The 144179-nt window shown below is 40.9% G+C and overlaps 1 protein-coding gene across 2 annotated transcripts; it reads left to right on the top strand.

Annotated features, from left to right (window-relative positions):
* The first annotated feature begins 62656 nt into the window (after nucleotides 1-62656).
* On the top strand, nucleotides 62657-143392 carry A1CF (APOBEC1 complementation factor). Of its 2 annotated transcripts, none has more exons than XM_077454154.1 (12): nucleotides 62657-62802; nucleotides 91101-91244; nucleotides 102535-102669; nucleotides 106653-106783; nucleotides 108843-109081; nucleotides 111126-111290; nucleotides 113437-113534; nucleotides 121584-121860; nucleotides 128263-128456; nucleotides 135557-135693; nucleotides 138152-138276; nucleotides 140465-143392. In XM_077454154.1, exons 2-12 carry the CDS (start codon nucleotides 91146-91148, stop codon nucleotides 140617-140619), a joined length of 1755 nt encoding a protein of 584 aa, XP_077310280.1. In that variant the 5' UTR covers nucleotides 62657-62802; nucleotides 91101-91145; the 3' UTR covers nucleotides 140620-143392. The 2 variants fall into 2 exon arrangements, with proteins under 2 accessions (XP_077310280.1, XP_077310279.1); XM_077454153.1 differs by having other exon boundaries at nucleotides 128239-128456.
* The last annotated feature ends 787 nt before the right edge of the window (nucleotides 143393-144179 follow it).

Here is a 144179-nt window from a genome sequence, read left to right as displayed (position 1 = left end):
TGACTTAGAATAGTAATAGTAAAGCCACAAGCAACTAGGGGAGAAATAGTGGGATGCGAGAGAGTGAAAGTTTTCATTTCTTATTTTTATTAAAACTTTTTTTATTTTTAATACAAGGACCCAACAAGAGATTGGAATGAAAAATGAAGCCCGTGAATTCATTTTATTATTTCTTTATTTTTTATTTAGTCAACTATGAAAGAATAACAGACAGCTTCTGGTGGATTATTAAGCTTTGCAAACTGTGAGAATCAGATTATTTTCTCTCTGAGCATTAGGGTATCTTTTCTGTTCCTAAAACAACACTGCCCCCTGCTGGTACTGAAGGAATTGTTCTTTTTTTGGTTGATTATTGCAACTGTTTACTGTACTGAAGAAAAAGAATCTACTGAAAATCAGTGATGTAAACACATTAGTATCATGAAGTGCTTAGTATTGCTTATGCATACTTTCTTTCTCTACAAACATATTTATCAGAACTCAGTTCCACCAGTCAAAAAAAGGATCTAGATGAAATGAACATGCTAATAAAAACAGGTCTCAGATGTCTCATTGGATAGCATAGAAACCACAGATGGAACGGCGTCTTGATAATTTTATGTCGTTTTCAAATATTTGTAAATATATAAAGAAATTATATTTAACTAGCAAGGTGCCTTTCCAAGTGTAGTTGCTACTCTAATCCAGGAGCACTGTTAACCTGGGGCAATTTTGGGCACTTCAAGGAAAGCAGTAGTGCCACGGTAAATGAGTTGTGTGGCTAAATTATTAACAATGGAAGAAGTTAAAGGGGCCTTGTACCTTTAAAATATGCTTTGATTTCTGTGCCACAGTTAAGAGTCTCACAAACACATGTACTGTAAACTTCAGCACAATAATAAAAAAATAAAAAGTTTCCATTATGTATGCGTTTGTGCACACTGAAAATAGACAGAGAGATAGCACTTGGAGTCTATCTTAAAGCAGAATCGTATTAAAATAGTCAGGGACTGCTTGACAACAGAAACGGAGACAATAGTTGAGACAATAAATACTTTGGTAAGAAGTATTTAAGGGTCGGTAGTATGTAAAGTACAGAGTTCTGTAGTTAGTGTAGGGGTTAGGACAAAATTCAATGTGTAGGGGTCAGGGGTGTGTAATTCACACAGTTCAGGGGTCCAGGTGGTGTAATGCAAAGAGTTTAAGGGGTTAGGAGTACCCTTTAGCACAAATCCTCTTCCACCCCCCTCCCAGCACAAATCTTCCACCCAAAACTCCCACTCCCAGCACAAACTCCCCTTACAGATTACCACCAGCACAAATCCTCCCCCCATCCCCCTCCCAAACCCCTCCTTCAAGCAGAAATACTCTTATCCCTCCCCCAAATCCCTTCCCCATCCAAATCATCCCCTCTAAAAAAAAGTCCCACTCCCAGCATAAATCCTTCCTGCACACATTTTCCCCCAAATCCCCTCTCCCAGTATAAATCTACCCCCAACCCCCAAATTCCCCCTTCCAGCATAAATTATCCTCCCTCAACCCTCTCCTTCAACTCTTATCCCCCCTCTCCAAAACCCTCCTACTAGTGCAAATTCTCTGGAAAAGAAAAAAAGAAACACTCTAGGTCATACTTTGGAAGCAGATTGGAATAACAATATATTGTCTTAGAAAATTACATTTTATTAAACATAAATATGTAAGCAACATAAAATTATGAAAAGGTCACGGCCACGCAATTGCTAGAAAAGATGGACGTTACATGGACTTTCCCTGGATGGGTGCCACAACACCAAAATAGTCAAAGCCACGATTTTAAACTTGAAATATATATCACAAAGGGTGATATCCTGTAGTGATGGTACTTTCAGGGGAAGATATACAGGCACATGCTACAGGTGTTACCGTTCCCACCCCCGGTGGATTTATACACAGGCACACGTTACAGGTGCTGCCCCCCCCCCCCCCCATGGATTTATGCGGTTATAGCTGTAAATAATCTTCATGCAACTGTAAAGTTTTGAATTGTCTGTAATCACTATCCGATGTGAGTATGATTACTGACTTCAGTACAGCTAATATTTTACTTATGTCTGATGATAAGTGTACCATACAAGCTCGCATTTGCCCCTAGAGGCTGAACCAACCTTTGTGATATATAGTTCAAGTTTGAAATCCTGGCTTTGGCTATTTTGGTGTTGTGGTGCCCGCCCAGGGAAAGTCCTGATAGACGTTAGCGTATGTCCGGATCAGTGAGACCTGTTCCCCCCCCCCAATGTGTGTCCTGAGGAAGCGATCCAGTGAAACACATTGACGCACAGGTGTTCATGCATGTTTTTGATGCCATACTGCTGAAACATCATCCCTTTCTTTGGGTATATGTAATGTCCGTCTTTACCGGAGCATGGCAGGGGGGGCATCTCTCGCTGCCGATAAAAGTGACCTTGCGGTGAATCCGCCGCACAGACCACTCTTATCGGAAAGCAGACCTCTGGCTGAAGAAAAGGATACCGGGGGTTATGGCAGCTAGCTACTATACAATATTCCTCTTCAAAGTTAGGACTTATATCGGCGTGTGGCGGTCCGTAAGTGGTTAAATTATAGTGCAAATTCTCCTCTGCTACTCACTCTCCCTTCTAGTGCGAGTCCTCTCTCCCCTCCTCTCCCAAACCTCTCCTTCCAGCACAAACTTCAGATACAGCTTGGGAGATGTTCTTCATTCCAGGCTCTCTATTGTGTTCTGTCATAAGACATATCAGAGCCGAGGATGAGTCTAGGGGAAGTTCCACACTGTTCTGAGATATACTGTTCTACAGTGGCGTAACTAGATCCTTCAAGGCCCCGATGCAGGAAACCATGGCGGGCCCCCCCTCCCCCCCCGACCTCCGGACAGGGCTCTTTTCTCCGAGCCCGATGGTGGAACACCAGTGCCCAGTCCCAAGTGGGTGGCCGCATATAAAGGAACCAATTTAAAAAACATCAATTACAGCCACTGTGCCCATCAAACGCCACCACTGTACCATCAAATGCCACTACTGTGCCCATCAAGCTCTGCCGCTGTGCCCATCAAGCTCTGCTGCTGTGCCCATCAAATGCCACCGCTGTGCCCATCAAATGCTGCTAGTGTACCCATCAAATGCTGCCACTGTGCCCATCAAATGCTGCTACTGTGCACATCAAATGCTGTTGGTGTGCCCATCAAATGCTGCCACTGTGAATCCCCACCGCCCACTCGCTATCTGCCCACCACTTACCCTGTCTTGGTGGGGCAGCGGGTAACGGCCATGAGCGGGGTCCTCCATGTATCTCCTGCCATCCTCATCTCCCGTCCTCTCCTCCTGATGGGCGTCCAATAGCTGTGTCTATCGTTTCAGCCAATCGGGTGATGGGTAACAGACCCGCACACCTTATTGGTGGAGAGGCGGTTCAGTGTTAGGAAAGTGAATATTTAATTCACTTTTCTAACACACCTGGGTAGACTGTGAGCGTCAAGCATGGCGCTCCCAGTTCACCTATTTTGAAGCCTATTAGAGCACCCGTAATTCAGGCACCCGGCACCCCAAAAGGGACCAGACACCTAAATATGGGGATGGCAGCGGTGGCCATGGATAGATTCATGCTATGCTATGCATGAATCTATCCATGGCCACCGCTGCCATCCCCATCCAATAAGCACTGACATGGTCATTCTTAAATTCTGACCTGCCAAAGGGTCACATTGTTTTCTCCCATGATCCAGTTCACTGTGTGCGAATCACAAACAAGAGTGGACTTGTATGAAAGCAGAGAAAAATGTCCAGATGAAAATAATATAGATGCAACATGTGTTTTGCTAAAACCAGTGAGGTGAATTATATTTTCACAGTCAATTAGTAGCACAAGCACCATAAGCATTATGGATCCAGCTGGAAGCCTATTGATTAAAAATATTAACATACTGCATCACATTCCCCAGCATCACAGTTCATTATTGATAATTCTTTGATCTAATATAGCCCTTGAAATATGACTTAAAAAATAAAACTCTTTTCTGTTTCACAGCCAGACTGCCTGCACCATTGCAGGAAGTGCCGAGCAAAGTAGTCATTGACTGAATCCTGCATCTATGCATCAAATGAGTGGAGCTAATCCAGCGTTGGTGCTGGAAAAATGACTTCACCTCCAAGTCTTCGTCTTTTTATTGTGTCATTATAAGATAAGGTCTAATATACTGAAGCTTGATGCACTCCAAGAAAAACAAAAATAAACTAGTTCAAAGGTTAGAATTAAGACATGCATTTGAATGCATTCAATACTGTGTTTTAACACGTTTGGTATATGCTAGAACTCAAACACTTAAATATGAAATGCATGCTAAGACTGGTCATTTTTGGAAAACTCCTTGTGTTGATGACACAATTTGTGACTGTGAAGGTATCAAATTGATGTTGAGATGTGTCCAGCTCCAAGAGACCTCAACTCTTTGGAAGGCTTTTATATGGGGTTTTCTATCTGTGACACAAGGCTTCCTAATTGGTGGTGGAAAAGTGTACTTTGACATAGCAGAGTATAGAAGAACATGAGGAGATGTAGAGGGATCTCACTGAATATCACCAGGAACTAAACGTGGAATAAACATTTTGTAATTAGTTGACAAAAATATGCAGATATCCAGATTACATGGCTAAGTATTATAAGGGTGAAATCCTAGCCTTCACAAATATCTTTTTTAATCTCTAAAGCCCCATACGCACTATCAGATTTTCTGCTTATTTTTTTCTTCAGATTTACCAAAACCATGTAGTAGAAGGGCCTGCCTGATTGCATACACATTGGAACTCCTAAGGTTTGACCTCATATTATATGGTTTTGGTAAATCCAATGGAAGAAATCAGCAGAAAATCTGATAGTGTGTATGAGGCTTTATAGTAACTGAAAAATGTTAAGATTTATTTGATTTATGAACTGGTAAATTCATGTTTATAATAATCCTATTGAGATTTGGGAAAACAAGAATGGAACCTATTTGAATTATTTGTTATTTGAGCGACAAAATCCCTTCTAAATGCCTAATTTACCTGATAATATATCTAAATATTGTGTACTCTGTGTGGTTGGCTCAGAAAGTCTCACTTCCACTTGATTTGAGGCAAACCTAAAAGCATCCTTGGTTAAATAGTTTTAGATTACAGATATTCCCTTACGTCAGCAGACCTTTGGCGAAAATAGCCTGGAGAAGGTTGAAATTTTAGCAGAAAGCCAGATGACCTTGCAGCATCTCAGTATGTAGTGACTATAAAGAACCATAGTAGGCACTTTGGCAGCATAACTGATAAAAAAGAATAATGTTACACTACAGTCATGATTCTTTTAGAAAGAAAATGGATTTTGCTGTCCGTGTATGAAATAAAGTGCCCTCAATGTCAATACAACATTAATACAACTTTAATACAGTGAACATTTTAACCTACAGCAAGAATCACTTATCAAAGGCACTACATATTTCTCAAAGCAGTTATTGCATCACAAATGAGATACATTTTTTTTTAAATAAAAAATATGCACAAAAGCAACAGTGATGACTATTTGTAAAAAGTATTCCTGACATTCAAAGCACTCTAGCGCAGATTAATGAATATAATCAAACTTTGCTAGGACCAGTGGGAAAATGATGACTATGAACTGGCATGGCATGTGACTGCATATAGAGATGTGTGATTATTAAAAAATGAACCCATTGGAGAGAAAAGACAGGAGGACAAAGAGGAGCACCACCTAAGTAATCTCTATGAATTACACTGATCTGCTGGTACTGAATATAATCCGCCCTAATACCCTGTACCACCACTGCGCCAATTAAAAAAGAAATACAAAAAAAAAGGATGAAACCGTGATAAAGCTGCCACTTAAATAAAATAATGTGAATTAACCAAAAATTATATGTACAATCCTATAGCAACACAAATAGGTGATAATTTAGTAACGCTAATAAAATAGAATAACAATAACTCAAACAATATTATGTTGTGATTAAATTACCCAGTGACGTAGTGACATAAAATATATTGATACAAAGTCCACAAATCAATAATAAATAGAAAATACAATCTTCTCAAAAATTATAAATCTTCCACCACACCGACGTGCTTGTGACACCTCTCCCTACGAAGAACACACTCACCAGCATGTATTGCCTCCCACTCTCGTGTTTGGCTAAAAGGTATTCGTAACCACACCTAGGCCAATGAACTGATCATCCATCCAAACCAGTGATTATCATATGTGAAAGATAAAAGTGTTCAACATAGCGTGATAAAGTTTTGAACCAATTTATTTAAAATTCACATCCACACTTCAATATATAAACTCACATGGTGTACGAAAAATCACTGCATATAATGAATCACCACAGCAAACTGTAAACACTGGTTTAAGCAGTGCACTGCGGTCACGGCGGACTCAGCTTATGCGCTCCTGGCTCTCGCCCACTCCAAAGCTCCTGCTCTCAGTGTCTGGCTCTCGGCCACTCCAAAAACCCTGCTCTCGGTGTAAGTGTGTCTTACACAGCAAACAGTGTCTCACGTCAATAGAGTGGATTTCTGTGTAGCCATGCCCCTGACATGTTTTGTCACTCTGACTTCTTCCAGGGATTGGCTACTTGGACAACCAACCAGCCCTTTTGTATTCTCCCCCATGTCAAACATGTGGATCACAAAATCGCGCCTGCGCACAAGCCGTGTCCCCATGCCCGCAAAGCACTGCACATTACAGACATTGCAGAAAATGCATATGATGTAGGACTGTGGGAATAAGTAATAGGGGTAGAACTTACATTTCTAATAGGGATGGTGAGACATTCAACATCAAGGAGTTTATTACTTGCAATTCTTCATATGTTGTTTATCTAATGTGGTGCCCATGTGGGCTTTTTTATGTGTGGAGAACAAAAAGTCTTTTAAAAGTCCGCATAGCAGAATACCTGGCTAATATTAGAAAAGGCTTTCGTTATCATAGTGTATTGTTACATTTCAAAGAAAAACACAATCAGGATCCCTCTGTGTTACAGTTCTGTGGGATCGATGTTGTTCATCCATCCTGGAGAGGTTCCAATAGGGTTAGAGATTTATCCCAAAGGCAAACCCATTGGATTTTTTTGATGAGGTGTCTTGCTCTGAGGGGGTTAAATATTGAGGTAGACTTCAATTGTTTTATAAATAATTTTTAAAGTGAATTTGGAGGATTCATCTGCAGCCTCTTTATAGTGAATGTACAAATTCAGTGAATTCTCTGATTTGTCAGAATTTTATTACAGCTACATGGAACTCTAGATTATATTCATGTTGCCATTGGCAGTATATGCTCTCCATTATATATATTTTCTGGTATACATAAGATAATACATTTTTTGTACATATGTACAAAGCATTTTTTGGATACAAGTTAAATGGGAGGCCATATGACTCAGGACATTACTGCTTTTCCGAAAATTCTTCACACATGAATTTTGTTATAGTGGTTAATGGGGTGGAGATCATCCCTCCGATTTAGGGTTAAAATGGAGATTTTCCCTGTACTGGAAACACATGAATGCATTTATATATGTAAAACATTTCTTAATAGACAGATCATCCACTGCCTTATTTAATTGAGTTGTTTAACCATTTTAAATTGATATATATTTGTATATATATATGTTTTATTTTTTCCTGATTCATAATGTTCATTTTTATATAACACACACTGCCGCTATAATATTTTGTGGCGGCGGGGGTGTGGTGTGAAGTTGTAGGAAGAGTTCTCACAGTACTCAACAGGGCTAGATGTATTTTAAATAATTTTTAAATGTCTAGTGGTTGCAGCGCTTTGAGGGCATGGGAACACAGCTTGTGCGCAGAGGAGAGGGGAGAATGCAGAAGGGCTGGTTAGTTGTCCGTGTAGCCAAATCCAGGAAGAAATTAGAGTGACGAAACATTTCGGGAGAGTGGATATATGGAAATCCACTCTATTGACGTGAGACGCTGTTTGCTGTATAAGACGCACTGACACCGAGAGCAGGGTTTTTGGAGTGGCCGAGAGCCAGACACTGAGAGCAGGAGCTTTGGAGTGGGCGAGAGCCAGGAGCGCATAAGCTGAGTCCGCCGTGACCACAGTGCACTGCTTAAACCAGTGTTTACAGTTTGCTGTGGTGATTCATTATATGCAGTGATTTTTCGTACACCATGTGAGTTTATATATTGAAGTGTGGATGTGAATTTTAAATAAATTGGTTCAAAACGTTATCACGCTATGTTGAGCACTTTTATCTTTCACATATGATAATCACTGGTTTGGATGGATGATCAGTTCATTGGCCCAGGTGTGGTTATGAATACCTTTTAGCCAAACATGAGAGTGGGAGGCAATGTGTGAGACTTTTACACAGCGTGGCCACATACAGAGCACCAACATTGAATTAGCACCTTCAGGCGTTCTACGAGCAAAAATGACACATCTAATTTCACAACAACCTATTACACTTTTGAAGGCCCTGGAACACCAGCACAATGGAATTGCCCACAAAATTACACCATTTTGTTAAGCACGCACCCATATAATCTATGAGGCAGAATGAGTCTTTTGAACAGTTAATTTTGTTTTCCAGAAGTTTTTGGAAAATGTGGAAAAAAAATGAAAACGCATTTTTTTTTACACAAAGTTGTCCATTTATAAGATATTTCTAACACATAGGATGTATATAGCAAAAATTACACCCCAAAACACATTCTGCTACTCTTCCCAAGTATGGAAATATCACATGTGTGATACCTTTACACAGCCTGGCCACATAGAGAGGCCGAACATTGAAGTAGTACATTCAGGTGTTCTACGAGCATAAATTACACATCTCATTTCATTCCTACCCATCACACTTTTGAAGGTCCTTGAGCACCAGAACAGTGGAATTACCCACAAAATTACCCCATTTTGGAAAGCAAACACCCCAACATATATTCTATGAGGCATGGGCTGCAAATAGGTACTCGGGTACTCTGATGGGCTGCAGATAGGTACTCGGGTACTCTGATGGGCTGGTGAAAGGTACTCGGGTACTTTGATGGCCTGGTGACAGGTACTCAGTCACTCTGATGGCCTGGTGATAGGTACTTGGTCACTCTGATGGCCTGGTGACAGGTACTCTGATGGCCTGGTGACTGGTAGTCGAGTACTCTGAAGGGCGGTGATAGGTGCTCAGGTACTCATATGGACTGTGACAGGTACTCTGGTACTCAGATGAACTGTGACAGGAACTCAGGTACTCATATGGATTGTGACAGGTACTGAGGTACTCAAATGGACTGACAGGTACTCAGGTACTCATATGAACTGTGACAGGTTCTCAGGTGGACTAGGACAGGCACTTGGGTACTCAGATGGACTGAGACAGGTACTCGGGTATGCTGATGGACTGTAACAGGTACTTGGGTACTCTGATGGACTGTGACAGGTACTCGGGTACTCATATGGACTGTGAAGGGTACTCGGGTGCTCTGATGGACTGTGGCAGGTACTCATATGGACTGTGACAGGTACTCGGGTACTCATATGGACTGTGACAGGTACTCAGATGGACTGTGGCAGGTACTCGGGTACTCATATGGACTGTGACAGGTACTCAGATGGAATGTGACAGGTACTTGTGTACTCTGATGAACTATTACAGGTTCTCGGGTACTCAGATGGACTGTGACAGGTTCTTGGGTACTCATATGGACTGTGATGGGTACTCGGGTACTCCGATGGACTGTGACAGGTACTTGGATACTCTGATGGACTGTAACAGGTACTCAGATGGACTGTACTTGGGTACTCTGATGGTCTTTGACAGGGACTCGGATACTCAGATGGACTGACAGGTAGTCAGGTACTCTGGTGGACTCTGACAGGTACTCTGATGGATTGTGACGGTACTCTGATGGACTGTGAGTGACAGGCCCTTTAAAGGGTGGTGACAGGTCCTCTTTATTGGGAGGGTAATCAGTGTGATTGGTGTGTACTGTAAGGGTTAACGAGATGTTACTGCAATCTCCTTCTCACACACGATTGGTGTGTGAGGAGGAGAACCCGGTAACATCTCGTTACCGCGGTTTGTTTACATTTAGTGACCGGCTGTGAAAGGATCACAGCCGATCACGTGGGTAAACAGCCGGCCAATGGCTGTTTACCAGCGTCGGTGATGAGCAGTGTTCCCAGGAACATGCCGCCACTGATGTGCACTCGCGATTGTGCGTATGCACCGTGCACAGTGGGGGGTGGAACCATCTGTGATCGGCCGTGACTTTAAGTAGATCTGAATCCTAACTGGATTATAGTTGCATTGAAAAAAACTTTTCCTCCTTTGTTGCATCTCAGTGCTGTTAATTTCCTCCAGCCTCTTTCAGATACTATATATATATGTAGCACTACCCCCGAAGGAGCTGCTGGTTAGATTTGGGCTTACCGTTACCTTCTGTTCTCCTCATTTCACGTCTAGGGGTGTCCCGTGGTAGATGGCCCAGTAACTCGAGAGACTTACAACAGATCCACTTGAATGGATTTTATTTGCAAAACGTAGACAATGAACAGTCTCTTGAATTGGGATCAGAGGGTTGGAAAGGAAGTTCAGGTACTCTAGTGTTAAAGTCAAAATGTTGAAGAACTTGCTTACTTTGACTGCATCCAGAGAATAGCCATTCGCAACTGGATGTTCCCTCAAGTTGGACAGTCCTTCTCTCACAAGGCCTAGCAGCCAACAAGGTGCTTACTCAGGAACAAGTCTCTGCCACAGACGTTGTAGAACGTACAAGATAATGTCTCTGCCACAGACGTTGTTGTAGAACACGTAGGGAAACTAAACTGGAAGAACACTCATAGGATACCTGGATCTTTCAGCCAGCTTGGCGATATCCACGAAACCGGATTCCCTTGGGTACTTCAGCCCTTCCAGGCTCTTACTAAGAAACCAACCCATACGTGGTCTTCTTCTGAAGAATCCTCCCCTGGAATGCTTGAAGTCACTGGGTCTCTTCCAAACTGGAGACGGCACTCAACCACCTCAGAATCCTCCTTTGGTTTCCTTACCTCGGGCTAGCCAGCCCCGAGACATCAAAATCAGGTGGATCTGCACCCCAGGTCATAGCCTTCCTGGGGGCTGGTCAGGAGGACCAGGACCATGAAGTCAGTACATCATTCTGGACTGGAACCCAGAACCACGTGACGTCCGCATCTTAAATACCCTCTCCCAGAAAGCACAGCGAGAGCGCCACTCCCACTGGGCGGGCTCCAAGAGAGATTAACTTAAGCACCTGACCAGACCATAGTTCCATGCCTGCCAGAAGAGACAGTGCCCTCGTGGCCAGGCTGAACATCTCACAGTCCAGTCAGACTGATGCCGAAGTCTAAATTTAGACAATTGTACCCAAACCAAACTGCAGTTCAGGCATAAATTTGAAAAACGCATAGCACATGCTCTTCAGGAGCCACCAATACTCCCCCTGCTTATTTAGACGATGTCCTCATCGTCTGGGAAAGACAGGAAAAAATAAATCAATTCCTCAGATCTACCACACATCTGCATTGTAACAATTTGCACCTGGCTGGCTCAGCTAACCTGAAGACACGAAAGAGAACAGTGTTGGGATAACCGCGCCAAAGTATAAATAAGAATAATTCCAGTGCTGCACCTAAAATCAGTATAAACTAATATCATATAATATATATAATGTCATGAAAAATATAGATAAAGGGCGCAAAGGACAAATAGACCAAGTACCCAGTATAATAAGTACACAGTGCTATCCAATTAGTAAAGTGCACACATAAATAATACATCAAAAATGTCCATGACAAACATATGTGATCAAATCTTCTTGTGTATGCTCCAACACCGAGAATTTTTAAAGTGCAATGTGCTTCAAAATCTTGCTTATAAGGATGCTTCACCTGAAGTGACAATAAAATGTGCTCATCAGATATCCTCGGCCACGGAGTGACCGCAAAGCATGAATTTATAGAGAAATCCTTGATTCAATGGTATATCTTCTTCAAATCTCATTCCAATCAATCATTCATGTGTGGAAGAAACTGGATCCCAATTTAATATGCAGATTTTAAACATTAAGTATCTTCACCTTATGTACTGTATCCTCTACTGCATATAACCAACTTGCATCAAGTAAGTCTATGAAATAGCTCCACCACAAAGAGCCACAAAAGGCAGAATATAGTGTGATACCGCTTTTTTAATTGCTTAAAATTAGCACTTACATCCAGTCCAGCATAGGTTAACAAACAATCCGCTCAAGGGGAAGCAGAAGCCGGTCCGAAGCCGCTATATGACTCGCGGCATGCGCAGACTGTCTCAGCTTTCCAAGTGGAAGTGGAGGGCTCCCATTAGAGCGAGCATCATAAGGAAGATCATCACATATTTGTGATGATCGTCACATATGTTTGTCATGGACATTATGATGATCATCACACATGTTTGTCATGGACATTTTTTATGTATTACTTATTTGTGCACCTTACTAATTGGATAGCACTGTATACTTATTATACTGGGTATTTGGTCTATTTGTCTTTTGCGCCCTTTATCTATATTTTTCTTAACCTGAGGACATGAGCACAGGCAGGAAAAACAGGAACACAGAAAGAAAAACACATTGACCCCTTTGTAGGCATCTGCCTACAAGATAACAAAGTGACAATTCAGAAGCACAACTACAAAATAGTTGACACCCCATAACACAAATTCCCGGCACAAGAATCTACTTGGGTAAACCAATATTATTTAAATGAAAGCTGCATATTGAAACCTTTTTGAGAGTACATTAACATGTTAAAGTTTAAAGTGTTAGTTCACCTTTACCTGGAGATGCTGAGCTGTCAGTGCCCACGCAGTTGGTCCAGCGGTTAGGGGATATAAAGTCCAGGATGGACCAGGATTCTGATTGTTCAGAGCCATAACAAAGTATCATTTTGATCTGTCCTGGAAGCACTGCAGTGAGTATAGTGGAGATTTCAAATCTCCAGGCCTGGACTGACTGCAGGGGCACTGACAGTGCAACATCCCTGGAGGTAAGTACAGCGGGGACCGGAGGGGGGGGGGGGGTTTGTGTAGTGTTAGTTAACCCTTTACATTTTTACTATAAAATTCTATAAAGGTGAACTAACACTTTATATTGTGATTTTAGTACTTGGGCTTATATCTACTTCATCCGTCAGTTCATATGGAGCAAGATTTTGGTCCTGTGGGAGAAAAGTGATTTTTAAACATTTGTTTTTATTACTATCTTTCAAAGAAAATAACACGCTAAGCTGCATATTTCCACCATAGTTTTTTTTTTTTTTTTTAAATGACATGTATTGCAAAATAGTCATTTGCTTGTAATACTCATTGCTTATATTAAGAATGTTCAAGTGTTGTTGCAATAGCAAAAAAATAACACAATGAAAACAAAATGTAAAAGTACACAGATCATTTGGCCAAATGATCTGAAATCTTAGATACTAAAAGCCAAACTGAGTAGTTATGTCTTAAGTCCAGCCAACTCCCACTTCTTTAATGACAAAAAATTGTATTTCCTCCTTCAGCATTATTTTTATTTTCTGTTTACTAAGAGATCTGCTCCATGTTGAGGAGTCCAGAATGCTCCCTGCTGGCTGTTAAAAAAAAAAAAAAAAAAGTGTTTTTCTAATGAGCATTGCTCTGGCTATGGATAACCAAGTGAACACTGGGAAACTCTACAGCACAATAGAAAATGGATCAAAACATTTTTAACACTTTAACCTAGGTTTTATCTTCTTTCAGAGTCTTGATTTATAATTATTACCAAATGTTTAACTTGGAGACATAACAGTAGAAACCAAATAATATAGTCAGTTTGACCACTTAAAGGAAGACATATATCTGAATTAATTAAATGGGATTTTTGAAACCCCTGGCAGTCTTTTTCTGATAGGTATCTACTCATGTGCTTTTAACCTGCTTTTGAATCTTCTTAAAGATAAATTCCATGTAAAGTTACATTGGTCCACCTTGGACCAATGAAGGTATGCATTTACCATACATGTCTGATCCTTGTAAAACTTTAGTGATCCTCACTGTCTTCCAGTGCCCATGCCAAGCAGCTGCCCTGCTGCACAGGGAACACAGTGGGTCACGTGTACAGCACAGTTGCCATTCAGAAAATAGCTTGTATTTTTCTCAGTGAATACAATCCGTTCTCTGATTGGATGAAGCGAAGATCATGACATCACCTCTCAGAATGAATGCATTCACTTAAAAACAAAAGCAAGCCATTCTCTAAATCATGGGTGTTCAACCTGTAGCCCTCCAGCTGTTGCAGAACTACAAGTCCCATTATGCACTGCAAGCCACTGAAAGTTACAAGCATGACTCCCAAAAGAAGTGGCATGATGGAACTTATAGTTTTGCAACAGCTGGAGGGTCACAGGTTGAGTACCTGTGCTCTAAATGGTGCTAGTGCTGAGCAGGCAACCTCACCCCCAGGACTGTGAAGACAATAAGACACACTGTAGTAGCAGCAACCACTAGAGTGAATTTTCACTTCCCCTAAGATCCCCAAAGGCCAGGTATTGTACAGGGTATGCATACTTACATTGGTAAAAAACTGAGTTAAAAGGCCTGATTTCACTCAACCACCAAAGAACTACATATGCCGCGTACACACGATCAAACAATCGGGTGGAAAAGTCCGGCAAACTCAAGTCTGCCGGACAATCCCCTCGTGTGTAGCCTCCGGCGGACTTTTTTGACCCGAATGTACGGCGGACTTAGAAAGTAGTTTTGCACTCCATAGAGTGTATGTCATTTCTAAATTCTAAAGAGAGCTGGATGCATGTTTTTAGGTGTGTATGATGTGGGTATTGGTACCATTTTAACGCTTTACACAATTCACATTTATTTACCTTTGCTTGTAATTACAGTGAGTAGCATTATATAAACTATATGTAGTTCTTTGGTGGTTGAGTGAAATCAGGCCTTTTAACTAAGTTGTTCATGTTGTATATCTACTGATATACTCCCACCATTTAGAACATTCACCCTCGTCCTTATTATTTAATCTCTGTAGGTTATCTATGGGGTAACCTTGGATTGCCTAGTCTAGTGTTCATACTTACAGTTGGGTGAAAAAGTATTTGCCCCTTTCTGATTTATTGAATTTTTTTTTGCATATTTGTCACACTTAAATGATTAAGGCAAAACATCTGTCCAAACCTGCCTGGCTTTATGTGAAAAAAGTAATTGCCCCCTAAACCTAATAACTGGTTGTGCCACCCTTGGCTGCAACAACTGCAAATAAGCATTTGTGATAACTGACAATGAGTCTTTCACATTACTGTGGAGCAATTATGGCCCACTCTTATTTGCAGAATTGTTTTAATTCAGCCACATTGGAGGGTTTTCCAGCATGAACAGCCTGTGTAAGGTCATGATACAGCATCTCAATTGAATTTAAGTCCAGGCTTTGACTTGGCCACTCAAAAACCTACATTTTGCTTTATTTGAACCACAAACTGATGGCCAGACATTCTCCATTAGAGCTCAGAATTCATGGTTCTATCAATTATGGTAAGTCGTCCAGGTCCTGAAGCTGCAAAAGCAGCCCCAGGCCATCACGTTACCATCACCATGACTGACTGTTGGTATGATGTTCTTGTTATGAAATGCTGTATTCGTTTTATGCCAGATATAACGGGACGCACACTTTACAAAAAGTTAAATTTTTGTCTCATCAGTCCACAGAATATTTGCCTAAAAGTCATGGGAATAATCAAGATGTTTTTTGATAAATGTGAGATGAGCCTTTGTGTTCTTTTTCGTCAGCAGTGGCTTTGGCCTTGGAACGCTCTGGGTTCTGGGTTCTTCTTCTTATGACCTCCTGGATGAGTCATTGTCATGCTCTTGGAGTAAATTTTGTAGGCTGGTCACTCCTGGTAAGGTTCACCACTGTTCCAAGTTTTCTCCTTTTGTGGATAATGGCTCCCCCCGTGGTTCACTGGAGTTCCAAAGTCTTAGAAATGGCTTTGAAACCCTTCCTAGACCGATACATGTACATTACTTTGTTTCTAATCTGTTCTTGAATTTTCTTAGATCGTGGTATGATGTGTGGCTTTTTTTGATCTGTTACGTGCTCCACTATGTCAGACAGCTTCTATTTATGCGATTTCTTTATTCAACAGGTCTGGCAGTAATCATTCCTGGGTGTGGCAAGTGAAATTTAACTCAACTTTCCAAAAACTTGTGGTTAATCACAGGCCATTTATGATTCAGCATGGGAGGGGCAATTACTTTATCACATAGGGCCAGGCAAGTTTGAACAGCTTTTTTCCCCGTAATAAATGAAAGAATAATTGAAAAACTTCATCTTGGATTTACTCAGGTTATCTTTGTGTAATATTAAAATTTGTTTGATGATCTGAATCATTTACGTGTGAGAAATATGCAAAAATAAAAAATTTAGGAAGGGTGGAAAATACTTTTTCACACAACTGTACATTGGTCTAAGCTGGACAAATGTAGCCATGCATAAAAAAAACTATACAGTAGCACATTGGATTGTGAGCATAATCCATTCAAGAAGCATGCTTGCAATCCAAATAACTTGTATATCAAAACGAGTTTCCCTATAGAAATCAATGGAAACTCAGGCGACCAGGGGAAGCCTTCTCCCATTCGGAATACCTCTCCCAGTCGCCGGAGAAGGCTTCCCCCGGTCGCTGGATCTACCTTGGGGACCTAAGCGTTTGGGTAAGACTCTGAATGTATTTACATGTTTTGTTTTTCCCCCCACTATTTTCCCATTGTATCTAATGATTATACCTTATCTAATTGCTGTATGCTTAACTATGATTGATATATATATATATATATATATATATATATATATATATATATATATATATATATAATATTTCTTTTTATTTTTTTTGATGTATATATTTCCTGAAGAAGCTGAAAAGCGAAACTAGTCGAAATACTTCACCTTCTATACTAGCCCTTAACTGTTTGTATATTGTTACTTGTTTTTATTATTTAATAAATTTCTATAATAATTGTATACTCGTTTTTTCTAATCGGTTTTGAATCTTGTGACGTGCACCGCAATAGTCCCCTTGCTCTCTTCCTTGTTGGTATCTCTGGCTGGGGACCAGATTTTCCAATATCCATTTCTATATCCATTTGGGATGATGGTGCACAATGTAATATTTTACTTGTTACCGTATTGTGAGGCCATCCAGAATTTTCACATAACCTATATGTTATGTTATGTCAATAGCATAGTAGTGTTGTAGCTTTACCCTGTCTAATAAATAGAGTGAGCAGTGTCATACAAGGACTAGAAATGCTTTACTGCCAGAATCATAAGGGAAAATGCTTGAAAAAAAAACAACTCATGCAGCCACCACATCTGAGGACTGCTGCCATGTTATAACTTTCACTCTGCATCTTCTAGAAAATAAAAAGCAAGCCCCAATCTCAGCCCACACCTCTTCTGCATCTGATTCTGATTTTTTTTAGTCACCTAACTTGTCCCTTCTATTTCTATTCTTCACCGCAAGCATCCCGGCCCTACTTAAAGTGGACTTTCAATCCAAAACTCAAATTATCACTGATGCAACCTTACCCCTTCCATGACCAGAATCTGATTCACCCCCCCCCCCCCCCCACCACTATACTTGCCTAGGGAAAAATGACAAGTAATGCTACCACAACCTTCCGGGATATCTTATGTAGATATCCCAGGAGGCATTAATGTCCATAGAACGGAGGGGGAGGGCAGACCTATTGGCCGTATCATAAGGGGACCAGCTGCAAGAACCTGGAAGAGACCCAGCATGTGGTGGTGAGCAGCAGGTCACAACGGGATAATGCTGGATATACTGGCAGATAAGTATGTTAATAAATGATAACCCAGTGTAGCTAGGTGCTGGACTACAGAACCATGGCAAAGGAGAGATTGTCCTCTGTACAGTCAGTTTTACTTTCACTTTCTATTGGTATCCTGGAATGTCATGTTGCACTATCCCTTCCAATCAGCAGGAGAATTAAAGTCAGAAAAGCCTATAAATTCCTTTTCAGAATGCTGAGGATCATGGGATTTGAAGTCCAAGAAATAAGCCATATTTTGGAGCTTATGGACCCTTTGCACTATAATTCCCAAGATACACTGGGGCAAGGAGGAGGAGTGGAGCACCTCTTTCTGAGACTGTTCAGCTAGACACTTGGGTTTGATGCCAACAGAACTTATGAAAGCACATTAGCTGCATACTGACCGAACTACTAAGAGGCCAGACCAGTGGAGACACCCAAGGCAGCAATGTACAGACCGCAGCAATTACATCTGCACCATTGTTGCAGAGACACAAGAGCATCCTCTCATCCCCTACTTCCCCAGAGGCATTTTGTGGAGAGACCCCCCTATCTACAGTGACAATTCACAACTGCACCCCTGGGACTGGCGAGAGGGCACTGCTCATTGTTCACACTGCTAGCAGGGACTGAGTTACTAGAGGCAGGACATTAAATATACCACACCTTTACTGCATCCTCACCACACCTATACTGTACCTGCACTAAATCTGTACTGCACCTATACTGTACCTTACTGCATCTTTACTGCACCTATACTGCTTGCTGGTTTACTAAAACTGTTGTTAAGTGTACCAGTGCTTCCTAAAGTGCCAAATTGACAGCCAACAGAAGAACAACACAAGGACTGCCCATCCTGTAAAAAAATAAATAAATAAACAGCAAGCCTCCTTTCTTCTCTTCTGCCCTTTCCTTCATTTCTATGGACAGTGAATATCCATTCGGTCTAGGTCTAGTAGAGTTGCTATTAATGCACTTAGGCAGTATAGTCAAGATTTACTACTGCCCACTGCTGTATTTTAGGTGACCTTGCTATTTGTTATGCTGATCCGGACACCAAGTGTAATTGTATGCCTAGTCTTATTACCTGCCTTATTAGCTAATCACCTTGTTTGCTAAATTGTGTTATTACCATAGTTAATCCACTTCTATGCCTACTGTGTTACAAACCATACCAGGTGACAATAAATTAAAGTGGATGTAAACCTGATTAAATTTGACCTAGGCACATTTATCTACATTGTCTTCTTATCTCTATCCAAAGCTCTAAGTCCTGTATCTTTCTGCTGCTCCGCTCTTCTGTTATCAGTATGATAACTTCTGACACTCTCTCTGGGTGCTATAAATTGATTAGCAGAGAGCAGATCTATTCACAGCACAGCTCTGCACATTCCTTCCTTCCTCTGCCTAGGTGGAGTGGGGGTGTGTGCCTTTCCTCCAATCAGCTGTCACACAGTGTATACCATGACTTCACTCCCAGTGCTGAACAGGAAGAGAACATTTCTAACATGTTTACTTTCTAAAGAATATAGCAAGATGAACACAGGGAGACTAAGAAGTAAACTATATAGGAAGGAGACTGCAGGAAACACTTTACTTTATGCAGATAGTTTCCATCCAGAACCAATCAAAAAAAAAAACATTCCTGTGCCATGGCCACATTGATGCGCCATGTTGCGGGAATGTGCTCCGCAACACATTGGCGTGCACTGTGATGCATTAATGTGCTCCGCGGCGCGCGCCTTTTCGCACTCACACCACCATGTAAAAGGACGCCAAGGGAGACACATGGCCATTCCCATCTTTCTCAATGGAGAGGCCACAGGATATATCCGAGCAGGACAGCTTGAATGGGAGCTTTATTATCTAGCCCCTTACCTCCTTATGATAGGGTAAGAGTATTATTTATTTAAATTTATTTATTTTTTCTTCAAAAGGGGTGGCTTAGTCTTCCAATGAAGTGGGGGTTACTTCAGTGGTTTTAGTATCCCTCTCTTTCTTTTATAGTAAATTCATGTGTCTCATCTATTCCTTTTTTAAATGCCATTTGAGGATAGTGAAGTTCGGTCTCCCTGCATGAGATGTCAGAGGAGCCGTGGGTGGACCTGTTTGAGAAAGGTGGAGGTTTCCTCTCCTCTCCTCTCCAGCCATAGGGGGAATGCAAGATGCTTTTGTCTCAGTGAATCAATGTTGTATAGCAAGTTTATTTGTATATTCTTTGGCAACAGATTATGGATATTTTATTGATATATTTGTTACATATGTATGGATGTATGGATTTAGTCTAATCTATTATAGAGAATGTTACAATATTTCATCCCTGAAGAAGATTATACTGTTTGAAATATCGAAACGCATTTGATGACTCGCTTATTCCGTTTCCACCAGCTTCCTGGAGGTCTTGGAACTTATAAGTGGACAGTATCATTCTCTCACCAATCAATTGTTTTTAAATGTCATTTAGAATATGCAGTGCTTGTTCTACTTTACTTTTTTATGTTCATTTTGACTATGTTAATAAATTTATATGTTTTATAATTTTTAATTTTTTGTATTGTTGCCTTTACAATCCCACTAAATTGAGGTCTTTTCTAAATAGTACTACTTCTGGGTACTAATTATTGCTTTCTGTGATTTTCTGTGATGTTGCATACTTTGTACGAAGAACAGCAGATCCAGCCTAACCAGTGGCTTCTGCAGGGGTAGCGCTACACCAGCATAACAGGTAAGAGGGGATTAAAAAGTAAATGAACAGGGGGGAGAGAAGTTTCTCTTTAATCACTTAGCGACCGCCCTATAGCACAGGGTGGCAGCTGTGCGCAGGATCGCCTATACATTATAGGCATGATCCTGCACTTCCTGGTAGGGGGGGCGCGGATGCGTACCACCGCCGGATGTTATTATACACAAACAAAAACCTTACCAAAACAGGACTTTACTGGTACCAGAAAGCAACAAGTACACAATGTACAGTATATGTATAAAAAGTAATATTTTATTACAAACATTTATATGAGAAAAATAGATAAAAACAGAGTTTACAGTATCCCATGCCATTGGCAATATAATTATGCCAACCAAAAAAGCGCAATGATGAAACACCATCAGTATACTTTACAGACACGATGTAAGAGGTTGATGTGTTTCGCTCATAGCTTCATTAGGACCTTGTCATCTTGACAGCAAAGGTAACAAATAAAAGGCCTGACCAAAAAAAAGGCACAGTAAGCAACCTGTAATATGTACATAGTATACTATTGCATTACTGTAGTAAGTACAAATTAAAGGTTGCTTACTGTGTCTTTTTCTTGGCCAGGCCTTTGCAGTCAAGATGACAAGGTCCTGATGAAGCTATGAGCAAAAATGCCTCGACCTCTTACATCACGCCTGCAAAGTATACTGACGGTGATTCACCATTGTGCTTTTTTGGCTGGCATAGTTATATAGCCAATGGCACAGGATACTGTAAACTCTGTTTTTATCTATTGTTCTTTTATAAATGTTTGTAAAAAAATATAACTTTTTACTCATATACATTGTATAATCGGTCCATCGGATTCGATTTTTTTCTTTGTGCACAAATTACAGGGGATGTGGTACCACTTAAAACAGACATAAAACCCCCTTGTTTGTATGTTATTATACACAGTGGGAGCTGATTGGTGGGTACCATGAACTCGATGTCCACCGACACCCGCCCCTCAAAACAAGCAGGGGTGTATCATGAAATCAGTGGGCTGATGTGCAAGATAAAAAGAGGGCTCTAGACACTGAAAAAATATGGGTGGGGCTTAAATTGCATGAAAATATTGGGCGTGGCTTAAAGGGGTGTGTTTAATAGAGTCTGAGGTGACTTACAATGTGGTAATATTAAATAGGGAATGTACAGTGCAGAGTGTAGGGCAGTGGGTAGTATATGCAGGAGTGTATGGTGGTGGTTAGTATGTACAGGAGAGGAGTGCAGGGTGTTTGGAGGTGGGTAGTGTGTACAGGAGTATGGAGTGTATGGTGGTTTGTAGTATGTGCAGAAAAGAAGTATGGAGTGTATGGTGGTAGGTAGTATGTGAAGAAGAGAAGTATGGAGTGTATGGTGGTGGGTATTATGTGCAGGAGAGGAGTGTGGAGAGTATGAAGGTGGGTAGTATGTGCAGGAGAGGAGTATGGAGTGTATGGTTGTGGGTAGTATGTGCAGGAGAGGAGTATGGCGTGTAGAGTGGTGGGTAATTATGTGCAGGAGAGGTATGCCGAGTGTATGGTGGTGGGTAGTATGTGCAGGAGAGGAGTGCTGAGTGTTTGTAGGTGGGTAGTATGTGCAGGAGAGGAGTACAGAGTGTATGGAGGTAGGTAGAATGTGCAGGTGAGAAGCGTGGAGTGTACAATGGTGGCTAGTTTGTGCAGGATGGTGTCAGTAGGACAGTGGACAGTATCAGTAGTTCTTTATTTTTATTTTTTTATAATTATATTTACATTTTTTTTACTTTTTTTTTCAAAATGCTTTTTTGGGGGCAGTGAATGGTGTCAGTAGAGCAGTGGACGGTGTCAGTAGAGCAATGGACAATGTCAGAATTTTATTTTTATTTTTTTATTATTTTTTACAATTTTATTTTTTCATTAGTTTTGTATTTTCGTATTTTTTGTTTCACAAATGATTTTTTAATATTTTTTTTCACAGTGCTTCTGGGGAAGGGGGTAGGGGGTCATTGGACAGTGTCAGTAGTGCAGTGGATGTGTCAATAGTTTTTTTTATTCTTATGTATTTATTTGTTCACAATGCTTTTTTGGGGGGCCTTGGGGCTGTGGACAGTGTCGGTAGGGCGGGGAGAGGAGGTGTAAGTCGTTTTTTATTTTATTTTTACAAATTTATTTTTTAGCATTTTTTTTACAATTTGATTTTGTAATATTGCTGCCCTCCCCTTTGAGACAGAGAAAGAGAATGAGGACACAGATTCCCCAGTCCCTTTCTCAGCGGCCTCAGCATTGAAAATGAATGGACAGGAAACAGAGGCTCCCATTCATTCATAAACAAAAGCAGAGTAAACACAGGTTTCTCTGCTCAGTTATCACAGGACACAGGAGTGATCGGTAGCGATAGCTCTCCACGTCCAATTAAGAAAAGGAAGTGGCTGGTAAATTACATATTTAGTGGCAAAGGAAAAGTAGAGGTTTGCAAGCTTACAGAGGACATTACAAGGAGGCAGAAAAACAGTGGAAGAAACAATTTAATGAAAAATAGAATACAGGACCATCAAGTAGTGGATGTGCATGGATTATTTTTGGAGAATAAGGATATCGTTTAGTGTCACTTGATACAGGACATTTTAGAATCTCACCTATCAAATAAGTGTGGTTTATGCTGAGCTGTCCCAAGTGTTAATAAGTAAATGGCGAGGGCCAGAGTTCTCTTTGTGATAATATAAAAGCTAAAAAAATCATATACACTGGCTGTCTAAATGTTGTAGCATGATAAAAATCCCCACCCATCCTATGAGACTATGCTGTCCTTTCTGCTCTAACTACAATAGTACGCTTTAGTAATCTTTAGCAGAAGCAGCCAATATCATGTATAGCCAAAAACAATTAAACTCCCATATCTCTTATAACCACATCAGTTTTTTGTTCTTATAATCATTATTAGCATCTACAACTTGGCAAAAACATTATTTTAGCTGTACTGAAAACAGAAAAAAAAAATATTGTTATTTCTTTTAGAACAGAATATGTACATGGAGCATTTTTTTTTTTTTATTATTGTGCATTTTAACCACTTTCAGACTGGACCATTTTGCTGGCTTAAGACCAGACCACTTTTTGCGATTCGGCACTGCGTCGATTTAACTGACAACTGCGTGGTCGAGCGACGTGGCTTCCAAACAAAATTGACGTCCTTTTTTTCCCACAAACAGAGCTTTCTTTTGGTGGTATTTGATCACCCCTGTGGTTTTTATTTTTTTCGCTATAAACAAAAATAGAGCGACAATTTTGAAAAAAACACATTCTTTTTAACATTTTGCTATAATAAATATCCCCCAAAAATGTCTAAAAAAAATTTTTTTTCCTCAGTTCCGGCCGATACGTATTCTTCTACATACTTTTGGCAAAAAAAATCACAATAAGCGGTTATTGATTGGTTTGCATAAAATGTATAGCGTTTACAAAATAGGGGATAGTTTTATGGCATTTTTATTAATAATTTTTTTTTTTACTAGTAATGGCGGCGATCAGCGATTTTTATTGTGACTGCAACATTATGGCGGACATTGTTGACACATTTTTGGGACCATTGTCATTTATACAGCAATCAGCTATATAAATGCACTGATTCCTGTGTAAATGACACTGGCAGTGAAGGGGGCGTGTTACTAATTGTGGGGGGCTGGGCTGTGTGTTAGTGAACACTGATCTCTGCTCCAATCACATGGAGCAGAGATCAGTGTCATTTGTTGCTAGGCAAGACGGGGGATGCTGTTTACATCAGCATCTCCCCGTTCAGCCTCCCCGTGAGACGATCGTGGGTATCCCCATGGTGATCGAGTCCGCAGGACCCGCGACCGGACTCACGGGGGTCCCGACCGGCGCGCACGCGCTGGCAGGGTGGCAAATACAGACGGACATACCTGTACGCCAGTTTGCCTGCCCGTGCCATTCTGCCGACATTCAACGTCGTGCTCCGGTCGGGAAGTGGTTAAGTAACTGTTCATTTGATGTTTTTATATGTACATGATTGTTGTGACTTGTTTTTCATAGTACTATCTCATAGCCAGATTTGCAGATGTCTCCTTGCCAGATGGCATATTGCATGTGTGTAGTGTTTTGACCACCTCCTACCTGACATCTTTAAATTGCAAAGAAGCCAGGCAGAAAATTGCTAGCTGAACAGCGGCTGGCAATAGATGCAGCCACTGTTCGGGTATTCTAACAGGCGGCAGCTGTGGTTATCAGGAGGAAATTCCTCCATCTGCTCTGGAAAGATTTGAACAAGAAATAATCTATGTATAGTGTTTATATTAGGGAGAATATACTTAAATGGTAGGTGCTTTTCCAATGAGTTGCACCAGTCTGTCTAGGTATGTATGGGGAATGTCCTGGTGGTAACAACTCCTACAATCACAGAGTTCTGTCTCTCATCTCTTTAAAGTACTCTTTCTTCTTAGAACATCCTTTCTTCTTTGAACTGTACTTAAAGATCTCTAGCTCAATTAATTGCCTTCACCTTGGTCACATCACACATCACAAGAAACCATCTCCTGTGTTCCCGTTTAAAGACCGGCTTTGCTGACATCCCTTTTGGCTCCTTATCCTGCTTGCTGTTCCTCTTCTTGGATCCCTGACTTCTGGCCTGGCTGATTACCTGATCTGGTTACTGAACTATGGCTTGGCTGATTACCCGATCTGGCTACTGAACTCTGGCTTGGCTGACTACCCAATCCGGTTACTGGACTCTGGCTATGCCTGACTATGCTTACTCTATTTACCTTTTTATTTTTAATAATAAACAAGTATGATTTTACTGTACTACTTTCTCGGTCTGGTTCATGGTTTCTGACAGTTCCATGCAATAGGCTCTGGTGCTTTAAAAAACTGAGGAAGAGTAGGATTAAACCATAAAGGAGCACTTGGAGAAAAAGAACCCTTAGGGTAGTGCTCACATCTAAGACCAGCCTCCCAAGCTCGAATAGTGATAAGCATTGAAAGGGTCAGCTGATATGGTCCCCTATGGCCCCTTAATAATAGAGCCCTCAGGACATCCACAGAGCCTACTAATGCCACTTCCAATCTAGTAGAGGAGTTATATATATCAGGATTCAGCCACCATGCGTCTGTAACCATCTGAGTGGCTAAAATATATCTATATAAATCTAGGAAGGCTAGTCCTCCCTGCTCACAAGGGCGCATCAGAGTAGAAAAAAAAGGGTACTCAAAGAGTAGCCTTGAATCAGACTTTAGAGGCATGGAAACAATGGAGAAGTAGAGAAAATAGGTATTATTTATTGAAAAAAAAGAAATTACATAATATATACACAGTGTTCACAAGCATTAAAAATCATATAAAATTATACAGTTTGTACAATGAGCCCTTGTGCGTCTACGCGGTTTGCCGTAAGGCTTCTTCAGGACACGATCAAGGTTCAAAAAGATGACACAAAGAGAGAGAACGAGTCTCACTGTCTGGAATGAGATACATTTAAATTACACATCCAACAAACATTGCATTATATTATATTAAAAGCATACACTAATCAGTCCTGAGAAGACAAGAGGACAGTAAAGGGACCTAGAAGTACCTTGTTAATCAACTGAGCCTCATGTACAAATATCCGGAACATTTTCACCAGTAATATCCAGTATATGGACTCATTTCAAAAGGTTGCGAAAAATCCCCGGAATGCTGCTAATTCTAGTGAGTAATACAAAATAACAGACAAGTCTCTGCCTCCATGCCTCTAAAGTCCGATTCAAGGTTACTCTTTGAGTACCCTTTTTTTTCTCCTCTCCAATTTACGGATGTGTCAATGTGAGTGCTTCCCTCCCCCTTTTCTCATATTTTGGCGCATCAGAGTAGTTAAAGAGGGATTTCACTGTGAAAAAAAATATTAAAAGCCAGCAGCTACAAATACTGCAGCTGCTGACTTTTAATAAATGGACACTCATCTGTCCCAGGATCCACCGATGTCGGCAGCCGAGGCCGATCGATCGCTCAGCTCTTGGCTGCTGCCGCCACCATTCTAGGTGAGGGAATAAGGAAGTGAAGCGTTGCGGCTTCACTTCCCGGTTCCCTACTGCGCATGCGCTAGTCACGCAGCGCAATAGGAATTGTCCGCACTGTCTCTGGGACCTGTGTGTGTCCCAGCAGACAGCGCGCAGGGACAGGAAGAGGCATAGACTCCCGTGGGAGTCTATGCCCGGAAGTGGGTGTAAGTGGGTGTCTTTGACAGGTATCTGCACCCCCCTCCCCCCTGAAAGGTGGCAATTGTGACACCGGAGGGGGGGAGGGTTCCGATGAGCGGAAGTTCCACTTTAGGGTGGAACCCCGCTTTAATTTATACCTCGGATTCTTTGAACCCCATAAAAAAGAAGAAACAAGTTTGTTTAATTTTATTAAAAAAAGACATAGGAAGCCACTGAGGAGCGTGTCTAAATAAGTACATATATTTGGGTATGATTTTAATTTTTAGAAGATTAATACGTCCTAATAAAGACAATTGTAGAGATTTCCATGCTTTCAATTTCGACCCAATATCTCCCAGATACGGTGTCAAATTCAGAGGAATAAATTCAGATGCTTGGTGGGAAATTACAACTCCTAAGTATTTAAAATTCTCCCCCCACTGCAGTGGAATATCATTTAAAGCTGTGTTATGAGCCTCAATATCTATTGGAAATAACAAGGACTAGGTTCCAATTAACCTTCAACCCTGTAACTATTGTAAAATAGTCCAATATCTTCAAAGCCCCTCAAAGAGAGGATCCAGCATCATTTAAAAATAATAAAAGGCCATCTGCATAAAAGGCTACCCTTTCCTCCAACCAACCAATCAGCAATCCCTTAATGGGGGAAGTATGTAAGGCCTCTGCCACAGGCTCCATAGCAATAGCAAAGAGGGTTAGAGAGAGAGAGCAGCCCTGCTGAGTTCCCCTTAACAATGAAAAAGCTGTTGATAATCCTCCCCCCAACTTCACTGCAGTTGTTGGATTTCTATATAAGACCTGCAACCATTTTATAAATACCATTGGAAAGCCCATTCTGCGTAGTACCTCCCACAAAAAGGGCCACTCCAAAGTATAAAAAGCCTTCTCTATATCTAGGTAAGCAATAACCCTAGAACCTATATTAAGATGTGAAGCATGAATATTAGTATATAATCTCCTTAAATTCACATCTGTAGCCCTACCAGACATGAACCCCATCTGATCCAAATCCATAATATTCGTCAGCAATGATTGTAATCACCTAGAGATGAGTTTTGTCAAAATATTAAAATCTACATTCAATAAAGCAATAGGCCTATATGAAGCACAACAAGATGGATCATTTGGATGCTTATAGATTAAAACTATATGCGCATGACTTCTTTATTCTGGTAAGGCTCCTTCCTTCAGACAATCAGAGTAAAGAGAAGCCAGTACAGGAGCTAATAGCTCACCATTAGCCTTATAAAACTCAATAGGAAGGCTGTCCAGCTCTGGTGACTTCCCCAATGGAAACAAACCAATGACCAAGATTACCTCCTCCGATGTTATTGAGTGTATTAGCATCTCCCTCTCATTATCTGTTAACCATGCTAGTGCAACTGAATGCAGCCAAGATGTCAATTCGGTTGGCTGGAAATCAGGGCTCAACTGAGACAGTGTCTGATAAAATTGCTGAAAAGTCTCCAGAATTTTAGGCTGTGAAGAGACCATGTCTCCAGAAGCAGTGTATATTTCCGATATTGGAATACTTGGTTGTTCATGTTTAGCCATCATGGCCAAAAAAGTACCATTGTGATCTCCCTGCTCAAAAAACTTCTGTTAATTTTGATATAAATCCAGCCTTGTAGCCTCCACCATATGCAAATGTAGTGCCTGTTTGCTGTGGAGTAGAGCATCGAAACTTAACTATGAAAGATCTACAGTATATTGATCTGTTTTTTCCTCCACTATAAGTTTCAAAGCATCACTCCTTTTTTGCTGATCCTTATTAACTGCTTTAATAGCAGATATATACTGCCCCCTTGTGTAGGCCTTAAAAGCATCCCATGTTATTGCTGAGGTGGACGACCCTATGTTAAACTCCCAATACTCTTTTAATAGAGATGGAATTTTATTAGCCACATCTGGATGTGAAATCCAGTGCGTTCCCAATCTCCATTGTGCTGCATCTTGAAAATGATGCATGCGAAGTGTAAGCATAAGTGGAGCATGGTCAGATAACTCACTCGGCAAGTATTTAGCATCTACCATATCTGCCAATATCGCCAAGTTTGCAAACGCTAGATCTATACGAGAGGTGGTCTTATAAGAAGTTGAAAAACAGGAGTATGTACTAATTGATGGATTTTTCCATCACCAAACTTCTACCAGATCTACCATTTTCGCCCAATTGATAAGTTCTGCCGTAAAATATTTGGGAGGTGTTGGTCTATACAAAACAGGATTGAGTATAGCATTAAAGTCTCCCATTATCAATAACTTAGCTGGACCATACAGAGAAATCTTTTCTATGAGACTATATAACAAAGGGGGGTGATATATACCACTATATATCTCTGACCCCGCAGAAGAAACACAACCAGCATGTATTTGCCCTGGGGGTTAAGAAAAAATATCCTCCACCATACGTGGCAATGATCTACTAATCAATATTGAAACCCCTCTAGAAAACATGGAATATTTAGCATGACATACTTTCTGTACCCAAGGCTTCTTAAGGGCCAATAGCTTACTCCCCGTTAGATGCGTTTCTTGGAGTAGCACTATGTGTGGCTGTGGAAGGTAACTTTTCAAATATCTAAATAATAATTCTCTTTTAAATTTTGAGTTAAGGCCATGAACATTCCATGACAGAATAGAAAAGACCTCTTGGTCACAAGACATCATCCAAAATATATATAAAAAAAGAAAAAATATTATATCCAAATAGTGAATTGCATTGCAAATTACATTATAAAGAAGCACATTCTAGGAACAACAAACATTTAGAAAACAGATTTCAAAAGAATAAAAAAGACACAATGTATATGAACAATTAACAAAAACACACATCACGGGCGTTAACCCCCTAGCGGTAATCCCGAGTCTGGCTCGGGGTAGGAATATACTGATAGGAGCGGTAACCCCGAGCCAGACTCGGGATGGCTTCGCTCGATGCAGGGGAGGACACAGGGATCGTTACTCTCCTTGTCCTCTTGATCCAGCGATGTCCGCCACGCTGTGCAATCGAGCCGTCCTGCGCTCGATTCACAGTGCCGAATGCCGCCGAGCTCCGTTCCCTGCGACGTTACGGCGCACGGGATCGGAGAACGGCGGCAAATTCAAAAAAGTTAAAACACACTAAACACACACAGCACTGTAATCTTACAGATTACAGTGCTGTATTAAAAAATACACACCCCCTTTGTCCCTAGTGGTTTGTGCAATGCCCTGCATGCACTTTTATATTATAAATACTGTTTTTTACTGCCTGGAATTTGGAGATTGTCCATAGCAACCAAAAAGTGTCAATTTTTCAGTGTTTTAGGATTTTATTACATTATTGAATACATTTTATTATTCTTTATTATATTATAAACTTTATCATACCCGGGATGTCTGCTAGACTCTGGTTTGAACCGATTTAAGAGCGTTATTCCTAAGAATTACAGGACTACAAAATAAAAGCCAGATTTCCGTGCAAAATAATTGTACCGCTTTCAGCACCTAATTCCAGACTGAATCATACCGCCAGGGAGGTTAATACATCCTTCCTGCCTTTCTCCAACGTCATCCCAAAAAAGGTTGGGTGGGCTATCCTCAGGCTTGGGTATATAACAGCCCTGCACGCCTGTTTAGTCAGGCAGGCTGCAGGCACCTAGTAAAATCCAGACACAGGACTGAAAGTTCCAATCCAGAACTACGGAATCCAGAGAGAGACAAAAACACAGCTTTCTTAGCTCAGAAGCGATCATCCGAAACCTCACAATAACCCCTAATGAGAATCCTGTGTCACATTCTTCTCCATTGCAGCACTCTGGTGTTTAGACGGGGTTGCTAACAAATTTAGTTTGGCAGGTAGTAATTGTCCTGGCTGATTGATAGAAGATCCACTGATTCCTCCCTAAATTCTGGAACTGCTGCACCTTTTCTCTAATGTCACTAAGTGGCACTGTGCTGGTGACATTAAATTGACAGGGGCTTAGTAAGGTCAGATCATGAATGGATGGGTTGTCTCAGCCAATTGACGGGGGTTTCTTTTAGTCCCTTTGCCTGCTGGGAGAGCCTATTTATTTGCATGGAGTCAGGTGATCGGGTTTCTGTGCCACCTGGATGGCTGTCTGGGTGGACGTGTGTTATGTCGTCCCGGGTTGCTAGGCCAGAAGCCTGAGGCCTATACCGGGGACACCTGGCTGCTAGGCTGCCTGAGGCCTATCCAGGATCAGGAGAAGCAGCATAGGGTTGGGACTGCAGGATTGCAGTCCAAACGAGTTGAGAAGGTTCAGCCAGACAGGTAACCAGGTGTAGTCGGAGGTAGAAAGGAAGCTGTCGCCACAAGTCGTGTTAACTCAAGGGTGTCCTGGCCCTAACCCACTCTCCCACAGTTCTGTTAACAAAAAAGAAATCTCTTCTTTGCATTCAAAAGTAACTGGCTCCCATCATTTCTTCTTGCATTACACTTACCATGCCTGGTAACCCACTCTACAAGGAAGGATGTCAGCGTTTCCTAACCTTGAGCCTTAAGCCTCTGGGGCCCCAGGATTTTGCCACATTTGGCGCCCAATGTGGGGCAAAGGCATTATTCCTGCAGCGGTCCCCCTAGCAACTGGCTACAGCTACATCAGGATTTCTGGCTCTGTGGGAAGGTGGCAAGTGACATCTTTACTGTGTATAGACTTTGTTATTGTGCATTCCAACAATGTGGGGAAGAATCAACATGTCTCATTGCTCATGGCAGAGTGTCAGCCTGGTCTTTTGTCACTTTACGCCAGTGCTGCAGGGGTTAAATGGACTCCATTGAAGTTTTGGCTCAGAGCGGGCAGAAAGATGCAGGCGCTGAAGTTTACCGAGAGCCTATACACCAATCCCTTGGCAGGGGGAGGAGATACTGCTCTGCAGAGAAGGATAAGGAAGTGCTACCATGTGTTTCCGATTGAGAAGATGGCGCAGTTTGGAGATACCATGTCGGATTGGAAGGTGTGTGTTCTGGATGTTGGCCCTGGTCTGAGCAGGCCTAAGGGCATTCTGACTGACACCGGAGTACGTTACACACCTAAGGGTAGCCTTGCCTTGTACAAGGCCGGAGGCTGCAAAGCTTTGGGCACCGCGCTCCAGTTATCCCTCAAGGCCGTGTTTGGGCCCATCTGCATTCCTTGATGATGGAACCTCCTGGGGGAAAGACACCGGAGTTGGGTAAACCTGAAATGTGTGAAAGTAGTGTGCCAGTAGGGGCTGTGGCCAGTAAGGGAGATAAGGTTGCTTTGTGAGTTTATGTTAGCTCAAAGCGCAACCTGCTTCCAGCTGAAGAGTGCTCCACTAGTTCCGATGCAGATATACCATCCGATCGGATTTCTGAACTGTCCTCAGACACTTTATCATGGACTGGAAAGTGGACTAATGGCGCAAACACCCGTAACGGCCAGGGTTGTCGGGAAGAGGCCCTTGTCCTCATCAACATGGGGACAAGGTGCTTTGGGCCGCACGCCCCCCCTTCCCAAAAGAACCCCCCATGTTGAGGGTATGCGGCCTGGTACGGCTCAGGAGGGGGGCGCTCGCATGTCCCCACCCCCTTTCCTGACCGGTCGTGTAGCGTGCTCGGATAAGGGTGATATGGACCGAGAGGGGGACACCCAAGCCGTTTTTTCGGAGTATGACTTCCCCTTTAACTCCATACCAGATGACGGGGCCAGCGACGCCTCCTTCGCTGGTCCCGGCTACCTGGAGCTGCGCTCAAAATGAGCGGACTTTTCTCCGGGCGGGAAAAGTCCATTAATTTCAAAAGTACGGCGAACTAGCACATACACGGCCGTATTGTTCGCTGCAAATGCGAGTACGGCGGACATATTTATGTGCAAAGCTAGTTTCTTAGTCCGCCGGACTTTTGGGTGAAAAAAGTCAGCCGGAGCCCACACACGGGCGGATTGTCTGGCGGACTTGAGTCTGCCGGACTTTTCCACCAGATTGTTTGATCGTGTGTACGCGGCTTTAGAGTGAAGAGGAACAGGCATGTGATTTGGGGAATGAGGTTCTTCCTGTGCAAGCTACTAGCGTAAAGATTGAACTGTCTGCCAGTGCAGCACCATGCCTGTGTTTTACCAATTCCTTTGAGTAAGATCATTGAGTGAGTTGGGTTCCTAAAGTCCTTGTTACTAAGCCAACTCAAGTGACCAAGTTCAGTTGTAAATCCGATGTTGTTGCTGGGCATCCGGTTCAACGTGCCCCTGATGCACAGGTTCTGTCCAGGTGTGCAGACCCTTAAATACTGCCTAGGCTGTCCAAGTTACAGCACATTATTATCAAGAAAGTGACTGAAGATTATGGCTATTTGTATCCATATGTTCCAGTTCAGCTGGAGGAGGAGATCCAAGTGAACAAGGCACAGTAGGTGGATATGGCCGTTTAAAGCCTTGTCAAGATTCCTCTGAACCTTGATATTAAAAAGTTATCTCAAAGGTATGCTGAAAGGTACTCTTCTGTTTCACAAACTTGAGACTATGGCAAGCACATTACTCCAGACTATGTGATCTTTTGCAGGCCTAACAAGAAGGACCTTCAGCACTACCTCACTACTACTGATACAAGTGGGAAACCTGTACAGCTGTACAGCTGCCAGATCCCAGGTATTGCTGGTAAATGCTACTGAACTGTGTCAAGTTACAGAAATCATTATGGATTACAAGTGTGTGCTTTGTGGAGTCAGGATGCTTAACAGAAGCTACTCCACTTTCAAACGAAAGTTGCTGTGGGGACATTTTTGTTTAGCTGTGCTGCTGGATTGTGTTCTACCGGCAGTTGCAGGGAGTTCCCCAAGTGAGTCCTGCTGGCCTGTGTTCTGAAAACGCCAGTGTGCCTCCCTCTGAGAGTGACACATTTATTTGCAGTTGAGAGACTTCAGTGTGTACTGTTCTTTGTCAACTAAGAAAATTATTCTCAGTCCCCGGGTGAGTTGTGGACAGACTGGGGTTTAAAATGCAAGGGGACCTGAGGATGGACTTCACCTTTGGGAAGTGCAGTCCCTTGCACTATGGCATGGCCTACTGCTGCTTGATTACAGCCATGCCTCCCATCCCCAGAGTTATCCCTAAGAAGAAGGGAAACTGCTGGGAAAACGTTGTTGATATGTGAGTGCACCCTAAATGAAATATTGATGGACTTTGGGGCTCCAGTGACACTGGGGTGTTTAGCTAGATAGGTAGATTAGGCTGTGGCAAAAGGGGCAAGTTCTCACCTTAAACTTCATAATGGACTAAACGGGAAAAAAAATACTATACAAACACACAAGGACTGCTCTCTGGATATAATGACCACCAGATGGCGTGAGAATGCCAACCTGTGTGAGTATTGGTTCACATTATGTAGAATGTTTAATAGGAGCTGCTAAGTTTTTTTCTCTAGGATTGTCACGAAAAGGGGTGGCACCCTCAAAGGGGTGGGGCCCCATTTCATCTGTACATGTGCTTAGATATAGTCATGCTTACCATATATATAGATTAAGATGTGTCATACCGTATATTTGCACTGCTTTGCTGCTCCCAGCTGAGGGTAATTAACATTGACTTATGTATATACTGCACTGTGTTATTGTAGAAGTAGAATGTGTTTCTCTGCTGTCTATTTTTCTCTTTCAGGTGTTCCTGCAAACATTACATCTTCCTTGGCTAAGGAGAGACAGTGATTTCAGCTTGTATAGCAATGCTAATATTTTCTATTTTGTCCTGGCTGATTGATAGAAGATCCACTGACTCCTCCCTAAATTCTGGAACTGCTGCACCTTTTCTCTTCTGTCACTAAGTGGCACTGTGCTGGTGACATTAGATTGACAGGGGCTTAGCAAGTTCAGATCATGAATGGATGGGGTGTCTCAGCCAATTGGCAGAGGTTTCTTTTATTCCCTTGGCCTGCTGGGAAAGTCTATTTATTTGCATGGAGTCAGGTGATCAGGGGTTCTGTGCCACCTGGATGGCTGTCTGGGTGGACATGTGTTATGTCGCCCTGGGTTGCTAGGCCGGAAGCCTGAGGCCTATCCCAGGGACACCTGGCTGCTAGGCTGCCTGAGGCCTATCCAGAAGCAGGAGAAGCAGCGTACGGTTGGGACTGCAAGATTGGAGTCCAACCGAGTTGAGAAGGTTCAGCCGGACGGTGAACCAGTTGTGGTCAGAGGTAGAAAGGAAGATGTCGCTACTAAGGGACCTACTATGAGTAATCTGTAGCAAGTACCAGAGCAGTCTTCTCACCAGCCAGGGATGGTGAAGAAGTGGGAAAGCATCAGTAAATGTGGAGCCAGGGACCCAGCAGGATAGCGGAGGTGATGCATGAGGAGCATACAGCGGGATAGCTGTGGAAGAGCTCAGGGGATCCAGTGACAACTGGGATCAGGAAGTCCAGCAAGAGACTGGGAGCTCAGTGAGTGAAGATCTACAGTGGTATACGGTGAGATAAGTAAAGGACTGTTCAGTGTTACCAAAAGTTATGTACAATTACCGTTAGTCACTTGCAACATTAGTTACCATAGTAGACAGCAGTCCTAGCTATACAAAAGTCTTATCTAGCTGGAGGCCTTCCACTGTATAGCTGTCTACCTATAAAAGTCTCGGAGTCTGTCAATTATCATTGCATCTACTCAAGGGTATCCTGGCCCTAACCCGATCTACAACAGTTCTGTTAAAAGACAATGAATCTCTTGTTCGTATTCAAAAGTGACTGGCGCCCATCATTTCTTCTTGCAACACACCCACCATGCCTGATACACTCTAAACCCACTCTACAAGGAAGGGTGTGAGCTTTCCCTAACCCTTGAGGTCACCATTAGGCCTCTGGGGCCAGGGATCTTGCTACAAGATTATCACAGTGGCAGGGTCTCGGCCTGTCACAATATGTTGAACGAAAAATAATTTATGTATACCCAACCTTAATTAGAAAGGTTTTTGAGCTGTTCACACCAGTGAGCCGCACTGAACACACCCCTGCTAGTGTGTGCCATGTGACACAGTATCAGTGTGCTTACCAAACGCATTGCGCTTTTTACTTTTGTTTGCACAGAACATATGTGGAGCTCACCACAGCAACAGTGATTTGTGTCACAACCAACTGTGCTGAAAAAAATTGTGCATGCGGAAATTTTTTTTCAGTGAACACCTCAGCAAACCTGAGGTTGGAACGGACACCATTAGAAACAATGCATTTTGCCTTGTTTATACGTTGGGGCGGCACTGCAAATAACAGCCAGCTCAGCCCTACTGCATCTGGTGTGAGCAAGCCCTTAGGTGCCATTCACAACTTCTTTTGAGCTACAAGCTTCAAGGTTCAAATGGTTTTGACTCCAATAGACTTCAAGGGGAATGCCTGTAAAATGCACAAAATCTCACACAAAGGCTTGAAACTCTGGCTAAAAATCATTTAAAAAAAAGAAACACTCAGGCAAAAATACTCAAAAATGTCTGTATAAGTGCTAAAAAAAAAAGCCTGTAAAACAACCAAAGGCACTCAGCTCAAACGTGAATGGGGGCCTAAAGCAGTAATCAACACAAAAACTACAATGTAATATATTGCAGCTTACCAATCCTTAGATGTGGTGCCTGCATTCGTTTTCTTTTTTAGCTTTGTTTTGCGTTATTGCACATGGTGATCTGGCCAGTAACACACTTCCTGTCTTAGGGTGCCTGGATGACATAGTAAAGCAAACACCTTTGGACAGCAGCACTGTCAATCTGGAGAGAAGGTAGTATTAGACAAGCAGGTTTATATGGTCTTTTTTTTTTTTTTTTTTTAAGTTTTATTTTTTTTATTTTAACACAACACGTATACCCAAGACCCAAACGGGCCAAACACATACACAAACTATTTACATTACTTCAGCGTTAACTCTCTCCTCCTCCTTCCAGGCCCTAACACAGAAATAATAAGGCCACCTGTTTTTAGTAACAGTCAATGGTACATTTATAATATGTCTGGCAATTACCTACATGTTAAATCCTACTACACATGCATGCTATTAGGTGCTACTCAATGCACTACCGTAGTTTCACTATTCATCCAACTGCCCACACTTTCTGTGGTATGCCCCTACTAATGTATGTAGCCTTATATAGCCCTATTAACCGCACCCTTCCATGCTGATACAGATGGAGGATTGGGCTTTTTCCATGATAACACTATAATTTTCCTAACAATATATTGGAATTGTCAGCAGAGTACGAGTTACTCTCTTTGGGGCTAGATTGTCCACCAGCCCCAAAAGGCACACCTCTATCATGGGCTGTATAGGAACGGCGGTTACTTCTGTTATACATTCTGTGATCCCCTTCCAAAATGTTTGGATGTTCGAGCAATTCCAAAATATATGCATGCATGAAATCGGCAGTAAGGGAACTGCCCCACCAGCAACCAGGCGACTGTGTAGGGAACATCTTAGCTAATCTTGCTGGAGTAAGATATATACTGTGCAAGAATTTAAATTGAATGAGTTGGTCCCTTGCAGAGACCAATCTAGTAAAATGAATGTCCCATACATCATCCCAGTCATCCTGGTCCATCCGGAGGAATACCTCGCCGCACACCGCCCTACACCTTGCAAGGAGATCTCCTCCCTCACTTAACAATTGTTTATATATTGTATATCGGGCCTTTTTCAAAATGTCCTCCGCTCCCTCAGTAATGATTCTAAATCACTCAATTTCAGGGTAATACCCATATCTCCAAATTGGGCATTGTATGCATGTCTGAGCTGAAGAAAACGGAACAAGTGAGTGTTGGGCAGAGTAAACGTAGTTTTCAGGCCGTCAAACTGTAGCAGTTTCCCACCACCCACTATGTCTTCCAGCGTCTTAATACCAAATTTAGTCCAGATGATTGGATCAGGGTACTCACAGAAATTCATTAGTTTGGGGTTCTTCCAAAGTGGTGAGCGAGGAGAAGTCTCAGAAGCGCTACTCATCTTGGTTACTGCTACCCATGCCCTGAAGGTTGCACGCATGGGTATTGTGAGCCTATATGGAGCCCTGATACTCTGATATGGGAGATGTGTCAGCACCTAATAAGAACCAACAACAGCTGCCTCTGATGTATTGGCAGTGTCATCCTCAGGTAGAGTGAACCACCCGTGCACAAATACTAGCTGACCCGCTAAGTAATATCTGTGGAAGTCCGGGGACCCCTTGTTTCTACGGCAGTTGCAACACCCGGACTTTAATTAGGGGGTGTCGCCCTTGACACAGGAAAGTCGTTATGAGTTGATCTATTTTTTTAAATATATATCTTGGTATCCAAACAGGGGAATTCCGAAATATATATAAAAACAAAGGTAAAAAATGAATTTTCACTAAATTCACCCTACCTATGAGTGTCAAAGGCAGATTCTGCCATGCCTGCAGTCTGGACTTAGGTTTATATGGTCTTACGCTGAATTCCAGCAAATGCTTTATATTATAAGCAGTTACAGCAAACAGTTTTTTTCATTTTGTAATAAAGATTTTACGCAACTAAAAGCTGACTATTTTAAGCACCCCTGTCAGTGGTAAATGTTTTGTCTCAACCCTGTAACTGCTATTTTGTCTGGACAGCTTGGTCTTAAAGTAAGTTGAAAAATAGGAGCGTGTCCAAGATGACGACGGGAACGGATGTGTTTTAGCTCTGCTCCGCCGTCCAGATCATCCATCCTGCATTCCCGTGGTGCTGGCCACTTCTTCACTGCCTCAATGATCGCTCCTGGTCCCTGGCTGTAACTGACCACGCCCGGCTACAAAAGAGGGGAAGCAGCACGCCGACAGAGCCACATAAAGACCACACAGCATGCCGGGGGGAAGGCCGATGCCGCCCCCCCTATCATGGCATCCCAGGGAGAGGAGGTGAGTCACAAGGCTGCTGCTCCTCTGGCCTCTGGCCTCCTCTGCTCCTCTGGCCCCTCCAGAGCACACAGCACTAATGGAAGTTATTAATGGCTGTAAAACAGCGCTGACTGAAAAAATGGACAATGTATACATAGAGCTGGGCCTGATTAGAAGGGACATTGATGCTTTTAGAGGCTTTCAGAGGTGGAGCAGCGTGTGTCTGCAGCTGAGGATGTGCAGCGGGAACACGCGGCGGACCTCCATTCACTAAATATTAGAGTGAAACACCCTGAGTCGCGGGTCAAATATGCTGAGAATCGCAACAGACGCAATAATTTGCGCATCATAGGGCTGCCTGAGGTAGCAGAGGGCGATGACACCACTCTGTTTACCGAGCAGCTGCTGTGCTCACTTTGTGGTGGAGCGTGCCCACAGGATCCCCACAGTTAGGGGACCGCAAGGGGCCCCTCCATGCACATTTATATGCTAAACTAAACCAAGATCTTATACTGAGAGAAGCCAGAAGTGTGGGGGACCTGAAATATGAAAATGCTAAACTCCTCATATTTCCAGACTACTCCATCGAAACACAACATCAGAGGAAGTCTTTCGACCATGTTCGTTCCCGCCTCGGTGCAAAAAACCTAAAGTATAGCATGCTATTTCCCGCCAAACTCCGGGTTCAAGAAGGAGAACGAGTATGTTTTTTCACCCAAGGAGGTGTCTTCCTGGCTCGACACGATCCGTATGGGATAACAAAGGTATCTACTCTGCAGTTCTTGTTTCATCTTGCCCTTCCATGCTGATTACCTACCTGCGGCTATCTGGCACCCCTTGTTGATGAACTCTGTTTCCTCCCCTTGCACTGTGACTGGAGTGAAGGAGATGGCCCTTTTTGGCCCTACTATAACTCTTTTGGGGACACAGAGCCATCCACTCCTGTACTTCATTGCTAATGGGGACCCGAGTGACACATATCACTGATCCCCCTTTATCTCCCATTTGCCTCTTCACCAGGGACCCCTGTCTCCGCCAGAAACCCACACATATCTCAGGATTACCTGACTGCCTATATTAAGTTTTGTACCCCCAGTTTACTGGGAGACCAGCACCATACTTATCATCTGGATGACCCTAGCTGTTATGGGTTAGCAGACATATGTACTGTATGCCTCTTGCACACATTACCTCCAAAGCATGGCGTTTTGCCGTGCTGTTCTTGGGAAGGAATGCCGTCCACTGTTTTGGGGGGTTGGCAGGGTGGGGGGTTGTTTTGTTTATGTTTTATTTATTGTTTTATTGGTTATTATGCTTATGTATACCTGACACAGTTATCTGGGCTTAATCTATTACCGCCTCTTAAGGGCAACTCTCACTATGCCAAACGATTGTTTAATTTCACTCCATCTGGGTTGGGCTTGACTCCCGAATGCTCTCCTGCACTGATGTACGAGAAGGCTGAATGGCATCGCTAACAATAATATCTTGGAACACCAAGAGCCTTAATTCCCCTGTGAAGTGGCCGCCAGGTGTTCCAGTTCCTGCGGTCATACAACCCTCATATTTGTCTCCTTCAAGAGACCCACTTGGTTGGGAGAAAGACCCTTAGCCTTAAAAAATCTTGGGTGGGCCATCAATACCATTGAACATACTCTAACTTTGCCAGTGGAGTTAGTATCCTTGTGTGCAAGTCTCTGGCGTTTAGGCTCTTGGGGCTGGTTCTCGACCCACATGGACGATACATAATAATGCATGCAATGATAGAGTGTTTGGAGATACTGCTGGTGGGTGTGTGCATACCTCCCCCTGCCTCGACTAAACTGCTCCACAGACTAAGCCCTCTCATCGCCAAGTATGCTACAGATAATTTCATCATCATGGGAGACTTTAATATGCCACCAAACCTTGGGCTGGACCGCTTCACCTCTGTGGGGGGGGGTCCACTTCAGATTTGTCTGTTTGGGCGGAGACGTACGGGCTGATGGACCTGTGGAGGTGGAGATACCCCCTCAACAGGTCCTTTACATGCCACTCTGCCACCCACAGGTTTCTCTCGTGCATAGACTTGATGTATGCAGGGAGACCCCCTCTAACCCAGGGTCCAGCTAATTTCCATCCTACCAAGGGGAATCTCCGATCATGCACCACTCCTCCTCCAATTATCTTTAGAGGGATCCCACACAAATAAATTATGGAGGCTGTCAAGATTCTGGATCTCTGATCCTTGGGTGGACTCCGGGTTTCGCCAACAGATGAATACATACTGGACACTCAACCCGGGGTCGACTCCAGAGGCAGTGGTGTGGGATGCCTTTAAGGCCTTGGAGTGCCAATATACCCAGACAAGCCAGTCGGCCTCCATGAGTGTCCCCTCACTGATTGACAAGGACAGGATCAGACAGACCTCCTCTAAAGCAATCAAGGACAGTTTTGCCTACTACTACTCATAACTCTATTCCACCCGGGTAGACTACTCTATGGAAGACCTCCACATATATCTTTCAGACGTTGACTTCCTCGTACTGACTGACACCTGTAGAGACCAACTTGACTCCCCTATATCCCTCCAAGAAGTCCAACAGGCCATTTCCTTGCTCCAGGTGGGGAAAACACCGGGCCCTGATGGATTCCCCATTGAATTTCATAGAATGTACACTGAGGAACTGGCACCCAAATTCCATTCCCTGCTTCTATCCTCGTTAAGAGATGGTTCCTTGCCAGCCTCCATGTCGGAGGTGGTGATAGTAATTATTCCTAAACCGACCCCGAACTCCTATCACAGGGTGATCCTATCCTATTGAACAGGGTGATCACAGCTTTGGTCCACCCAGATCAGTCTGTTTTTTTGCCGGGCATAGGAAAGGATATCAATATCCGCAGGCTGTTTACCTACGTCGATCTGGCCAGAGAGGGCGACACAGGAATAGTGGCACGCTGGATGCCAAATGGCTTTTCCTCTGGAAGGTGCTGGAATGTTATGGATTTGAGCCTAGGTTCATTTCCTGGATTCAACTCCTCTACAGGTATCTGACTGCTCGAGTCAGGGTTAATGGCCTATTGTCAGCCCCCTTTAGCTTACATAGGGGTGCCAGACAGGGAGGCCCTCTTTCCCCGGGGCTTTTTGCCCTGGCAATAGAGCCTTTGGTGATCTTAATACGTCAGGACCACAGGGTGAGGGGCTTACAGATTGGGGTGATTCAGGAGAAACTATCACTCTATGCTGACGACACCCTGCTGTATCTGGCTGATGCAGCACCCTTCCTACGCTCTTGAGATAATAGACCAATTTGGAAGATATTCTGGGATCCGCATTAATTGGAACAAGTCGTCCTTTTTTCCCTCCACCCCTCGGGTTCTAGGGTAGTTACTGACACCCCACTTCAATGGGTGGATGAATTTAAACATCTGGGAGTAATTGTCCGGGGGTCCTTGCAGGCGTACATAGCTGACAAACTTTCTCTCCTTTTGGCCCAGTTTAGCAAGGAATCACTTTTCATTGTGAAAAAAAAATGCTTGATAAAACATATTTGCAGAGTATTGGCTGTACACTCCTTTGGTCAGAATGGACTTCTAGCTTAACCACTTCCGGAAGAGGGACATCTTTGTTATGGCAGCAGTTAGCTGCCATAACCCTGGTATCCTCCTCTTCGGTGGGCGGTCCGGTTTCCGATAATAGTGGTCTCTGCGGTGGATTTGCCGCGAGATCCCTTTTATCGGTGGAGGGAGAGGGGCTGGTGTGAAGCGCTAAAAAGCCTAATAGTTAAAAAGAGTGGTGAATGCTGCACGCACTCTGGGGTCTGGTTAGTGCTTTGAAAGCGACATCAGAAAAATATATGTGTGTTCATCCAAAACACGGCGGCAAGGCTGATAACAGGAAAAAAAAACCTGGAAATCCATCTCTCCTTCGCTGAGGAACTTACATTGGCTAACCGTGAAAAATCGGATCACGTTCAAGACTCCGCAATACCTAATGGAGAAAATAAATCATTACACACCAAATCGCAGTCTTCGATCAGCCAACAAAAACCTCCTCCTCGCGCCCAAAGCCTGGTATAAATCCAAGGGGGATCGGAGATTCGCTGTCCAAGGGCCTCGGCTATGGAATGCTCTACCAATCAACATCCGCCTGGAAGAAAATCCCCTGGCTTTTAGGAATAAACTCAAGACCTTCCTCTTTTAGCAGATGATCAAAGCTCGCCACAGCGCCTAGAGGCAATTCAGTTCGCATTGTGCGCTATACAAGTATTTCATTCATTCATTCATATACTGTATAAAAATGTGTGAATAAAAGTTATGAGAATAAGAAGATCAATATTTGGAGAAAATGTTCAGGGGGTGAGCCCCTTTAGATGAGTCTCTGGTGTGACTACTGCAGATGGTGACAAGGCTGCTTCACACGTGGGGACCCGAGTACAATAAAAGATAGGAAGGATAGGAAAAAAAGAGAAGCGCCAGGCAAATCCTAGTGCAGCATTATTTTATTATAGAAAAGTAAATAGTTTCCAGTAAATTATGCACTTACATAGTGCTGAGTAGGTAGAAGCTTGTCACGCCCAGCAAGGGACAACACTGGAGCTTGAATCCCTGTGATGTGTAGATAGCGTAAGATAGCGGGGAACTGTAGCCTCGAGGAAATTCAGGAGGATGCTGGCTGGGTGATTCAGCAAGGAGGTGATCCGAAGGTGTCAGACAAGGAAGCCCTCTACCGCTGTGGTGGGATAATTGAGAATGCGTTTTGGAGGCACGGCCACCCCTGATGACGGACGTGACAAACTTCCACCTACTGAGCACTATGTAAGTGCATCTTTTACTGGAAACGATTTACTTTTCTAGAATAAATTAATGCTGCACTAAGATTGGCCTGGAGCTTCTCTTTTTTTCTACCCTCTTTCCTATCACATCAATATTAGAATTGTACTTTTATGGTAACAAGGGGCGTCACATCCGCTAATCAGGACTCAAAGGAATGAAAACATGTAATGAAAACTTTATTAGTGCTGTGAGTGCAGTGAGTGAGTGCAGTGTGCAATAAATACAAAATACAATACAATAGAATACAATTATATACAGAACTTACAAATTGCCTTTACAATCTCTCCTCTTTTGATCAATATGATCACTAACCATACCTGCTATCACCTTTAACCTGGAACCTCCACCTGCTTAGGTGGAGGTAGTCCTGGCCAAAGAGGAAAAACTCAATTGTGGAGAATATAATAGCTGAGCAGCTTTTTCATTACAAAATCACTTTTCATTGTGAAAAACAAATGATTTATAAGACATATTTGCGGAGTATTGGCTGTACACTTCTTCTAGCTTAACCACTTCCGGACCGCCACATGCCGATATACGTCCTAACTTTGAAGAGGGACATCTTTGTTATGGCAGTAGTTAGATGCCATAACCCTGGTATCCTCTTCTTCGGCAGGTGGTCCTGTTTCTGATAATAGTGGTTTCTGGGGTGGATTCACTGCAAGATAACTTTTATCGGTGGAGGGAGAGGGGCCCCCCTTCCTGTCTCGCTCCGGTGCCCTCCGCCACATACCGGAGCCATCGACAGATCGGATCCTTCTACCTGTTAGGCATGGAGATGAGTGAGGGGAAGATGGCCCCCACCCGTCTCCATTCCATTGCAGGCAGAAGCGATATCAAAACGTTCGCCCATAGCTCTTAAAGGGCTATTTTTTTTTTCAAATGAAATCATTTTTTTTGTTATTGCATTTTACACTATTGCATTTTAGTGTAAATATGAGATCTGAGATCTTTTTGACCCCAGATCTCATATTTAAGAGGTCCTGTCATGCTTTTTTTCTATTACAAGGGATGTTTACATTCCTTGTAGTAGGAATAAAAATGACAACATTTTTTTTTTTTTTTTTTTTAAAGAACAGTGCAAAAATAAAAAATAAAAGGTAAAATAAAAAAATAAAAAATAAATAAATAAAAATAATCATTTTTAAACGCACCCTATCCCGCCGAGCTTGCATGCAGAATCGAATGCATACGTGAGTAGCGCCCGCATATGAAAACGGTGTTCAAACCACACATGTGAGGTATCACTGATGCCGCGTACACACGTATCAGACTATCCGGTGGACTTTTTAAACGCACCCTATCCCGCCGAGCTTGCGTGCAGAATCGAATGCATATGTGAGTAGCGCCCGCATATGAAAACGGTGATCAAACCACACATGTGAGGTATCACTGATGCCGCGTACACACATATCAGACTATCCGGAGGACTTCGTCTGGCGGACAAACCGCCACACTGTCCGCCGGACTTTCCGAACGAGCTACCTGCCCACACACGGCACTTTTGTGGTGGACTATCCGCCTGACTTTTGAAATGAACGGACTCGCCCACACACAAAGGAAAGTCCGTTCATTTTGAGTGCAGCTCCAGGTAGCTGGGACGAGCGAAGGAGGCGTCGCTGGCCCCATCACCTGGTATGGACTTAAAGGGGAATCCCCTATGCTGAAAAAACGGCGTGGGGGTCACCCCCTAGGTCCATATCAGACCCTTATCCGAGCACGCTACCCGGGCGGCCAGGAAAGGGGGTGGGGACGAGTGAGCGCCCTCCACCTCCTGAGCCGTACCAGGCCGCATGCCCTCAACATGGGGGGGGCCTTGGAGAAGGGGGGCCACGCGGCCCCCCCACCCCAAAGCACCTTGTCCCCATGTTGATGAGGACAAGGGCCTCTTCCCGACAACCCTGGCCGTTGGTTGTCGGGGTCTGCGGGCGAGGGGCTTATCGGAATCCGTGAGCCACCTTTAATAAGGGGGCCCCCGGATCCCGGCCCCCTACCCTATGTGAATGAGTATGGGGTACAATGTACCCCTACCCATTCACCTGTGAAAAAAATGTAAAAAAACACAACACACAAGGGTTAAAATAGTTTATTGCACAGCTCCGGAGGTCTTCTCCCGTCTTCTGGGGTCTTCTCGCTGGACTCCTCGATATCTTCTGCTCTTTTACTAGCTCTTTTACTAGCGGAGGAGCCCGGCTTTCTTCTTCGCCGCCGCCCTCTTCTTCCGACTTCGGGGGTCTTGTCCCCCTCTTCGGGGTCTTGTCCCCCTCTTCGGCTCTTTTACAAGTGGTGGCCTGGTCTTCTGTCACCGCTGTCTTCTGGCCTTCTGTTCTTCTCTTCTCTCCTTCTCTTCTTGAGCTGTTGCCTCGTTGCTGTCTCTGGTCGCAATAACAGGGACGCGGCATGCGGCGACATATATAGGGACATCGCTGGATGATGTCCCCGCCCATTATGATGTCACAGTCCCAGCATCACTGCTAGGGATGAGCTTCGAGTTCGAGTCGAACTCATGTTCTACTCGAACATTGCCTGTTCGCCTGTTCAGCGAACAGTAAACAATTTGGGCTGTTCGCAGCAAATTCGAAAAGCTGGAACACCCTATACAAGTCTATGGGAGAAATCTAAAGTGCTCATTTTAAAGGGTAATATGCAGGTTACTGTCCTAAAAAGTGTTTGGGGACCTGGGTCCTGCCCCAGGGGACATGGATCAATGCAAAAAAAAGTTTTAAAAACGGCCGTTTTTTCAGGAGCAGTGATTTTAATAATGATTAAAGTGAAACAATAAAAGTGTAATATTCCTTTAAATTTCGTAGCTGGGGGGTATCTATAGTATGCCTGTGAAGGGGCGCATGTTTCTGGTGCTTAGAACTGTCGCTGCACAAAGTGTCATTTGTGCAGGAAAAAAAGTCTTTTAAAATCACTTGCGGCTAAATTGTCGGGTCTCCGTAATACAGAGAACACTCAATGAGTGTTCTCTGTATTAGCCGACAATTCATTCATTCATTGATTAAAAAAAAAAAAAAAAAAAAAAAAAAGCGTGGGGGTTCCCCTAAATTCAATCAAAAGGCCCTTCAGGTCTGACATGGATATTAAGGGGAACCCCGTGTCAAATTGAAAAAAAAAATTGACGTGGGGGTCCCCCCAAATATCCATACCAGACCCTTCAGGTCTGATATGGATATTAAGGGGAACCCCGCATCAAATTTTAAAAAAAAATTGACGTGGGGGTCCCCCTAAATATCCATACCAGACCCTTTATCCGAGCACGCAACCTGGCAGGCCGCAGGAAAAGAGGGGGGGACGAGAGAGCGGCCCCCCCTCCCTCCTGAACCGTACCAGGCCACATACCTTTAACATTGGGAGGATGCTTTGGGGGTCTGTGACCCCTCAAAGCACCTTGTCCCCATGTTGATAAGGACAAGGGCCTCATCCTCACAACCCTGGCCGTTGGTTGTGAGGGTCTGCGGGCGGGGGGCTTATCAGAATCTGGAAGCCCCCTTTAACAAGGGGACCCCCAGATCCCGGCCCCCCCCTGTTTGAAATGGTAAGGGGGTACAAAAGTACCCCTACCATTTCACAAAGAAAGTGTCAAAATGGTTAAATAAGACAAACACACTTTTGAAAAATTCCTTTATTAAAAATAAAAAAAAATTTAAAAAAAATTCCAGCGGTGCTAATCCACTCTTGCTATCCAGCGACGGGTCTCCGGGGTCCAGCGATGGATGATCATATCCAGCGACGGGGGATCTCTCAGTCCAGCGCTGTCCATACCTCCTCCTGCGTTACATCAGAGGGGGCGGGGTCACCCACACGTCACTGGGGAACCCCTGGCTTCCCTCTCCTGCGTCAGAGGGGCGGGGTCAGGTGACGGGTGGCCCCGCCCTCCCAATATAAGAGCTGGACTGAGAGATCCCCCGTCGCTGGATATGATCATCCATCGCTGGACCCCGGAGACCCGTCGCTGGATAGCAAGAGTGGATTAGCACCGCTGGAATTTTTTTAATTTTTTTTTATTTTTAATAAAGGAATTTTTCAAAAGTGTGTTTGTCTTATTTAACCATTTTGACACTTTCTTTGTGAAATGGTAGGGGTACTTTTGTACCCCCTTACCATTTCAAACAGGGGGGGGGCCGGGATCTGGGGGTCCCCTTGTTAAAGGGGGCTTCCAGATTCTGATAAGCCCCCCGCCCGCAGACCCTCACAACCAACGGCCAGGGTTGTGAGGATGAGGCCCTTGTCCTTATCAACATGGGGACAAGGTGCTTTGAGGGGTCACAGACCCCCAAAGCATCCTCCCAATGTTGAGGGTATGTGGCCTGGTACGGTTCAGGAGGGAGGGGGGGCCGCTCTCTCGTCCCCCCCTCTTTTCCTGCGGCCTGCCAGGTTGCGTGCTCGGATAAAGGGTCTGGTATGGATATTTAGGGGGACCCCCACGTCAATTTTTTTTTAAAATTTGATGCGGGGTTCCCCTTAATATCCATATCAGACCTGAAGGGTCTGGTATGGATATTTGGGGGGACCCCCACGTCAATTTTTTTTTCACTTTGACACGGGGTTCCCCTTAATATCCATGTCAGACCTGAAGGGCCTTTTGATTGAATTTAGGGGAACCCCCACGCTTTTTTTTTTTTTTTAATGAATGAATGAATGAATTGTCGGCTAATACAGAGAACACTCATTGAGTGTTCTCTGTATTACGGAGACCCGACAATTTAGCCGCAAGTGATTTTAAAAGACTTCTTTTCCTGCACAAATGACACTTTGTGCAGCGACAGTTCTAAGCACCAGAAACATGCGCCCCTTCACAGGCATACTATAGATACCCCCCAGCTACGAAATTTAAAGGAATATTACACTTTTATTGTTTCACTTTAATCATTATTAAAATCACTGCTCCTGAAAAAACGGCCGTTTTTGAAAACTTTTTTTTGCATTGATCCATGTCCCCTGGGGCAGGACCCAAGTCCCCAAACACTTTTTAGGACAGTAACTTTCATATTACCCTTTAAAATGAGCACTTTAGATTGTGAACGTTCGAGTCCCATAGACTTTAATAGGGTTCTAAAGTTCACACGAAGTTTAGGTCTGTTCGCAGGTTCTGGTGCGAACCGAACAGGGGGGTGTTCGGCTCATCCCTAATCACTGCCATAACATCTGAATGTGTCCAATTTGATCACTGCTTAAATGTTGGTACCTGTTTTTTGTTTGTATTATGTTTGTATTATGTTTTTGAAAATAAACAAAAGTTTCTGTTAAAAAAACAAATGCGCCCTGCCAGTATAATAGGAGAAGTTGGTAGATTCAACTTTATTATTGCTCACTACTGCAGTGGCCTTGCTACTGTTATGCTGATCTAGATGCCAAATGCCATCTTATGCCTAGTCCTTACTGCTACACACTTTGTATAGTAAATTTTGTTATTACAAGTGTTACATTTTATCCATTTTATGCAACTTATTTACCGACCCTATTGGGTGACAAGTTTAAGTTTGCCTTTACTACCTGGTTTAGTGCCTGTTTTCTTTAATATAGCACTATTACTGGGTACTAATTATTAATTTCAATGATTTCCTGTGATATTGTATGTTTGTACACTCAACCTGGTGTGTCAGAAGGGCTGAAGATCTTGAGAAGAACAGAGGACCCATTCAGTGTCTCCTATGGGGTTAGTGCTATGTAAAGAAGGAAAGAAGGAAAATAGGGACTGCCTCAGCAGGATTGAAAGATAGACATCATCAACAACTTCTGTCTGACTTGAACTTGAAATTTACTGAATGAGAGCACATATCTGGAGATCCAGAAGACGGTACCCTGGAATTAGACAAGTTAATCTGTTGTCTGCTGGGAACTGTTGTGCTTTCTTCAAGGGCCCTAACTTTGCCAGCCAAAGTTTTTTTTTTGTTTATCAGTCAATGGCCAGTGGGACTAAACTGTGACTGTTAGAGCCCATTCACACAGGGGCAACTCCTGATCCGACTTCAGGTCGCCCCAAGTCGCCTCAGGTCGCCTCAGGTCGGACAACATTTAAAAAGCAATGTAAGTGAATGAGAGCCGTCTTAATGCACACTACTGAAGTCGCTCCGACTTCAGAAAAGGTTCCTGTACTACTTCTATCCGACTTGTAGGCGACCGGTACCCATTGATTTCAATGGAGGTCGCCTCCAAGTCGGATCTCCGTCTATACGGAGGCGACTCTGACAGAATTATTAGCTCTGAAGGGGGAACTCCACGGCAAATTTCTGAAAAAAAATTTGACGTGGGTTCCCCCTCCGAGAGCATACCAGGCCCTTGGGTCTGGTATGGATTCCAAGGGGAACCCCCTACGCCGAAAAAACGGCGTGGGGGTCCCCCCCAGATCCACACCAGACCCTTATCCGAGCACGCTACCCGGCCGGCCAGGAAAGGGGGTGGGGACGAGCGGGCGCCCCCCCCCCCTCCTGAGCCGTACCAGGCCGCGTGCCCTCAACATGGGGGGGTGCCTTGGGGGAGGGGGGGCGTGCGGCCCCCCCACCCCAAAGCACCTTGTCCCCATGTCGATGAGGACAAGGGCCTCTTCCCGACAACCCTGGCCGTTGGTTGTCGGGGTCTGCGGGCGGGGGGCTTATCGGAATCCGGGAGCCCCCTTTAATAAGGGGGCCCCCGGATACCGGCCCCCCACCCTATGTGAATGAGTATGGGGTACAATGTACCCCTACCCATTCACCTGTGGAAAAAAAGTACAAAAAAAAAACACAACACAGGGAAAAAATATTTTATTGCACAGCTCCGGGGGTCTTCCGTCTTCGGGGGTCTTCTCGCCGGACTCCTCCGCTATCTTCTTGTAGCTCTTTTACTAGCGGAGGAGTCCGGCTTTCTTCCTCCCCGCCGCCGGCCTCTTCTCCCGACTTCGGGGGTCTTGTCCCCCTCTTCGGTTCTTCTGCCGGGCCACCGCGCCTTCTTATAGCTCTTTTGCAGGCGGTGGCCCGGTCTTCTGCTGCTGCCGCTGCCGCCGCCCGTTCTTCTTCTTCTTCTTCTTCTTCTTCTTCTTCTCCAGGAGATGTTGACACGACGCTCTCTCCGGCCACAATGCCAGGGACGCGCTCCGCTGCCACTTATATAGGGACAATGGGGCGGTGTCACATGGGTTGATGTCACATGGGTTGGTCACATGGGTTGATGTCACATGGTGACCCCGCCCCCTTACCATGTGACATCAACCCATGTGACCAACCCATGTGACATCAACCCATGTGACACCGCCCCATTGTCCCTATATAAGTGGCAGCGGAGCGCGTCCCTGGCATTGTGGCCGGAGAGAGCGTCGTGTCAACATCTCCTGGAGAAGAAGAAGAAGAAGAAGAAGAAGAAGAAGAACGGGCGGCGGCGGCGGCAGCGGCAGCAGCAGAAGACCGGGCCACCGCCTGCAAAAGAGCTATAAGAAGGCGCGGTGGCCCGGCAGAAGAACCGAAGAGGGGGACAAGACCCCCGAAGTCGGGAGAAGAGGCCGGCGGCGGGGAGGAAGAAAGCCGGACTCCTCCGCTAGTAAAAGAGCTACAAGAAGATAGCGGAGGAGTCCGGCGAGAAGACCCCCGAAGACGGAAGACCCCCGGAGCTGTGCAATAAAATATTTTTTCCCTGTGTTGTGTTTTTTTTTTGTACTTTTTTTCCACAGGTGAATGGGTAGGGGTACATTGTACACCATACTCATTCACATAGGGTGGGGGGCCGGTATCCGGGGGCCCCCTTATTAAAGGGGGCTCCCGGATTCCGATAAGCCCCCCGCCCGCAGACCCCGACAACCAACGGCCAGGGTTGTCGGGAAGAGGCCCTTGTCCTCATCGACATGGGGACAAGGTGCTTTGGGGTGGGGGGGCCGCACGCCCCCCCTCCCCCAAGGCACCCCCCCATGTTGAGGGCACGCGGCCTGGTACGGCTCAGGAGGGGGGGGGCCGCCCGCTCGTCCCCACCCCCTTTCCTGGCCGGCCGGGTAGCGTGCTCGGATAAGAGTCTGGTGTGGATCTGGGGGGGACCCCCACGCCGTTTTTTCGGCGTAGGGGGTTCCCCTTGGAATCCATACCAGACCCAAGGGCCTGGTATGCTCTCGGAGGGGGAACCCACGTCAAATTTTTTTTCAGAAATTTGCCGTGGAGTTCCCCCTTGAGCTCATTCTCTGCTTGGCCTCGGCAAAAGTCGCCTGGCCTGGGGCGACTTGTAAGTCGTCCCAAGTCGGCCTTGAAGTCATCACAAGTCGTTTTGAAGTCGTCCCAAGTCGCGCTGTGATCTTAACTCAAGTCGTGTCCAAGTTGCCTGACTCAAGTCGCCTACAAGTCGTGTTGCCCCTGTGTGAATGGGCTCTTATAGCAAGTTAGGACTGTTTTTATATACTATTCTTTAGGTAAATGCAGTACAGTTCTGTTAATTACTTTTAGTCAGAATACTACAGGTGTTTAACCATATATCTCAGAGTAATGTTGTTGTCCTATTGATTGTTTGCATAAGTACACTTGCTAATCCTCTCTTCTTTTAGGCTATGCTTGGCCTAATAAATTCTTTGAAATACTTGTGTGTGGTAAGTGCTGGTTGAGCAAGCTATGTCATCTTCAGATGTGCAGATAAATCCCAAAACAATAGACATGTGCACACGGAAATATTACATTTCGGAATTTAGTTTTCGTCCGAAAAATAAATGTATTTAGTTACTCCCGAAATTCATTTTATTTATTTTGTTTTGTTAAAAAATGCATTTGTCTGGAAATCTGAAATAATTAAGGTTGAATCTGTCCTTGAAGGTTTATGGTGTCTGTCGAAGATTCGACGGAGCAGCTAAACTGTACGATGCCGCAATTGTACATTTGCGGTCGATTGTTGCACCTACAAGCTATAGTACAATTCTAATGTTGTATGACACTAGTAATAATTACATTTATTAATTATTATTACTAGTCAACCAACATTAGAATTCTTCTATAGCCTATGGGCGGAGCATTTAACCATAAATGTCCACTCGCGGTGACTGCTTTGTTGAATTTTCATGTCAAATCTTTTCTCTCTATGTAGAATAATTTTGGACTAATAGAGTTAGGTTAGGCACATTCAAAATGTTTTGCTATTATCTCTATAATGTCAAATCTTTTCTCTCTATGTCAAATCTTTTCTCTCTATGTCAAATCTTTTCTCTCTATGTAGAATAATCTTGGACTAATAGAGCTAAGGTTAGGCACATTCGACCACAGGTCCGATGGACACAGATTGCTATTGTCAGCGTCATGTCGAATCTCCTATCTATATCGAACTGTTGTCACAACGAAAATGAAAATAAAGCATTTGTTTATGTAGGATCTTTCTGTTTTCAGATTGTGCACATTCGTTATCATTTCAAGCGAAAATGCATTCGAATGAAAACGAATGCACATGTCTACAAAATAATTCAGCAGCTCCCCTGCAGTTAGCACTACACACATACAGTTAGAGATCTCACAGACAAAGCATGCAAAAACAGAGCAAATATAGTCAACTCACACAGAGCTTGCACAGTAAGGCAGGAAATAGATTATGCCATTTTCTTTCCTGTAACCATGGGTAACCACGGGTTGTTAGGAAACGCTAACTGTAAAGCTTATTAGATTGGCTTCTGTCAAAGAGTCCTGCTGGAAAACCAGCATTCAATCAGTTTATTCTGGCAAGGGAGGAATCCTGACTGTCAGAATACAAAAACACAGTGGTGGAGAATCCTGCATCTACCTCGTTTGTCTGAACGCAGGAATCTGTGAGTTTTTTTTGTTCAGCCCACTGTTTGAACAAAAAAAACAACAACTCAGCTTTAGGGCCGGTTCACACTGCGACGCGAGGCGAGGCGACACGGCTCGCCTCGCCTCGCTCCCGCAAGTCGCCCCCATTCAGTGCTATGGAACCGTTCTGAGAGGAGCGACTCGAGTCGCTCCGACTCAGAAAAAAGGTTCCTGTACTACTTCGGGGCGACTTCGGGGGCGACTTGCATTGACTTCTATGCAGAAGTCCTCTGCAAGTCGCCGCTGAGGTCCGTGCAGGTCGCGGCGAGGCAAGTCGGAGACGCCTCGCCGCGCATCGCTGTGTGAACCGGCCCTTAGTGTCTGTGAATTCATCTGAACAGACTTTAGAATCCGAATGTATGTGTGATCATTGGTTTACTGATTATTTTTCACATACAGTTTATTAGGTGTTCGAAATATGTTAAGAAATATTATTTTTTTATTTTTTTGGCTGTTCAGTAATATTACAAACATGCGTGGATACATTTCTGATGAAACATTTGAAATATTTGAGAGATCAAAACATTTGCCCAATTTCCTACCCCACAATTTTTGCCATTGCAATAACTATCCCCAGAAGATCAGATATAGTTTAATGCATATTCATTCTTATTTGATTAATAGCACAAATGACAATGGGATGGGCAGATAGCAATGACCCTGCAGATTTCTAGGGACTGCTAACATGATTTCTAATTTTTATGTGCTACTGTACTTTGCACATGATCACATACAGTGTTAGCACTTCCAAACACATCTAACAGCACTAAAAATAGCGAATGAATATTCGCTATTCTAACACCGAATCGTCTTTATGACAATCAGGGAGTGCCGGTGTGAGAAGCATTTCCAGATTGGCAGAAAGGAGAAGCATTCTAATCGGCTGTCGATGAGAAGATGGAAGCCGTCAAGCAGGGGAGGGAGATGCCCGCTCATGATGTCCATGGAGGAGAGCCAGGGAAGCCACCCTTGGTTGAGGTAAGTGCACCGACTGACTGACCGACCCAACCCGGGAGGCACTGTTTGCTGCCCCCCCCCCCCAAAATTACCACCAGCCACCACTAACGCAGACACGGCATTTCAATGACCAGATGATGGCACTGCATTTAGTTGCCTGTAAGGTCAGATGCTGGTATAAAAAAGTGTTTGTATACTTATTCCAATTGGCTCTGTTCAATGCTTACTTGCTATACAAAGCGTCTAGAGGAACTGGATGCTTCCTAAAGTTCCAGAAAGAAATCATCACTGCCCTTCTGTTTCCAGACGGTGCTGTGGCCTAACCTCCCAATCCAAATGCAGTGAGCTGGCTGCATGAGAAGCAATTTCCAGATGTCCTTCCTGGTACTCCTACCCAAAGAGCACCCCAAAGAAGATGTTGTGTCTGTAGAAAAAGCATGACACCTGCTATTATTGTCCCTCCTGTCCTGACAAATTTGGTCTCTCAATCAGTGACTGTTTCCATTAATACCACACACAAATGGAGTATTAGCATATGGTACAGCACGGCATGGTCCTAGGACACACTTTCACACAGGGTCTCGAAACATGAGATGGCCATCGCATTTTGAGAGACCCTAAGCTGGAACGTTCAAAGTTATAATAAAAGTAAAAAAAAAACATAAAAATTAAAAAATATATATATAAAATAAAAAAGCCAAAAATAGTTGTAGTCTTCTGTCTCTACTGTTCTACTCTGTTTTTTATGCTATACTGTAATGTTTTATTGTTACTGTCTTTTATCATGTTTGCTTTGCAGGTACGCCATTCAGCTGCAGCATGGATTTATTTATTTTGATAGCAACAGGGTTTGGTCTTACGATATGTAAATTTGTGACTCCAGTGCTGTAGGAGGTGATTTCACCACCACAGTTAAAAAAAGAGCATATATGCCAAAGCATAGGGGCAGGGTGTACATAGGGGCAGATGCTTCGGCGTGTTTTTTTATTTACTTTTCTTGGCAGAGATTTCTTCATCCACATCGATCGATGTGAATGGAGCAATCTGTTAGATTCTTTTTTTTTTTCGTTCAGCTTATGGGCTGAATGAAAAAAAAAGAATGGTGCATGTCTGCCCATCATTAGAAGTGGGTGGATGCAGGGTGGTATTCTAATGGTGGGCATACCACTGATTAATAGTTGTGAATGGAGAAATCTGTTAGGTTCTCTTTTTTCGTTCAGCCCACAGGCTGTATGAAAAAAAGAACATTACAATATATGCCCAACAAGGACCAGCGACGTACTTGAGTGGTTATACCAGAATGATGCCTGCAGGTTTAGGTATCATCATGGTATTGTTTTTTTCAGCCAGTGGTCAGCTTTCATGTAAAAAAAATCCTAGCGGCTAATTAGCCGCTAGACTACTTTTACACCCCCCTCCTGACATTTTCATGGTTTTCTCAGGCTCTCCTGTCCCACTGGAGAACCCGAGAATGCTGACGATAGTTCCACCAGCTGACCATAGAGCTGATTGGAGACCAGAACAGCTCCAATCCATCGTCTCTATGGCCTAAGAAACCCGAAGCTATGAGCATTTCATGACTTCGGTTTTGCTGGTTATAAACAGTGCCATTGGGAAATTGGGAAAGCATCTCATCATATTGATCTTGGTGTGGTCAGATGCTTTAAGGGCAGTGGAGAGATCCCATCACTACCTATTGCTATCATAGGGGATATTTACATTCCCTGTTAAAAGGATAAAAATATTTAAAAAAATAAAAGGCACAGTGTAAAAATGAAATAAAAATGCAAACTAAATAATTAAAAAAAATGAATTCAATTAAATCACCCTTGTCTGCCCATGTTTGCGCGCAAAGGTGAACCCAAGCATCAGTCTTGTGTTGTATGTGAACAGCAATTGCACCATGCATGTGAGGTATCACCACGAACATCAGATTGAAGGTAGTAATTCTAGCAGTAGACCTTCTCTGCAAATCAAAAGTGGTAACCTGTAATAGCTTGTAAATGCTTTTAGAAATGTATGTAGTTTGTCACCGCTGCAATGGTGTGCGTAATTATAAAGCATGTTGTGTTTGTTATCTATGTACTCGGCAGAAAATCTTTTACCAAACATTTGGCCAATATAGTGTGTTTTTGTGCAATAGAATTCAAGAAAGTGTTTTTTTTCCAAAGAAATTACGTTTAAAAAATCTCTGCGCAAATAATGTGTGAAAACAAAATTGCAACACCCACCATTTTAATCTGTAGGGCCTCTGCTTTAAAAAAATATATAATGTTATAATGTTTGGGGGTTCAAAGTAGTTTTCTAACAACATTTTTTTTAATGTAAACAAGAAGTGTCAGAAAGGACTTTGAGGTTCAAGTGGTTAGAAGACTAGATGATGTGTGGCATGAGCTTCTAATGTTGGGCGTAAAATGCCAGGACAGTTCACCCCCCCCCCCCCCCCATGACCCCATTTTGGAAAGTAGACACACCAAACTATTTGTTGAAAGGCATGTTGAGTCCATGGAATGTTTTATATTTTACCACAAGTTTTTTACACAAATTTGTCACTAAATTATATATTGCTCACACATGCCATGGGTATATGTGGAATTACACACCAAAATAAATTTTGCTGCTTCTCCTGAGTACAGGGATGCAACATGTGTGAGAATCTTTGGGAGCCTAGCTGTGTAGAGCACCCTGAAACCCAATCAGTGCCTTCAGGCTTTCTAAGGGTGTACATTTTTGATTTCACTCCTCACAGTTTTGGAGGCCATGAAATGTCAATATAGCAAAAAAAATACCCCATTTTGGAAAGGATAGACGACATACACTACAGTGCCTTTGAAAAAGTATTCATACCCTTTGACATTTTCCACATTTTGTCATGTTACAACCAGAAAACTTAAATGTATTTTATTGGGATTTTATGTGATAGACCAAAACAAAGTGACACATAATTGTGAAGTGGAAGGAAAATGATAAATGGTTTTCAATTTTTTTTACAAATAAATATGTGAAAAGTTTGTTTCCAGCTGCCAAGAGTCAATACTTTGTAGAACCACCTTTCACTGCAATTACAGCTGCAAGTCTTTTTGGTGGTGTCTCTACCAGTTTTGCACATCTAGAGAGTACCATTTTTGCCCATTCTTCTTTGTAAAATAGCTCAAGCTCTGTCAGATTGGATGGAGAGCTACTGTGAACAGCAATTTTCAAATCTTTCCACAGATTCTCAATTGGATTTATTTCTGGACTTTGACCGGGCCATTCTAACACATGAATTTGCTTTGATCTAAACCATTCCATTGTAGCGCTGGCTGTATGTTTAGGGGCATTATCCTGCTGGAAGGTGAACCTCTGCCCCAATCTCAAGTCTCTTGCAGACTCTAACAGGTTTTCTTCTAAGATTGCCCTGTATTTGGCTCCATCCATCTTCTCCTCAAATCTGACCAGCTTCCCTGTCCTTGCTGATGAAAATCATCCGCATAACATGATGCTGCCACCACCATGTTTCACGGCGGAGATGGTGTGTTCAGGGTGATGTGAAGTGTTCGTTTTCTACCATACATACCGTTTTGCTTTAAGGCCAAAAAGTACAATTTTGGTCTCAACTTACCAGAGCATCTTTTTCCACATGTTTGCTGTGTCCCCCACATGGCTTCTCGCAAACTGCAAATGGGACTTCTTATGGCTTTCTTTCAACAAAGGTTTTCTTCTTGCCACTCTTCCAGATTTGTGGAGTGCACAATTAATAGTTGTCCTGTGGACTGATTCTCCCACCTGAGCTGTGGATCTCTGCAGCTCCTCCAGAGTTACCATGGGCCTCTTGGCTGCTTCTCTGATTAATGCTCTCCTTGCCCGGCCTTTTGGTTTAGGTGGATGGCTGTGTCTTGGTAGGTTTGCAGTTGTGCCTTACTCTTTCCATCTGTGTATGATGAATTGAACAGTGCTCCATGAGATGTTCAAAGCTTGGGATATTTTAACCTAACCCTGCCTTAAATTTCTCCGCAACTTTATCCCTGACCTGTCTGGTGTGTTCATGGATCTTCATGATGCTGTTTGTTTACTAAGGTTTTCTAACAAACCTCTGAGGGCTTCACATAACAGCTGTATTTATACTGAGATTAAATTATATAGGTTATTTACTAATAAGGTGACTTCTGAAGGCAATTGGTTCCAATAGATTAGTTAGGAGTATCAGAGTAAAGGGGGCTGAATACAAATGCACGCCACACTTTTCACATAGTTATTTGTAAAAAAAATGTGAAAACCATTTATCGTTTTTTCCTTCCACTTCACAATTATGTGCCACTTTGTGTTGGTCTATTACACAAAATCCCAATAAAACACATTTACGTTTTTGGTTGTAACATGACAAAGTGTGAAAAAAAGGAGTATGAGTACTTTTTCAAGGCAATGTATCTGCTGAGAGGCATGTTGAGTCCACAGAATATTTTATAATTTGCCACAAGTTTCAGGAAAATGACAAAAGAATAAATATATATATATATATATATATATATATATATATATATATATATATATATATATATATTTTTTTTTTTTTTTACACAAAGTTGTCACTTAAATTATATATTTCTCAAACATGCCAAGGGCGTAGATTAGATTGTTGATTTCACACCTCACTACCTATCACAGTTTCGGAGGCCATAAAATTACAAGATAGCACAACTCCCCCCCCCCCCCCCCAAATGACCCATTTTCGGAAAGTAGAGACCCCAAGGTATTTGCTAAGATGCATGATGAGTATTTTGCAGCTCTCATTTGTTTTGGAAAATTAAGAAAGAAAAGGATTTTTTTCAATTTTCAAAACTTTGTGACAAAAAGCAAGATCTGAAAAATACTCAACATGCCTCTCAGAAAATAGCTTGCAGTGTCTACTTTCCGAAAAGGGGTCATTTGGGGGGTTTTGAGCTATGAGGAGTGAAATCATCAATTTAGACCATTAGAAAGCCTAAAGGCGGTGATTGGTTTTCAAACTCCTGTATGCGGCTAGACTGCCAGAAAGTCTCACGCATGTGTTATCCCCATTCTCAGGAGAATTATAAAATATTCCATGGGCTCAACATGCCTTTCAGAAAATAGCTTGGGGTGTCTCCTTTCCAAAATGAGGTCATTTGGTTTTTTTTGTGCTATCTTGGCTTTTCATGGCCTCCAAAACTGTGATAGGTAATGAGGAGTGAAATAAAAAATGTACGCCCTCAGAAATCCTGAAGGCGGTCATTGGTTTTGGGGTCCTGTACGTGGCTAGGCTCCCAATAAGTGTCACACATGTGGTATCACTATGTGCTATCACTGTACTCAGGAGAAGCAGCAGAATGTATTTTGGGGTGTAATTACACATATTCGAATGGCATGTGTGAGCAATATATCATATCAGTTTTTTGGGTTTTTTGTCAATTTTCAATCACTTGTGACAAAAAAAGAATATTCAATGGGCTCAACATGCCTTTCAGCAAATTCCTTGTGGTGTCTATATTCCAAAATGGGCTAATTTGGAAGAGTTTTGTACTGCCCTGTCTTGCCCATTTTAGCACCTCCAGAAATTAGATGTCGGTCAAACTAAAAGCTGCAAAAATTCCAGAAAATTTACCGTAGTTTGTAGACGCTATCATTTTTATGCAAACCAATAAATATACACTTATTGAAAAATATTTTACCCAAGACGGGCTGAATACATTTTGACATGTGGCTGAATACATTTTGGCCTAAATGTATGACTAAAATTGAGTTTATTGGATTTTTTATAACAAAAAATAAAAAGTCAAGAGGTAATCAAATACCACCAAAAGTAAGCTCTATTTGTGGGGAAAAAAGGACGAAACTTTTGTTGTGTACAGCATTACATGACTGCCCAACTACCAGTTAAAGCAGTGCAGTGCCAAATTGCAAAAAAGTTCTCTGGTCATGAAGGGGGTAAAACCTTCCGGGGCTGAAGTGGTTAATATAATTTTAACTTTTAGGCCATAGCCCTATGTATAGTAAGAAACATTAATGATCCAGTGAGTAGGGTGGCAGAACAATAAGGAAAAACACTAAAGCATGACAGCATTTTGTATTTGTGTTTTGTTTTAATAAAGCAGAGCTCCACCCAAAAGGGGAAGCTCTGCTTGTTTGCACCCTCCCCCCTCCACTGCCACATTTGGCACTTTTTTGCGGGGAGGGGGAGTGGGTAACTGGTTTTGACTGGTACCCACTCACACTTCTGGGTCAGATCACTGTGGCAATCTACGAGGAAGTTCAACCCCTCCTCCTTCCCCCACAGAATTCTGGGACACATACAGGCCCCGGAAGATTGTGGGACCATTCCCAAAGCACTACATGACTCACACATGCACAGTAGGAAACTGGCTGTAAAACTGGCCTCACTGCCGGTTTCCCTTATCTAAGATGCCTGGTACCTGCACCCAAAGGCCATTGAAGAATCAGCTCAGGTGCCGACATTGCTGGATCCATGGACAGGTAAGTGTCCTTATATTAAAAGTCAGCAGCTACTATATTTGTATCTGCTGACTTTTCATTTTTTGGGGGGAGACTAGAGCTTCTCTTTAACCCAATTTTATTTTATTAACTATACATTCCACAGCATCATTTTGGTTGGTTACTATGCTCTAGTACAGGGCTCAAAATTTCAAGACCTGAGCCACTAGCCAGGCCTTAAGATTTACTCGCCACCAGTTGCTCCACCCAACCACTACCCTGCCCCTCCCCTAATTCCACCCCTAAATGCATCCTTGTAAATTATCTCACAAAAAATTACACTGTTAAATGTTTTATGCATAATTAAGTTAAAAAATAAATATTAACAACTTTAACAATATTAACATAAAGCATATCAGTATCCATCAGAGCAGCCTCATCAGTGCCCATCGGCGCAGCCTCATTAGTGCCCATCAGTGCAGCCTCATCACTGCCCATCGGTGCTGCCTTATCAATGCCCATCAGTTCAGCCTATCAGTGTTCATCAGTGCAGTCCTATCATTGCAGCCTCATCAGTGCCCACTGGTTCAGCCTTTCAGTGTTCATAAGTGCAGTCCTATCATTGCAGCCTCATTAGTGCCCATCAGTGCAGCCTCATTAGTGCCCATCAGTGCAAACCTATCAGTGCCCATCAGTGCCTATCAGTGCCCATTGGTGCAGCCTCATTATTGCCCATCAGTGCAGCCTCATTAGTGTTCATCAGTGCTGCCTTATCAGTGCCTATCAGCGCAGCCTATCAGTGTTAGTCAGTGCAGTCCCATCAGTGCAGCCTCATTAATGCCCATCAGTGCAGTCCTATCAGTGCCCATCAGTGCAGCAAATCAGTGCAGCCTCATCAGTGCCCATCAGTCTGGCCTCATCAGTGACCATAAGTGCAGCCTCATCAGGGGCCACTGGTGCAATCAATCAGTGCATAATATCAGTGCTGCCTTTTCTGCGCAGCTCCATCAGTGCAGCTTATCAGTGCAGCCTCATCAGTGGCCATCAGTGCAGCATTTCAGTGCTGCCTTATCTGTGCAGCCCCATCAGTGTAACTTATCAGTGCCACCTCATTGTAAGGAGGTGTGACTTTGTTTGACAGTGGCTGGAGTTTCATATACAAACTTTTTCACAGTGGGTGATCCCCGCTCTGTGTGATCCAGCCAGCTCTTCTCCTGACAGCTTCCTGGCTGATCGTTTCTGGCAGAAGCAGTGGAGCCTTTTTTACAAAGCATCAGTGCGGCCCAGGGGCAGGAAGCCTCCCCTCCAGGCTGCTCTTGTGGCTGCACTGCTTCTGCCACTTGCCAGGCGAGTGAAAAGTTTGAGGGCTGCTCTAGTACATTTTTTTGCATCTTGCTAGATTTGTCATATTGTGTATTTGCTAGTTTAGTAACAGAAGTCCCATAGGCCATGGCAAATATTTTTGTAATAATGTTCAATATAAGATGTTATATCGGATGCTTTATGATATGAAAGCATCACATTCAGTTTTTCAGACAAATTAGATTGCCGCTGAACATTTATTTCAGAATAAATTGAGAACAAGCATCCGATTGGCTGCTGTGGACAACACCACCTCATTTCCTCTCTCACCTAGATTTTTGACACATTTCGTACAGCTATCTTCAAAGCATTAAAGGCGCACACCGTGGAAAATCTTTCATCTGTTTTCTCAGTTATTTCATTGCAAATACAGGCAAATTTGATTGTGTAAAAAACTCGTCTTTAAACCTAACTCTGCCTTTAAATCACTATGGGGAGAGATTTACTAAACTTGGTGCACACAGAATCTGGTGCAGCTTTGCATAGTAACCAATGAGCTCCTAACTTCAGCCTGTTCAATTAAGCTTTAGCAATAAAACCTAAACGCTGACTGGTTACCATGCACAGCTCCACCAGATACTACATGCATTCGTTTTAGTAAATATCCCCCATGGTAATATATACCTGTCTTATTTTAGAAAGGGATTGTGCTGTTTTAGAGCCTTGTCACTGGTGTCGTTTTGTGATGATGCTTTCTATGGCTCAGCCTAATTATCTGGTCAAAGGGCTATACAGCTAAGAGATAGAGCAAGTTAACGTTTAACCCACGAGGATTGTAAACCAAACCTGGGGCCAATGAACCTTTGGAGTTTGATATGATTAAGGAATAACCAGAGGTACACGTCTCAAATTCGCCATAATCAAGCAGAACCTGCTGGTGGTGATCTCTGAAATTGCTCAGGTAAGCTTGGAGCTTTTTCTAAACCTGTAAAATATATCTTTAAACAGCAAAGCTAACAAAAAATGTCTGTAAAGAAAAATGTGTACACAACTGTAATAGTGCATGCTACACTTTCTGGATAATCAGAAATGTATGAATAGGTTCTCCCTGTGTAAACAATATGTTGCGTTAAAAAAGTGACTTATCTATACATTTTATAAGTCATAGTATTTTACATTGTAAAACAAACAGCAATCACAATTGAATGTTTAAATGTAAAATGTTATGGGTAATAGAGATGCATTATTTGTACATTAAGAAGCTATTAGTTTTTAGTTAAAACTGGAATGTAAAAAAGTAAAAGACATTTTTTTTTAAATATATTAATGAGTTTTTTAAATTTGAAAATTAATTCAAAAGACTTATGATGCCTGCACCAAAATTAATAATGATATAACGAAACAATTATTTTCTCATCTTTTCCTATATCTCAGCTATACCATATATTAATATAGGATTGAACATATTTTATATATTTTTAAATAATATTCCATTTATTGTTTAATTAAATTTTGATCAAGTGCACACTGTGTTCGAAAGGAAATACACTGCGTATGTTAAATACATTAAGTATGGCTTCTTTTATCAATTCCCTTATATTTCTTATGCTTTGTAAATGGGTAAGCAAATTTAATTTTAATGTATAGAGTTAATGATGCAAGCCTAGGAAAGCAAATGCTGTTTATTTATAAATTCAACCAGCTTGATCTGTACTAGAGAAAGCCGTAAATAATCAGAATTGCTTATTGACATTACTGTTATAGTTTCTTTACTACCGTATGTTTCAGGCCTTTGTAATAAAATATGGATAATTATATTTAAGCAGATATGTTGTTTGAAAAGAACTAAAACAATCAAAAGGCTATCTGATCTAATTAGAAATATGTCACATATTAATTTATATTAATAATACATTTATTGGGCTAAAACCTGATTGAAGACACTTGCTAGCTACGTATGAAAACATATGTATTTCTCATTCTGAAAAGGTACTTTAAAAAAAAAAAAAAAGATCTATAGAACTAATTATTAAAATTCTACATATAAATTAATGTTGATATAGTGTGCTTCAACAACAAGTTTAATTCAGATGTATATTTACCGTACTTGCTCTGTTACATATCAGCCAACTTTTTGGGGGATCAAGGTTAAAAATTATAAAAGGTATTGTGTAAAAAAAGATTTAGGCTCCGTGCATTTATAAATGCAGAATGCTACAGTCTTTAGAGTTAGCGACTACTTATATCCATGTATTGAACCTTAAATTATACACTAAACTTTATATTTTATAGAAAACAAGATTAATTAAGATTTTTTTTAAATAAAATAAAATACCAGTTACAGTAGAAGTACCAACAAATGGTGTAGTTTTGCAAGTCTGTAAACAGGAATATAAAGTCGGCAATTTTAGTAATAACATTGTCTAAAAATGTTAATGATGTACCCACAGTTTATTTGCCACATTAATCTAGTTTGATAATGCTACAATATCTTACCAATTCATGGCATGCAATTGTCCATGAAAATACTGGGAGGTGACAGGAGGTAGGCCCAATGAATGAAAAAAGTTAGTTATGCAGTTATTGTATGCTAACCTGTACAATAAATATACACATACAATTGTAAATATCTGTAAATATCTGTTTTATGCTAAACTGTATTTCTAGACATACAATTGTATTAGATAACTGAAAGCATTAGGAGGTTATCTATTTGAAGTTTATGTCATATTGACTGGCAACTATGAATAGAAGTAAGACAAGCCTGGTATTTAAAAAAGAGAAAGTATAATAGATTTTAGGGCTTTGCATGGTGGGGCCCATGACAGTCAACTTGCAAATCATAAAGGACTTTCTAATGTGAAAGCCCAGATCTGTCTGCATGAATAGAGGCATCCTGTGTAATGCTAAGTCAGGTGGTCCCATCTCTGCTATAGGAGATGTAGGGTATATTTCCCCCTTGTGTGACTTACTCAAAAGATTGTTTAATTTTTGTCCGTACCAGTCAGGTCTATTTTAGAACATATCTGGTATGTGGGTCTCCAGAATATTGGTGATCAACTTATTAGAAAGTATTTACCAAATTAGAAACATTAGCAAATGTATGCCCATGCCAGAATGGATACTTTTGAGAAGCTGAGATAATTATCAGAGCATGTAACCAACACAAAGAAAACTAGATCAACAATGAACATATTAGACATACAATTATTATTATTATTATTATCATACACGATTTATATAGCGCCAACAGTTTGTGCAGTGCTTTACAATGTAGAGGGGGGACAGTTCAATACAATAGTTATTTATCCAAATTCACATTGCATTTTAAAGATGAAACCTTGTTGGTAGGAGCAACATATACTCTTTTTGTCCAGTTTTTCTCAACAATTGACTGTCTTCCTTTTTAAAGTGGTTGTAAACCCTTTTTAAAAAATCCTGAAAAAAAAAAATCGTGCAAGACAAAGACATAATGAGCTAGTATGCATAGCATACTAGCTCATTATGAATAACTTACCTGAGAACGAAGCCCCCGAAGCGGTCCTCCATCTTCCTCTTCGCTGCTGCCATGAATCCCGGAGCGACTTCCGGGTCTCGCGGCTCTGGCGCTGTGATTCGCCGGAGCCGCGATGACGTCACTCCCACGCATGCGTACGGGAGCCGACGCTCGCGGCATATGGCCGCAATCTGTGGCCTGCCCCAGTGCGCCTGCGCGGTGGCTGTCTTCAGGCAAATATCTCCTAAACCATATAGGTTTTGGAGATATTTCTTGGACCTACAGGTAAGCCTTAATCTAGGCTTACCTGTAGGTCAAAGTTGGTTGTAAGGGTTTACAACCACTTTAAGGTTGCTCACTGGATATCAATCTGCACTGAGTATCATTTAGCATTGGGAATCCGTTTTGCCTCATAGACAAGATGAATATTAATATGTTATGAGAAAAGTGTCTCCCTATCACAGCCTCTTGTGCTTGGTCATCCCTAACACAGTGGACCTCGGGGTAGCTCTGACTTTGAATCAAAAATGTTTCAATTTCTACTTGTTGCACATATAAAAGCATCATGATTATTCTTAGCTAAAAAAGTTGTACAAAGCTATTCCCCTACTTTAAAGGAACCCTATGCAGGGAGAAATACAAAGGATGCCATTGCTGGGTCCAACAATGTTAGTTGCCTAGCTGCTATGCTACTACTAAGTCACTGACCAGGAACAAATATGACGATCTGGAGCTGTGACCTGATTTGCTGCACACTTGTTCTAGTTAAGTTATTAACAAAGTATCATAGAGGATAAGCATGACAGACAACTAGCATTTTTGAAGACCATGTGTCAGTGATTTGGTACAGGTGGATTTTGGTGCAGGTAGTTGTCACAGCACAGACAGTAATGCCCTATACTATGGCCTTCTCACTCGCAACCTCCCTGCAACCCGAACTGTAATCATCCTTGTAAACCTAACAATAACCATCACACTAACCCTACAGAAAAAACACAGACCATCACACATACAGTACCTCAGGCGTGACAGCCTTCATCCCAGATACCTAAAGGAATCTCTAATTTATAACCAAACCATGAGGTACAATCAAATCTGCTCTGATACCATAGAGAAATTCCCAAATTAGCACATCAGGAGGGATTTCATAAAACAGGAATATAATCCAATGACAATAAACACACAGATCAGGAAAACAGCTAACATCTCCACAACACTATAAGTAAATAGAGAATCAGGTTAAGCTAGTGCTCACCTGCAATTTACTCTTATAGAGGCTCTAAGAAAGCTCACAAAAGAGCTCCAGGCTCTTTTTCACAAAGACGTAAGAAATATTCCCAGAATCACAACTATTAGCATAGCGACAACCACCTAACCTAAGACTGCTAATTGTGCTCACATGTGGTATAGCTTATATTGGGTTTTATTTACTAAAGACAAATCAACTTTGCACTACAAGTGCAGTCGCTGTAGATCTGAGGGGGACATGCAAGGAGAATAAAAAAACAGAAATTTTGCTTGCATTTGATTGGATGATAAAATCAGCAGAGCTTCCCCTCACTATAGATCTTCCCCTCAGATCTACAGTGACTGCACTTCCAAGTGCACTTGTAGTGCAAAGTGGATTTTCCTTTAGTAAATCAACCCCATTGCGCGACAAATGCCCAACGGGACTCTGTTTGCGAGGAAGGTACTTCATAGGTTCAAAATGAACAACAACAAAACCCATGTCCCTCTGGTGGTACATTTCTGTAGTATACTGTAGATCAGGGCATAAATGATCTAAGAACTATTGTACTGATAGGGAATTCAAATCAAGAAAATAGAGGTAGGAATGGGAATGTTAATGCATACACACACTCTGGACAGGGTTCTAAATCTGCATAGCAACTTTAAGTGCTACTAGTATTTTAATTCATTTTAAGACTTCAAGAAAAAAACTGTTTTTCTCAGGCCTTTGATGAAAACAATGGATAGTTCAAATAGACTTAACGAGGTGACAATAGCTGTAATTGTTCTATGGACATTTAATAAAGACTGTCATCGAGGTGAGAATTGTGCCTGAAATCCTTATCTGTGAATTAATTGCCCCAAAACTACCTCTGAAATCTGACCTCTTTTCTCCTACAAAAGTCTGTGTCAAGAAAATCAAGACAATGTATACGTGTATTGCTCCTCCTTGTAACTTTATATATAAATATATGGGTTTCTAAACCATTTTTAAATATGTAGAAAGCCTGACAAAGGAATCAAAGTTATCCCAAAAGCTTGCATCTTTAAACACTTGAATTAACTATTAACTAATTAACTAATTAGCTAATTATCTGTAACTCCATTAACTATCATACTAATCTTTCCTCTAACCCTAAAACTAACCAGTACACTAACATTCTCTCTGACCCTAACAATAACCAGTACACTAGGCCGAACCTAGCGCTTATGCTAATCATTGGGGTAACTGTAACCCTATCACTGACCATTCCACTAACCATTACCATAACCCTATATGAATACAAAAAGTTGCAGCACTCAAATAATATAAAGACTAACTAAAAAGAATTAAACTCAGTGAATCACATGCAGCAGAAAAAACTTCTATATAACATCGGCAGGCAACGTCTAAACTCGAATGAAGTCCCACATTTGGGACATAACTCGTAAGGTGGAACCACGCCTCATGACATCATCACACAACATGAAACTGATAGGGAAGTGCCACTGTGAGTCTGCTTAGTGAGATTTCTGAGTTGATGAGGCCAGTTGCAGTGTATTTGTAACCCTTTTGATGCTGCCTGTCCTTTTATCTTATGTGAGTAATTTGGTGGTGTACATTCTTAATAAATAATTTAAGCAGTAAGCACTAGAACTGTTTTTATTTGTGTCTTACTGAGGAGGAGAGGAGAAAGAGAGTTGGCTGAAGAAAGAGGAGCTCCTTTGAGCCATCTGGGTACAAACAGTCTGGACCTTCTGTGAGGAGGAGGTGTGGAGGTCTGTCTCTGTCATTTAGAGATTTGTCAATCATTCTTATGTAGACCTCCCATAACTTGGAGGGCTTCAAAGGGGTGAGCACACACTGGTTACAAGAAGGAGTTTTTTCGCCTTGTCTTTATTTGAAGAATATCATTGAAAATCACTGTATTGAACCTTATGCACATTTTATTGGATTGATGGTTTATTTATTTATTATTATTACACATATATTCTTTACAAGACTAAGCTTTGGGGGTCAGTATAGCGTATCAGTATTTTTCTGCTATATGTGATTCACTGATTTATATTATTTGAGCTCTGCACATTTTTTGTATTCATATATGTTTTGGTGAGTGAATCCCATTGGGGTTTGCTGCTTGATGTAGGGGAGGTTTGTTTTAAATCATTGCACAGTAACCTAAAGTGTTAGTAAACTCACTATATCTGGTCTCACACAGTACACAGAACATGGAAATGCAATTATTTTAGTACATATAAACTGCTAAATACCTTTTCTCATCAAAAGAGTCTAGTTAAAGCTTGTAGGAGGAGTTTTCATTCTGCACTGACTGTCCTATCAGTATGGCGGACCCCTGACCCTCTATCTGGACAGGTGCTGATTGGCCCTATGCCGATCACATGAACCCTCTTAAGGAAAAAAACTCTCTAGCAATACACTCCAAACTGAGCATGTGCAGCCTGTCTTCTGGCTCTTCATTATCAGGAAATATATTGGGGACAGTGGAAGAAGGAGAGGATCAGAGGACACAGGATCAAACAGCAATTTTACACAATGCAGAGGATTAACCCCTTAGTTTCCACAGTGTGTATAACAAGAATGTTTTACTGCATATACAGACTGATTTTACTGTTGTGGGTTTACTGTTGTGGGTTTAGTAACACTTTAAGCAGGCCATATATTAATCTTTTGTTTTTTTCCTTCAAACCAGCATATTGAATGAAAAAAATTATTAGATTACCGCATCCACACATTTGAGGTGGATGGGAGAATCACACTTGTTGTGCTATTGTATTCTGATGGTGGGGAACCTTCCCTCGCTGTCAGATGGCAATGATCAGTGCTGCTGGCTATAGCCAGCAGCACTGATCATTTGAGGAAAACCCCAACAGGTCATTTGATAATTTGAGGAAAACCCCAACAGGCTGGTTTCCTGCAATCCTAACTCTTACTCACAATAATCTTTCAAGTGACCCTTATCCTAACTTTACTTATAACCTTAAGCCCTTGTACACACGGTCGGAGATTCCGACAACCAAATCCGTCGGATTTTGTCCGACGGATTTTGTCCGAAACTGTTGCATACACACAGTCGGACAAAGTTGTCAGGAAATCCGACGTGATGATGTTATTTCGTTACGACGGGACTACGTTCACGCTAGTAGCCAATAGCTTTGGTGTAGGAATTTGATCTGAGCATGCGTGGCACTTTGTCCGATCGGAATTCTCTACACATGATCGGAGTATGTCCGATCGGAGCATTTTGTCAGAAATATTTACCAACAAGTTGGAAAACTTGGTCCGTCGGATACTCTGACGGAAACAGTCCGATGTAGACCACACACAGTCGGAATATCTGACAAAATGGTCCGTTGGAATCTCTGACCGTGTGTACAAGGGCTAAGACTAACAATCACAACATCCTCCCTGTAACTCGAACATTAAAGCTGGGTATACATGTACACTCTTTTTTTGTTTAACCAGCGGGTTGAATGAAAAAAAAATGACAGTTCCCTGCATCAACACAAGCAATTTTGATGCAAGGATCTCTCCTGGGTGGTATTTTATTCTAACGAGGGGGAGACTCATTAGAATACTGCCAGAATACACAGATCAGCACATGCAGCCATTGGCTGCAAGCTCTAACTGAATGCTTGTTTTCCAACAAGACAATTCAACCTGAAGTCAGTCATTAGGCTTCTATTGGACAGACAGAAGTACACACATACTGAAATTTGGCCAGTTCCTGCTGAACCTTCTGAATTTTAGCATGTGTGTCCCAGGCTTAAGAATCACAACATCCTCCCTGTAACCCTAACATTAACTATCACATGCATGTGTTTATACTAAGATGTTTGTTTTAGGGCTGGTTCCTGTGTGTTTCACTGCAGTGTGATTTTCAACCAATTCATGTGAATTGCTCTGGATCCCACAAAAAAAAGTGCATGCGCTACTTTTGAAAAAACGCGCCACACCAAATCACATGGTACTGCGGTACCACACAATCTGGTGCCCACAAACACACTGCGCTCGCAATCTTTATTTGATATGCCACTAACAATGTACTGGCACCCACAGCAGATCACAAAGGTGGTGCGTTTTGAACATGGTACTGGAAATGTGCACATCGCTTTCTGGTGTAAACCGACTCTTAGCGAATTACAGAACTGACAGACATACAAAGATTTTGTTCACAAACTTAGAGCTAGGCACACTAAAGGTTGTCTTATCACACGTTTACATGGTGTTAGATATCAAACTATCAGCATTGTTGACAGTATCCAACAGGACGTGGTGAGGTAATCACATAGGACAGCTTGGAGACAGCACCACATGGAATGAATAACATATCTTTCTGATCAAAGATAAGATAGCTCTGGATTCTGGAGAAGGTGCTATATGTAACATAACAATGTAATATAACAATAAGGGTTTAATGCTTGATATCAGTAAATGACTAATGATAAGAAATCTACTCGTCATCTTGATCACTGGTCTATTCTTTTTGTCCTATTAGCGAAACATGAAAGAATAGATTACCTAAGCAGAGAAAGCGTCTTTCTTTTTTCTGATAATCACAGAGGTTTGCAAACATCTTGGAAAATTTCTGTAAAGCCCCGTACACACGAGAGGACTTATGTCCGACAGACTTCCGAAGGAGTTCCGTCGGAGTTCTGCCGGAGTTCCGACAGAGTTCTGACGGACTTTTCGGCGGAGCGGACTTGGCCACACACAATCACACTAAACTCCGACGGATTCGAACATGATGACGTACGACTGGATTCGAATAAGGAAGTTCATAGCCAGTAGCCAATAGCTGCCCTAGCGTCGGTTTTAGTCCGTCGGAATAGCATACGCACAAGCGAATTTTTCGAAGGGACCGGGTCCGGCGGAGTTCCTTCGGAAAAATTTGAAGCATGTTCCATATTCTAAAGTCCTTCGGACTTTGGCGAGTCAAAAGTCCGTTGCAGCCCACACACGATCGAATAGTCTGACGGAATCAGTCCGTCGGACTTTGGATGTTGAAAAGTCCGCTCGTGTGTACGGGGCTTAAGGCTGACCAGACACAGTTTGAATCTATGGCGATTCTGCAGGAACCGGCCGAGATTCAAACCATTAATGGGCAGGCTGAATATACCAAGCTGATCGATCAATCAACTTAGAGACATCCAGTCTGCTGGATTCTCTTGCGATTATCGGTAGCGGTTGCTATAGCCACTAGCAATAATCACTGTCTTCTCCCGGTGGGGATGGGCTTCCCCTGCCTGCTCCCCCCCCCCCCCCAACCTGTGGTTGCGGGAAAGAAATTAGTGCTATGACCTGCCTAATGGCCTGTACATACTATCAGAAAATAGTAGAAAAAATACAGCTTTCAAAACAAATGTATGATAATCTGAATGTTAGTACACAGATTTCATCAAAAATTATCCGAAGGGGAAAACACGAAAATTTTTCTCTTACAAACCGGATCGTACGATTTTCAAAATGTACTATTTTTCGTCTGAAAATACAATACTATACATTACATCACTTTCAAATTTTTATTCTGTCGTACAAGAATTTTTTTACTTTAGTAACCTCTTAATTTTCGATATGGAGACAAGCATGCAAAAAACAAAACAAAAAAACAGACGCTCATTCCTCTGATAAGCACATCATGTGTACCAGGCTTAAAGCAGGCCATAGACAATGTAAATTTCTTTTCTGCAACCACGGATAGGGATCTCAGACCTCTTGTGCTGCTGCTTAGGCGCTGTTGTCTTTTAGTGCAGATGAAATACATATATTAAAGAAACAGAGGAGCGTTAAAGTGTCACTAAACAATATCCTTATTCTGCAAAATGCACTTGCATCCACTATTTAAAGTGATATTAAAGTATCGGGGGTTTTTTGTTTAAAAATAACAAACATGTCATACTTACCTGTTCTGTGCCATGGTTTTGCACAGAGCAGCCAAGATCCTCCTCTTCTCAGGTCCCTCGCCGGCACTCTTGGCCTCTCCCTCCTGCCAAGTGTACCCACAGCAAGCAGCTTGCTATGGGAGCACCCAAGCCAAGCCACTGCTTTGTGTGTCTATTCAGACAGGGAGTCGGATCTGCCCCCTTTTTCTCCTCATTGGTTCACTGATCTTGATTGACAGAAGTGGGAGCCAATGGTGCCCTGCTGCTTTCTCAGCCAATGAGGAGGTGAGTCTCGGACAGCTGAGTCTCTTGTGTAACATCGCTGGATGGACAAGGGACTCAGGTAAGTATTAGGGGGGTGCTGCACACAGAAGGTAATTTATTTTACCTTCTGTGTGCAGAATTTAATTTGTAATTTTAATTTTGATTTTAATTTTAATTTTGATTTTTATAACTTAATGCATAGAATATATTAAGATTAAAAAAAACTTCTGAATTTAGAAACATGATGACCCTGTAATCTTTATTTCATGAATTTGTTTCTACTGTGTTTCCCTGCTGTCAGATTTCAATAGCCCAGCGGGAAGGATGTGAATGTGTGGATGGGGGAATAGGCTGATCTTTTTTAATTTAAATCGCGGATTGAATAAAACAAAATGAATCGTGTATGGCCAGCTTAAGCACATATCTTGACATAGTGGGCGGGGAAATTTATAAAAAGTGTCCAAAGCAAAATTTCACTCATCTTTTTCTGAACCGGAGCTCAGCCAATCAGCTTTTAAATTTTCATGTTTTAAATTTTTTTTTTTAAATAAATGGAATAATAGGAGCAGATTGGTTGCTATGGCCAATTGTACCAGGTAAGTTAGAACTTGTTTAAACCACTTTTTATTAACTCCACTTTTGGGTTGATTTATTAAAGGAGTAAAGCGTTTTCACTTAGATTAGTAAATGAGGTGAAGGTTTGCTGACTTCAGTCATCCAATTGTGTACAAGCAAACATCATGTTTTTTATTTTCTATGCACATGGTAAGGTATTTTTTTTACAAAGTAAACCTTCACTTAGCTTCTTATTTACTAGGTTAAGTGAAAATTTACATTTTGTTCTTCTGCTGATTGAAAAGCTTTAGCTCTGATTATGGTTAGGGAACCAGACCTCTGCAAAGAGACTGCTGCTTCCACCCAGAGAGCAAGGGTTCCCCTCTGCAACTGCTAGAAGGGGCAGGCATTTCTGCTCAGGGTGAGGCTACTTTTCATTAAAAATAAACTGTAGGATTTTTGAACATTTTTTTTGACTGTACCTAGAATGTATGCAATAAATATCCAGATAATAGCAAAATAGTTAGGTATGTGTCCTAACAAGCCATATAGGGCAAAATCTTTAGTGTACACGCTTGTTTAAAAAACATACATTCATGTTTAATCCCTTACAGCTGGCTCCTGCTGACTCTTGTAGTAGAACTAAACTGTATCTGAGCACCATAACTGAAAACACTAGTTCATTTTTAATTTTCAAAGCAACTCATCCATCCATCTGTCTCTATGCTTTACTTTGATGATTAATCACATTGACAGCATTTCTAGACATGGTCATCTTAAGTAAGGGCAGATGATTCATGTAGTATTTTCTTCCTTGAATCCATCCTCCCTTAGGTCAGGCATGCAGATACGAGGATGTGCTTAGACTCCTGGGGTGTATCACATTATTTTGATCTAGGACAGAAACCAAAAAAAGCCACTGAAGAAATGTTTAAAGAAAAGGTTAAAACAATAAAATATATCTTCCTAGCTGCAGTATTTACTAAGGGTAGCAGCAAAAGGATTAAAAATTGTTAATATTGATTGAGATTGATTGAGATTTTGGTTCAGTTTTAATGGCAGAGGTTTTTCCTGAGCTTGCTGATTGTGTGATTGGCCGTCACAGTGATCATGGGATCAGAACTTGACTTATTGGCTCCTGATTGTAAACACTGACCTAGAACTGTGAGTGACAAGCTCCAGGGTTGCCAAACTCCCGCTGTATTTTTTACTGACACAAAACATCGGAAATTTACTGACAGTGCACATTTTTTACTGGCAACCTGAAAAATGACAGGACCCCTATTAAAGACTAATGCAAGCGATATCTGAACAGTATAAACACAATATGGAAACATTGACAATACCCATAACATGTAATTTGCCTGATTTACACTTACAAAAGTCAACACAGCATGACAAATTCTCAGCCCCTGATATTTATAGACAGTTGTAAAAGTCCCTGATTTAATGTGGCAGCATGGTGTTGGAGCCCACCACAGTTCTGCCACATGCATTATATTACCAAAAGTATTGGGACACCTACCTTTATACGCACATGAACTTTAATGGCATCCCAGTCTAAGTCCATAGGGTTCAGTATAGAGTTGCCCCCCCCCTTTGCTGCTATAAAAGCTTCAACACTTCTGGGAAGGCTGTCCACAAGGTTAAAGAGTGTGTCTATGGGAATGTTTGACCATTATTTCAAAGACACATTTGTAAGGACAGGCACTGATGTTGGATAAGAAGGTCTGGCTAGCAGTCTTCGCTCGAATTCATCCCAAAGGTGTTCTATCAGTTTGAGGTCAAGACTCAGTGCAGGCCAGTCAAGTTCCTCCACCCCGAACTCACTCATCCTTGTCTGTATGGACCCTGCTTTGTGCACTGGTACGCAGTCATGTTGGAACAGGAAGAGGCCATCCCCAAACTGTTCTCACAAAGTTGAGAGCAATTGACCAAAATGTTTTGGTATGCTGGCACCTTAAGAGTTTCCTTCACTGGAACTAAGGGGCCAAGCCCAACCCCTGAAAAACAACCCCACATCATAATCCCCCCTAAACCAAATGATTTGGACTAGTGCACAAAGCAAGGTCCATAAAGCCATGGATGAGTGAGTTTGGGATGGAGGAACTTGACTGGCCTGCAGAGAGTCCTGATCTCAACCCGATAGAACACCTTTGTGATGATTTAGAGCAGAGACTGCAAGCCAGGCCTTCTCGTTCAACATGAGTGCCTGACCTCACAAATGGTCTTCTGGAAGAATGGTCAAACATTCCCATAGACACACTCCTAAACCTTGTAGACAGCCTTTCCAGATGAAATTAAGCTGTTATAGCTGCAAAGTTCATGTGCGTGTAAAAGCAGGCATCCCAATACTTTTGATAATATGGTGTAGATGGGTATGGCCAATGGAAAGAGGTTAATAGTCAACATGCTGAATGAAGACCAGCCTTGTCTTAACTGCAGTAGTCAAGAAGTTGAACAAGTAGATCAGCGTTTCTCAAATCCAGCCCTCAAGGCGCCCCAACAGGTCATGTTTTCAGGATTTCCCTCAGATGAAACAGCTGTGGTAATTTCTAAGGCAGTGAAACTGATCAAATCACCTGTACAAAATAATAGAAAGCCTGAAAACATGACCTGTTAGGGCGCCTTAAGGCCTGGAGGTGAGAAATATGGAAGTAGATTAGGCTTGTGCAATTAGTTTCATAACGAATCGAAATTCGGCCGAATTTTGCATCTTTCGGACATTCGGATGCATCCGAATGTCCGAAATAAAAAATAACGAATAACAATGAATACGAAAGAAATATAACGAATGAATTCAAATGAATTCGAATGAATTCAAATGAATTTGGTAATTCTTTAAAGATCTAATGAAACAAAAGGTCAGCTCAAAGTAAATCTTATAGTCCAATCAGCTAATTAATTTTGTGCCGGAGGATGGATTACTGGCAAAGGGCATTCCTGAGAACTGAGTTAGAAGGGTGTTGTATTGTATTTGAGCCGAGGAGAAGAGACGTTGTCATTGTATGTGTTAAAAGATTCAATAAACAAACAACTTTCCAAACTACGAATCATTATCACAAATGTCTATACATACATAAATAGCGAATTTCAACGAATACGAATGAATGAATTCGACACTCTACGAATAATAACGAATTATCCGAAAACGTATTAACGTAACATAACGAATATAACAGAACGAAATGATGTATTTTACGAATGACAACGAACCGAAACTAAACAAAATTTTCCATTGTGCACAAGTCTAAAGTAGATAACATTACAACTGATTTGCATAATTTTTAACCTGATTATGAATTGCATCAGCTACATTATGTCACATGATATTTATACTATGACAAGAGTTGCACAAAGTGGTTTACTGAGAAAACAACATTCTCCTCTATGAATAGTTTCAATTATTCAGGGATGTTTGGGGGAATTCCACTGCAACAATTGATGAATAATTGTATGTTCAGATGTGTACAGATTGATATCAACATTTTAAACACAACAACATTTTTTGCAGTTCTTTACATGAAATTCTCCCTTTGTCATAAAACCTATTATTTGAAGTTTAGAGGGGAACTCCTTTAAAAAAAAAAGTTAAGTTTTTGATGCGGAAGGGTTAGAACGTCTGTCAGCTGATCTCTTATTGGGTTTTTTGTTACTGTTAAGGTTCACTTTGGGAAATTATCACTCCTGAGCAGTTACCAAGCCAGGAAGTGTGGGAATTCATGGCGGGAAGGACACAGAAAGCAACAATGCACTTTATTTAATAGTGAGTTGGAGGTGAAGTCGGGTCGTCTTTACAGCGCTGGACTTCCTGCACTACAAGAGTTAACTGCTTCAGGTCTAATATTGAAGTATATTGAAAAAGTCCTGATATGTGCCAAACCCTTTCTGTTCTCTTCTCCATTCACAATACTCCTGGCACTGTTTTCACTGAATGAGTGTCAGAGGGGATACTGTCATTCATCTATCTTTCCCACATTCACGTGATCGGTAGAGCAAGAGCAATAATTCTAGCCCTAGACCTCCTCTGTAACTCAAAACATGCAACCTGTAGAATTTTTTAAATGTTGCCTATGGAGATTATTAAGGGCAAAAGTTTGTCGCCATTCCACGAGCGGGTGCAATTTTGAAGCATGACATGTTGGGTATCAATTTACTTGGCGTTACATTATCTTTCACAATATAAAACAAAATTGGGCTAATTTTACTGTTGTCTTATTTTTTAATTCAAAAAAGTGTATTTTTTTCCCAAAACAGTGCGCTTGTAAGACCGCTGCGCAAATACAGTGAGACAGAAAGTATTGCAACGACTGACATTTTTTTCCTCTAGGGTGTTAGAAAAAAAAATTATAACTTTTGGGGGTTCTAAGTAATTTTCTAGCAAAAAAAACAGTTTTTAACAACGAATCTCAGAAAGAGGTTCCGTCCTTAAGTGGTTAACCAGAAGGAATGGCTTCTGGAAGCTTGGGCTTTCTGGATATCTGGAAATGTTATAACCCAAGCCTCAATACCTAACAGGACCCTGGACTGAGCTATAGGAAATCTAAAAAAAAAAGGGGTGGAGGTTGAAAAAAGCTCTTCCAGGTCAGGACCTTAGCAGATTGCTTTGGGTACATAAATCACATTGGAGCTTAGCTTCCACAGCAGCCCCTATGGCCATGACAATCTATAAAATGTGGAACTCTGGGCAGTCCCAACAAAACTTGCAAAATAACTCTGTCTTCTTTCTAATTTTGCTATCTCAAAGTTGATTTTACTTAATTTTGCTGAACTTAGAAAATGCTGGAGGTCATGAACTGCTAGATTATTGGAGACAACTCCAACTATGCAATTTTGTTAAAAAGCTTGCAAAACCATTATTATCCTCAAAAGGGAAATTGCGCCTTTATGGGAAAAAATATCAAATAAATAAAAATAATATAGCATATACAATTGCTACACAAGCCATATTGTAATTAAATATTTGTTAAACATGACCTTTCCTTTTTCATGCTGCAGCTCTGTAATTTTCTATAAAAGAAAAATGGCAATTGTTATTGTTATTTTCCCAGAAGTTTTGCACTAAGGTAGAAATCAGATTTTAGACATCCTCTGCAACATAATATTTATTTTTGGTGAGATACACCCAAAAGGTTAATTCTTTCTAAAGGGTTTTAGGCACTGCAAGTTTCCTCATTAGAACGCTGCAAGTATATCAACTTAAATGAAAGTCACTGCCATTTAGATTCACTTTGCATATTGACATACCTAAACAGCTATTTCTTCAGAGCAGCAAAAGGTTGGAATCTGCAGCAAAGTTTCTTAAAATCCTTGCAATGAACATAGATCACCCAGAAGGAATGAACTCTTTAAACTCACTTTATTGTTGAGAGCTGTTGTTTCTATCTATGGGAGGACCTTCTCATAATATCTCATTACTATATAAAATGGTGCTTATCTTGGCTCATACAGTTCCAACCATCTACTTGGTGCTCTGGGAGCAAGATCTACCATAAAAACTTTTTACAGACCAAAAAGCTAAAATCATTCTTCTAACTCATACATCATCCATGAATGCTAAGATCTCCCATTACCAGATAATACAGGGACCAATAAGCCTAAGTATATTGGACCCCCAGACCTCACTGCATTGCTGGAGATGTGGATTTATTAATAAAACCCTTCTGGGAGTAGATTGTCAACCTTGTAATGCGTACCACTACTGTGACTCTTCCACATGATCCTTCAGAAGCTTATATTTCTTAATACATCTATGTCCATGTAAAAATACATCAAATCAAATCAATGTTGCCCCATTTGTTAAACATGACAAAAAGCCAAATATTGAAAAGGCACCAAACCACATCCATTAGCAGATTGTGTACTATGAAAAGATAAAATCTGCTTTGGAAGACACCGCTATTCTCAAAAAGTCTGATTTTGAATTTGGGTAGGTTGGTTACCATTTAGAAACAATTTGGAAATTATCGGAAACAATCTCTGAACTCTTGGAATTATACTGACATATTGACCCAAATACCAAAGGTTCAATCTTGTTTTACTGTAGGTTATGTCACTCTTTATGGCTTGTTTAACAGGAGAGAGACACCATTCCCACCTTCGTCCACTTCCCCCAGTCATATTATCTATGTGTTGTATCTACAGGCACAAAGCTTCTATTTTGACCCTAATCACCGTTGTCCTACTACTGAAATGTTCACAAACTTTTTTTTTTGTATGTTTGTAAAGAAAATCTATTCTTTCTGTGACTTTGTCTACTATATGGATTTATTGCGGTTAGTACTTTCACCTAGCAGCACTAAGGCCGTTGGTTAGAATCCCAATTGTGGTACTACCTGCCAGGAGTTTGCAAGTTCTCCCTGAGCCTGGTTGGCTAGTTTCCTCCTACACTCCAAAGACATGCTGGTAGGTTAATTGGCTCCTGTCTAAATCAGCCCTAGAATTTGTATGTGTGAATGTGAGCTAGGGATCTTAGATTGTTTGCTCCTTGAGGGCAGGAACTGATGTGAATTTACAATATATATATATATATATATATATATATATAAAACCTGACTGGGGTTTGAATGCCTTACTCTCTACCCAAAACTAAAAAAGTATTTTGCTTTAGAAACACTTCAAGTGATATTATGTTATGATTGGTTGAATTTCACTAACAATTTGATCAGATTTACCTTGCTGTAGTGTGCCAATCAGTAAAACAATTGTGATTGGTCAATTTGAAGTACTGTATAATATACTATAATTTTCACTTTACCTTGTTCAACCACCCATCCTATCAATCTACTAAGCTTGCAGTTGGGAGTGTGCCAAGTCCATTTTGAGATGAGCTTTTTGGTGTGTTTTTTTTTCACATATTATTACTCTTCCTTAACTACTTAAGCCCCGGACCATTTTGCTGGCTTAAGACTAGGCCACTTTTTGCGATTCGGCACTGTGTCATTTTAACTGACAATTGCACGGTTGTGCGATGTGGCTCCTAAACAAAATTGACATCCTTTTTTTCCCACAAATAGAGCTTTCTTTTGGTGGTATTTGATCACCCCTGCGGTTTTTATTTTTTACGCTATAAACAAAAATAGAGCGACAATTTAGAAAAAAACGCATTATTTTTTACTATAATAAATATCCCCCAAAACTATATAAAAAAAAAAAATTTTCCTCAGTTTAGGCCGATACATATTCTTCTACATATTTTTGGTAAAAAAAATCACAATAAGCGATTATTGATTGGTTTGCGCAAAATTTATGGCGTTTACAAAATAGGGGATCGTTTTATGGCATTTTTATAAATTTTTTTTTTTACTAGTAATGACAGCAATCAGCGATTTTTATTGTGACTGCGACATTATGGTGGACACATCGGACATTTTTGACACATTTTTGGGACCATTGTCATTTATACAGCAATCAGTGCTATACAAATGCACTGATTCCTGTGTAAATGACACTGGCAGTGAAGGGGTTAACCAGGGGGTGGCAGTGTAGGGGTTAAGTGTGTCCTAGGGGTGTGTTACTAACTGTGGGGGGCTGGGCTGTGTGTTAGTGAACACTGATCTCTGCTCCAATCACAAGGAGCAGAGATCAGTGTCACTTGTTGCTAGGCAGAACGGGGAGATGCTGTTTACATCGGCATTTCCCCGTTCAGCCTCCCCGTGAGACGATCGCGGGTATCCCCGCGGCAATCGAGTCCGTGGGACCCGCGACCGGACTCACAGGGGGTCCCGACCGGCACGCATGCGATGGCAGGGCGGCAATTTTAACTGGACGTACCTGTACTCCAGTTTGCCTGCCCGTGCAATTCTGCCGACGTACATCGTCGTGCGCCGGTCGGGAACTGGTTAATGGATCACAGATGAATCTGTTTTTTTTTTTCGATCAGCCAGTGGGTAAACAAAAGAAAAACTGCATGGACTCCCCCATCCACACATTCAAGGTGGATGAAAGAATCCTTCCTACTGTGCTATTGTATTCTGACAGCAGAAACTCCTCCACTGATCGAACACACATTTTCCAATGAGTCCTCTAGTGATCGACTTTTCATGAATGGCCCTAGATGGATCAAAATTCAGGCAGTCCCAGCTGAACTGGACAAATGTTGATCCATCTATGACCAGCTTTAAGTGGTTTAAAACTTTCACCTATACCCAGTGAAAAGTAACAAGCATCAAGCATCAGCTTATATACAGAGATGAAACAAATCCTCCAACATAATTTTGTAACTGTTTACCTTCTGGTTTGCTTTTCTAATTTGAGCTTACTGGCAGAAAAAACGTAAAACTCTCCTAAACTCATCTAAACTTTATACAAAAAACTCTCTATATGAGCTTTTTTGTTCTACCAAGGGAACTGCCATTTTTTTAAGCCCAGTGTACATGGAGCCTTAAAGTGTTTGTATTATTTTAAAAAGCCAGCCTAGTTATTAAAGAATTGTTGTATAGTAAAATGGTTTAGGCAACTTTTTCTCAATTGGCATTTGATAGGATGAAAAAAAGATCTGTCACCCACCCACCTGGAAAAATGGTGATCCCTTGGGATAAAAAAAAAGTCCTGGATTTGGTAACTCGAACCCAGAACAAATAGCCAGATTTTAAAAAACCTTGGAGTGAGCATTACACAACCTGCGTATTACTATATAGGTAGCTGAACAATGAAAACCTAAAGTGGAAGTCTAGGCTATTCTATGTATTAAGGTGAAAAACCTGTGCAGCAACTCCCTCCCAGACCCCACCTTTTTCTTACCTAAGTCCAATCCGATACAGTGATGTGCACGAGTGCAGTGGCTCCAGTTTTTAATTGACCAATAGCTCCTGCTGCCATCAATCTCTGCAATGAGGAGAGCCAGTGGGACTCGGGAGTGAGCCTGCATGGGTGGCCCCCCTGGAAAGTCGCTTTCTATGGGGACACCCCATGAAGAGGAGGGGCCTGGAGCACCGGCAGGGACCCCAAAAGAAGAGCATCAGGACAGCCCTGTGGAAAACCATTAATTAGAGCAGGTAAGGATAACATGTTTAGTATTTTTATTTAAAAAATTTGTAGCGTATTCATAGAGTACTCCACTCTGGTCATGTGATCGGCTCACAGAGGCTGGCTTCAGGGGAGAGGCGGAACAGCCCTATGGGTGATGTCACCACCCAGGCATTGCAGCCATTTTCGCTGCTTTTGTCTCTCCCCTGAAGCCATACACTGGGGTGATTATGTGACTGGACCAGAGCACTCTGTGAATATGTAAGCGCTTATGCATTAAGCTCTGTGAATAGGTAAGCTCTGTGAATAGGTAAGTATAAGCATCTTTCTTCCACAGGGTAGTTAGAATAGGAGTTACAAGGGGGGGAGGAACAGATTCAAGCTTAGTTGGTAATAGCCTGTGCTTCTACTTCTACAGTTTAAAGAAAGATTTGTTCTCGTAATTTTGATAAGTCTTTATTTTAACGTCACAATAAAAAAACTGACTATTAGGGTTACTCACATGGGCTGATGAAGGAAGCAATTGGATCTTCCGAAACGCACTCTGTTTCCACACGGTTTACCCCCACCTCTGATGTTTGCACTGAGCAATCAGGAATCCCCCCCACAGCAGTTTACTCTGACAACCATCTGGGCTCAACATGTTGCAGTGATCTCAGTAGCTGGAGCAATTGCTTCGGTTCCTTCTGCTCCACCACAGGCAGTGGTCCCCATATGGTTATGAGTTGCTGGACATTTCCACCTGTTAGCAGCATGTAAACACTTTGACTGCACTCTCTTTGACTGCACTGCTGCTTGTTATATTTACCTGACAGGGATCCCTGCCATCCATCCATCCATCTGGGATAAGGGACCACTATAGGCCCCGATAAGCTTGTTTTCTGCAACATCATATGAGTGCAACTGTTTTAAGTGATTTTACCATTTATAATAAACTGACATACAACATTACCTGGGCTCTTGGCGCTTCTCCCCCTCCCTGTTTTTCAATGAGACCCTTACACTGTGGACAGGCCAGTTGTTTATGCATCCCTAGGTGCCAGGTGCTGGATGCAGGCAGCCCATTCAAGTTTATGTAGCTGCACCGACACAACCACTCGCCCTAATGTGAAAGGTCTGTGGCCCCTGAAGCCAGTCAGAGTGTGTGCCCGGATATCTTAAGGCAGCTGCCTATATTGTACACAATGCTGTTTTTTTCTGTACCAATGTAAGTGCAATACTTTATATTAAACAAACCTTTTGGGGTCTTACACTATCTGTCGTCTCGTTTTATGATCAATCTGATCGTGGGGTGGATGGAGCTTGGTTTGAATATCCTGCTTATGCCCTGTTTGATCTGAGGACACATCTCAAATTGATGTCCCCTGCAAAGATTGTTACATCAAGCTTGTTTGACCCTTCATAATAAAGGGTCCAGGTTCTCGGGTAAGAATCTATATTGCCTGTGGTGATGGTGCACACACGAGGTGGAGGTCTTTTTTTTGGGATTCAACTACTTATCACGGATTTGTGTTTTCTACAGTTGGATTGAATAACCAAATATGAGATTTTTGTTTAGCGCATCGTTTTTTTCTTTATTTTTTTCTACAATCGTTTATTGTGACTATATATCACTTTTGTGGTGCCGCTGGACAATTTACACTGTAATTACATAATTATTACATTACATTATTATTATATTTTAATGTTTTTACAAATGCGCAGTATTCTTCCTTTATTTAAGAATGTTTTCAGGGCAGCTCACCTGCTCTGGTATTTTCTGATCCTAGTGTCAGAATTGTTGGTTTGTTGCATTATGGCACCAGGAACTGTAATAACAGTACTCAATACACAAGTAAATGCGCAAAAACAGGGTCAAAGATTTTCCCAATGTCCACCAGTCTCTCACCAATTGAAACCAAAGATCCAATTAAATGAATGAGAGTCCATATTATGAAAAAGTCCGTATGGTTATAAATATAAAAGCTACTGTCCAGTAGAACAAAGGAAAGCATTTAAAACCAGGAGCTCCATATCCAGGGCTGCCATCAGTGAAGGACAGAAACCATGTTCCAAAGTCTGTGAAAAAAAGCAAAGGAAGAGGCGCCTCTGGGTGTAGAGATAACAAACACTTTAATTAAAAAAACGCATATATTTCAGGCAACTCACATTTTTTTTTTTTTTTTTATTTTTTTTTTTTTTTTTTTTTTTTTGCAACTAAGATTTGTAATCCTCTGCACCTGCATTTTAAGTGCCTCCTCCCCTTCCTCCTGTGCATGGCCTATATATACCAGTCTTTTTTGTTGTCCCACTTGCTTGATGAAGGAGCGCGGCTGTCAAACAACCTCAGCCTGTACGCTCACGAAACCGGTCGCACCCACCTCATGATGTCATCGCTCTCCGCGTCTGTGCCACTTCCTGGCCACTAGCGGCTACAGTGCCTCAGCGTGATGGACTACTAGATGACCACAGCCATGCTCAGCTTTTAAAGTGACTGAATGCTCATAGACCACATCCAAAATGTGAGTTGCCTGAAATATATGCGTTTTTTTAATTAAAGTGTTTGTTATCTCTACACCCAGAGGCGCCTCTTCCTTTGCTTTTTTTCAATAACAGTACTCAGCATTTGATACACTCTGATAAAGAAATTCATCTAGCGCTAAGCGCTCAAGAAAATCATAGGGTTTATTTCAGAATTGCAGTTAGCTGGAGGGGCAAACTTCCCTCAGGGTGCCCCAGCAAGGAAGAGCCAGAGACTGCTAGCAGGTTTTGGCAAAAAGAGGATGCAAGGGGCAGAAGTGAGCAGGGCCAGGCTTCCAGGGTGTAGTATCCTAAATGGTGGGATGAGTGCAAGAGCGCTAATCCCCATCTCTCGGCCCTTAGTGACACAGTTGGCAAAAAGGTTTTTTAAGTATCCATGGCAACCTAGTACCCGGGAATTGTTCCACCCTGTAATATTATGTTTGCCTGTTGCATGGAAAAAAGTCTGATCTTTCTCAAGCAAATAATTATAAGTTTTGGTTGTATGGATGTCAATTCCCAATAGACAATCTGTTGTTAACTTGACATGCATATACACTAATCAGTGCATGTCAGGTTATCTGAAAATGACTTCATTTGAGGTAGTACCACATGACACTGGGTTATCGCTACTTATCTGTGCTTTATCAGCATGGAAGATGAATAGAAAGATGAAAAGCACAGTACATGAAAAAGATTCCCGCCTTCCAGTGCTAATGTTCCTGCAGGTTCTGCCACCTGTACCTGACAATCATTGCATGCAAGATATGTTATTATAATTTTTTAAAACTATTTATAACATATATGAAAGGATAAAGATGATAATTATAAAACTGTCAAAACAAAATATTGTTATTGGGGTGGATAAGCATGCATTCACTTCTTTTTACACAGAAACAAGTATGTGCCCCAAATATGATCTAGACTACTGCTCTAATTTCCATATGGAGTTTTGCTTGAGTCAATAAGATCAAACATCACAGTATTGATGTACACAGAATAAACATAATTTGCTTATCTCTGAAAATGTAGCTAGGTTCCCTGAAAGGATAATATGGCACATAAAAAGACAAAACCCTAGCACCTATGTGCTGTGTTCTGAAGTATTAGAAATGGAATAGTGAAAATGTGTAATTAACACAAAAAAAGCAAAAAACATCACAACAAAGTATTGGCAGTGTATGAGTGTGAGGAAGATAAAAACATTTAAATATAGAGTAGTTATAGAAGTAAAATGAATGCCTTATGCTGGCCATAGACAGAGTTTGATTAATTTTGAACATGGCAGTCAGTTTGAAATCAGTTTCTGATTATCAGTTGCAGTGCCACCCCCAAGGAGCCGCTTGGTGAATTTGGATTTTCTGATCTCCGCCTCAACTCCAAAAATGACCTCAGCCCCTCTGACACACCTGGTTAAATAGAATTACTGCAAACACATTTAAGCACACATGTGGTAAATACTGTTATCCTGGCTGTGGATTATCACCAAAAATAGACACACACCTGGTAGCGATAAACAAGTTGAATATATTAGCCTAGAGGCGATTCAGTTCGCATTGTGCGCTATACAAGTATTTCATTCATTCATTCATTCATTAAAATAAAATATGGACTACAGCGCTAGCAACAACATCAATATATATAATGAAAAACAATAAAGTGAATGTCAATATAAAGTGACTGAAGCGCTCCAATCCAAAAAAAGTGCAAAGTGCTCCAGAGTTTCCAAGGTGTGCCAAAACACCCCCTCCTGTGTCCTCACTCACCAGATGAAATGGACCCTAGCTTTTTAGTCTAGGGGTCACTTCAGGCTTATAATGGTGGCCAGGAATGGCAACTTTAACATCGAGTCATCAGGCAGATCCCACTTGTTATTGATACTCAAAAACTAAATGAAAGGAAGGGACTATAGTGTAGTACCATTTGGCAATAGATTTATTGCACATAAAAAGATGTATACTTACAAGAAGCAAGATAAAATCAGGCATAAAAATCAAAGGGCTGTGAGTACAAAAACACCGCTCATTGTGTGCAATCCACCGATAACCATAAGTGATATCAGAAGAACTAGGAACCTGAAATTACATCTACGTATTTCACCCTCCCATAGGACGTCATCATGGAGTTCCATGACATTGGTTGTATGTTTGGTGTTGTTGTCCTGCGCAGAATATATTTGGGGCCAATCACATGCCTCCCTGATGTTATGGCATGGCATCTGCCTGTATTTCTCAGCATTAAGGACTCCATTGATCCTGACCAAATCTCTAACTCCATGTGCATAAATGCAGCCCCAAACTTGCAGGGAACCTCCACCATGCTTCTGCAGACACTTATTATTGTACTACTTTCCATTCCTTCAGCATACAAACTACCTTCTGCTACAGCCAAATACTGTATTTCACATTTTGACTCATCAGTCCAGAGCACCTGCTGCCATTTTTCTGCACCCCAGTTCCTATGTTTTCATGCATAGTTGAGTCGCTTGTGCCGCGTACACACGATCAAACAATCGGGTGGAAAAGTCCGGCAAACTCAAGTCCGCCGGACAATCCCCCCGTGTGTAGCCTCCGGCATACTTTTTTGACCCGAAAGTACGGCAGACTTAGAAAGTAGTTTTGCACTCCAATCTTCCCGCCGGACTCGCATTTCGGCGGACAATCCGGCCGTGTGTGTGCCAGTTTGCCGTACTTTTGAAATGAACGGACTTTTCCCATCCGGAGAAAAGTCCGCTCATTTCGAGCGGGTCTCCAGGTAGGCGGGGCCCGCGAAGGAGATGTCGCTGGCCCCGCCACCTGGTATGGACTTAAAGGGGAACCCCATCGGCGTGGGGGTCCCCCCAGGTCCACATCAGACCCTCGTCCGAGCATGCTACCCGGCCGGCCAGGAAAGGGGGGGACGAGCGCCCCCCCCCCTCCAAGCCATACCATGCCGCATGCCCTCAACATGGGGGTGCCTTGGGGAAGGGGGGCCACGCGGCCCCCCCACCCCAAAGCACCTTGTCCCCATGTTGATGAGAACAAGGGCCTCTTCCCGACAACCCTGGCCATTGGTTGTCGGGGTCTGCGGGCGAGGGGCTTATCGGAATCCGGGAGCCCCCTTTATTAAGGGGGCCCCCGGATACCGGCCCCCCACCCTATGTGAATGAGTATGGGGTACAATGTACCCCTACCCATTCACCTGTGAAAAAAGTACAAAAAAAAAAACATAACACAGGGTAAAAATAGTTTATTGCACAGCTCCGGGGGTCTTCCGTCTTCGGGGGGTCTTCTCGCCGGACTACTCCGCTATCTTCTTCTAGCTCTTTTGCTCTCCCACTACCTTCCTGAACTTCTCATATGCCTGTTGGTGCTTCATAATGACTGTGTACATGCCCCTATTTCCTGAATGTTTTTTTATGGTTGAGCACAAGGTAGTTGAAACTACAAGTCCCATAAGCCATTGCAAGGCTGACAGTTACAAGCATGACTCCCACAGGCAGAGACATGATGGTAGTTTTGCAACAGCTGGAGGGTCACCAGTTTGAGGCCCCTACTCTAAGCATTTATGTCTAGAAACCTTTCAATAATGATATGACACTGTTCCCTGTTGCTTTTGTATATTTCATTGTACTTAAGTCCTATGTATTGACAGTACTCCGCTCCGTTTTTTTATCTTTGAATGTTTCAGATTCAATAAATACATTAAAATGAATATATATATATATATATATATATATATATATATATATATATATATATAAAACACAATGCGGTAAAGCCATTGTTTGTTGTCATGATGTGCCAGAAGAGCAGAAAATGTACTGTATACTTTCCATTCTGTAATTTTTCTTTCCAGGTGCATCTTCATGGCAGCACACAATATATGAAACATTTCCTAACTTCTGACCACCTTGTAAAAGAACCAGAAATTGTTGTTTTACAATATCAAAGTCCAGTGGTTAGGTTCATTAAATAATATATAATATTATTAAAATAATATATTATTAATGAATTAATTAACTAAAACTTAAAAAAATCAAATAAATGTAGTCAAAAAAAAAACTCTAGTCAGTTATAAACAACACAGTGTATAATTGTGCAGCACTGTAAGGATTAATCCATTACTAAATGTATTTTACAAATGCAAGCATTATGAGTACCTGAATTTCACCTGTATCATATCAGCCTCTTGTAGTCCTTGTACACTGGCACTAGGGATGGGAGAACAGTTCAGCTGGAGCATAAGTTTGGGCCAAACTTTGGTTGTTCTGACGTTCGGCGAACAATGAACTTTAAGCAGTGTTGGTGGCAAATTCGAAAGCTGCGGAACACTGTTAAAGTCTATAGGACGCTAACATGAAAAACCAAAAGTGCTAATTTTAAAAGCTTATATGCAAGTTATTGTCATAAAAAGTGTTTGAGGACCCAGATCCTGCCCCAGGGGACATGTATCAAAAGTTTTAAAAACTGCAGTTTTTTCGGGAGCAGTGATTTTAATAATAATAATAATTATTATTATTAATAATAATAATAATAATAGTTTGAAAATTAAATATTCCTTTAAATAGCATGCCTGCCTATAGTATGTCTGTAAAGTGGTGCAGTTTTCCCGTGTTTAGAACAGTACCACAGCAAAATTAAATTTCTAAAGGAAAAAAGATATTTAAAACTGATTGCGCTTGTAATGAATTGTCAGATCTTGGCAATATGGATAAATCTCAAAAAAAATATATGGCACCGTGCTGCAGCTCAGTTTCAGGGTCTTAGCAATCTGTTGCAGCTTTTTTTTTTTTCTTTTTTTGGCTCATCTGCAGCGTGAGATGGATTTACATCATGGGACATTTTGTGCAAGGTTGCTCTACATAAAGATGGCCTAGGCTATAGAAAGATTGCTAAGATCCTGAAACTGACCTGCAGCACGGTGGCCAAGACCATACAGCAGTTTAACAGAACAGGTTCCACTCAGAACAGGCCTTGCCATGGTTGACCAAAGAAGTTGAGTGCACATGCTCAGCGTCATATCCTGAGGTTGTCTTTGGGAAATAGACGTATAAGTGCTGCCAGGATTTCTGCAGAGGTTGAAGGGGGGGTCAGCCTGTCAAGGCTCAGACCATATGCCACACACTACATCAAATTTGACTGAATGGCTGTCGCCCCAGAAGGAATCCTCTTCTAAAGATGACTTATTTGGTTCAGATGGTGTCAAGCATGTGTGGCGGCAACCAGGTGAGGAGTTTGAAGACAAGTTTGCCTACAGTCAAGCATTGTGGTGGAAGTGTCATGGTCTGGGGCTGCATGAGTGCTGCTGGCACTGGGGAGCTACAGTACATGAGGGAACCATGAATGCAAACATGTACTGTGACATACTAAAGCCGAGCATGATCCCCTTCGGAGACTGGGCCTCAGGGCAGTATTCCAACATGATAACAACCCCAAACACACCTCCAAAGATGACCACTGCCTTGCTAAAGAAGCTGAGGGTAAAAGTGATGGACTGGCCAATCATATCTCCAGACCTAAACCCTTTTGAGAGCATCTGTGGGGCATCCTCAAACAGAAGGTGGAGGAGTGTAAGGTCACTAACATCCACTAACTTGGTGATGTCATCATGGAGGAGTGGAAGAGCACTCCAGTGGAAACCTGTGAACCTTTGGTAAACTCCACGCCCAAGAGGGTTAAGGCAGTGCTGGAAAATAATGGTGGCCACACAAAATATTGACACTTTGGGCCCAATTTGGACATATTTACTTTTCTTGCCAGCGGTTTAGACATTAATGGCTGTGTTGAGTTATTTTGAGGGGACAGCAAATTTACACCGTTATACAAGCTGTACACTCACTACTTTACATGGTAGCAAAGTATAATTTCTTCAGTGATGTCACATGAAAAGATATAATAAAATATTTACAAAAATGTGAGGGGTGTACTCACTGTTGTGAGATACTGTATATGTTACAAAAGTGACACAAAGCCACACAATTGGTTTATATCATTCACAACATTTTTGGTGGAACTGAGCATGTACTTTTTTTATATATAATTCTAATAATAATTAATATCCACATGAACTAAGAGAATGTATCTTTAAGAAGTCAAACAGGTCAGTTGTTACCTTGTCAACTCTGCATTTTTAATTGTGGTAATATTGGTAATATCACAGATTGCTTGCTCCAGGTGCATGTCATATAGTTCATATATCAGTAGCAAATGAGCAGTTCTGAATCATGTATAGTGAGCAGACATGTAACTACTGATAAATCATATGATTCTAAGTTACAAATAATTCTATATTTTGTACAAGAAAATTAAACAAGTTTTCAAATTATTTGCAAACTTTATCTTCTAGTTTTATTAATTCGTTTTAATTTATCTTAAATTTAATTGCAGTGAGCACACCTAATTAACCTGATTTTTTGCTGATAATCATTCTCAATGGAATCAAATCAAAAATCCGGGGAAGGATTGGCCGCCACTCAGAAGGAAGCCGCACTGCGTGCATTGATTCAGCGCACAGGATATAATTTGACACAGGTATGAGCCCTGAATGACGCAGCTGCAAAAGGTTTGATTGTTAATTATTTTCTGAGTGATGTGTGAATCCCGGTTTGTATTGAAACAACATTCTTATCTCACTTCTACTACAAAATGTAGTACTGAAAAGTGTATGCCAGCAAACACAAGCATTTTCTGAACAAAATAAATGTGTATCTATACCCCAAACTATTTGTAGTCTTATAATGGGGAAATGTTTGAACCTCTGTTAAGTTTTGCTGCTTTTCGAGGCTCCATTAGAGAGCTTTCCGATCACTTCCTGCTCAGGGAAAAGACGTTTGCTAATCAGGAAGTGAGGGAAAATCTGCACCAGAGAATTGGCAACCATAAAAGCTGACAGAAATTCCAGCATTCCTCTGCTTAACCTATAAAAAGCATTAGGTTGGGGACAACCTTTCTTACCAGATAGAATTTTCACAACTTACTTCAGTAAAATCTCACAAGAGTTCCAATTATTCCCCATGCTATTCAAAGCTAAAAAAACAGGAACAATTTTGGTATAGATACACTTTAAAAAATTGGGATTGCTGATGATAGACATGAATTATAATATAGGGGATATAGCAGAAACCTGGGTTGGCTCATTAAAAATTAACAACTGGGCAATTCATTTGGAAGACTACATTGTGTTTATAAGAGAAATTAATCATAAAAAGAGAAGGAGTTTGCATGTTTTCACAACCAAGTGTTGGGGGGGGCTCCCCATCAAGAGCTGCTGCAAAACACCCCAATGTGTTCCCACATCAACAACAACGTCAGTAAAGTGGTAAAAACACCATCTCTATAATACATAAAATATTGACAAATAAATAAAAAAAAATAGGCTAAATATTACTGTAGAAAATCAAATGCATAAACACACATCATTATAAGAAAGTGAAATCATCATACACCAAGTGTTAAATAGGTAATATTAAAAAAATACAAATATAAATATCTACAAAGTAAATGGTGTGAAAAATCTACAATAACTGACTAAAGTAACTGAAGAACTTACCCTGAAAAAGTCACATAATTGATGAAATGCGCCAGACGGAGCAGGGTCATGTCACTTCCGGGTTTCACACACCGGTTTAGTGCAGTAATATCCCCCATTCACATTTTTCATGTCACTTTCGGTCTGGGACTGATAACTGTAAGTTAGCAGTAAACTGCTTACGTATGTGCTTTGCTTAAGTCTGTGACTCTTTTATGAAATGTGAGTGTAATTTTTGGATACATTGGGCTTTCCTATTATATAAAAATGACTACTGACAGCTGTCTCTCCTCTTCTAAACACATCACTGCAAGTTGCTTCAGTGAAACCCTGATTGTTTTAAGGGACCAGCACACAAATCCCTTGGGGGCAGAACCTTCTCCTTGTGGAAGAGAGACCATACAGATGAGATATGAGTGATTTTGGCCAGTATATTTTATAGATTAGTATATGAGGTGAGTGTGCACTTTATTTGTGATGGAGCACTGTATGGTGTGAAGAGTGACCAATTATTATCTACACAATTGGAGATTTGATTGTTAGATCCACTTTTGGACTTTTAAAGTGTTTGGGACTTTTGTGCAATTTATATGTGGGGTGTATACTTATTGTGTATTTTTTCCACGCTATTTACTTTGGGGATATTTCTATTGATTCTTCATATTATTCACTTTGGTGATATTTATATTTGTGCATTTTTTATGTAACCTATTTTAACATTGGGTCTATGAATATTTCACTTTTTTTATATTATGTGTTTATGCATTTGATATTCTATTTATTTAGGTTTATCCTCTTTTTATTTTGTTTGTCAACTTTTTATGTATTATAGAGATGGTGTGAGGAGCAGGGCAGCACTAATTTATATTATATTGTTATTGTAACATTTATCTTGTCCTGCAAATGGCTGGATAAAAGGGAATGAGGGCCAGCGTTCTTTCTGTAGAGGTCCTCTAACACCTGTATGTGTATTAGGAGGGCCTTCACCATTTACAACAGAAGGAGCTCTGGTATGTACTATTCACTGGGTATAGAACTGCATGGAGAATTTTTGGAAAACATTTCTGAGGTTGATCTACTGAGGGATGCATATTTATCTTTGACACAAAGTCAATGAACCAGTTTAAATGAAAGCTTTGTTAAAATTGATAATGTATAAGTGATTTTAGCAAGGCATAACTGGAAAAACTCAGAGAAGTGTAGCGGCCATAACCCTTTGTAGGGCGGCCTTGACATAATGGGCTTACCGGTTACCTCTGCTTGGCTTGTTCTTCTACGTCTAGGGGTTCCCAGGGTTGATACCCAACAACTTGAACACTGACACCAATAAAGTCCTTTTGAAAGGTTTTATTTTGCAGTGATAACATCCAATAACACAGTCTCTTATAGGAACAGAGGGCAAGGGTGAAGAACTCAGGTACCTTGAACTGCAGATATAACAAAGTCTCTAATTCCCCCCAGAGAGTAGCCACTTGCAGCTGGGCAATTCAAGGCTGAACAGATCTCTAGCCAGAGATCTTGACAGTCAGCACATTGATTCAAAACTTGAAACAATCCTATGAAAATACACGAGTTGTAACCAAGAGTGAACAGGAACCTTTTTCCTCAGTACCTGGAATGTTCTCTGTCTCCTTAATAGTACTGGAAAAAGCGTGGATTTTTCAATGTCCTTCCCAACTCAGTAACCAGGCACTCCTCAGAATGCCACTTGCTGGCCCTCATCCGATGAGTCCTACCCCGGTCACTTTCACAAGCTGTGGTGCCCCTCCAAGCCAAGAGCACACCCGGACACCTTGAATCCTCCCTCAGTTACTGCACCTCGGACCAGCCGGTTCTGAGACTCGGGAACAGACGGATCCCTACCCCAGACCAGACGGGTCTATTGAGGGTAACTAACAGAAACATGTTGCGAGATGTCGAACACCCCGTGACCGGGACCCCTCGCGGGGCTACCCCAGTCCTGGAAACAGAACAGACCACACAGGCCTCACAAACTCCTCTCCCTAAACACGTGACCCCCAACATCTAAAGTACCCCTTCCCAGACTCCTCAGCGAGGCCCGGCACACCCAATGATTGGTTCTGAGAAGGCTGATACCCAAAACGTCCAACCAGGCCTGATTCTGGCTTGTCATATGTACCTCACCACACACATGACCAAGCAAAACTTCTGACATAGCCCAGCCAAACTGATGTCAAGGTCAACCTATAAAATAAACCCTCTGAACCCCTACTGTTCTGATGCAAAAAACTAAATTTACACCTGTATGACACTTTGTCCAAAATGTCATCCGCTACAGAAGTATTTAGCCTTGTAGACTTGACATGTATACTGTTAAGTAAAGACAGAGAAACTAAATGGAGACACTTTAAGGGCCTGATCACAGCTATGTGTTGCAGTAGTACGCTTCACCTCATTCCCTAAGCCAACAGAGATTTCCCTTGCAGAGTTAAAATTTCCCTGCAAACTGAACAGCCTATATGATGTTAACTGATATTAGCTGTGGCTGGTTTCTATAAGTATCTTCAGTAATAATTTAATAGCCTTGCTGTCAATTCAGGTGTCCAGGAGGAGCCTCTACCCTTCTGCCTCGTTCCAGCTCATTCTAGGTTTGAGGGCCCAATCATACTTATATTTTATAACATTTAAAAATGTGCTGCATGCAAAATTACATTTTTTAAATTGTGCTTATTCAGATATGCTATGCATCACCATGCTTCGTTAACAAAACATTGTTTCATGCATAGATACACATCATGGGCTGGGTGAAGTCAAAGAAAACACATAGGTGTGAACAGGTCCATATGGTTTCCAGTCTTAGCTTTGCTTGCCTATTGTCTCTTGAGTGTTTATATCTGTCCTTAAAGTTGCCAACCCTTGGACCCACTACCTTCACAAAGCAATTTCAGGGCCCTAATTGGGTCACATCCACTATGTCCATTCCTTAGCAAAATGTTTTTTGGAGCTAACATATGTGGACCCTTCTAGTTCAATCTGTGGCATATTATAGCTGAATAGATCAGAACCAGAAAGCAAAAACATTATGCTCTCATTAGCTTATAGAGGTTTTCCTTCTTGCTTTCTTCTATGTGTCATTTGATGCAATTACAGGGCAGGGTATCCCTATGGCTTTTATTGATTTCCATAAGCAAGGCAAATATGAACAACAAGTTACTTAAAGTGCTTAGTGAAAATTTAAAATGAACTAAAGTTGAGTCGACCCGGGTAATGTCAGAATCAGGAAGGGATTGGATATTAATATACTCTGTTATTCCACAGTGCAGTAAAAATACAAGTTACATTAATCCCTCCACGGATTTTCTGAATGTAGTTCATACAACTGTAAAATATATTGTGCCAAGTAATTCTGGAGTCAAGGTTGCCACATCTCTAGTTAATTGCAGTCCAAACAGAAAACACTGCTTTTAAATCCCACCAGCACTGAACAGGGGTAAAAGGTCTATCCTTCAGTCCATGATTCTCCTGCAAGATATCCCTTGGTAATCAGAAGGGCACAACAAGTCGTTACAGTTGCTGAAGTTCTATGCTCAAATGCAACAATATTAAGTTGTGTTTTTGCTTTTTAAAAATACACACGTATATATTTGCTAAAGGTTCTTGACTTCAATGATAAGCTTTGTTCCTGTAAATTATGTTGCATTTCAAAATTGACCAAGTGTACAATACTTTCTTATGTTTGCATTTTAGATTCATGTCTACTTATCTGTAGAAGTCAATATTCAAATGTAATTTTTTTTTGTGTCTTGCATTTATCATCTAATTTTACGCACATAAGAGTTTTTTTTTTTTTAAACAAATTAAAGTGCTAATGCTATCTTTAGCAAGTTGTCAGGTTCCAGCTGTCATATAGTTTTTAAAATTTAAAGAGTTAAAGCAAGAGGCTAACTGGTAATTTTCTTGTTGTATTCCATGACTGGGGTATTTCAAAATATGCCATTCTGATTTACTTTTCTCCACTAAATAGCAGCCCATATCTTAAAGGGTTTGTAAAGCTTAAAGGAGCGAGTTTGGGGTGGAGGAACTTGACTTGCCTGAAGGGAACCCTTAAGGCATCAGCATACCAAGACATTTTGAACGATTTCATGATCCCAACTTTGTGGAAACAGTTTAGGGATGGCCCCTTCCTGTTCCAACATTACTGCGCACCTGTGCACAAAGCAAGGTCCATGGATGAGCAAGTTTGGAGTGAAGGAACTTATCTGGCCTGCACCAACATGAACTTTAATGGCATCCCAGTCTTAGTCCGTAGGGTTCAATATTGAGTTAGCCCACCCTTCGCAGCTATAACAGCTTCAACTCTTCTGGGAAGGCTGTCCACAAGGTTTAGAAAGCAAGGTTCATGGACATGGATGAGCGAGTTTGGGGTGGAGGAACTTAACTGGCCTTCACAGAGTCCTAATCGCAACCCAATAGAACACCTTTGGGATGAATTAGAGCAGAGACTGCGAGCCAGGCCTTCTTGTTCAACATCAGTGCCTGATCTAATAAATGCGCTTCTGCAAGAATGGTCAAACATTCCCATAGACACACTCCTAAACCTTGTGGACAGCCTTTCCAGAAGAGTTGAAGCTGTTGTAGCTGCAAAGGGTAGACCAACTCAGTATTGAACCCAAGGAACTAACACTGAGATGCCATTAAAGTTCATGTGTGTGTAAAGGCAGGCAGCCCAATACTTTTGGCTATATAGTGTAGATATGTTTTGATGTGTCAATAATGTTTGTATAACTTGGGGAGCCTTCCATAAAAAAATTCAAGATTTTGTCTTCTGCAACCGCCATAACCTTGCTCAGACCACATCAACAAAAATATATAATATTGCAGCTTAGCAATTCTCACATGTGGTGGCAGCATTCGTTTTCTGTTTTAAAGCTTTTTTCCTTTATTTCACCTGCTGACCTGGTAAGTAGCACACTTCCTGTCTTTGAGTGTCTCCACTCTGGATAAAGGGACAACGCAGACAACTTTGGACAGCAGCATTCGCAGTCTGGAGAGAGGCTAATGTTAGATGAGTAGAAGATTTAGATGTATTTGACTAACAAATTAAAGCTGATCTCCAGCTAACACTTTTGAAGCAGTTACAGAAACAGTTTTTTTTTATTCCTTTTGGGGTAAAGGTTTTACATAAATGAATAAAGGATATTGTAATCACCCCTGCCAGTTTTAAAAAGTTTGTCTCAACCCTCTAACCACTACTTTGTCTGGACAGCTTGTTCTGTTAAAAGAAGTTGAAAAATAACAGACTTACTGGCCGGATCATCAGGTGGAAGTAATGAAAGAAGAGCCTGAAAAAACAATGCAGCCACCACATTAAAATATTGACAAGCTGCAATATAAAATATATTTTCTTTTGAGTTTTTATTTGCTTTAAGTAATCCATGATCAAACTGCTGGGCAGGTGACTTGATGACTGTTGACTTGTAGCTACCCCAAATAAAAATATAATTTTTTGGGTACATTTGTGCATCTATTTATACAGATGACATCTTCTGTTTTGCACTAGTAAAAGTAAGCTATAGTATAAAAAACACCTGTAGTGCTGTGAGTCTAGGGGCAAGTAGAGTGTTCTGATGAGGAGTATTCAGATAAGTGGATCAGACCCAGTGCAGCCAGAACAGCATGGAAAGAAATGCGACAGTCAAAGAAAAAAACACAAAATGCAGCGCTCTGAAAGAATGATCAAATAAATTCCAACGTAGTATTGTATGCATAAACAATGCTATTTATTCCATGAAGTTAAAAAGTGATTGAACGCTAAAAGTTTAAAATAAATGGTAGTGAACGTTACCAGTGACCTCAGAGTGGAAAAGAGGGAAACAGTAATCCGGGATGCTTGCCTGGAGATGGTTTGAACACCAATCACCATCCAAGGAAATGGAGGGGAGAAAATTCAGTTCCCAGAGGGGGGGCGTACTGACTGCTGGCAAAACCTGTCAGCTCCAGGTGGATGCCACAGCTGGATGGTGGTCAGCAGGATGGATGGAAAGGCAACCTGTGTGATATAAACGGCCCCAGAGGGAACAACCAAGCCAAGCAGGGTCGATATTCTTAGCACGGTGTCCTGAAGTCAGTTGTGTAAGCATCCACTGTTCTGTTGCTGTGACTTTAACAAAGCGCACACGAGCGAAACATGTCAGGATGGCAACAGAAGCTAGATATAGAGAGAGAGAGCTAGTTACAAGCCTGAGGATAATTGTCACCTCCTCACTGCTCAGTCTTAAAGGGGTAGGCAATAAAAAGCTGCATATGAGTGGTACAATTTATAAACAGCAGAATAGACATAAAAGGCCATAAATTAGCAACTATCTCTTGTAAGACCAAAACAATAAAAAACAATGGTTCCTATGCAAAAACAATAATAACATGATAAAAGAAAAATTTACCCATGACCATACAGAAATTTATGCATGTAATAGTCATATGTCCAATATATAAGATTACCAATGTAAAAATATCCATATAAATATCCATATCCATATATATATAAAGAAAAATTATACATATACATAAACAACATCTGAAAACATTTTTATACTAAAAATGAACCTACAATAAGATGTACGCAGAGTGGGCGAATTTAAGTTCTTAATTTAAGCCATGGGCTGAGAGCGACCCCATCATAAAAATTCAAAAATGTTCTCTCCTGCAAAGGAGAGAAAATCTCTCATTGGCCGTGAGTGTACCCATCGAAATAGCCTCGATGGCAAAAACCTCAAGGCATTTAATATCCTTTTTATGTTTTTTTTTTTTAAATGACGTGGGACACTATGTTTATTACACCCTTTGTGTATAAGCCATATAAGGTACGTATACAGAACAGTGGACGCTTACACAACTGACTTCAGGACACCTTTCTCCTTCATCTCCAGCACAGCAGTGACGTCACAGAAGGCACATAGGTGCACTGAGAATATTGACCCTACTCGGCTTGGTTTTTCCCTCTGGGGCCGTTTACATAACACAGGTTGCCTTTCCATCCATTCTGCTGACCACCATCCAGCCGGGACATCCAGGTTTTGCCAGCAGCCAGCACGCTTCCCCCTCTGGGAACTGAGTTTTCTCTCCTCCATTTCCTTGGATGGTGATTGATGTTCAAACCATCTCCAGGCAAGCCTCCTGGTTGATTGTTTCCCCCTTATCAACTCAGAGGTCACTGGTAATGTTCACTACCATTTTATTTTAAACTTTGACTGGTCAACCATTTTTTTACTTTTTGGAATAAATAGCATTGTTTATGCATACAGTACTATGTTGGAATTTATTTGAGAGGCTATAGTATGCTTGTATTTTCTTAAGTATTATGAGAAATTAGAAATATTTATTTCTTTTTAGTTAGATAAACATTCAAATTGCATAATACATAGTTACCGCTTGCAGCTGACGGGTAGCAAGTGAGAAATTAGTTGCAGAATGCATTTAGAAAGCCAGTTTACCACTACAGGCATACCCCACTTTTAAGTACACAATGGGGTTTATTTACTAAAGCTGGAAAGTGGAAAATCAGGCTCACTTATGCATAGAAACCAATGAGCATCTAACCCCAGCTTGTTCAATTAAGCTTTGGTAATAAAACATGGAAGCTCATTGGTTTCTATGCAGAAGTGAGCCTGATTTTGCACTTCCCAGCTTTAGTAAATAAACCCCATTGGGTACTTAAAAGTGGGGTATGCCTGTATTGCCGGGTATGTGACTACTTTTCACCAAAAAAGGTAACTGCAGCCCCTTAGGAATTCAGCAAAAAAATATATTTGATATATTCCATGTCAAAAAGGTGCAAAGCTTGGCTGGATCAAAGATGTTGGCTGGAGATAGCCACTGCTATCAAATTTAAGGTTCAGATTTTTTTTTTCCATATGAATCTAGATTACAATAGGTTTGGGCATAACTACAGAAGAAATGTATAATACCCCTACATTTGTAAATATGTTATGTAATAATATATTGTCAATACACAGTTGAAATAATGCATATTATGTAGTGTTATTTTAATACACAACTTTTTAAATATGCATTTGGATAAAAAAAGATTGACCTGATTATTTCAGGCTTCTGTAAATCTCTTCACCATATATTTTACATTTACTATCACAATGTAAAAACTAGATAACCTGCATGATTTATCATTCCTCGTGGATTAATGTTCATACATTTCCTTTATTTACCGATACAAGTTGAGAAACATTATTAAAGGGTGCTGGTGGCTGAATTATTTTTTTGGCTGGAAGCTGTTTTTTTTTAATAATTCATTTGTTAAAGCCTTCCTGTGTTACTAGAAATATAATACATATCTGATATGAAGTTTTTTTCTTTGATTTTACTAAATAAAATCAATAATATATACAGTGCCTTTTAAAAGTATGCCATTTTTCGTGTTTTGTTGCCTCACAACCTGGAATTAACATTGTTTGAGGATTTACAGAACATGTCCACAACTTTTTGCCATAAAGCCCAACTTCTAGGTAGCGTACAGCTTATTGTCGTCCTATGTACAGATACTACAGTCACTGATGTGGAACTCTGCAGCTCCTCCGGGGTTACCTTAGGTCTCTGTGCTGCCTCTCTGATTAATGCCCCCCTTGCCTGGTCCCATTTTACTTAACCAACTTAGACTATTGTGTTCTAATCCAACACATATAGTTCAGATTTAAAAAAACTAAAGGCTGTAATGTAATAAAATAGGTAAAGGGGGGTGAATACTTTTGCAAGGTACTGTAGGAAAATTGCCAAAGAGAAAACTGGGTGAGCCACCAACACTCCACTAGATACAAAGTGCAAAACAAATAAAAACAAATAGTGTAGTGCTCAAAGTGTGTAGATAAGGGAACATATAAATGCAAACAATAAAAACTTGGCTGAAATAATCAAAATAAAGAGATAATATTATATTAGTTCATCTTGAGTAGACAGTAGAGCTGCGCGATTAATCGTTAAAAAACCGAGATCTCGATTCACCCCCTCTGACAAGCTCTCCCTCTGAGAGTAGGCAATTCTTTCATATTAACAAGTGGAGAGATTATCTGCTCACTCAGCTGTCAAAAGAAAGCATCCTGGGCAATCTGCCAAGTGTAGAACTTAAAACATTGTAACTAACCTTACTTCTTAGATCAAAGGGAAAGAACTTCTTGTGTAAACAAATAATCTGGGCAGGCTGCCAAGCTTTCAACCACGTGTAAATGCAGGAAGTTTAACCACTTAAACTCTAAATCTTTTTCTGACACTTCTTTCTTAAGTTAAAATCAATATTTTTTGCTAGAAAATTACTTGGAACCCCCAAAAATTGTATATATATATATATATATATATATATATATATATATATATATATATATGTATATATATATATATATATGTATATATATATCTCATTTTAGGGTCACTCATGCACCACCCCTTTTCGACAACTTCATTATCACATTATCATGGTCAGAGTCTGCCGACATAGTACAGTCCCTAGGATAAGTAATGGATAATGGTCAACAGACCCTCTTACCAGACCCAGCGAAACTACAGCAGTGATCTCTCCGGCTGGACGGTCGCTCACTTTTGGTTCCCCGGGGCGTCTCTGGTCAGTAGTTTAGTATGTCTCCAAAGTCACACTACACTGATGGGGGGGGGGGTGACAGCACCTTCATGGTGTCACCCCACTGACGGGTGGCACCCGGGTGATAGCAATTGTGCTGAATTTAAGATCCGGTCCCTGATTCCAAGGGGGGGGGCACTTGACCCCCCTTGCCCCTACCTGCGAACGCCCATGATATATATATATATATATATATATATATATATATATATATATATATATATATATATATATATATATATATATATCAGAGACCCTAGGGAATAAAATGGCAATTGCTGCAATATTTTATGTTACATTGTATTTGCCCAGCAGTCTTTCAAATGCAATTTTTTGGGGAAAAATACAATTCAATAAATAAAAAATAAAAAACAGTAAAGTTAGCACAATTTATTTATTTTTTAATGTGAAAGATGATACGCCGCGAGAATCGTGAGAGAATCATGATCTATCTTCTAAGCAAAATAATCGTGATGCTCATTTTAGACAGAATCGTGCAGCTCTAGTAGACAATATGAAATATAATGGTGTAAAAGGATGGCCATGAATGGAGATTCATATACAGTGATTAATCTTGAAAAATACTTTAAACTTTGAGTCAGGGTTGAACTTCCATATCAACGTTTTCCAGACTTAGGCCATAGAAAAACATTCACTTGTGTTTTTGCTAATAAAAAGTAACTTATTTTCAACAGGAAAATGGGCAGAGAAGATATGGAGGCCCTCCTCCCGGATGGGATGGTCCGCCTCCAGAAAGAGGCTGTGAGATCTTTGTCGGCAAACTTCCCCGTGATCTTTTTGAGGATGAACTCATACCATTATGTGAAAAGGTAAAATTGGACATACAATGGAGATAGGAAAAATTGGAATAATAAAAATAAAGTTATTAAAGAGACCATGTCACCAGCCTAAAAGATAAAAAACACAGAATCAAGTATTTTAAATGCTTACTTGCAGTATTTTATTTTCATTCCATTAACATTTTCATTGACTTGAAATGTTCCTTTGCGCTTGCTAGCAAATTGGACTACTTCAGGAAGAGTACATTTTCTAGCACAATCCCCTCTCTCATTGCACAATATAGCTCTCTCTCCTCTTTTGGAAGCCTCTTTTTTTTAGGGGGTCCACTTTTTTGTGAGCCTCTGTGCTGACCCAACTCCTCTGCCTTCTCCTTCATTTCCCAACATAAACTCTTGTGTAGTTGCCAGGGAATGAGCAAAGGGAATTACTATTTAATGTCACTTGAGTGACATTGCTGAGTCTGCTGACATCACATCCAAGATGGTGGTGCCCAGTAAGAGCCACAGAAATTTTGCATGTCCAGCAAACAGAGGGTTTTACAGGTATAAAAAATATGCACATAAAACACCTTGAGGTGAAAATTAAAGTATATTAAAAAAAAATTATACTTACCTGCTCTGTGCAGCAGTTTTGCAAATAGCAGCCCCGACCCTTGTCTTCTTGGGTCCCTCACTGACACTCCTGCTGAGTGCCCCCAGAGCAAGCAGCTTGCAATGGGGGCACCCAAGCAGGATCACTCTTGAGCTGTAGCTCTGCATGTCAATTCATGCACATTCACGCTGTGGCTCGGCCTGCCCCCTCTCTCCTGATTGGCTCAATGGCTGTCATTGACAAGAGTGGGAGTCAATGGCTCCCGCTGCTATCTCAGCCAATGAGGAGGCAGAGTCTCCGGAGAGCCGAGGCACTTATGCACACCGCTGGACTGAAATGGGTAAGTATTATGGATGGCTGGTGGTGCTTCTGCACACAGAAGGTTTTTTTTACCTTCATGCATAGAATGCATGAAGATAAAATACCTTGAGCCTTTAAAACCACTTTAAATTTACATATAACATTATGGAAATACTGTTGTTGAAATGAATGGTCTGGTGACAAGGCCTCCTTATCCTACTGTAGACCGCTAACAGTAAATATATTGTGTGCGGACAGAAAGAACATGTACATTGCTGGCTTGCTGCCAGGTATCTTGGCATCCTATTGACCAGTGCTATCTATAATTGGACATGGCAAGAGTTTGGCAACAGATTTCAGCCAATGATTTCGGCTGAAACCTGCTAATCGGGGATTTACAAATATGCAGAACTCTGTGTACACTTAACAGTGATCTGGTTGTTTCTTCTCCCTGAAAAGCAGGTAGAAAAAACAGCCAGACCAGTAAGTAAAAGCAGCACACATTACACACATTACCTTGATTGTCCCTTGCTGTTAAGCCCTTCCCAGCCAACATCAATAGTACAGTGTCAGTGTACAGTATTATCACTGATCACTGTATAAGTGTCACTAGGGACATCAGTGGGGGGAGGGGGGTTCAACATTTGTGTCATTTTTTTCATTTACTGTATATAATAAAAAACCCAGTGGTGATTAAATACTTGTGTAAAAAAAAATTATATCAATTTCATTTGTGTAATGTTTCATGACTGAGTAATTGCCAGTTAAGGTAGCATGGTGCTGAATAGCAAAAAATGCCCTGCTCATGAAGGGGGTAAAACCTTCCTGGAAGTCGAAATGGCTAAAGATTATAGCAATAGACACTGGATTGAGTGCAAATGGAAAGGAAGTCGGTGAAAGAGGCTATAGGTAGGAGATCAGCAGTCCTGAGATACAAAAGAAACATTTAGAACCCTTTCGAACTGAGGTGTTTTTGAGGCGCTACAGCTCCTGTAAAGCACCTGAAAAAAGCATCAACTGTAATTTCCAGTGTGAAAGTCAGAGTGCTTTTACACTGGGGTGCTGCGCTGGCAGGGCGTCACAAAAAGTCCTGCCAGCAGCTTCTTTGCAGTGGTGTAGGAGCGGTGAATACACCGCTCCTGCCCATTGAACACAATGGGGCAGTGCTGTGATACCACTGGCAAAGCGCCATTGCAGTGGCGTTTTGTGGGCAGATTTAACCCGTTTTCGGCCGCTAGCAAGGATTTAAAACCGCTCGCTAGCGGCCTAATAGCGCCGCTAAGACGCAGGTAAAGTGGCGCTAAAAATAGCGCCACTTTACCGCTGACGCCCAGGGTGGCTCAGTGTGAAAAGGGTCTTAAGTCCCATACACATTATCAGATTTTTTGCTAATTTTTGTCTTTAGATTTACCAAAACCATGTAGTGCAAGGGCCTGCCTGATTGCATACAAATTGAAACTCCTAAGGTTTGACCTCACATTATATGGTTTTGGTAAATCTGAAGCCAAAAATCAGCAGAAAATCTGATAGTGTGTATGGGGCTTTAATGTAAACAAATGAAAAAAGCTTGACTGCTGTTTAAGACAAACTGTAGCTAACAAAGTTTAGATCTACTTAAACTTACTGGCTGACCTGTATGGAATATTTGCTAGCTAGATAAAATAAGTGATGCAATAAAGTAACATTAGAACAGTTGAATAATGTGCGTGAGTATTACACACATTTATGCATTATATAAATAGTTATAAATATTATATTATTATAGTTATAATTATTTAATGTGTGTTTGTGGACAAATTACTCCTGCCTAATGATGCATATCTAATAAAGTTTGTTTTTGAAGAGCCCAAAGTTAGAGAAATCTAACATATGGAACTTGCATGGTTTTAAAATAATATTTGGAAGACAGCTGGAACAAACACATGTCTTCTTGCTGTAACATTTTAACATTTTATAGAAAGTCACATAAGGCAAAATTTGTTTGTTCATTTAGGGTTTTAGCCAGCAGCTTCTCAGTTAAATAGGAACTCCAGCCAAAGCGTTTTTCTAGTTTTGAGTTATGTGGAAAAAGCTTAGAACCTTTATCAGGTTATCATTAGGGATGAGGTCAAGGTTCAGTCTGAGCATTTGTTCGGACCAAACATTGATTTGATGCTCGATATTTTGCTTGTGGGATTGAAAACCATATAGAGTATCCATTTAGCAGGTAGAAGGTTCTGGAGAAAGGGGGGGACCGTTCATCCCCAAAATGTTGGGTTTTTCCTCCCCCGACCTCCTCTCTCTTTTCACCAGCTCAGCTATCCTTCTCATTACTCTATTCTGGATGTTGAATTCCTGTATGTATTTCTAAACATCAGCCGCTATATGATTTAAAAGAGAAGTATGTTTTTTTTTTGTTTTGTTTTTTAGATTCATATTTGCCTAGGTGGAGGGAGCTTCAGACCAATGCTGCATCTGTCCCCCAGCACCTCTACACCACTGAACACCACTGATTGCTCCGTTCTCTCACCTGCCTGAGCGGAAGGCTGCTGACTGTCAGTCAGCATCTCTCCTGTTCTGCTCCTCTATGCTCATTGGAGCGCTGAGCTGTGGAGGGGCGGGGAGCGTCCGTCTCACAGCTCGCTGAGACAGCCATTAGTCCAGGCAGCTGGCAGATCCAGACTTCCTAAGGTGGGATGATGCTCTGCCTCGGCTGATTGCAGTGACTGCAGTGGAGAGCGGACTCCAGACTGCTCTCTGCTTAAAACGGGTCACAGGAGTGCATAACGGATTGCATTCCTGTGACCCATAGGAGAAGCCCAGCCTAAAAAGCTCCAGCGGGACTTCTCCTTTAAGCGGTGATCACTGTGGTGATATATACATGCATGTATTTTTCTTGGTTGGAATTATGCTTAATGCGATATGACAAACTTAGAATAACTTTATGCATGTGCCTAATACAGCGTTATTGCTAAACCCTTTTTGTTATGTCTAGTACATGAAACATCCTCATTTGTCCTGTAACAGATGAATTTTTTCATGTACAAATAGCACACATAAGATTCCACTGAACTGGTACTTGTAATATTGCTATACTCATGTTAACTATTTGATTTGCTATCAATATTACATATCTTCACAGATAGGGAGAATCTTTGAAATGAGAATGATGATGGACTTCAATGGAAATAATAGGGGGTATGCATTTGTAACCTTCACCAACAGACAGGATGCCAGGAATGCAATCAAACAACTAAATAATTATGAAATTCGGTGAGTATTCATTAAAAGTGATATCTATGCATATGTTGTTACCTGTAATGACTATTCATCCCCAACAGACAGTGTTGCAGCCAGACAGTTTATGGTTTCAGCAATCTTCCTAATTTACAATACTGACATCTTCGCAAGATTCTTTTGCTAACAGAATAATACAATAAAAATTTTCAATTAAGTCAGGTTTTAAAAGTAGAAAAAATCTTGTTCTGTTCTGTTGAAAAGATGAGCAGAATTTAAATGTTTTATTAATTAGCTGAGTAATTTCTAATCGTGCAGATGTAAGCTATTTAATGAGAACAATAATGGGCTTCATATTAAATTAGTATCTGACAGGAAAGTCTCTCTCTGTTACCTATAGCAATTAATCAGATTCCAGCTGTCAATTATTTATAGTCCAAACTAGACTAAAAAGTGTCCGCTATGGTACTTCATTTTTATTCAGGATTTTTTTCATACAGAAGCATATATAGCAATGTTTTCAGGATGGTAGACAAAAGACCTGTGTGCCTTGTGAATAGTAAATGCTGAGCATTGGATTCATGAACTGTTGAAGATGGAATAAAATAAAGGATATTATTAAGATCAAATTGTTCAGATATTTCTCATGTGCATTTTGTGAGGATTTTCACAGTAAGAGCAGCCTGCCCAAAATGTGTTAATTTTCCTTGCTTTAAAGATATTTTGTTAATATTATTAAAGGACACATGCTAGATTAAATTATAAAGCTACTCCATTGCAATGGTGTCCATAGACTTAAGAAGGCCTAAAGTGTATTTCCACTTTTGCAGATCATTTGGAATAACACCTTCTTTAAATGTGTTACATGTCTCGCTCACATTATTTCTGGAAAATCCAGCATTGAAAAATCCCGCTAGTTTTTCTTTATTTATGAGTGGGCTGGGAGCTGTGTTGTAAAGCGCTGCGTAAACCGTCGGCGCTATATAAATCCTGTATAATAATAATAATCATAATAATTCTCCCTATTTGTACAGTGCTAGCATATCCCATGTCATCATTTGTAAACTAGGTTTAAACAACGTCTGTCCTAACAAAGGCCTCAATATTTACAAGTTGGGCATCTCCATTGTTTGTTATTGAGAGGGAGCTCAACCTGTCCCTTAAGCCGTCCATACATGTATTGAAATGTTGCTGATTTAACAGGGACCCGCTGAATTTTGATTCATGTATGGGCAGGAACAGTTCTGTACAACTGCCCTGTTGAATTTTCTCCTGTTCGATCATCGCTGCTGGCTATAGCCGACAGTGCTGATCACTGTATTCTGGCAGCAGGGAATCTCCCCATTGTTAGAATACAATAGCTCAGCTGAGTGGCGTCCCCCATCTATCTTTGATGTGTGGATGGGGGAATCAGTTCAGTGTTTTCCATTTGTTCAACCAGCGGGTCTAACGAAAAGAAAAAAAAAAGATTGAGCTAATGAATTTAATATTAAAAAATTGAGATATGTTGTGGGAATGGGAATACATAACAAATATATGGTGCGTATTTTTTAAATTTTGACTGCAAATGTGAAAATACACTTTCAGGTTTTCAAATATGTCTGATTAACAGTTCCCTAGAACAGTTTGCCATCTACAGGACCAGAGATATTAGATTGTTCTTTCATCTAGCCAAACAAGACTAAATCAAGGCTATGTTATCTCATTCCTATGACTGTGTTAAGCAGCTGGAGTCATTCCTAAAATGTACTGAGATCAGTTTTTAAAACTTAAAGAAAAGAACTAGATCTTTACCCATTACAACTAATGATTTTGTGAGTTTCAATGGGAAGGTTTGGCCAAGCCACCCATTTTTCAAAAAAATTCACATTTGGTAAAAAGTGCATCAGTAATTATTTTTTATTGCCACTCCACAACACCCCCATCAATCAACCCCCTTTCCCCCACCCCCCTTATTGCGTAGTTAGGTCAGACCATTTATGTCAAGCCCAAATAACCCAGTGGACCTAAAAAGTGTCAGAGTGTCAAATACTGGTTCTGTTAACGTAAACTTAATTTTGCTCAGCAACATTTCAATGTGCTATCAATATTACAGAAATGGGAGACTTCTTGGGGTCTGTGCCAGTGTAGACAACTGCAGGTTGTTTGTTGGTGGTATCCCAAAGACCAAGAAGAGAGAAGAAATTTTGGTGGAAATGAGGAAAGTAACAGACGGCGTTACTGATGTGATTGTCTACCCCAGTGCTGCAGATAAATCAAAAAATCGTGGATTTGCCTTTGTAGAGTATGACAGTCATCGTGCAGCAGCTATGGCCAGACGGAAATTATTACCAGGTGAGACAAACAATCAATAATTGGGTATATAGGTCTGATATGCCTTTGTATTGTAACCTTGTGGAACCTTGGATTACGAGCATAATCCGTTCCAGGAATATGCTTGTAATCCAAAGCACTCACATATAAAAGCGAGTTTCCCCATAGAAGTCAATGGAAACAAAGACAATTTATTCCACATTGACTTCTATTGTATGCAGTACAGCATGTGGCTAGAGGTGGGGGGTGCCGGAGAGACTCGGAAATACCCGGAGACCGCTCAGAGCCACTTAGATGCACTCGGAAACCCACAGAAGGGCTCAGAAACACTCAGGAAGGGAGTGTTTTCCGAATATTTCCGAGTGTTTCTAAATGCATCTGAGTGGCTCCGAATGGCTCACAGTGTCACCGACGCCACCGCACCTCTGGCCAAATGCGGTACTGCACACCACAGAGGCTTGAATACTGCTTGTTTTGCGAGACAACACTTGCAAACCAAGTCAGTATTTTTTTTTAATAATAATTCATTTTGCGAAACGCTCATTAACAGTGTTACTCGCAATCCAAGGTATTACTGTAATCTTTTTTGGTTTACCATTTTTATAAAATAAAGCTTTTGAACTAATAATTTTACGGGAGTTAGGTAGGAAAAAAAATAAACTCAATCTTTGTTTACAAAGTAGCTGCTGTACTTATCAGTGGCATCTGTAGAAGAAAATGGGATACCACAAGAACAAAAAAGATTGAATTAGAAGCTTTTATTTTTTTAATGTATTCTTAGGCTTTGTTGATCTTAATGTTGGAAGAAATATAAGAAAGACTGCAGCTGGAAAGCATCCAGAATGAAGTTGGGTCAACCAAGGATCACTCCACCACAGTATACAGAGTTGAAACATTTTAAAATGTGTCTTTGGAGTCAGCGTCTCAGTCATATTGTACTTTTAACAGATTTACATTGTCATAACTTTAAAAAGAAGAAATATAGAGTTTTGACTTTTGTCATTATTCTAGCATTAGGATAGACGTAAAAAAATGCACACTTTACATGATCATTAAAATACATATTTACTGATAAAATACAAAATACTGATATTTACTGATTTCCTGATGTATAAATGCTATACATCAGTAAAATACATACCTGCGTTTCTATCTTGTCACAAGTAAAGCAAAACAGTAGAAACATCTTAGAACAAAAGATTCCCAGGTCTCAACTCATCAACTATCCCAAAAATAAGAGGATTATTTCTCATTTTAAGATAGTGGTTGAGCCATGAAAATCATTCATTACATCCCAATGGCCAAATGCACATCCAGAACCGCTGGTGTTTAGTCCAAATATAGCCTAATGTTATAGATGCATTTATTCTGAACTATATATTGGTATTTTAGGCTTTGTGACCACATTTAGTGCAATGTCCAGTGGTTTTTCATGTGCATTGGGCCACTGGGGCTAAATTAATGATTTGCATGGGTCCAACTACTATCCTAAAATGAGGAATATTTTTCCTATTTTTGGAGTATGTAATTTATTTAGGCATTTATTGAACTAAATACCTTTTAGTTCTAGGACAGCTCTATGCACTGATTTTTTAGGAGGTTTTTTTAATCCATTCTCACAATCACCTTAATGTTTATCCTTGGTTGTCATGAATAAAAAAAAAAAAGATTCCACTCCCCTGTGAAAATAGATTCAAGGGGGTCCTTAGTGGGATGCAGCCCACTATCACAGATGGAGGCCAAGTGTACAAATCTTTCAACTTCTCCCAGGCTTCTACATAGCTTTTAAACAACATTGTTTTATATTTTGTCTAGAGTTTTCTTGAGTAGCTATAGTCTTTTTAAATTCCCTAAAGTAAATGATCTCATCAATATGCGATAATGTTCATGAAATGTTTTCTCTGTATTTATTTATTGCTGGTATGTGCCTAGCAGATTTATGTACAATAAAGTTTGAATGTTAGTTATGGTTGCACTCTTAAGTGCATTCAGTATTTAATTATTTCTTTTTGTGACATGTATCGTAGTTCTGTCAGATATATTTATTTTGCTGTCCCATTGACAGGGCGCATTCAGTTATGGGGTCATCCTATTGCAGTGGACTGGGCAGAGCCAGAGGTTGAAGTTGATGAAGATACAATGTCATCAGTTAAGATTCTATATGTCAGAAATCTCATGCTAACAACAGCGGAGGAGACAATAGAGAAAGAATTCAACAACATCAAGCCTGGTAAGCCTGGTACATTCTCTTATTAGTGAATTACTTTATGATAACCGACTTATGTACAAATTGTTGTTGTGGGGATGTGTCTTCCACATCATGTTAGCCATACTTTAACCAAGCCAAATAATTTAGATTTCTATAGATTTAATAGGATAGAACATGTTAATTGTTGGAATCTCTTTAAAGTGTGGCTAAAGACAAACCTTGTTGATTTAATTTGAAAAGATTTAGCTAGAAGGTCTGTGAGGTTTTTTGTTTATGTCCATGTCATGGTCATCAGAACTTGAAGGAAAATCGAAGATTTTCAATAAGGACACTTGTTCTGGTTTCAACTGTCTTTGATGGTATGTCCCTTATTTTGGAGAGCTTTCCTCTTATGTCCTATGTCTATAGGACTCAATAAGACTGTTGGGATTTAACCATCCCCTACTCTAAATAAATGTTTTAACTTCATATGTAATTTAAACAGTAAGACTGAAGGAAGTATATTTGATAAACTGACTAAATGTAACCAAGCATACATTGTTATATTTAATTTCAGTTCTAATCTTGAATCAATTTCTAAGATAAAATAATAATATTTTTAGGTTTTAACCACTGCGATAAACTTTATGCAATTTTATTTTATCCACAAATATTCAACTACAGCTTTCTTTTAAAATATGTCAGAACTTTGAACTGTGAACTTTGTGAGTTGATAATTTTCTGTGCAATAAATCTAGTTATTTATGTGCTTTTCAAATCAATCTGGAGATAGGAGATATCAATCATGCCAGAATATGTATCATGTCTTTCTGACTTCAAAGTCCTGTCCTTGTAATCAACCATGAAGGTATTTTTACAACTCTAGAAAGTTACATACATGATTCTGAAGGATCTGTTCACCTCCATCAAAATAAATAACAGATATTCAAACAAAGTCAGCATGTGATGTGCAGTGATTTAATCTATTTTACCATTTTTAAAATGAAAGGTGTATTTGGAGGAAAGTACAAAGTAACACGGCCCTTTCGATTAAAGATATACTAACACTGAAAATGTAGAATTTATTGGCATAGCATGTGTCTAATTATTGCTTAGCTCCTTCAAGAAAGCATGCCCAACCATTCTAAACAGTTTCTGATCCTTATGGGACATGGAAGCCAAAAATGTTATTTGATATTTTCATTAGAGCTAAAACAAACCTGCCTATGAAAGAAATACATAGGCTGCAATTATTGTCTTCCTTCCGATTGGTTGCCATGCTAATCCCCTCATTTTATGACTTTTAGTCACTCACTCACTCAGTGGCAGTATGCAGATCGGGTATTCTGATTTCACTAGCTGCATATATGTTCTGGAAACGAACATGTTCAAAAGCAAGGTAGCATTGACAACCTACAGATTTCCTTTAGTGTAGACATCTAGGGAGCTCTGCCTTGTGTTCTAAAAACAGACAACAGGACATGAATGAGTTGGTAACAGGACAACATGGGTTTCACTGCAGTATGTAGTGTGAATTACAAACGAAACCAGAGCAGAACACGTGATCACTTGTTACATGTGAGCAGGGCTGGTGCAAGGATTTTTGACACCATAGACGAAACCTCATTTTGCCACCCCCCTTGGCTCCTCTCCTGACTCCACCCCCTGTGCCCTGCCCATGTATACCCCACCTTTTTAATGACGCACCCATCAAATGCAGCCCACCAGCCGCCATCAAATGCAGCTTCACCAGCGCCCATCAAATGCAGCCTACTAGTGCCCATCAATGCAGCCTCACCAGCACCATCAAATGCAGCCTCACCAGTGCCCATCAAATGGCGCCTCACCAGAGCCCATCAAATGCAGCCTACCAGCACCCATCAATGAATGTTCATTAATACGGGAGTCAGAACACAGACACAGTCCTCCACCGTCACTGCGCATCTGACACTATGTGCGAACAGAGCGGTGGCTGCCTACTGATGCTGAGACTTAGTTGCTTGCTGCAGAGAGAAGAGAGTAGGAACACCAGTGGCCGGGCGCCCTAGGCAGCAGTGCGCCCTAGGCGGCTGCCTAGTTTGCCTAGTGGTAGCACCGGCCCTGTATGTGAGTACAAAACAACTTTAATAACACATTGGTGAAAGCATGCCAGTATTTAATATTTAATATTTGCAATTTCCTTTTACAGGTGCAGTGGAACGTGTAAAGAAAATTCGAGATTATGCCTTTGTACACTTTAACAATCGTAATGATGCTGTTGACGCCATGAATGCTTTAAATGGCAAGGTGAGATATCTGCTGAAATTGCACATCTGTGATATTGTTTACATCTGAACAAATATGCGTACAGTGATCACTGATGATGCTTGTCTGTGATGGTAAGAATGATCACAAAGATTCAAGGTCTATAACAAATGTATCAGTTGGCTTTTCAATTTATTGTTTGCTACAATACTTAGGGAATCGATTTACTGAATATGTAAGGTGCTCAGCATTTACATGTATCCTATGCACATATATGATTATGTGCACTGCTGGCTCTCACTCTTCCGCTACAAAAAAATATTATGTTTAGTCACCTATCTGCATGGCACCTGGTTACCATGTAAATCAATGTGAATGTTCAACTGCATTTATACATACAGTACATTGAAGCAGTAGTAAACTGCACCAAAAACAAATTTGGCCCCTGGGCAGTTTAAGCCATAATGTGGTAGTATGCACTGCATACTAGCACATTATGACAGACTTACCTGAAAATGAAGCCCTTCAGCAGAGCTCTGTCACCGCTTTAGGTGCTTCCACCTTCACCTGGTCTTCGGATATATAAATGGTCGAGCCTCTGCGACGTCATTCTCAAATGAGCGGGAGTCGCGACCGTAGCACTGAGTTCTGAATGGATGGCGCAGTCCATTCAGAGCTCAGTGCGCAAGTGCCGGTGACCTCACCGGCTGATGCAAAAAGTAAATATCTCCTAAACAGTACACGTTTAGGAGATATTTATGGTACCTTCAGGTAAGCCTTTAGGTAAAAATCACCCACTTGAGTTTACTACCACTTTAAAAAACAAAGAAAGAAAGAAAAAAAAAGGCCTCTGCGCTATGAAAGGTGATTTCCACAAGTCTAGATATTCAAGCTTGATTAGCAACCATGGGTGCACAATGCTAAATATTGAACAGAGGTCATTGATTTGTTCAATCCATCTTTCATTTTACCACAATTAGAACACATTGAAAAAAAAAAAACATGTACACATACCAAAATATACCTAAAGGGGCACTTATTCATGAAATCATAAATGTGTATTTATATACATAGCACTATAGTTTTTCAATTGTTGTAAATTAGTTATCATCTTGGGTTAGCCTAACTGCTAAATGGGAATCTCTCCTAATTAGGATTACTTTGTTAATATGTTAGTTCATGTTACTCCATCTTTCCCTTACCTAACTTGAATATTGGTCAACTATATCTTGTGTGCACAGTTCCTGTTTTAGCGGTGATGTATTAGATACATTTTAAAACCGTGTTTGCAGGGAGTCATGAAGGTGCTCTTAAAGTGGTATTAATCCCAAAAACAAAAATTTAACTGTATTGAATCTTACCAATGTGGTGGCTGCATTTATTTGATTTTTTAGGCTTTTTTCCTTTATTTTCACTGGGTAATTCTGCCAGTAACACACTTCCTGTCTTGGGGTGTCTGCATTCTCGATGGAGATGCAATGGAAAAGCATTTGAACAGCAGCACTGTCAGTCTGGGGAGGGAGCAGCTTTAGACAGGCCATACACTGTGCAAATTTTTTTCCTGCAGCCATGGGTTACAGGATGCATGATTACCGCAGCTGCTAGCGATAATCACAAGAGAATCCAGCAGGCAGGTTGCACCAAAGTTGATCGGTCGGTCAACTTGGTAGTACATTCAGCCTGCCCGTTAACGATTTGAAGGGCAGCTATTGGCGACTGGTTATTGAACTTCCTTTTCTAGTCCCGTTGTACGTCATTGCGTTCTAAACGAACAGACTTTGGTGTGATCGTGTGTAGGCAAGTCCGTTTTGTCGGAACTCCATCAGAAACTCAGTTGGAAAGACCATCAGAGTTTATTCTGATGGAAAGTCCTTTCATGTGTACGCATTATTAGATGCACTATTTGGATCATTATGACTAACAAATTAAATCCACCTACACCAGGCATGTTCAAAGTCCAGCCCACGGGCCAATTGGGGCCCGTATTCTGTTTTTGAATGGCGCGCCTGGTTATTTGGACATATATATCTTTTGTGGCCCCCGACGATCTCCCAGCGCCGGGGCCAAAAAAGATGTATATGCCTTGGAAGGGACAGGGAGGAGGCAGGACCGAGCGCCGTACACACACAGGAGAATTTCCTGTTTACGGGCAGCCTCTGTAATAGGAAGTCCCGTTTCCGGCGCTGCCATTTCTATTAAAAAGGCCGCCGTGTAAACAGGAGAGTCTCTTATAGGTAATCTTACATTCATTCATGGCAATGGTGGGTCTGCAGATGGGCACTGATTAGGCTGCATTGATGGGCACTGACCATTATTTTGCTTCACAGTCCTTTATTTAAAATTAAAAAAAAAAATCCTGAAACTTCCCTCTTAAAGTGAAGGTGCGTATTATACTCCAATAAATAGGGTATATCCAAGTAATACGCCCAAGCTCATCTCTTCACCACACACAGCCACAAAGGCAAGAGAATTCTTGTTGGGCAGTGTATTAGTGCTCAAACGAACACACTTAGACCGAATTTTAATGGTTCAAAGAATGTCAGGCATTCACAACCCAGACTTCCAACCAGGTTTGAACATCACGGATTTCAGATAGTGGTTGGACAAGGGGCTATATCGCATAGGACACTACTTCACCACAAGCGGTCCCATCTCCCTCAGCCACTGTATCAACCACCTTAATCTTCCAGATTCGGAAAGGTTCAGTTTTTTTCAAATTTCCCACTTCCTTCACAAAATATGGAAAGACAAACCCTGTCCTCCTAAATTTACAGCTTATAAGACGTGGTGTGGTCAGGCCATGGAGCAGAGGGGAGGCATCTCAGTGATCTACTCAGCCCACACTCACATCGCCGAACAGAACCTCCTACATGGTGGCCTGGGAGGCGGACTTACAAGGCAGCTGGGAATTGGAGACCTGGCAGATGGAAGTCACCAAATCTTTCATAGGAATCCACAATGTCTCCTTAATGGAGGCCAGCATAAAAATTATAGTCAGATGGTACCTTACCCCTTCCAGGCTGGCAGCCATCTATCCTTCAGCAGACCCTCTTTGCTTCAGGGGCTGTCGGCTGTTGGGCTCCATGGCCCATATCTGGTGGGAATGCCCCAAGCTCCGTACCTTTTGGAGAAGGATCTTCAACATGATCTACAAGGTCACCGGTTGTCAGATACCCAGATCTCCTGAGGTGGCCATCCTCAATGCGCACATTCCACAACTTTCTAAGGCCACACAAACACTGATCCACTTCATTCTTCTAGGAACTAAAATTTCGATAGCCAAAGCATGGAAAAAGCCTAGACCATCCATACAAGCAGTGAAAAGGAAAATATCATGGATTATGATGCAAGAGAAGTTATCCAGTATATTATCGGACTCTACCAAAAAATTCCAGAAGATTTGGGAACCATGGGCCACATACGTGGGCACCTCCCACATACCAGATGTCCAACCTACTGCTCATCCTCCCATAGCCCTTTGTTAGGCACTTTCCCACTCCTACACCTTCTTCGCTCCCCTCTCACCTCCTTATTCATTTTTCTTTTTCTTTTCTTTCTTCCTCTGACTTCTTTTTATAAAAAGTTTTTGTTGTATGGTGGTTCAGCTACTTGACAACAAGTTCATGCCCTTGCATTACTGGTCGTGATCATTAAGTTTAGAACACCCTTGAGTATGAAGAGCTTCAACTCAGACGGCGGTTGGGAGGACTTTTTCTCTGGCACAGCATGATCCCGACAGGGGTGCCGGAAGAGGCGGCCTTCTCACCCGCTTCCTGCCTTAGCCAAGGGTATGATACCTAGCCAACATGCTTGGAAAGGCACATAGGACAGTTAATTAGTAGATTCAATTTGTTCGCACGTTTACGGACCTTGACTGTACACTCTGTAACATGTCACTTTGGGGGCCTTCCCCCCAGAATTATTCGATATGTCTCAAATGTACGCTATATATATATGTTCTTGTTAAAGCAATAAAAATGTATTGAAAGTAAAGAATGTCAGGCAAAATGGTCGGCCCTCACACATGTTCACTTCATCAAATCTGGTCCTCTTTGAAAAAAGTTTGGACACCCCTGACCTACACTTTTTAAGCAGTTACAGTATTTATTTCTCTTTTGGAATAACGGTTTACATGAATGAATAAATGTTGACCATTATAAAGCACCCCTGTTAGTGTTAAATGTTTTGTCTCAACTCTCTAACTCTCTCAACTCTCCTAATGCCCTTTTTGCTGGACATCTTGGTCTGTTAAAGGAAGTTGAAAAGAAATAGGTTTATTGGCTGGATCACCAGGTGAAAATAAAGGAAAACATAAATAAAAATTGCAGGCGCCACATCAAAATTGGTAAGCAGCAATTGAATACATGTTTGTTTTGGGCCTAATACATCTTCAAAGACCAATATTGATAGTTTAATGTAGGGTCTAAATAATGTATAGATAAAGGTCTGAGAAATGCAATGTGGATCTAGCCACCCCTTTACACAGTATTCAGGTCTTACCAAAATAGACTATTACACAGTATTAAGGAAGTCCTAACTCTTGCATACTCTTCAGATGATCCATGAGATGGTATGATATGCCCTGTTGACCATTGCAAGTACACAATTATTCAGCTGCATTAAAAGTATAGAATTATATTGTGCCTTATAATATAAGCGAGCATCAAGTCCGTAGCATAAAAAAGTTCACAGTATGTAAAAAAGTGACTCTATAAAGTATATTTAGGTTGTTGAAGGACGGGCATGTTAAACCAGCTCCTACCAAAGCTGGAGGAATGGGTACATTCACAGACACAACACATTGGGGGTTATTTACGAAAGGCAAATCCACTTCGCACTACAAGTGCAAAGTGCACTTGAAATTGCACTGAAAGTGCACTTGGAAGTGCAGTCTCTGTAAATCTCGGGGGTAGATCTGAAATGAGGGAAAGCTCTGCTGATTTTATCATCCAATCATATGCAAGCTAAAATGTTGTTTTTTATTTTCCTTGCATGTCCTCCTTGGATCTACAGCGACTGCACTTCCAAGTGCACTTTCAGTGCAATTTAAGTCCACTTTGCAGTTGTAGTTTGCACTTGTAGTGCAAAGTGGATTTGCCTTTTGTAACTAACCCCCACTGTGTACATAGCTAATGGAAAAATTGATTGTATGTAGCTGCAAAAGTGGCAGAGTTAATGCAACATTTTGCCATGTGCTGCGCTATTCTGTTTCCTCATTATTATATGTAAACACAGAGCTGACATCATAAAATATTTCTTCCACACCCACACACAGCCGTGCTAGCGGGAATGAAAATGAAAGACAGTGAAATAAACAATATTAATCAGATAAGAATGGAATCTGTCACAGCTGAACTGAAGGCTGTCAGAGATGCAGCAGAACAAGAAGGAAAGTGACCTGTACGGCTTTATGTAAATGCTATGCCAGGATTTGGTGAATATTCAATAATAGGGCTTGTCTTGCACACTGATGATGTGCTGCTCGCATGAAACATCTGATAGTACAAGTAATATAAGGATTTGCAGCAGACTAATATTGTAAGGAGCAGTATTGTAGAAATAGTGGGATGCAGTTGAATTATATTTTCTTTTAGGTATGATGGTCCTTTAAACTGCCAGCATTAAAATATTGGACTGACATGACTTCATTTATTTTAAAATCCCTTTAAAGAGGACAATAGGGGAACAGTAAACCTGTCCCTGCTGAAAGCCTTATTAAGATAGCAACAATGCTGAAGCACATATACATCGTGGTGCCTTCCAGTGTCTGCTTTTCATATTTAAATCAATCTATTTGTCCCTGTGGATTTCCTTAGATTAATAATTCTCAATCACCAGGCTGAGGCCCACTGCTGGGCCATGGCCTCTCTTCTCCCAGTCGTAAGGCAGCAGCAGATCTCTTAACCTCCCACAGAGTCCCTCAGCTTACATAGGACCCCCAAACCTGCCATAGTGGCACACAGTGCCCTGCTTCCTTCAGTGCCCCCAGCTTGCTGCAGAGCCTACAGCCCTCCATAGTGCCCCCAAACTCCAGCAGTGTTTCACAGTGCCCACTAGCCCTCTCCAGATACCTCATTCTCTAAAGGGCCATCAAGTCTGTTTTAGAGTCCACTAACCCACTGCACAACCCCCATCATCCCCCACAGCGACACCCAGTCCCATCCAGAGCCTTCCACACTTTCAATGTATGCTTTACATTTCCATACTTTTATTGTGGGAGTACAAGCTTTATTTTTTACTGTTTGGGCCATGAAGGTTTGCAAAGAGTTTGAGGCCCTGCTCTCAAAAAGATTGACGACCATTGCCTTAGATCATAGTTCCAGGATATATATGGAGCCTTAGTCAAAGTCAATCCTTGCCCTCTGTTGTCCAGTGAAGTTCTAACATGTAATAGTACAATGAAGGGGTGGATAGTTTTGACCGGAAAGGTTGGGGTTTAATTCAAATTTGTGAAGAAGGCAAAATAGGCTCTACAAGGACATACGGTAATGACTGATTTATAGACGTGTAGTAACCCATTTTAGACCAGGCCATGTTTACAATAAAGGTCTGTTTAGCTCTTTATACATGTTGTGTTAAAGTAATACTAAACACACACTGGTAAATTTACATTATACACCCTCCTTATGTATGTGGATGATGGCACTGTATTTATTTAAATAAAAAAATAAATCTAATTGATATTCAGCTGTCATATGACCCAGCTCTTTCCCACCCTGTCTGCAGGTAAACATAAGCAGGAAGAGCTTCTAGTCCTCTACTGCTGGTCACAGCTTTTGGAATTCAAACTAAAAATAAATAAATAATATCAATAAACTGTTTTAAATTGTCATACAAATATATAGTTCAAATTAAATCTTTTTATTTTGTGGCCGCGTACACATGGTCAGAATTTCGGCCAGCAAAAGACTGATGAGAGCTTTTCATCAGAAAATGCAACCATGTGTATGCTCCATCAGAATTTTGCTGGCCGAATTTCCGCCAACAAAAGATTGAGAGCAGGTTCTCAATTTTTCCAACGGAAAAAGTTTCTAATTTAAATTCTGATCGCGTGTATGCAATTCTGACGCTCAAAAAAACTCACGCATGCTCAGATTCAACTACGAGATGGAAGCTATTGACTACTGGCTATTGAACTTCCTTTTTCTAGTCCCGTTCTACATCACTGGGTTCTTGACGGTCGGAATTCGGTGTGACCATGTGTATGCAAGACAGCTTGAGCGAAATCCCATCAGAATTCTGTCAGGAAAACCATCAGAGCTTTTTCCGACCAAAATTCAGATCGTGTGTATGGGGCATTAGAATAAGAGAGAAGTGAAACCTCCATTAATCTACATCTAATATCCCACCCCCATTGTGTTTAGCTAGTTAGTGGACATGTAGGGGAAGGGAGGGTGTCATATACCACTGTGAATATGAGCCCATGTACGACTCTATAGTCACATGGGCTGCTCAGATGTGATAGGGAGGAAATGCTCAGAGTACAAAATACACTCAAAGCTGAACTTGTGCACTAGCTGCCAACACTGCTCTGCAAATTGCTAAACTGCAGTGGGGACATGGATTAAAGGGGAAGATAGAGAAGAGCAGGATCAACCAGGTTTATTGCAGAATGCAGAAAACAAATCCCATTGTGACTGAGCATGAACAACATGTAATATTGCATTTATTGATCATTTTTAATTATATCGGCTTAATGACACTTTAAGGCAATCAATGAATTTGATTAGGCTTTCTAATACACCAAAATGTAAAAAATGATGTGCGTGCACCATGCAACTGAAAAGGAAGTGCACCAACATGCAAAACATACACTGAAAATCCCATTGTGACTGAGCATGAACAACATGTAATATTGCATTTATTGATTATTTATCGGCTTAATGACACTTTAAGGCAATCAATGAATTTGATTAGGCTTTCTAATACACCAAAATGTAAAAGGAAGTGCACCAACATGCAAAACGTACTCTGCAGTGTGTTACGACAGTGCAACAGTGTAAATATAGGACCTAATGTTGGCAATTAAATGTTATTATGTGCACATGATACATTTTATATATTTAGATGTTTTTTATTATGTTTGTGTAGATTATAGATGGATCTCCCATAGAAGTTACCTTGGCTAAGCCAGTAGACAAGGACAGTTATGTGCGGTATACCCGGGGAACGGGAGGAAGAGGAGCTGCTGTACAAGGAGAATATACTTATACTATTGGCCATGTCTATGATCCAACCACAGCCTATCTTGGAGCCCCTGTCTTCTATGCTCCACCTCCATATGCTGCAACAATCCCAAGTATTCCTTTCCCTCCCGCCAAGGGCTATGTCAGCAACCGTAACCTCATCCGACCGCCTTCAGTCAGAGGTAACAGCACAGTCCCTAAATGCAATAAAACTCAATTATGTGTAATAAATGTTGCCACAATTAATAATTGAGAAGGCAGATCATAATGTGACAATTTAGAAATGTAATTAGATGCTTAGATCCCCAGCATGAGTTAGTTCTGTGTAATTTATTTAATTAGACTCCTAATCAGTCACCCTTGTAATATAGAGGGAGCAGTTAACTACCTAAAGTTCCGTATCCAAAAATACGTACTTTGTAAATAGATTAGAGACAGGGTGAAAAATGGATGTTACTAATTAATCATTGCTGCAGGAATATGTTAGGATAAAAAGATTGACTAGCTTCAAGAAGAAGTACACTTTGTGATAACTGACTTCATCTTGAAAAGGGATTCAAGGACAACGGAAGGGCTGCATTAGGAGGCAAAATGCCCCATGAATGAGAAGACATTTAAGTGACCCCTTTCTTTGGCCTTACTGGGCAAAGTGAAAGTGTAGCCTGTTTCTGCCACCCATAGCAGTATACACAGTATACACTATATTACTAAAAGTATTGGGATGCCTGCCTTTACACGCACATGAACTTTAATGGCATCCCACTCTTAGTCCGTAGGGTTCAATATTAAGTTTGCCCCCCCCCCCCCCTTTGCAGCTATAACAGCTTCAACTTATCTGAAAAGGCTGTCCACAAGGTTTAGGAGTGTGTCTATGGAAATGTTTGACCATTCTTCCAGAAGAGAATTTGTGAGGTCAGCACTGATGTTGGACGAGAAGGCCTAGCTCACAGTCTCCTATCTAATTCATCCCAAATGTTTTCTATCATCCACCCCAAACTTGCTCATCCATGTCTTTATGGACCTTGCTTTGTGTACTGGTCCAAATCATTTGGTGGAGGGGGGATTATGGTGTAGGGTTGTTTTTCAGGGCTTGGCCCCCTAGTTCCAGTGAAGGGAACTCTTAAGGCATCAGCATACCAAGACATTTTGGACAATTACATGTTCCCAACTTGTGGGAACAGTTTGGCGATGTCTCCTTCCTGTTCCAACATGACTGCACACCAGCGCACAAAGAAAGGTCCATAAAGACATGACCACAACCTGCTAGAACACCTTTGGGATGAATTAGAGTGGGGTCTGCGAGAAGAGTGGGGTCTGCGAGACAGGCCTTCTCGTCCACATCAGTGCCTGCGCTTCTGGAAGAATGGTCTAATATTCCCATAGACACACTTGGAAACCTTGTGGACAGCTTTCCCAGAGGAGTTGAAGCTGTTATAGCTGCAAAGGGTGGGCCAACTCAATATTGAACCCTACAGACTAAGACTGGGATGCCATTAACCTCCCTGACGGTATTCCCGAGTGTGGTTCGGGGTGGCTTTTCAGCACCAAAAGCGGTAACCCCAAGCCACACTAGGGATCGCATCACAGGTTCCAGGAAGAGGTTACTTAACTTGTCCCCAGGATCCTGCGATGTCTCCCCGCTCTGTGTGTGAGCCGTCCTCCACCGGATCTATTACAGAACCAAGCTCCGTTCCCTGTGAGCGTTGCGACGCACGGGGACAGAGAACGGCGCCAAATTCAAACCATAAAAAATACAATACATATGCAGTACACTGTAATCTTACAGATTACATTACTGTATCAATTTATTTCACATCCCTTTTTGCCCTAGTGGTCTGCCCTGTGCCCTGCATGCAGTTTTATATTATAAATACTGTTCTTTCTGCCTGGAAACTGGAGATTGTCCATAGCAACCAAAACTGTCCCTTTACATCAAAAGTGGTTTTAGACCAGCTAGAAAACAGCGATAATAAATTAGAATCACTTTCAGAATTGAGCGATAGTGATTTGTGGGGAGATCTGTTATCAAACACTAACGTGACAATAGCGACAATTCTGCAACTGAGAAAATTTCTGTGTTTTTGATTTGATTACATAATTGAATAATTGTTATTATTATTATTTTATTATTGGTTATATTTATAGTTATTTATTATAATTTATGATTTTTTGTTTCAAACTTTATCATACCCGGGATGTCTACTAGATTCTTATTTGGACAGATTTAAGTGAGTTATTCCTAAGAATTACAGGCCTACAATATAAATTGCAAAATTTCCATACAAAATAATTGTACCTCTTTCCCCATCAAAAATCTGACATAATCGTACCGCCAGGGAGGTGAAAGTTCATGTGTGTATAAAGGCAGGTGTCCCAATACTTTTGGTAATATAGTGTATACTTAGATTTCTTTCACTCCCTCACTGCCTTATTTAGCCTCCAGGAATGAAGTGGAAAACACTGCATATCCTGTACTCCCTCTCCCAAGTGACAGCATTGCTATCCAATCATTATCCACACCAATATGTGACAGTGCTGGGCCAGAGCCCATGGCTCTAAGTTAGCACCAACGAGCTGGCTTAGAACTCATACAGGGCTCTCTTTCTCTGGTCATCACTGCTGATTGGAGCTGCTGCTAGGGAAGGGGATTTAAATGTCCTGCATGAGCAAAGGAAAGGGAAAGGAATGTTGGCCCACCCAAGAGCCTTCTTTATTGAATGGAATTTTACTTTTATACACTTGGTTGGCATAGAAGATATTTGTATAAACGTACACAAATGAAATAGATTCTAACTGCCATTTAGTGACGGTTAAATCCTTGTTTAATTGGAGATGACAGCAACGGCACAGCATAGGCTCTATACAACTATGGCAATCTTTTCTCTTGTGTATCAAGGATTGGGATATTATCTGCAGTGCTTGATTAATATTTTACTTTTGTTTAAACACTTTGAAGCAACTTGCAATAAAAAGGATAATATCTGACTATGGGTTACTTAGCAAATGGCTGCAGTTCAGTTTTAATTGCACATTAACCTGCTACCTTCTTCCATTGGGTAAAAGGGAGAAAATAATAATAATGGACTCTTATGATAAATTTACTTTTACATATCTGCACAGGATTCGCATTGTTTCCCACATCGCACCAGTGTGAACCCAGCTGGAAGTAATGGGATCAAAACTGCAGCATGATGTTGTTTTAACTGCTTGCGGAACAGTGCGTGACAATATATGTCAGCACAATGGCACAGCTGTGCAAATGGGCATCCAGGTACTTCCCCTTTAAGACGCAGCATTGTGGCCACGCGTACTCCGTGACCGTGCCCACGGTCCGGTGGACTGAATGTCCGCCGGTGACCCACGATCGGGTCATGGAGTGGCAGAATGGGGAGATGCAAGGCACTTCCCTGTTCTGCCTAGTGACATGACAGAGATCTACTGTTCCCTGTCATTGGGAGCAGTGATCGATGTCATATTAGTGGTAGCCCACCCCCCCCACCCCCACAGTTAGAATCACTCCCTCACTTAACCCCTTGATTGCCCCCTAGTGTTCAACCCCTTCCCTGCCAGTGTCATTCATACAGTAATCAGTGCATTTTTATAGCACTGATCGCTGTATAAATGACAATGGTCCCAAAATAGTGTCCGATGTGTCCACCATAATGTCATAGTCATGATAAAAATTGCAGATCGTGGCCATTACTAATAAAAAAAATAATAAAAATAATAAAACTGCCATAAATCTATCCCCTATTTTATAGACGTTATAACTTTTGCGGAAACCAATCAATATACACTTATTGCGATTTTTTTTTACCAAAAATATGTAGAAGAATACATATGGGCCTAAACTGAGAAAGGAATCTTTTTTTATATATTTTTGGGGGATATTTATTATAGCAAAAAGTAAAACAAATAGCTTTTTCAAAATTGACGCTCTTTTTTTGTTTATAGCGCCAAAAATAAAAACCGCAGAGGTGATCAAATGCCACCAAAAGAAAGCTCTATTTGTGGGGAAAAAAGGACGTCAATTTTGTTTGGGTGCAATGTTGCACAAGCGCGCAATTGTCAGTTAAATCGACGCAGTGCCGCATCACAAAAAGTGCTCTGGTCAGGAAGGGGGTAAATTCTTCTGGGCCAGGCAAATAAAGGAAGGCTTGTACACAGAATTAAAAGCAGATAAAATAAAAGCTATAATTATATTAGGGAGAGTGACTGGAGCACTCACAATCTGGTTCAGCTGTGCATGGTAACCAATCAGCTTCCAACTGTAGCTTGTTCAATTAAGCTTTATCAATAAAACCTGGAAGCTGATTGGTTTCCAAGCAGAGCTGCACCAGTTTTAGTAAATAGCCATTGTGTCTGTGCCCTTGAAGGAAATCTGTATTGAGAGAAATCCAAGTGTTCCATTTCTTACTTGTCTACATCTGGCTCCAATACATTGAGTTGCTGTTTAACAACAAGACAGATTAACAGATTAGAATGCCAGAACTCCTCATATGAATTATTTTTCTGGGTCAGAACTCAGATAATACAAAAGCTTTTAGATCAGCATTGCAGTCAGATCACTAGCATTTTCCAAAGGTTGGAAATGAGAACCTTCACGATCCTTTCAGTCAATGATTCCTTTCAAGTCCTCAGATCTGGCAAGCCTCCACCTGATTCTATAGACATGAGCCGGTTTCCCAGCAGATGTCCTGCAGGTTTACTATGTGTATTGACATAAGCTTACGTGAACCAGGCACAGAGGGCCAACATCATCTCTGCAGACTAATAATCACTAACATTCCAATCACTTCTGATCCAGACAAACATACTAACATGTTAGTCTGGCAACCTGTTTTTTAATTGTTTCTATTTGCAAATTACCCTTAATATGTTTTACTAAGGTAATACTAAATAATTATGCAGTCATTGAATGCCATAACCATCACATGAACACATTTAATTCTTTTCATAATAATGTTATAATCTATAGCATATTATTTACTGGTGCCTTTTTTCTGTATAACGGTAAACCGTTTTATGAGTTACAAAATGGTGTTTCAGAAAATGAAAGGCTAAAGGTTTTAATTTGTTCATTAATTTATTATAAACTGCAGTCCAGTGTACACTGAACAGGATTAAACAATGGAGGTGCTTTTTTTCCCCCTGCTGTTAACACCTACTTCTTTATCTACTATAATGTAAAAGGTAATTAAATACTGAATTGACCTGAATGCAGCATACAGATATTCGAGTAAAGTGTTAGCCCTTGTACACACGGTCGGAGATTCCGACGGAATGTGTCCTATTGGACCGTTTTGTAGGATAATCCGACTGTGTGTGGTCTCCATCGGACTGTTTCCATCGGAGTATCCGACGGACCAAGTTTTCCAACTTGTCCTTAAAATTTTCCGGCAAAATGCTCCGATCGGTCATACTCCGATCATGTGTAGCCTACTCCGACGGACAAAGTGGCACGCATGCTCAGATCAAATTCCTAGACCAAAGCTATTGGCTACTAGCCTGAACGTAGTCCCGTCATAATGAAATAACATCATCACGTTATGTACAATCGGATTTTCCGACAACTTTGTCCGACCGTGTGTATGCAACAGTTTCGGAAAAAATCCGTCGGACAAAATCCAACGGATTTGGTTGTCAGAATGTCCGACCGTGTGTACAAGGGCTTAGAATGGAATAGAATGGAATAGACAAGCAACTGAAAATGGGTCTGCTATAGATTTGTATTTGGTTGCTGCAGTGAGGTTATTGCACAGCTATTAAGTTATAAAATCTTCTCAATAGTGATGCGAGTGAGTGATAAATTAACTTTTTACATTTTGCACTTCTAGCAATCCAGTAAATCTTCTGCTGTGATCTGTTTTCCTGGCTCAGCAACTGATCCACATTGTGATGTAACTTGTAAGGGTGGGAGAAATGACCAATTTATTACAAACTTTCAATAGTATTTTTTTTTTTTTTTTTGTTCATAATCAGTAATGTTTACCATTCTTACTCTCTATTGAGTGAGAGAACAAATCATGAGGAATCCTGTCATTTATTCATAACTAAATTAGTTACCCAATCTTTTTGTGCTTTCTACAAGGGTGCGTATATTAAAAATAATTTTATTTTAATAAATTTATATGGGCACAGCTAACATTAAAAAATAATTTCTGTTAAGCATAACCCCTACATAAGAGAGATAGTATTTTTCTAATTATTTGAATATTTTATTCCACTGCTTTTCCAATAATGCTGGCATTTAACCTTCCTTCTGTCGTCTTTAAGGCAAATAATTACCAAGAGATTACAGACTAATTTTCTTCTGGACACTATGATTTGAGCTTGTTCACATTTTTTTAATTCAATTTTCATTTTAATTCAAGATTTCTTCAGCAAACACTATAGTCTACAGTAAAAAAAAAAATCTATTTTCATAAAATGTGCATAAGGGTTGCACATTCCATTGTTTCAGCAGGTTCTCTGTACACAGGGCTAACTCTTTCATGATATCATGGATCTGGGTGATTTCTGCTGATTTGATACAGTTTAATGCCTTCTTGCATTCCTAGAAATTTACATGAGTGTACCTGTAGGGGCTGCGGGAGTTAGAGGACTGGGAGGTCGGGGATACCTGGCGTACACTGGCCTGGGCCGCGGCTGTTTTGGATATCAAATGAAAGGAGACAAGCGGGGAGACGAGAAACTTTATGACATTTTGCCAGGAATGGAGCTAACACCAATGGGTGCTGTCGCCATAAAGCCACAAGCTGTTAAACCTGCACCACAGGTAAGGCCTGAAATGTATAATCTCGTGATTTGCTAAGGAGGATAAAATAAAGCAAGATATCTATGGTTACTAATGCAATTTAGCTGTTGAAATTAAAGCTTTAAGGACAATGTTACCATTAAATATAATAACATTAGTAAAAAGTTAAAAATGTCAAATGTGAAAGTGTTATCTATCTAAATAAGTCTACGAAGTGCTATAAAAATGAGGTGAGTATAATACTATATATAGTATAGTAGTACTATAGTATAAGTCTTTTTTGTCCCCTTTTTTCCATACTCCATCAACCTGAGATCTTTTTTTTTTTTATAATTGACAATTTTTATTGAATTTTATATTTACCAATACAAAAATAGAAAAAGATTACTTTCACTGGATTAGCATGCAAGCTTCCATTAACAAACTTAGGGAGGATACAAACGGTCAGAGCAATAAACGAGGATCTTAGGTATAACCCAAGAGACCCAACCTGAGATCCTTTGTCACTCATCCACGTGTGCATCCCGTCCAATAAAAATCAGGCCAATTTGAGCTTAATGGTGAATACAGATCTAGTCAGTGGTTATAGACCTAGATCTGGCACCTCTGACAGTAAAGTGCTTCATAAACACAAATGCTTGGCTCATTCCTACTGGAAGACTTTGAAGATGCTTACCTCTAGAATGGTCAGGTTATCAAGCTTTTTTGAAGTCGTCCTTTGCTAGAAGGCATCAGTTTCACACCATTGCATTAGATCACTACCAATTAGAATCCAAGCTGACCTAACAGCTTTAATTCAGAAGGGGTAGAGTAAGGAAAAAAAAAACAAGATTTGAGAAGCAATGAATTTACTCCAGTAGCTCTGGAATCTGTGCCCAAAAAGGTAGGCAGAAGACAAAGTCACTAAGGATGAGTAGAACACACCTGGTTTTGGTCAGTAAAGGTTTAGCCGAACATATTAAAAGTTTAGATGCCAAATCCAAACCCTACTGAAGTCAAAAAAAGCTGAACCTTGTAAATCATTCTTCTCCATTTTTAAGGCAAACCGCCAAGGGATTGGCAAAAAAAGTGCACGGACGGTTGAAAACTGCCCCAAAGGACATAAAACGATGATAATAATAAAATAATAAAAAATAATAATAAATAACATTTTGAAGAGAGCAGTGAATTTGAAAATGCTGAAAGATTAGTATTAAAAATGCACTATTCCTTACCCCGTCGCGCCTAAGGGTAAAACAAATCGAAATGACTAAGTACAATTTTGCAACGTTGACATATGTTAGTAAAACCATACATATCATCACAACTACTTTGTTCATCCATGTTTGTTCATCCAAGTTGATTATACTTTGGGTTTTTTTCAAGACAAATTGGCCTTTCATTGGGTGGTAAATGTTAAAGTGGTTGTTAACCCACTTTGACTATTTATTATAATCCTTTCTGTGTCCTAATGACAAATGCTCCTGTCTGATTGATTTATATAAAAAAATGCCTTCTTTACCATATTTCAAAGCGTTTCCCGGTGATCACGTGACCAGCCAGCTGTCTCCTCCCCCAACTCATAGATGCAGCGGGCAGGGCCAAAATTCCCTCTGCTGACGTCAGTCAGGAGGAGAGGAGAGAGAGTGAGCTGGCCGGTCACATGATCACCGGGAAATTCTCTGAAATATGGTAAAGAAGGCATTTTTATTATAAATTACGCAACCAAGAGCACTTGTCATTAGGACACAGGATTATAGAGGACAATAAAAGTTGTTTTAGCAGCAGGAGGGGAGGGGGGCAGGCACTGACACAGGAGCAGGGGGGAGAGAGCACAGAGGAGGACAGGTGATCTGCAGGTGACAGGGGCACATAAACTGACCACTGTGTCAGGGCTCAGCAGCCATGATAAACCATGGTCCATTTACTAAGGGGAGGGTAGAAACTGTCAGGATCAGCCAGGTATTTCAGGTGATACAGAGGGCCAAATTACACAGTGGAAGCACTGTGCTGTATAACATGCATTAAAGGAGCAGGATCCTTTTTTTTCTTTTCTTTTTCTTTATCAAGGAAAATTGGCTAAAAATAATACAAAAAAATATTTTGTTTTAAATTTAGCTGTACATTGTTTGGTACTACCATAACCTACCACCAAAGAGCAACCTAAATTAAATTCTCCTGCCCCTGACGATCGCAGCGATACCACATATGTATATTTAGTTGTTGTATGTACCTGTAAAAACCTAAAAACCATAGTGCGCATTTTGCTTTTTTATCCTACCTAAAACACACTGACTTAAAAAATAACATAAAAATAAAATTCTGTCCAAATAAAATTCTGTCCAAAAAAAAATACTGTCCCTAACCTGTGACCCTCACCTTTGACCCTGACCTTGACCAAAACACTAACCCTGAAACTCACCTAGATCCAGCCTTGATCTAGGTTTTTTTTTTGGATATTTTTATTGAATTGTTCTATTATTAATACATTTTTTTACACAGACTTTTTTTTCCCACTGTATCTCTCTCCTCTGTTTACAGGGAAAGAAAACACAGGGCATGCTTCACAGTACTGATTATGTAAAAGCCAATCAGAGGCTATCTTGAATTCTGGGTCCCGATCATTTGTGCTGGGGTCTCCTCCTGAGTCTGGGGCCCCATACTAAGGGAGATACTCTAATAGGCGGCCCCACAGAAAAAAGCCCAGTCCAGTGAGGCAGCATATTTGTGTTACGTTGGTGTGAAGGGGTTAAAAAAATCAACCTGCTTGGGGGTCCCTTAAACTTTCCTGTGAAGGGGCATGCAAAAAAAAAAAAAACATGGCACCACTTCAGAAATCAATATCAGAACTTATATCAGCCCCTTTGAATCTGGTATTTTTTTTTTTTAAGAGGGAAATTACATATGTGTGCATTGCAGCCAATCAGCTTCTAACTTCAGCTTGTTCAATTAAGCTTTGAAAAAAATAACTGGAAGCTGATTGGTTTCTATTCAAGATTTTGCACTTTCCATCTTTAATAAATTAAGCTCCGTGGTCACCTTACAAATCAATACCAGACCCTTTATCTGAGCATGCAGCCCGGCAGGCCTGAACTATACCAGGCCATATGCCTCCAGCAGGAGAAGTGGCCCTATGTTGATGGGAACAAGGGCTCCTTCCCCACAAGTCTGGCCCAGTGGTTGTGGTGATGCAGAGAAGACTTTTTGGATTATGGAAGCCCCCTTTAAGATAAGGGGTCCCTCAGATATCCACACCTCTTCAAGTGAATGAGCAAGAGGTATATAGTACTCATACTCATTCACATAAAAATCGGCTGTCAATAAATACAGACAAGTGCATAATTTAAAAAAATAAAAACAAAGCATTGTAATTCCAGCATCATTAACAAACATCCCCTGCTGATTACCAAAAGAAAAAAAAACATTGAAATACTGACCCATCTGCTCACACTGTACATGACTTCTTATCAGAAGTATATACAAAGGGTTAGGAATGTGGTGACATCACTGACCAAATATGAACATGGGAATTCTGGTTTAGGAAAATCCAGTGTTAAAAAATGAATGAACATAATCTTTTAGAAACATATTATAATGTCTTGCTAAATCGGGAGGAAGAAATGTATGAATATATGGGTAGTATAGGTAAGGCTCTTGGTATAATACTCATTAGTAGTGTAATGTGAATAATAAAAGTAATAGTGATAGATGTAATATGCCAAAAAAGCATTTTGCGTCTTGAAGTATTTTTAGCAGAGTGTAGTCTGACAGCATATTATCAAATACGATGTTTCCATTATGGTATTTATCTGACCACATACGCATCTGCTGAAAAGCTATTTGCCTTAATTTCTAGATAAGAAAATACGCCATTAGTTAGAGAACAGAACCTTGAGTTCTGTATCCTGGAATTAGACAATAAATTACAGGAACACATCGACTGCGCTGACTAACTGACAGGAAGTTAATGTATATTGAAATCTTGAAGGTCACTTAGCATACTTCTAAATTTTAATGGCATGCCTAAATATTATTTAAAAAAAATGGTAGATGGCTTTGTTCATGCACTGCATGTATGTGCAGCATCTTTCAGAGATCATTTCTTATTATAGAAGTCCATATACTTTATGATATTTATTTATTGTTGTCTATTAGAGTTACACAGGCAATATTTAGTAACTTAGCAATGCTATTAAACTGCTATCAATGAATTGTCAGACAAATGGCTCCCAATTATGTAAGCTACACAAATAGCTATCTGTCACACATAACATTGCAGATCATGTGATATTAATTGCTACCATGTTGTACTTGTGTAGTTTACACCATAGGGAGCTATTTGTTTTATCCTTTAGCATATTGATCATTTTTTATCATTTCCCAGTCTTTAAGGATCAAGTGGCTCTTCAGTTATTACAGATCTCCTGCCATACTCTAGACTTAAAATAGGCATATCAAATTTCAGCCAAATGAATGCTGAATTAAAGTAGTTGTAAAGCCTACCCAGTAAAGTTACTGGCCTCAGGTGATATACAGATGTGAAACAAATCCTCCTACATAAGTTGTACCTGTTTATCTGCAGTGAGTTCAGAAAAAAGTGGCAGGGAGCCAAAGTTACACTCTGCAGAGCTCAGTGAGTGGAGCTCTGAGAGCTGGTTGGAGGGAAGGGACACACCCCCTTTACACAGCACACAGGAACAGAGCTGAGTTTGTCAGCTGGAGGTCCCTTTCCTGTCACCATTTTTCTCTTGGTATCAGGAAAACCTGCCAGAAGTGATTCAGCAGAGGAATGAAGCAGCAGACAGAAATGACACTCAGTGCTCTTAATTGAGACATTAGAGAAGGATATACTTTGTTCATATTTCATGTCTGAGGTTTAAAACCACTTTAACTGAAAATTGAGCAGAGGGTGGCCCTGCAAGCACCATCTGGCTCAATAAAATTTTAAAATTAACTGAGCCAAGTGGAAAATTACCAGATAAATACTGACTGCATCTTATCAGATGAGGCATTTTTCCTCTGTCTCTTGCAAGCCAAGCAGCTGAAATTCAAACCAACTATGCCCAAACTTAAAGTGGAGCTCCACCCAAAAGAGGAAATTCCACTTTAGGGCCTCTTCCCCCGCTCCTGTTTTTGAAATGGAGCTTTTGGGGAGAAAGAGGGAAGTGGGTACCAGATTTTGACAGGTACCTGCTCCCACTCATGCTCCTACCACCTAGGAGATTGGAAGCAGAAGTTCTCCTCCCCCCCCCACCCTCACAAAGTCTTCGGGGACACATAACAGGACCCAGAGGACTGCGGGATAATTCACAGTGTGCAGAGCCTCTAGCACATGCACAGTGGGCACCTGGCTGTGAAGCTGCAAGCTGGCACAGCTGGGTGCCCTTAGTAAAGATGCCCATGCCGGCGACACAGGGCCAAAAAGGGCTGGGGTGAGCATATCGCTGGATCGTTTGAGAGGTGAGTGGCTGTTTATTAAAAGTCAGCAGCTACAGTTTTTTGTAGCTGCTGACTTTTAATTTTCACTTAAGAGACTGGAGCTCCTCTTTAAGTTAGGTACACACTAAAACTTTTATTTTATTTATTTTTTGCCCAGAGGGCTGAATGAGAAAAAAACAGAAGTGCTCAATGTTAGTACAGCGATCTCCCAGCTGAGCTATTATATTCTGACAGGGAGACTGCCCTCTCACCAGAACACACTGGTCAGCACTCTCAGCCATCAGTCGGCAGATGTTTTTTGGTTATGCAGCTTCGACAGAAGCCAGATGTTCGGCCAGCTTCTGTCAGACAGGCTGCCATGCACACTGGTTGAATGTCAGCAGGTTTCTGTTGAACATGCCAATACCAGCTGATAATCAGCCCATGTGTACAAGAGGCTTAAGTTTTGCCCTTGCATACAAGGGTTGTTAATATTATAGGACCTCTCCAAGGATAGATTGCTTATTTACTTTATTTTCCCTGTTAATTTAGGAAGACAGTAAAGCCCCGTACACACAGGTAGAATTTCAGGAGACATTTGCTGGTTCAAATAATGGGCGACATTCTGCCTGTGCGTATGTTAGTCTTTCGGCTGGCTTCTGTCGGACATGCATGTTGTAAAACCAGCAGCCGACCATCTCCCGATCAGCACTCTTAGCCAATGGCAGAGAGCACTGATCGGAGTGTTCTGGCAGGGGGTTGTCCCCCTGTCAGATCACAACAGCTCAGCAGGGGAGATCGCATGGTTAGTACAGCGGCTCCGACCGGAGCTGACCAGTTTTTTGTGCAACCCTCAGAGTTGCATGTAAAAAATGTAGTGTGTACCCAGCTTAAGACATGAGAACGTGCAAAGTGCTATAGCCCAAAGCATGCTTTAAGATACACTCTTTGAGATTTCAGTTTACAGTTGTCACTGTACTGCTTTGTTTCCTATGGTGGTTTAGTGGTCAACAATTCTGCCTTGCAATTCTGGGGTTCTTGTTTTGACTCCCAGCCAAACCACTCACTACATGTTCTCCCTCTGCTTGTGTGGATCTCCTCCCACACTCTAAAGACATGCCATTTAATTGGCTCTTGTTTAAATTGGCCCTAGTATTCCTGTTTATGTATAAGTTTCTGGGATTGTAAACTCCTTGAGGGCAGGGGGGGATATGAATGTACAGGATATACAGTGCTGCAAACATTGTCAGTGATATATAAATGACTATAATAAATAATGACTGCTACACTACAATTCTACAATTTAATATTTTAAAATTATTCTTGCCATTATGTGTGAACACCCAATCCATATTTAAAGAAAATGAATAGTTAAAGTGTAGTACTGTTTTAAACAACTGTAAAAAAAAATGTACAAATCTATGCACAACATAAGAGACACATATTGTCCTAAAATTAAGTTTATGTTAGAAAGATCAGCATATGGATTTATTGGATTTTAGAAGTAAAAAAACTGTAATTACACACTATACAAATTTTTGTTAAATACGGATCTGAATTGGCCCTGGATGGCCCAGATTCAATAAATCTCAGAATAAATTTAGATTTTTAATTTATTTTTTTGCTGTATGTTTGGGTCTTCATTGTAGAGGTTTATATTTTATACACGTGTTCTGTATATGAAAATGTAAACTGACTTTACAGACATGTTCCTATTTTTAAAGGTGCTGGAGGAAATCTGTCAAAAAAATAACTGGGGTCAGCCAGTATACCAACTGCACTCTGCAATCGGTCAAGACCAGAGACAATTGTTTCTATATAAAATCACCATTCCCCTCCTTGCTAGTCAGAACCCTGCTATGTAAGTGTTTATATTATTTTGGACATTCTTTTGTGCTCAGGGGTTTAAAGATGTAATATTCAGACAGACTGCAACAGTTGTATTCTGTCATATAATGTTGTTGTATTACCTTTTTGCTAAATATGTGTTTTGATATTCATTTTACATTAGAAGTGATAAATTATGCATAGATAGATTCTAAAGGATAAATAACATTTCTAGCAATAATTATCAGCAAATCAGATTACTTTTAAACTGAGAAAATGATTGGATAATATTAACAGTTCTATTAGAAATCCAATCAATAAAAGTGCATCACTTAATTATGGTACAGATGTGGTATCCCAATTAAGTGTTAAATATTTTTTAAATAAAAGTGCAAAAATATATATACAATAAATGTCTAATAAAATGAAAGTCCTAATAATAATAATAATGCAAATACAAACATAAAAGTAGAAATAAATATAGAAGTGCCCACCAAGTATGAGAAGCTTCTTCCAGTGTTTGGACTCAAAGACCAAATTCCACAAGGTGTTATGAGAAGATCCAATACAAGTGAGCCTCCACCACAGCATGCACTCACCAGAAGTAAAACATATGAAGGCTTCAATATATATTCCTTAGCAGGCACTTGTTGCTTCATTTAGTTTGTAGCATAGAACCATTATTACAGGAAGCCACAAACTGCATCTAAAAAGCTCACCACCAGGGGCCCAAAAAGGTTTGTAGTTTATGCAAAAAAAATGTTACATAAAAACTGCTGCAGCAGAATAAAACAGTAATGGCCACCACTCTGAGGATGTGGTGGAGTGATGTGAGCACATAGGACCCTCCCAACATGTTTCATGCACACGCACATATGGATACATATAATTAAGCACTGCACTTTCATTGATTGGATTTGTTTACAAAGTTTGCATAGCCACCTTGGGTGCTAGCAGCTACACTGTTCAAGGAGCTCACTATTTTATTTGTTTTTGATAGTTCTATTAGAAATGTTGACCTGTGAGGCCTAGCATGTACTCTGAGTTATTCGTATTTCTGCTTAGAAACTCTCCATGGAAAAATAGAAATTAAAATGAAAAATATATAATTAGTTTTATTCAAGTAAAATGTACTCACTGTTGCAAACTATAGTTTAATAGTAGAAACGGGGATTGTCATTGTTTATATTATTCTACAACTACCATTTGAACAGACCTTCAGATATTGCTGGTCACAGGCATGATAAAATGATGCAAACTTTGACACATGGACAAGACTGACAGACATCTAAAATGACTGACATATTTGAGTGAATTGCATGGAAAATTGGTTGCTATCTGCAGTTTAATAGGCCCAAGCCAGGACAACCCTAACCCAACTGACTTTAGGGCAAAAGGTCATCCAGAGGTGGACTGTGCCTATGTAGAAGAGGTGAGACTTAATTTGACCTGGAAGATGTAAGGGTGACATCATAGGCACTTTGTTTAAATGGTAATCTAAAGTCTTTTAAAAATGTAAGATATGCACACAGAAGAAGTAAACGCTGTTACTTATGTAAATTTATGTTTAAAAAAAATGTTGGTTCTTTGTCATAGTTTGTAATAATAAATGTACTTGAGGCAATCATATTAACTCATATCTTAAAATATAACTAAAGGCAAAACTTTTTTGCTCGTTTTGGATAGAGTGGAGGTTTTTTTTACTGTCTGTGCCCCCCGTTAAAGAGATCAATATCACTGAAATTAACGTAAAAGTCCCAAATTTTGAGTTGTCCCAGAAAAGTAATAGAGGGGAAATCTTCTGATGGGGACACTAGTTGACCTAGGGATCCCCAAATGGATTCTCCTAATTTGCAGGGATTTCCTCTCACTTCCTGTTTGGCTTTGGGACAGGAAGTGAAGAAAAATCACAGCAATAGGAAACAGATGATGAAAAAGTTATAACCCTCTCTTGCTCTATCCAAAATGAAAAAAAAAACAGTTTTGCCTATAGTTTTATTTTAAGATAGCCGTACACATTAAGAGTTCTTCCATAAATAATGTGAATGGAGGAATCTGCCCTACTGATCATTCTAATTTGAGAGCTGCTGTTCCCCTGCCTTACAGAATACCTGAGCAGTTACTGATTGGCTTGCATCCGCAGTTCATTTGAAAATTTTCTGCCCAACTAATTCAAATTTCATATTGAAGTTTGTTAAACCAAGTGGTACCAACAGGGACACCCATGGCTCAAACTTTGTCCGGCCTAGCAAGAATCAGAATATGCCAACATTCAAGCCAGCATTGCACAGGCTCTGTGTATGGCAGTAGAGAAGGAAGAAGCGGTAATTGGGTGCTGGAAAGTGTCACATACACTGCATGAGCAAGGAAACACTGCAATAATAACACAAAACTTTAGCTAGTCATCATCATTAACTTTTATAGCCTTTTGGAAGACATAGTACCATTTAGGCCAACTGTAACATTTCAATATTGTTATATTGCTGTTATAGCCACCCATTTACTCCTCCAAAGCTTTGTATATCTGTGGATGAAGCAAAAAACTATGCAGCTGAGTATACACTTCAGACCTTAGGAATCCCAACAGAGAGTGCTGAGCCACAAGCAGCCTTTGCAGGTAATTCCAATATGTGTACCAATCTTTCATCATGTTCATCTTTTCACTATAGTACATATAGTAAATGCCGAGCTAGCATCCCTCCTTGTTCACCCTTATAGGCTATAATTATTGTTGTCCACAGAGAAGAATGGGGTCTGTAATGGCTGGCTAGTATTTTCAATAAAAAGTCAGCAATGACAGCTTCTATGTTTCTTCCATCAAAGTTTTCTTTTAATGAAACTCTTGTCTATATAAACATGTTAGGCTTAAACTCTGGTTGTAAGGGTGTTGTTCTGATGGATTCAAGGTTCATGTCTGTTTTTTTATGCCGCGTACACACGACAGAACTTTCCTGCAGATTAGGTCCGACGGTCTTCCCGACGGACTTTCGGCGGAGTTCTGACGGACTTTCCAAACGAACGGACTTGGCCACACTAAGTCCATTCGAAAGTCCATTCGTTTTGAACGTGATGACGTAAGACGGGACTAAAAAAGGAAGTTCAATAGCCAGTAGCCAATGGCTTCCCTTGCATCGTATTTGGTCCATCGGACCAGCATACAGACGAACAGTTTTCCCAATAGGAATTGAGTCGGTCTGACAGATTTGAAATATGTTCTCTGTCTAGGTCCGTCAGATTTTTTAAATGAAAAACGATCAGATTAGCCCACACATGATCGGACCCAGTCTGCCTGAAACTCCGGTCGTGTGTATGTGGCATTAGAGTAAGTTTATCGTAACAGGTAAAGAGTTAGTGAATGACCAACCAGAATCCTAGCTGGTTCTGATCTATATGCCTTATGGCACAGACACCTAAAATAGAGCAGATATACAAAATGAAGAAGATGGCATTGCACCAGATGTGTTGGCCAGCAAGTATAAAATGAATTAGTAAATACTTAGGGGAACAGGTACAGTGAGCATCTTTATGTGTCCTATGTTAATTCTGTACCAATTAGGGATGTGGGCATGATACCGTTTTCTCACTCAATAGCAATTTATTGCCATTATTTATTCTCAGATATTGTTCTAGTTCCAGGACAGACAGGGCTTTTTGCATAATGCTACAAAAGGTTGTCCCTCCCTGTAACTTGCATCATATCTGGGTATTATGCAGTGGCAGACTCCAGTACTGGTTGGGTATTTTAACTGTAATGTGGTAAAGGGGTGAATGAAAAAAACAGCTCTTTCATTGCTCCATTTAAGATGAAATTGCACCACCAGTTTTAAACAACATATTCCAAGAACGGATGACACTTACAAAACTGCCTATATTTTCCTTGACTTTTGGCCTCCCCTTCTACAGCAGGAGGTCCCAGGGATTGGTAAAATGGCTATTTGCCTATTGCTGCTGATACTGCTAGCAGGGACTGAAGCACTGAGAGCAGGACACCAAGTTTCTCAGCCCCCCCTGCTTCTCTCCATAGATTGGGGCTGGCTAGAACAGGGGGATCAGGTGACCGTACAGCTGTGGTTTCAGAAAAGGTATTTTGCCTTTTCATTTTAAACAAACACGTACACTTTTGTTAACGACAGCATACCTGCATGGGATACATTGATGTGCTGCATTATTCAGCTGAATAGCGGTGGGAGGGACAGGGAGGAAAGCACTCTCATGCTAACAGTGGAAGGGTAAGGTACTGTCAGAGGAAAGATGAGAGCAGCGGATGATAGGGGCAGGTAAACTGACCACAGTAATCAGGGCTTAGCAGCCTGATTATTGTGGTCAGCAGAGGCAGGGGGACACAGGAACTGGCACAATCAACCAAGTTTATTACAAGTTAGGAAAAGAAGAATTTCACAGCACAAGCACAAGTAATTTGAATTACCTAATATTTCCCACTAAGACAAATCTTCTTGAGCTAAAAAAAATCACATGATTGTATTATATTGTGTGTTTAAAAATGTATTTTTATACAATTGGTATTTGTGTATTTTTGATTGCCAGTAGTTTATGGCAATAAAGGTGATTTTATGAGTATTTATGTAATCTGTTTCTGGATTATACCAATCAGATGCCTCTGTGGCAGATTCCCTTTAATGTGTGACAGTATCTATACCAAGATTTTTTTTTCTACTCTAGCCAACCACTCAGATTTTTCTAGCATTTTCTAAGTGAATTTGGATCCTATGGCTAAAACATACAGTCCTTGATCTAATATACCAATCCATTCAAATTTTTAATATTTTGCTTAATTTCAATTTTAGGATATGCCATAGCTAGCTCGCCAGCTGCAGTAGCTGCTGCCACCCAACTAAAACAAGCAGTCGCCTTGGGACAAGACCTTGCCGCTTATGCCACCTACGAAGCCTATCCAGCTTTTGCAGTAGCAGCTCGAGGAGATGCATATGGAACATTCTAAGGATTATATCACTTTCAGTTAAGACATCCTGTATGTGGTGAATGTGAATGGAATCTGGGGTTTCCTTTATATGTGATGTCCAATGGGACTTTAATCCACTGTGACGGAATGGAAAATACTTAGTTGGATGTATAGTGTAGTTTTATAGGCATAAGGTTTTATTTTCTTTAGTAATACTGCAGTTTATATTTAAGGGTCCTCAGCTTTAAGTTTGTTGATAGTGTTTACACTTTTTATGCACTAGTTAGTAGTGAAGTAAGAAAAAAAAAGTTAGACCTTTTTAAATTCTTTTAGGGGACTTTAAACACTGGATCAAATGTATTGTTGAGGGAATGCATTTTTTTACCATAGGTAAATAGGTATTCTTGCATTTTTTCCATTTTTTTTTTTTTCTGTATGGAACGATCTGGATAAATCATGAGCATTTCCAGAAGTCAGTACAGAGGCCTGAGAGGCCAAATTATGATATATTTGTGTTTTATCTTTACAAATTAAGCTTTAAGCTTAATGACATGGCAGTGCAGATTTTAGGACTCAATGGGTTTTGTATGGAGGCGTTTGCAGTTCGTCAGATATATAAACTACTCATTTCTGCTCTGCCATTTTTGCTGCTGGTCCACTTTTTTTTTGTGCTGAGAGCACTGAGCATTCTAGCACTCTGGATATCATGCTAGTCCAGTGGCTTCAGTAATTTTGGTCACTGACCTAAAACAACCATGCATTTCAGAGGCTCTGACTTATTTGGCTGTATACTTGTTCTGGATAAATAAGAATGTATAGCAGCCAGTCACAGTCTGACAACTAGTATTTTAAGGAGTTTAGTGTTTCTCCTGGTGCAGGTTTCCTTTACGTCCTATACTGTTCACTTACAGGTCGCAGTGTCCTCCTGCTTCCTTGAATTTGTATTCAAGACTTAACAACAGTGTATAATTCTTATTATTCAGACAGGATGTGTTAAGTTTTATTGTATGCTGCTGTTTTACTGTTGACATTTTTGTGTTTGCATGTTAGATTATAAGAATTCTACATAACTTATAGGAAAATCAAAGTATCTATGTGACAATTCAAATGAAAATTGTGTTTTGTTTTTTTGCCAGACCATCAAGCATGGTCTGGGTCAAACAAGTAGTGCTGGCCATACTTTAACTGATATCATTCTTAGAAAAAATAGCATCTTTATCAATAGATGGGTGACACAGAGGTTACTGACTGACATTGAGCAATCACCTACAGTGGTAGAGAGTCCAATGCAGACATCTGCCAGTGTGGACCCAGCATACCCTTGTTAACTTTGTCTATCAGTCACCCCACCCCCTGCAAACAAATTACTATCTGCTACTTAATTTAAAGGACAGAGTAATTAATATAGAACTAATTTAGGCATAATTAGTAGAGGGGCAGGCAAAGACTTATTGATTTGAGCATATGGATTTAAAAAGTCTATAAACATGTAATTGGTTGGTCTCTCTTCTTCCAATCGCAAAGCTTGCATGACCTTTGTAAGGTGGTCTACACATGTTAAGCTAATGGCAAAAAAAGAGTAAAGTCAGCAGTATTAAAAAAGAATGTGCACATGGAGCACTTATGTTTGTACAGATGATACTTCTGTTTGTAAAGAACTGTCACTGTGAATTTAAAAAAAAAAAGTATTTCATATAACTTAATAATGATGAAATCTATATAAAGCTGCCATCATAATACTATAGAATAGTTCAAAATAAAACTCCTTTTATATCTTTAATTTGACATAATAGGAACAGAAAACGTTTACATGGTATGACTCTCTGATTATGTTGGCTGCAAACGAAGCACCAAAATCTACTACTGAAATACCTTTAAAGAGTATGAATCACATTTATGATATTTAGGGTGAGCCTTTGATCTAAGAGTTAGAGGTAAGAAGCCCCTCTGAGGTTTTTACTGCCCTATCAGTCATTTAAATTCAAGCCAATAGCACACGTGGTCTTCCATCTCCTAAGTACCCATAGCAGTATCAAACACAGACCCCTGTAGTTATTTAAATTCTTTTCAACTACAGGGATCTGTTATGCTGTGCTGTCATGTGCCCTCAGGGGTGTGTGTTATCAATATGAGGTCAGTCACATGAGCAGAACATCAAAAGTCAGACTGCAGATGGCCTCTCACCTATAAAATTGGCCAAACCCTGAGCAAATTTCGACCGGTTCCTGATAAACCAGCTAAAATTTGATACATGGGTAGTCCTGCTGGCCCCGCTCTGTTCTACTGTTCCTGCTGGAACCTGATGAAAATTTTTCAGAAGATACATTGGCTGCATCTAATCACATGTTTAGCATGGGTAGAGGAATTTGTTAGATGATTTTTTGTGCAGCCTGCTGGTTTTCTTGGAGGTATACCAGGTTCTTCCAACAACCTGAAGCTTTTGTTATCCAAATTTCTATTCAGGGCAGCAAATGGTGTTCTTCCTATCTACTAGCCAGTGGCCAACCTCAGGTTTCTGTAGATCTGACATGTGGACGAACTGCAAATTATGGTGCCATGGTATCTTGATGGTAGCTAACATTTACCTTTTTTTACAAGTTGAAGTCGTGTTTTGGTATCCTGTTTTGACACTTCTTGTAGGAAGGCATTTTTAAAATGTTTATTATTGTAAAAAAGAAAACTGTTCTGCAAATAATGATACAATTGGAACTCAATGTAATAAGTAAAATACATATGTAAATACTGGTTGAGAATACTGAAATTACTGAAAATACTGAGATGCTAATTACAACCAATAAACTTGTGCATACTATCTTTATGTGTTTGTATTGACTATGAATACTTGACAACATTCACTAACACCAATTGAGGTTCCTGTATTGCAAGCACGCAAAGAACCAATAATGTATTTGCCCATATCAGACAAATGGATCCTGGCATATAGTTGCTTAACCTATTTTCTACCTTGGTAGGTGGATCCCGGTTGGTTGGTCTTGGCAATAGCACTCCACTCCCTCCCAGGGACGAGTACACTGATCTGAAAGGCTCACAATTTCTCCTAGTATGGTTGATTTTTAAAGCACTTCTTGCATTTGCACATGCATTGCAGTGTACCGTGAAGTGTCTAGTTTTGCCTTATCTTCAGACATGTGTCATTATCAACCCCCACCCTGCCCCCTCCTTTTTTTTTTAGTTTTGGAATCTCACATCTAGCTTCTAAAGTTGAACTTTGGTTTATTTGATTAATCGATTCTCAAGGCTTTGTCTTGCACAGGGAGGAACATGTCACAACCTGGCAGCACACTGAACTGTAACATAAGGTAACAGTTCTACACTAAATGCAGCGCAAAATGCAACCTTTGTGACAGTTTAGAAAGGTAACATATTAAGTATTAGGCAGTATGTTATACATACACCATGCCTTTTAAATAAACAAAAACTTGTATGCTTCTTTTCTTTTTATTTAAAGACACCATTGTGTTGTAGGGTATGTTGTAGTGGGAGTACCAATTGTTGTCTTTTTTAGAGCTTTACACAGACTTCTAAAGGCTTTCAGAAACTTCAAGCAGTGCTGAAACCCCCTGAAGACTGCTAACAGT

The sequence above is a fragment of the Lithobates pipiens genome, unplaced genomic scaffold (genome assembly GCF_037356315.1).
Source record: "Lithobates pipiens isolate NorthernLeopardFrog02 unplaced genomic scaffold, aLitPip1_a1.2 Scaffold_25, whole genome shotgun sequence".
Classification (NCBI taxonomy): Eukaryota; Metazoa; Chordata; class Amphibia; order Anura; family Ranidae; genus Lithobates; species Lithobates pipiens.
Note: the sequence above shows the minus strand (reverse complement) of the source record. Positions and strands in the feature narration are given on the sequence as shown.

Bases quoted from the DNA above. Each gene is read 5' to 3' on its own strand.
- A1CF (XM_077454153.1), top strand. From the start codon at position 91,146: ATGGAATCAAATCAAAAATCCGGGGAAGGATTGGCCGCCACTCAGAAG. The intron at 111,291-113,436 runs GTAAGCCTGGTA...TTCCTTTTACAG, and splicing joins ATTCAACAACATCAAGCCTG to GTGCAGTGGAACGTGTAAAG. The intron at 138,277-140,464 runs GTAATTCCAATA...TTTCAATTTTAG, and splicing joins GCCACAAGCAGCCTTTGCAG to GATATGCCATAGCTAGCTCG.